Genomic DNA, 144,179 nt, shown 5'->3' with positions numbered 1-144,179 from the left:
TACTGGGACTCTGTCTTACCCTTAGAAAATGAAAACACAGCTTTGTTCTCAAGCACTGTTTTGATAACTTCTCCAAATCTCTCATCCAACTGAACTATGCTCACACAAAGAAATGAGCATGCCAGTTAGTTTCTTGTGTATTATCCCAGCACATAAAACAACCTGTACAGCAAATGGGCCTTCAAACATGCACAGTAGTTACCAGCTTGACGTGAACAAATTGCCTGTAATACCCAAGTATTTTTCTGTCCTATAAAAGTTAAAGGTAAGATGTCACTTGGACATTGAGAGGCATATATATCCTCATATCAACGAAACCTGGGCTCTGATAGTGCAGCTTTGACCTGGAAATACATGAATACATGATCTTGTCTGAAATTCACCTGTTTTTTTAAAATAACTTTGTTCTGAACTTCCAAATTCAAAGATTACTTAGAGGAGAGTGCCAAGAATTGGACTATTCCCCCTGAAGACTGTGAGAGCTTTATCCATCCTTCACCCGCACCTTAAAAATTAATCTGACACATTGAAGAGCTATTTTTCTCAAGATCTGTTATCTAAGAACTTCTCATAGATTTTTCTCAAGACAGACACTTAGACTGTAGCCCAGCTGTCCTAGAACTCACAGCAATTATTTTGCATCAGCCACCTGAGTTTGGGATTAAAGGTATGAGCTACCACATCTGGCTAACCTCTGGTAGACTTAATTCCTAGAAATAAGACAGATTCTATGTGCAGTTACATGAACACATTAAGTTAGGAATACAAACAACCCACACCAGTTATTCCTGGGAGTGGAACATATTGCTTTCACAGGCACATGCTAATCAGAAGAAGGGACAATAAATGTTTTTATCAGTCTCAACCTTAAACTTTCTTAATATACAATTTAATTGTTCCTTTAAAAAAAAAAACTGTGTTTGAGAATAGCTAACTGAGCCCTGTTGCATAGCCTGTCCTTGCCAAAAACAAGAAAAATTATTTTCATCCAAAACCTAAGACAGCACACTGCATAGGCACGTTTGAAATCTGCCAGCAGAGGTATTTTTGTTTTATTGGCTGCTAGTAGGGCTCCAGGGGTAAATTCCATCCCTAGACATTATAGTCTATAAGAAATAACAGAGTGGGTTGGGGTTAGTATTTTCAGTAATGAGACACCTGAACTTCTACTGCCCATGTGGGAATTACGATTACTTATGATAAATAAGATGGGCAGGGTTCATATTGGGTAACAATACCTCTAGAGGAAGAAAAGATGCTGTCGTATCAAAATCTGAGTGTGTGTGTGTGTGTGTGTGTGTGTGTGTGTGTTATGTGTGTGTGCATTGTGTGTATGTAGTGTGATGTTTAACAGCTTGTGGCTTCCTCATCTCATGGCCTTTGACTATTTAACATTGGGGTTGCAGTGTTCTGGGGATGTCTGTTCATTCAGTCCCTACGCCTACACTGGCCACTCTAGGAAGTTAAGTAACTTGGGTGTCACCTTCTTCTTTTATAGGCTCTGGAAACATGTTTCTCTCTCTGATGCCAGGACCCATTGAACCTAAAAGCCTTTAGACTATATCTTAGTGGTTACTGTGGATGATTTTCTCTTAAATTATGTACAAAACAGTGCAGTTACAAGGCAGATGCACTAGGAGAGTTGATAGAAAAGCATACAACACGGGTCTCTCAGATTGTTGGTACTGACTCTATTTGCTTAAAAACAATTTTCCTAACAATATAGTTGTAAACAAAACATGAAATCAGATAAATAATAAGGAAAAATAGGTCTGGAAAGACAGCTTAACAGGTAGAGACACAATGCACAAATCTGACGACTTGAGTTCAATCTCCAAAACCTACTTAAGGAGGGAGTTAGGAGAAAGAGGAGGGGAAGGAAAGGAGAGCGTGTGGGACCAGGAAGATTGAGTCAGGGGACAAATAAATGAGAGTGAAAAAAAAAACAGATATCATAATGGAGGGAGCCATTATAGGTTTGAGGAGAAAACTGACCCTAGAGAAATGTCCAGAGACCTACAAGGATGACTCCAACTAACAATCTGAGCAACAGTGGAGAGGCTACCTTATATGACTTTCCCTGATAATGAGATTGATAACTAACTAACTTATCCATCTAGTAGCTGCTGGAAACAGAAGCAGACACCCACAACTAAACACTGAGCCGAACTCCTGGAATCCAGTTGCAGAGAGGGAGGAGTGATAAGAAAAGGGGTCAAGACCAGGCTGCAGAAACCCACAGAGACAGCTGACCTGAACAAGGGGGAGCTCATGGACCCCCAGACTGATAGCTGGGAAACCAGCATTATACCGACTCAGAACCCCTGAACTTGGGTCTCAGTTCTGGAAGGCCTGGGCAGTCTAAGGGACCTCTGACAGTGTAACTAGTATGTATCCCTGGTGCACAAAAGGACTTTGGGAGCACATTCCCCTTGTAGGGATACTCCCTTAGCCTAGAGTCAGGAGGGAGGGCCTAGACTCTACTCCAAATGGCTTGACAGATTTTAATGATCCCTCCTGGAAGGGGTGGGATGGGATGGGAGGGTGGTTGGGGGACATGGGAGGAAAGAAGGGAGTGAGGGAGAGAGGGAGAGGGAACTGGAATCGATATATAAAATAAGAAAAAAAAAAGTGGAAGAAGAGAATGACCTTCACAAAGTTGTCCTTCCATATGCCCACCATGATGCACGATCACCTCCTACCACACAATGCGTCATAAGCATACGCATGCACACACACATACAGAGAGTAAATGCAGATAGTTAAATCTCCCTTCTACTGAGCTTGCTTGTATAACGATGCAATAAAAATTAATAAAAAAGGAAGGAAATCTATTCATGTTAAACTCCAAGCAATTGCTAGTACATGATATTGATTCAAAGTTTTGTTTTTTAATTTTAAAACAAAAAAGTGCATTTCCACTTTAAAGAATAAATCAAATTCAGAAAAGATCTGTTGTGTAGGAATCAGATCTGCACTAAATAACATATACCATGCAATTAGCACTGTTTAATTATTTATAATCTGAACTCAAAGGGGTCCACACACAAAAAGTGGACGTAACTCAAATCTCTTTACTTCACCTTTATAATCCCTACACTTCATTGTTTACTTAAGTGCAAGAATGTCCCAAAGGGTTGAAGATAGAAATTTTATCAGTAGTGAACTTGAAATATTATGAGCTTGTCCCGGAAACAGGCCTAAGTAACCAAATCATTGTTATGTTGAGAGCCAAGTGGACAGATGGGAATTTTCCAAATTAACTTCTGTATAAAATATATTGTTTACAAAAGGGCAAGTTCTGTATGTATAGAACACACACACACACACAAGTTTGTGGCTGACACATATGTTATTGAAACTTGTGTGATGCTTAAACCAACAATGGATTTTCTTCAAGGACTATTCCACAACAGGCATGGTTTAGAACACAGTGATGACCAAAGGCAGGTTTACTGGTAGTCACTGTTATTGCTGATAATTTCTGTATTGCTATCTAGAGAGCTGAGTCAACCTAAAGGTCCACCCTCTATTAAAAAAGTCTACTACTGGATTTTAGGTACTATGCATTTGCAGAAACTCAGTGTGCATATAGATTTAAAAATAGATTCCTATTTAGGCTTTTCCTACCTTTTCAAATATTCAGTTTTAAAACACACACACACATACTCATGAGTGTTTTGCATGCATGTATATATAATCACCACATGCATTCTTAATACCTACAGGGGTCATAAAAAGGCATCAGATCTCCTGAAACTGGAATTATAGGTGGTTGTGAGCCACCATGTAGGTTTTGAGAACCAAACCCAGGTCTGTGCAAGAATATTCAGTACTCGGCCATCTCTCCAGCCCCCTCTGCTGGCTTTTAGACTGTTTCATTCAAACATATATGTAAAGAATCATGGTGGACACTTAATCTGCTGTTTTTGTTGTTGTTATTATCTTGAAACTTAACTAATTTTCTGTAATAACTTTGAGTACTTCATTCACCCAAGAATTTCTCTGATAGACTTCAGAACTTGCTCGTGTCTGTAATGGTCAATTGGGATAGGAAGGGGCTAAAAGGTACTTAGTATCTGCAGAAATGCCTGAACTTTTTGCTCAGTGTGTTAATGGCTTGGGCTTCCAAAGTCCAAGTTTTGGCTGATTTTGCTGCCTCTTGAGGAATGTGTTCAGGACATGACACTACTACCAAGGTGGCTGTTCCGACACCTTCCACTAATGTATTCACACCCCATCTGTGATGCTCATTAGGCATAAAGCTGATGTGCGAAAGAATAAAAACAAGCTTGAATCTCTAACTGAAACTTGCTTTGCAGCTAGTAAGCTAACATGCTCAAGGGTGCAGAAACTGCATTTCCCCTTTGAAACCTGGAATGATGGCAACAGATGGGCCAAACACACCTGTGCCTCCCATTCATGTGCACCTGTTGGCTAAGACCTCTGTGTTGTGCCGTGATAATCAACAAACGTCTTTACCGTAATGTTTTAACATCCAGTTCCCACAGTGATGCAAGCTTTGTCATTTTAATCTGCCCCACTTGACATAAACAGCAATATCCTGGGACCAGTTAGTGTCAGCTGTCAGGAGCTGACGTTAGACGGCCTCTCCTCCCAGTCTGTGCTTAGTAATACCACACTCGGGCCTTAAAATCAGCCTGATAAAAATATTTGCAACACAGAAGAAAAGTTCAAGTACCATGAAACAGGGGGACCCACCCCTCCTTCCACAGGTCCAGTTTTTAAACATTTCCCAGGAAAAGACTGGATATATGCATCTGCTCCTGGTTCCCTTCCATACTTTAGCTCTCCCAGCTTAGCTTCAATGAGACCTTCAGAACACATAGGGAGGAATGACTCAAAAGGTACAAGAGCCCAGCTAGAGGTCCACGATGGAGGGCTGATCTGAATTCCCTTTGCATCGAGCAGACAAAGAGAGAATGGCATCATGTAAGTATAGACCACATGGTTAATCGGTGTCTAATGCAAGAAAGCAAATGCCGTCTGAGCCAAGAATCAGTGTCAACCAGAGGCCCGACAAAGTGTGGAATGAAGGTTGTAGGTAGCTTCAAGAGTGGAATAATGGAATGTGCAGAGACCAGCAACAGGGAGAACAGCAGCCATCCGCAGCCCTGGGTCTATAGGACCAAAATGGGACATGCGTAGAGTCAACCACCAAGAGTTCTAGATCAGTGTTTCTCAACATGTGGGTCACGACCCGTTCAAGAGGTCAAACAACCCTTTCTCAGAGGTTGCATATCAGATACTCTGTATATCAGATTTTTGTATTATGATTCATAAAAGTAGCAAAATTATAGTTATAAAGTAGCTATAAAAAATTTTATGCTTGGGAGGGTTACCACAACATGAGGAAACTGTGTTAAAGGATGGTAGCATGAGGAAGGTTGAGAACCACTGCTCTAGACAGAGCATGTCCAGAACTGTGATAAGGTATACAGAAGTAAGAGAAGATAAAGACCCAGACATCTCTCTCTGCCTACCTCCTATGAGGCAGCCGAGCAGAGGATGAGTACTTGGGTGTTCCCAGCATGGAGGTCAGCTCTGAGGGAACAGAGTCAAGAACAGCAGGGGATACAGACTTGGTCAACAGAAGCAGAGGGGAGCCACCCACCCAGGCTTGCAGTCTCCTTTCCCTCCAGTCTGGACTTGTCCTCCCTGCTCTGTAGGAGTCTACTCATTCACGGAGCATTCACAGGCTTTGCTTGATAAAAAAATCAAAGATCGCTTTTCAGAAGGAGGGATGTGAGGCAGAAGGATGGAACTTGGTTGAGGCTAGCCTGCCATGACCCCAATTTCAAGAAGAACTCAAAATCAAAGCATTTTCATAATATATGTAGAAAATTCATACAGGTTTAAAAATAGGATAGCAGGGTGGAAATGCACACGTGTCTAACAGACAGAAATGAAACTTGGACACACCCTTCTTTTGAACAGATAACAATGTCATTCTAATGATTTTACAGTTCTTGACGAATGGACAGCCAAGCCAGGAGATCCCTGACAGCTTAGCATGAATGTATTATGGATGCTCTCATGAGCTTGTCACGCCACATGGATGCTCTCATGAGCTTGTCACACCACATGCTATAGCTCTTCTGGTAAAACACGCAGCCTTCACTTTCCATCTGCAGTACAGAAACGAAGAAATTGCATTCTAAGATTGCAAAAGCAGGCATAGTAGGGCATGCCTTCAATCCCAGCACTCGGGAGGCAGAGGCAGATGGACATCTGTGAGTTTGAGCACAGCCTGGTCTACAAAGTGAGTTTCAAAACAGACAGAGCTACATAGTAAGATGCTGTCTGGAAAAAAAATTATAAAACTTGTTTTCACAATTCCCTAGCTCTAATATGCTTAGTAAAATTATAATAGCAGCTACCCCCAGCCAGAGAAGCACTATGTAATAGGCAACATCTCTCCACGACTGGTTTGGTAGGTGTTACAGTTGGCTGGGGCTGCCATAAGAAACTACCACAGACTGGGTGACTTAAACAGCATACATTCTTTTCCTCAGTCCTGAAGGCCATGAGACCAAGAGAAGGGTTTTCCCGAAGTCGCCCTGCTCATCCAGTCACTATGGGTTAGACACGGTGGCATCTTGTTTTCCAAATATAAAGAGGTGAATGGCCTTAATGGGAGGTCACTAGGTCATGGGAGGAGTTGCTGAGAAGGAATTAGCATATTTCTCCTTGTGTGACCGATGGTACTGCACCACGTTTTCTCTCTGCCCTGCACACAATATGGTGAAAGCCAGCTTCCCTTAGAACTTCTCCAGAACTTCTGTTCTCTTTCTAGAGTACCCAGCCTTGAGCATTTTGTTACAGAACTGAAAACAGACAAATGCACTGGCCTGTGGCTGCTTCCTCCTGGGTCTTCACATGTCTTCCCTCTATCTATCTGCATCTTAATCTCCAATTCTTGCACAGGTGTGAGTCTTATTTGATTAGAGTCTATCCTTATAAACTTATTTTCTTTGTCCTCTCTTAAAACATTGTCTCCAAATGCATTTACATTATGGGATGCTGAGGGTTCAACCCTAAAGTAAGAATTTTGTGGAAATGCAATTCATCTCCCAAGAGCCACTATTCATACCTGCCACGCATCATACCACAGTGACTCAAAGGAGGGAGCTTTACCACTGGTCTCCTTTGCTTCACCCTACTCAGAATGCATTATCTTTGGCTCCTTTCTTCTGGCTCAGCTTTCTGTTTTTGCATGCTACAGCCAATTTTCCTGATAAATTATAGGTGAAAAAGATTTTATTCTTTCAGCTTGTGAGGCTATTAATCTCCCCAGTCACGGGAGCTTCCTGAGATAATGCCAATAGTGATACAGGACTAGAATGCAAAGGGTCCAAATATCTTTCATTCCAGAAATAAGGGTGTCTAAGAGAAGAGGGAGATTTGTACTCTATTTCAGATTAAGAGGATATGGTAGAAGGATGAGTCACAGCGGGTCCGGTACAGGGCCTGGCACATGAAAGAGGAAGCTGGTTCCTTTTAGTTCCCTCCTGTACTGAGGCAGCCCTGCCACTATCATCACCTACCACGCCATCATGCTCCTCACTCTAATGGCCTTTGTCTTCATTCAGAGCCCCGGAAAGTCTTACCCTACAGAATTCCAATGTGATTTTATAACAGGGGTTTTGAAACAAATAAACAAAAAATCTTCTTCTGCCAAATTTCCTTAAATAACTTCAACAGAGTCTTAATGTTCTTAAGGGGGAATTATTAATTTTCATCACGGTTTTAGACATGGGTCCACAAAGTAGAGCAATTCTGCGCTGTTTGTGGCCATGCCGTAGAAAGAATTTTCAATGATCAAATGGTTGGGAAACGTTTTAAAGAGGAGTTCATGACGTGTATGAAACACAAGCGGTAGTATTTTATCAGGAAGTGAAGTTTAGTGATGCATAGCCATGGTCATCAGCCTCCGTATTGCCTGTGTCTGTTCTCACTCAGCAGAGAGAACACTTCCCAGGAGGACACGTGGCCCATAAATCGTACAACATTTACTCTCTGGCCTTTTACAGAAAAAGTCTGCCAAGCTGAATCTAAGTCGACTGGTTCCCTCTACTGCCACCCTTTTCTCGGGTGCTCCCCCGCCTCTCACAGATGCTCCAGCCAGTCTCTCCTCAGAGGGTCAGAGCAACATCACTTCCAGGGTCCCAAAGTTACCACTGAAATTTTCTAGTCCTGGTCCCTACTGGCTAACTTCTTCCTCCTTGGGACTCAGTTCTAAAAAACAGATCTCCCTGGAGGCTTTCTCTGGGGAATCCCAAAAGCCTACCTTCCATTTGCTATTGAACTTCAGTAGTCTTCCTCAAGTTTAGCATACACAGATAGTATTTAAGTAAAATGGAACGTATAAGCTCTCTCTCTCTCTCTCTGTCTGTCTGTCTCTCTCTGTCTGTCTCTCTCTCTGTGTGTGTGTGTGTGTGTGTGTGTGTGTGTATTAAGTATTAGGTTGTTCAGTCATGTGTGTGTGTATGTGTGTGAAAGTCAGAGGTCGATGTTAGGTGTTTTTTTTCAATTGCTTATGTAGTGAGATATTCCTTTTGTCTGCTTCTGTGGCACTGACCACGCCCATTGGGGGTGGAGCCAGGGGCGGAAATGACCGGTGGAACTAGGTTTCAAGAGGAGCCAGGGAATGCGCTCTGGCGAGATGTGGAGAGGAGAGCATCCGGTGGAACTTGCTGGTATTCATCTGTCTAGGTTGTAAGTTATTTCTCCCTGAATAAACACCTATTCGGCCTACTTGCTTATCCTGATCCTTATTAAACCACAATAGCTTTCTGTCTTGTTTTTTTGAGTCAGAATCTCTCTAAACCTAGAGCACATGAACTCAACTGGGCTCCAAAAGTCCTCCTGTCTCCTCCTCCACTGCACGAGTTACAGATATGCACCACCTCCCCAGCACTGGAATTACAGATGTGCACCGCCTCCCCAGCACTGGGATTACAGATGTGCAACCCCCCCAGCACTGGGATTACTGATGTGCACCACCTCCCCAGCACTGGGATTACTGATGTGCACCACCTCCCCAGCACTGGAATTACAGATGTGCACTGCCTCCCCAGCACTGGGATTACAGATGTGCGCCGCCTCCCCAGCACTGGGATTACAGATATGCAACAGCTCCCCAGCACTGGGATTACAGATGTGCACCACCTCCCCAGCACTGGGATTACAGATGTGCATCATCCTGCTCAATTTTGACTCGAATGCTGAGGAGCCAGTCTCAGCTCCGCATGCTGCCACACAGGCTTCACCAACTGAATCATTTCCTCAACCCTAACTCTAAGTTTTAAGCAAAATAAGGTCCATAGCATATCTTCACAATTTGGTCTGTAAAATTGGTCGTCTATTGAGTAAGCTTTGGAAATTATAAGAGATTATAAAGCAGAAGGAAAAAAATTAAATGACTGTAGAAAACCCATCAATGTATGTGAGGATTTGACAAGAAAGTGTCCTAAGATACCCCCAAGTAGACCAAGAAGATCTCAAACACATGCTTCTCCGGCCTTAGCCTCCCAAGTGGGAGAATTACTGCCTTTGTAGCAGAAAAAAAAAAAATCTTACTTTGAGAATTTACTAGAACCTGGATCTTGGGTTTTCTAGCCTTGAGAACCATGGATGATCATTTGTATCACATATAAATTATCTCAGCTATTTTGCTACAGCATCTGAAACAGACTAAGAAACAAGGCAATGGGATTGTGTGCCTTTCCTCCCCAGGTTTCCTTTACCTGTGAGGAGCTGTGTATTCTGACATGAGATGGCCTGGCGATCACTCAGAATCTTTGCAAAATAGTTTGTGTTTCACAAGCAGAGCTGTGTGGAGATTCCCTTCACTTTGTGCTTGAAGTGTAGCCCTCAGTTGAACTGTTCTATTTCTTCTGGAGGAATTTTTTTAAGGGAAGGAGTTTGCCTTAAACAGGAAAAGAAAGTCAAAATCATGAGACAGTTCGGAAGTTTCATTCAACTAAAAACACTTACTGTTACTTCAAGTCCCTTCTTAATAATGTGTTGCGTTCTTTGTCAGGAGATAGGGACTATGACACAGGAAGAAGGTCCCGGGGCACTTTATTTCAGCTTCTTTTTCTAGGAAGACTTCCAAGGGTCATCCCTCTGACTCACGTTTAATATAGTGGAAATCAAGAATGTTAGAGAAGAATCATTTCCATTCCTGCCCGTTGGCCCCGTGCAAGTTACAAAGCCATTAGGGGAACAAGAATTTAATTTTCCTGCTCACTGTTTGTATTTCCTTGTTTTCATTTGTTTGTTTGTTTGTTTGTTTGTTTGTTTTTGTTTCGTTTTTCCAGGCAGGCTTGGGCTGGCGGGATAGCTCAGCCGTTAAAAGCTAGGCTCACGACCATAAATACTTGTTTTCATTTTCAATTCAAGCATCGTGCTCATGGACTATTGGGAAGTCAACAGATCTGAGAAGCTCTGTTTGGGGAAAGGTGAATTGAAATAGATGGAACACTTTGTTCTTCCTGGCATAATCAAATGTCCACCATCCCCAGGAACAGCTGAGTCGGGAGCGAATGTTATGGAGTCTGCTGAACACTTGTCTGTATGTACAAAAGATGACAGTGAAGCTCTACCTCCAGCTCCTGGGAAGTGCGGGTGACTTTCAGAGACACTGCCACTTGGCCTATTTGTGTATGCAGCCCATAGGGAGATGCTCAGTGATGAAGATGATGGAGGAAGTCTCCCTTGGAGCTTTTCTATGGTCTATGCTTCTCAGTGCTTACACCCTGTGTGTCTTCAGTTTTTCCAATGATCTGCAACTGAATAGTTGTCCATAGTCACAGAGCTTAGATGGCAAGAATTGTACACGCTGGACTTCATATAGGGTAAACAGCACACACTCTTGATTAGTATCATTTAGGCTTACCTTTCTTTAGGCACACAGGACCATACCTGTCCCCAATACACTCATATTTTCACATAATGCACATATACAACACATATACAATATGCATTTCTATGTAACTCTGGTTACATAGAGAAGAGGACACTTTTAATCTACCCAGCTAGTTTCCAAAGTAACTCTGGGGGTCCTCATGATTCCTTCCTCTGCCTCTCTATGGCTTAGCAGCCAGCATCTACAAGCAGACATCTCTGTAAACCTTGACACTCACCCTCACTGGACTCCTCAGTCCCCTCTCTCTTTCATAAAGGGACAGACCTATCCTCACATGGCCTTTGGGTTCAAGCTCACATAGTGTTTGGAATCTAGTGGAACTTCCATGTTGTATATTTTACTGCAAACTCTTGCTTAATTGACAAGAACATATTGCTGCCCAGGTAGTGTGAGTAGCTAGCAACCAGTGGAATGCAGAAGTGATCCCTCACAGTGTGATAAAATGCCAGGAATCTCCCCCGATGGAATGGATTCAATTTCTGAGCTAAGGAATTGCATTTCCCGCACTATTTTCTCTAAGACAAAAATTATCACTCCAGTTCATGGCAATGTATTTTGGCAATTCTTGACGTTGTAAGGGAACAGACCACAGCTGAGTTTCATGGGTGACTAGATTCAGTGGGATGTGTAGCATGAGACACTTCCTACAAGGAGGCCAAAAATGGAAACGCATCAATAAATGTAATATAGGCATTTAGGCTGTGCTGCTAATACCAGATATATCACATGAAATAAAAGCCAATAATTCACATTTGAGGAAGACGTAGGAGAAGCTGTGCTTCCTCTCTGGGCATGGTACCTTCCCTTGGCACGTATTTGGAGCATGTGGTTCTTATTCTAGGTGTGGACCTAATAAACCCCCATGTTAGATTTCCTGAAATGTTCTAAATGTGAATATGGGTGTGTTCCCAAAGCTTTCCATGTTCCTCTTGAAAGAGCATTTCCATGATGTCAGGAGAGGGAAGGCAAGCTGCTGTGTGGTGTCTGAGGGTGTCTGTCAGGCTTGACACTGGACACAGGAGACTTAGCCTCACAGAGATAGAGGAGCTGCTAAACTCAGCCTGTGATTTATCACCTGACAGGAGAAAATGAGAACTAATAAAACAACCCACTTGGCTGGAACCCTTTGGACTTCTTATTTTGGAGATTGCTCAAAACCAAGTGAATCATCTGTTTCCGAAAAATGTCAGATTGTTAAGTGTTGCTACAATTCACTGGTCTTTCTGTGTCTCTTCTCTCTATCTTCCTTATCTCCCTTCTTTCTTCTGTTTTCTTCCTCCCTTCTCTCCCTTCCCTTCTATCCCTCTTCATTTCCTTTCTTCTCACCTAAATGAATCTGCTTGGACCACTGTCATGGAGTAACTCTGGTCTCCACAGATCCCTGCTTGAGAGGCCTGCTTCTGAGCTGGTGGCTATTTTGAAGGCTGTGGCCTGGCTACGAAAGGAAAATTAATAGAGGCCGGCTTTAAAGGTCATACCTACCCCTCATACTGGGCCATTCCTTTTGCTTCCTAGGCCACATCCACATGAGCTTCCCTCTGCCACATAGTCCTCCCATTGTGGACTGAGCCATTCCAAGCATGTTTTTCCCACTACGAAGGATAGAAACTTCTGAAACCATGAGCCAAAATGAAGCCTTCCTCCCTTAAAATACTTCTGTCACATATTCATCACGCCAAGAATAAAAGTGGTACAGGAAACTGCCGCCAGAGAATCAGGGTCACCACTGTGGTAAGCCCGACTGGGTGGAATTGGTCTGTGGGCTTTGGAGACTGGAGATTGAGATGTCCTACAGTGCTGTAAGCTCCAGTCCATGGGCAATCCCCATCAGAGTGCTGGCAACCAGAATACCAAGAGAGATGTAAACAGTACAAACTGTGCTTTTGAGGTTTCAGGGGGTAACTAGGCCTTTAGTGGGAGCTGAGCTAGAGATCATCTAGTTATATTCTGGCAAAGAGTTTGGCTAGGTTTTTCCTGTGTCCTGAAAAATCTAATCAAGGACGCACTCAAATGTAGTAGGCCAGTTCATTTGGTGGAGGAAATTCCAGCACAGTGCGGTTTTCAGGTGCCATGGCCATTGCTCATTGTTTGATTTATAGTGAGAATAGGGAGTAAAAGGCAAAGTCTAAGAACATGAAAAACATGCATTCGGCAAGGAAATGAGTGTGAACTCAGTTAATGCTGTGTGTGAGGCAGTCGTAGATATTAAAGAAATTGGTGCTAGGGAAGAGTCTGTGTACTTTATGAGCGTGAGCTCGGATACATCTGTGTGCAATACAGTTCTGGCTGTTAAAGAAAGAGACTAGTGCCAGGGAAGAATTTATGGACTTTGCAGTACAATAGAAAAGTCCATTGAGAATCTGACCCTACCATCAAAGGCTATTGGTTACAAAAATTACAAACTCAGCCAGGTGTTGGTGGCACATGCCTTCAATTCCAGCACCCAGAAGGCAGAGGCAGACAGATCTCTGTGAGTTCCAAGCCAGCCTGGTCTACAGAACGAGTTCCAAGACAGCTTCTAAAGCAATACAGAGAAACCCTATCTTCGAGGAAAAAACAAAAAAACAAAGCTGGGCCTCACTAGACACACAGCCTGTCCCCACACATACATACCGGCATCTTTCCGTGTGCATTCATCTCCTCTGTATACAGGTACCACAGTCAGATTAGATTTAAACCATTCTAACAGCTCTGTTTTAACTTACTTTCTCTTTGAAATCCATAACATGCCAAGACACTGGTGGTGGTGGTTGGGGGTGTAATTCAACATAGTGAGAAGAGGTGACAATACAACTCAGTCTACTACATTCCTCCAACTTACTCTCCTCCATTTCTGTATTTCATTCCAGATTTTATTTATCCAATAATTCTTGAGGACTTGTGGGCCTACACAGAATAATGAAATACTTCTACAGAATCGTTTTTGCAAGCGCACACACACACCTATAAAAGTCTATTTTGTGACTTCTCTGGCATCTTCTAATACTGAGACTGATACTTGTTCTTGTCACACATCGGTTAGGAGAACACATACCTTTCTAAGTGCCAGGGTAAACACCAAGACAGTATGCACCAGTAGGGCTGATAGCAGATAGACCCTAGCTTTGTTTTTGGCATTTTCATGACTTTGGTAAGTGAGTCTTGTAGGAAATGGAAGAAATCTCAATAGCTATTGCCTTCGTTACCTTTCACCCCACCCCACCCCCCACTCCCCTGCTGATAGTAATATCCAAAAGGTATTCTTAAGGTGGGTGGGGACTCCTGGGGATAATGGGTGAAAACAAGCATGGGATCTGGTTCCTTAAAACACTTGCTCATGAGATGGGGAGAAAACAAGAGAGGGGGGTGGAAGAGGGAAGGAGAGGGAGAGATGAGGGGGAAGGGAGAGGGAGGGAGGAAGGGGAAGGGAGAGGGTGGGAGGAAGGGGAAGGGAGGGGAGGAGAGGAGAGTGGGGAGAAGAGAGGAGGGGAAGGGAGGGGGATGAGAGAAGAATTTTGCAGAGACACAGCCCCACCTGCTGGTGAGAAGTGGTGATGCATCTGGTAAGTGAAATAAGAAAAATGGCCAGGCTGGGGTTTGATTAAACCGGTAATGGAGCATATAAATCTTCCTTTTTATTTACTTTTGTTAGTTGTGGAGCATCAACCTAGGGTCACTTGCACTCTAGGAAAATTATCTGTCATTGAATTATATCCCCAGCTACCTTGTCGCTTTTCCTTTTAAAGTAGAGGCAGGGTCTCACTAAGTTGCCCAGACTGGCCTTAAACTCAGAATCCTCCTGCCCAGCCTCCAAGTGCCCTGGGATTTACAGGTCTACACAGCAAGTCCCGTGAGGGAGTGTTATTAATCTTAAGCAGGAGCTGAACTTTCAAATCTTCCCAAGACCGTAAGTTTGGCTTTTCCCGTCGGTTCTTTCTTTCTGCCTTGCTTTCTGCTGGCCTGTGCACCCCAATCTTCATGCCCACCATGTCATGTTCTCCATGAGCCGTCGCAGTGGCATGTACCCGGAGAGGCCACTTAGTCAAACTATGTAAGCACATAGCCAGGCTTACAGGCGCAATGCCCTTTATTTAACACGGAAGCCATTAATCAAACAACCTACCCATGACCTGACCAAGTCTCCTCCCACAGAAAGAGGTCAACCTGTGTGGAAACCTTCCCTTTGGGCATTTCTGAGTTTTATTCAACTCAAGGCACTGTGAGACTGGAATCCACGTGGGGAGTGTGCCACACCCTCCTGTTCTCCAGACTCAGAGACTTGGTGTTGTAATTTAAGAAAAGCGGCCCAAGAGGGAAAGACACCATGTAACAGGGTTCAGGCAGAGAGGTTTTTATTAGGGAAAGAGAAAGGGGGAGACCAACCTCCAGAGACAGGAGCAGCAGGAGAGAGGGAAGATGACAGGGGGGGGGGGTGGACAGAAAGAGAGAGAGAAATTGGAGGTGGGCAGGGCCCTTTACAAAGGGAACACAGTGAATGTGCACAGGTGGTGCCCTTAGTGGCTGCAGCTGAGGGCATATCCTGTCAGAACCCCAAGGACAGGCCAGTACCGGTGCCTGAATACTAACACTTGGAATGAGAAGCATACCAAGACAAATAGCAATTTTAAAAAGCACCAGTCAACAAACAAAATGTGACAAACACGATGTAGTCAGGACAGAGAAGGTTGTGTAGATGTGCCTGTGGGGTTTGGATGGCATCTAGTGGTGAGAGGCAAAGTTCAGCAAACACAGAAAACACAGGGGCAGACAAAACGTGTTAATGCTTTTGTTAAGGAAGAAACAAAACGTGCTTGAGGGGCCACCAGGAAGAGCAATTAAGCCTGAGTTGGACTTTTTCAGAGAATAGTTTGAGATAAGGGAGGAAAGGGAAGCTGAGACATGGGCAGACCATTCAGTAAATGCAAAGATAAGGAGTTGGAGTTTATACTTGTAAGCAGTTGAAAAGTATTTAAGATTCTGGGAAAGAAAACAGAACAGTATGAACTGTGTTCTAGGGTGATTTACCTGGCAATCATAAGCAGGACAAAGTGACTGAAAGAGAGGAAAATACACCCAAATCTGTAGAAATTAAAAGAGGGCTTGAGATCACACATGTATGACTAAAATCAGAAAGGAAATCTGGTCTTGGGTGCATGTCTGCATTGATGACTAGACTAACAAAATATGTCTATGAATTAAGCCAAGGGTGTGCCTAAGATGAGGAAGGGGAAGAGGAAGGAAGGGAAAGCTTCCCGGAAAGGATTTAGACTGAAAGCCTGAGACAAACAAGCCGATAGATTAAAGACAGCATCGATTTCCAGAACAAGATGTGAGAAAAGACTTGGTTAAATACCATAATATATTGGAACTATTCATAATTAATAAACAAACTGATTGGTTTCTTATGTCAACTTTCTGGCATAAGAAAGGATGGGCAGTAAGACACTTGGATTCCATTCCCCTTCTTAGGAGAGTAAGAAGTTCTGTGACAACTTTATAAATAGTCCCTTTGTCCAATATGCAACTTGATTGACCAGAGTTTAGCAAGCACATGAGGTACATCTCAGAGCTCATCGGCCATCCCCCACACATTCTTCCTTCCAAGGTTAGATCACTATGTTCATTCTAGATCAATGTCTTTCTGTAAACGAGGAGGCAGACTCTATGCACATTGTTGGAAGTGCTGTAGGAATCAAAGCATCAGACAACAGATAACATCTCTCTCCCCCTGCCTGGTTCACAGAGTACAGCCTGGGGTAGTGCTGTGTGGTTCTGTGCTCAACTTGGTGAGACAAGGATACTTTTTTTTTTTTTTAATGCTCAAGTAAACCAGGTCCCTTTGGTCTTGTACTTGTACACTTGATTGTACTGATACCAAATGGGGCTCATGTCTCACGTTACTTCCTGTTCCTCAGTCCTTACTGTTCTGATAAAATGCCTGACAAAAGCACCTTAAAGAAATGACGGATTGAGCAGTCTAAGGGACCTCAGACAGTGGAAACAAGATGTATTCCTGGTGCATGAAAGGACCTTGTGGACCCATCCCCCATGGAGGGATAACTGCCTTAACCTAGAGACAAGAGAGAAGTCTTAGTCCCTACTTCACAGGACCTGTCAGATCTACATGACCCCACCTGGATGGCATTGCCCTACATGTGTAATTGGGGTGGGGGATGGGAGGGGATGGTAGTCAGGGTGCATGTGAGGGGTCTGAGAGGGTAAGTGGGAGGGGGGAGAGGGAACTGGGATCGACATATAAAATAAAAAATAAACAAAAAGAAAGAAATGACGGATTTACTTTGAGTCCCATTTGAAGATGTAATCTGTCATGGCAGGGAAGGCATATGGCAGGAGTGTGAATTAGAAGTTCAGGGTGGGTCTTCCCTCCTCAGTTAATGTCTTGGCAAACACCCTGCCTGATAGACACAGTGCTCGGCTCCTAGGCATTTCTAAATCCAGTCAGACCTCTCACACTCGCTTATAGAATTTTCTCTTTTTGTTCTCATTCTAATTCAAGCCCACCACTGCCTTTGATATCTGATACACATTCAATACATGTTTGGTAAGTAAATAACAAGTTTTAAATGTTCAGCTACGTCAACACGTATGTTAAACCTTCACCTGACTTTCTTGGCCTCTGGAAACCTGACCAATCTGCCACATCAGTTAGGGATGCTGTGGGTACCAAGTACCAGAAAAGTTCTCACACAAACATCTAAAGAAATGAAGCGGGAGGCCCTAGGCTCATGATGCTGTTCAGTGACGTCCCTGGGGAGCATACCTCATACCATCCTCTCACATCCGTAATATGGGCAGGCACCTTCATCCTCGTGTTGTTGTCTCTGGTCATAGTGTGCCTATTTCAACAGCACCACCATGGGTATGCTCTAGATGGGAGCAAAGGGAAGGTAAAGGGAAAACTATGCTGGCAGGGTCTGTTTGTATAAGAAAGAACTTTCCCAGAAACTTTCCTATGCAGACTCCCATGTTGTCTTATTGTCTGAAACTGAACCACATAACCCCCTAAGCCAATTACTGACTTTTTGAATATCACATCATTTACTGTCATTGAAATTTGTGAACTAGTTGAGAATAATCATGAGCCGTCCTCAGGAACCAAGGATATATCCTAACTCCTGAAACCAAAGAACCCAAGCAGATGTGATCCTGTTGGCAGGGAAAATAGAGGGATGGAGGTGGGCTAAAAATGGAAAATGCCTTTCACCATATATATACATTTGGGTGATCAAGGATTTGTATGGCTCTAGTCAAGGTCATTAACTCATGTGTAGACATTACCAGTAGGCCTTAAACATGACCTGTTTTCCTGTCCAGCAAGATTCTTTACTATCCACCATGAACCTAGACATGGAATTTAGAACTGGAGACACAGCTCAGTGCTTGCCTAGCAAGCGTAAGGTTCAAATCCCAGCATCACAATCACACATACACACACACACACACACACACACAAAGAGAGAGAGAGAGAGAGAGAGAGAGAGAGAGAGAGAGCGTAGGGGTGACTGAGTAGGTATCTGGCTGATTTGATGAGTCCACTAATGCCTGGTAGTCTTCATTTCTTCCTCTTATGTTCTCTGCTTGACTCTGCATAGAAATTTGAATCCTGTCTTATCCATACCTACATCAAAAAAACCCAAGATAGCATTAGGCATGATCTCAGTAAATACATGTTTTTAAGAAGGTCCAAGCTGAAGATGACTTAGACAGAATGTTACAAATGTAACCATTCCAGTTCTGAGAGAAAAACATCTTGGAAATACACTTTTATGGTATGACTGACAATGAACAGCTTGGTTGTATATCCTCCAAAGAAGAACTATAAAGGTCAATAATTTTTTTTTAAGTATTCAACATCCTCAGTCATCAAGGAAGTGCAAATTAAAACTATCTGGAAATTCCATCTCATGCTTGTCAGACTGGCTGTTATCAGGGAAACAAAGAACTGGGAGTGCTGGTAAGGACACAAGGAAGGGGATGAAGCCTTTCTCACTGTTGCTAGGAGTATAAACTGATGCAGTCACCATGGCAACCACTATGGAGGTCTCCATAAAGACTGAAATTAGAGCCAGCATATGACTGAGATTTAGCACTCCTAGGGATGTAGGACCATATACCCTATGCTTCCACAGAGACCTCACATCCATGTGTATTGCTGCTCTACAACAGCTAGGGAGGAAAGTCAGCCTACATGGCCATCGACAGATGAAGGGATAATGAAAATGTATGTAATAACACCGGAATTCACTCATCAATTAAAACTAAATAATAAAACTGGCAGAAAAACAGGTGGAATGTGACCAAAGGCTTAAGAAGTCAAGGACTCTCACATGCAGATCTTAGCTTCTAACTTTTACATATGTGTGTTTATATATGAGAGTGTATGTAGAGGCCAGGAAGCTCAAAATGTATGGCATAGGGGATAGTATTTAAAAACGGAGGGATAGCAGACCATGTGTGATATAAAAGTAAAGAGGAGGAAACTGGATACGGAAGGGTTTAAGCATGGATAAGAGCAGGGAAACAGAGAAGAGGAAATGGAGGGACTCTGGCCAGCTTGAGTATGGCAAGCAAGGCTCTGGCAGGCCTTGCCCTTTCCCTCTGCCTGGCTAAAAACCCTCAGATTACATTCCTAAAGCTAGCCACCAAGGCCTGTTCCCTTATTTGGCTGCTTAATCCTCCTGAGGCTGACTACCAAGGACCAGTTATCAAATTTTGAAGTCCAGCAATCAAAGGTCCCCTTTGGCTCACCTAATTAACATGCCCAATTAAAATGAAACACCTCATCCTAACACAGGGTTTCCCTTTTCCCTTTAAAACGGCCATCTTTCTATGTGCCATGTCTGTCTCCTCTCTGTCCAGAGGCAGCACTTTGTCCCCCTTCCCTCCCCCAGACAAAACCCTTGCCCATCTCCTTTGTCCCCTTCCCCTTCTCCCTCACCCTCTGTCTCCTGTCTTTGTTTCATATTCCCTGTTCTCTGTCCCTCTGGAAATGGCACAGGGAAACAGGCTTCTCCATAAGCTAATTTAAAAAATCAAATTTACAAAGGAAAAAGTAATTTGATAGAGGTGCCCACTATGGGTAGGAGAAGCTGGTCCTAGAAGTTATTGGCTATTAAAGGATAATTCTATAACAAGGGGTAGTCCATCATCCTCTTAACTTGTTGGTTAGGAAGGCCCGAGGTTCCCAAAACTATAATGGCACTAACATTTTTCTTTGGTTGCTCAGTTGATCTAATGGTAAGACCCTGTTGTTCAAGACACCATAGACTTTGTTTGCAGGACATAGAAAGATCAAGCTGGATCTGAACCAGAAATTTCTTTCCTGTTGGCTAGCTTTCATAATGCCAGAGGTACCACACAGGCTGCTGGGGGAGAATTGTCATCCCAAAGTCTTACTCAGCTGTGGACCTTGTAAGATAGACAGCCAACTTGTCCAGCAAGATGGTCTTACCAGCGTATTAGTGGCATAACTGTTATTAGAGAAAAAACAGTAATTGAATTTGAGGTCCACATAACAGGAAGTAATTCAGGCATGGTACTATAAACCTGGTCAAAAGTCTGTGGCTAGGCTACTACTATGGTTTTGCTAAATTGCTATTTTATATCCATCAACCTGCCTTCTAGACATTTGTTCTCATGCCCACAGATTAGTTCTATTTTCAGCTTTGGTTGGAGCAGCGGACTTCTGTTATTGATGAGATTTTTGTTTTCTTTGTTTGCTTTGCTTTTGCATTAGGTGGTAGTTCCTGCAGATATGAAGTATTTAGAAAAAGTGAATGTTGAACTCTCAGCCCCAAATGAAACATCTATTCCCTGTGTCCTTGATGGCTCAGGGGACACTGGGAGAGAGGGAACAAGCATTAAGAATGTAAGAGCAGGAATGGGGAAAGGAAGTTTGTGTGGGATTGTGGACCCTTATCTTCTGGATATGCATGAGCAATGCACTCATAAACCCAGACAAGACTGCCACACAAGAGCTGCACAAGATCAGGGATTGTCAACATTCCCTCACAGATGAAGGGGAGGCTCAGGGGGCACCACCCCATTCTGATAATTTATGGGTAGAGGGGAGGGACTCTTGTAGATTAACCCATTGATGAAGTTAGAAGCCTTCTAATCCAATCACTTCCCTAAAGACATACCTCTGAACATTTATTAAATCAAATAGATCTGTACATATTCCTTGGGTTTCATACCCAACCCTTAGAAATGGCTTTTCAATAAGTTTGCATTTTAGGAAGTTTTCCCAATACCAGGTAGCACCAATCTGCTTGGTGTTTCAGGTAGACCTGAGAGTCTAGTTTTTAAGGAGCTTATCACCCATCCAGGTAAACCTTTTAGTAACCCTCTGTTCTCCCTAGACTGAAATTTTTAATTCAAGTCTTGATAAACTTGATGTGTCTCCTTTCTATAAGAACTGTATAAAAATGTTCTACATTAATGTCTCTCTCCCCACCCAGATCAGCATGGTAACACATCAACCAAGTCTGTGGTTCAGATTTGTTAGCTAATGATATGTGTCTCAACAGAATGAGAAAATAGTTTTAGAGAGTGGGAAGCTAGTAATGGAATAGGGCCTCATGCATGGTGAGCCAGGGCTGAGCCACATCCCCAGCTCTGGTTAAGTTCAATTGATTCGCACGATCACACAAAGAAGAAAATAAAAGAGGGGTCTTACTCTGTCAAACGAGACTACTCCCCAGCTTAAAGTCTTTCTGGATGGGCATGTGCCTGAGTGAGAGAGTGAGTGCCTGTGCTTGTGCAAGGCTTGGGTTCAATCCCCAGTGACCTGAAAGCATCACACACCCCTTCATCATCCCTTCTTCTTATCTGCACTACAAAGTGATGAAAAATGCTCCCAAAGGGAAAAACTGAGAAAGAAAGGAGGAAAACACTGTGCACCAAGAAGATACCTTTAGTGTGTCTATCAGCTTTTCTTTTCTCACATTGTATCACTGATATCTTCTCTCCTGCTAAAATGCTTTTTCATTTTGTCAGTACGGTAAAATCCACATCATTGTATCCTGTTGTCCTGGCTGGACAGAGACTTGAACATCTATTCCTCCCCTCACACAGAACTTCCCCCAAACCATCGGATGAAACCCTGAGGTTCCAAGAAGCACAGAATGGAAATAGTTGACAATATCCATTTTAATTCCTGGGGAACATTTTATTTATAGATGAACCACAACTTTCAGTCTGATGGATACATGATTTATGTACAACTTTCAGCCATACTCTACTGAGACTGTAGTTAGTAGTATCCAGCTAAATATTTAGCTCATTAAAGATGTTTTATTTCACAATGTTTGCACATAGATTGAAAATTATGCACTAAGAATTTTGTGAATTTTGTATCAATTAAGCCCTAGCAGAAGTCTATGAGTGATTTCTTAATAAGTGGATATTTCCTTCAAAAAGAAAAGTGATCCCATCGATCTGACAGATTAAAACTCATGCTCATTTTTGAAGTGTACGTTTCTTTGAATACTAATGAGGTTGTATAGTTGCTCTGTTTTGTTATGTGTCATTTTGTTCTCATTACCACTTGGCTCATACTTGACTTCTGAACTCACGATCTGGCTCATTTGCTGGGAAACCAGCAAGGGCTAAACACCCACTTTCCTGGAGCTCAGGCTCAGAGCTTTGTTTGAGAGCCAAGGACCAGGCAGAACAGGCTCTGGGTTAGATTTCAGTTCTGGGTCACTCTCCACAGCCACTTGCCTGATGTTTGAAGGACAGATACATCTCTTGGTGACAGAGAGCCTTTAAGAAATAAACCTCAATTGGAATTTCTGCAAGGAGTTCTCGGGGCCATCTCTAACATAAAGGCTGCTCCCTGGCAGGAATCAAGAGCAGGAATCCCGAGACAAGGATTTGCAATAGAATCTCACCGAGAGATTTCAGTAATAGTGAACTCTGTACGAAGTTCAAGTCCCAGGCTCAAGAATGCCACAGCCCAGTTTACCCCTCACAGTCCTTAGGATGCCCTTTGTCACTGAGTAGTCAATGTGTCTGATAGCCTTCCCACTTCTCACTGTTGTTCTCCCTCCCTCCCTTTCCTTTCCTCCCTCCCTCCCTCTCTCCCTCTCTTCCTCCCTCCCTCCCTCCCTCTCTCCCTCTCTTCTTCCTTCCCTCTCTCCCTCCCTCCCTCCCTCTCTCCCTCTCTCCCTCTCTCCCTCTTTTCCTCCTTCCCTCTCTCCCTCTCTCCCTCTCTCTCTCTCTCCCTCCCTCTCTCCCTCTCTTCCTCCTTCCCTCTCTCCCTCCCTCCCTCCCTCTCTCTCCCTCCCTCTCTCCCTCTCTCCCTCCCTCCCTCCCTCTCTCCCTCTCTCCCTCTTTTCCTCCTTCCCTCCCTCCCTCTCTCCCTCCCTCCCTCCCTCCCTCCCTCCCTCTCTCTCTCTCTCTCCCTCTCTCCCTCCCTCCCTTCTTTCCTCCCTGCCTTCCTTGCTGCCTTGGTTTTCTTACCACCTTTAATGCCTTCTCCTCAGGAATGCCTGTAAATGGCACAGTAGCACTGCAGAGAATGAAGCACACTGAGTGTGCCCATCCAGGCCTGCAGTGACACGCCCCACCCCCAACACTGCAGAGTTGGGGGCTCAGAGTCCCTAGACACTGGCAATAGACAAAGGCAACCCTGAAACACCACACTTTGAAAGATAAATACTTAAAGACTGGTAACTCTTGTGCTGCCAAGAATAAACAGGTAGGGGCATAGGGGTACAACTTCAGGTTATAGATTTAAATGCCTCTTTGCACAGCCATTGGCCGTATCTATCAACTATCTTAATGAGAGACTCTTTGGCTGTTCTACTTTTAGTGTGTTTCCTTTGCGTTTTTAAGATTGGTTTAATTTTATGTGGATGAGTGTTTTCCCATCTAACGTCAAAGTGTTGTCATAACAGAGAAGATGGGAGGTCAAGGGCATTAGAATATAATCAAATGCAAGAGGAAGAAATAACCTCTCCAGGACATGCGCAGCTGTGAGGCAGCACTGAATGCAGGTGGGGCTTAGATATTCTAGAAAGAAGTATACGTGCCCAGAACTTGAAAGCCCCAGGCTGCTCCAGCTAAGCAAGGGGAGGAATGGGACTCCCTTTTGAAGACAAGAGTAAACAAGCAAAAGGTAGCCACTGGGCAGAGAGCAGCAAACTCTCCTGGAGGTCTTAGTGCCACCAACATTCCTTCAAGTAGCTTCAGAGCAGATCAAGCCATAAACCAACAACAGCCCCCTCCACAGGGTTTAATCTAGTCAGGAGACAGACTGCAGGGTCTTTCAGTGAAGTCTAGTTTAATCCTTTGGGTCTCATGTTAATAGATTATCACTTAAGGTAGGAGCAAACCTTTGGTTTCTAAAGCTGAAAACTATGCAATTGTGCCTGGAACCAATCATTTTTATTTGACCAAATTTTATACCAGATGAAGTTCATTTAAATCTTACAGGTACCCTTGTAGGATTTTGTGGGTATAAATCAATAACTCCATTGATGTCAAACCATTTAATGACACTAGGATAGAGAGTCCAGCTGCTTCAGGGTCATGGGTGTGTCTAAGCCCCAACCCCACCCCAGCTACAAAACCTTAATGATTAACCAACAGCAGAATAAAGCAGGCCAAGCCAATTTCCATCTTGTTGCAGGGCAGCAATAACTATTTCCTGTTTTATTTTGTACTAGTCATGTGGCCAGCAACCCTAACAATGTGGTCCTCTCCACCTATCAAGTTCATCCAGAAGTGAACTGACCAATTTTTCCAGAGTTTGAGCAGTACTTGCATTTGCATATAAACTCAGATTTCACCACGAGCCTTCCTAGGAAGGCTGCACTCCTGGAAAGTAGGTAACCAAGTTAGACTTACTCTCCTCCAAAAGGCAAATGGGGGTTGGGGAGGTCTCCGGACTTGTCCCAAGTTATATACAAGAGCTGGAGAACAAAGGTTTCGAGGTCACTATTCTGGGAGCCTACCTGCCTCTCCTTCCAATGACCATCAATTCCCATTTTCCCTGTCTGGTTGACTCTGATCTCTCTGAATTTGAAAAACAATTAAGTAAAATATATTAATATAAATTTAGCATTTTAAATACACAGTTCAGTGACATTAAGTATAGTCTCATTGTTGTGTGACCATCAAAACTCTTCCAGAATACTGTCCTCATGCCAACTGAAAGTCTGCTTCTCATAACACTACCTCCCGCTCTTCTTTGTCCTTCCTCTCGGTCCTCCTCCCCCTCTTCCTCTAGACACCCCATTTTGGTTTTTGTCTCTATGAACAGAGTGCTCTGGGAATTTCAAGTACAACCCTGTGCTTTTGCATCTGGACTTTTCACTTAGCGTTGTCTCAAGGTTCCTCTGTGCCGTTGTGTGTGTCCGTTTATCAGTCCAGCTTAACAGGCTGAATACTAAGCACCCCATTGTGTCTATAGAACAATTTTGTTCATACATCCATGCTGTACTTTTAACTTCCTCCGGGCACCAGCATCTACATTGTGTCTTAAGAAATTATCTGTCCTCATCACATCAAGTCTGGCAAATGCTCTTTCCTGAAATGAGAAACAATATGACACACAGAATAAAAAATGAAACAATTTTTTAAATGGACACATGGCTTACCCAGGCCAAACTGAGTAATAGCTTTTGCTACATTGAGAGACTGTTTCTGATTCATTTTCAAACCTGACTTCTTACCTTTCTTTTGACCGTAAGACTTGGGTGGCAGCCAATATTAGAACCTACTACTGAAAACCCAAGAACCCTAGCATCCACCAAAACTAAATGTGAGGTACCCTCTTCTACAGCCTCCACTCTTTAATAGCAATGATGTACTTTTCTTTTAAAGCACCGTTATTATTACCATTGCTGGTTATTATTACCGTTGCTGTTGTTTTCTTACATACATTTGAGGATGGGATGCAGGGTGTAAAGGATTGGGGGTACTTAGGATGGGAGTGTGTGCCATGTGTTTGCCCTATCTATGAACTGGGGTTTCTTTTAAGAATGTGTGTATTCACTTCATTTTATTCTATATCAAACCTGAGATAAAGTATAAGAATTTTCTAGCCAGTATTCCTAGGCATTAAAAACTGTTCTGGTCTCACAAATCCATTGAGATAGTTGGAATGTGTTTCCAGAATGGCCTAATTTCCTAAGCAACAAGTCTCTCTCCTACCTTCTTCTATAGACAAGTAAAATTCTGTATTCCTCACTTACCAAGCAATGGCTGAACCACACACACACACACACACACACACACACACACACACACACACACGTATACATACATACATACATACATACATACATACATACATACATACATACCACTGGACTAAGATCCAGGGAGCCATAGATAAACAGGACAGCCAAGTGGCCCACACCCACAGGGCACACTTGCCATTGTGGAAGAATATTGGAACTAACAGTCAGTCAAAAATATAAGTTCTAACCTGAGCACTAGACACTTTGAAAAGGACACACAAAGAGCTTCCCTGAGCAAAGATGTTTTAAAATGAGTTTTATACAACAGTAGACTAAACAGCAGTCTCCTGAGTAGACCCGTGGGAGGTGGAGTGGGGCCTTGCAAAGCAGACAGTATAAGCAGAAGTTCCATGTTGGAAGATGGAGCATCTCCATCTCCCGAATTTCAGTATTTCTGTTCTAGTTTTGCTTCACGGTTTTCATGTGGATTTTCTTCTTGAAATTCTTCGGTATACCATTTGTGATGTTGAGTTTCCAACAGCCCTTTAGACTAAAAGCTATGGGGCTTGAAAGGGGGCCTACTTCTATAGTTTATGTCTGTGTTACCCTATGACACAGGGTAAAGTCATCTGAGTGAAGGAAAACGTAAAATGATTCAATAAGATCAAGCTGTAGGCAAGCCTGTAGTGCATTTTCTTAATTGGTGATCAATGCAGGAGGGCCCAACCCTTTGTGGGTGGTGCCATCTCTGGGATTGTGGACCTAAGTTCTATTAGAAAGCAGGTTGAGCGAGCCAGTAAGCAGCACCCTCCATGGCCTCCGCATCAGCTCCTGCTTCCAGGTTCCTTCCCTGCTTGAGTGCCTGTCCTGGCTTCCTTCAGTGATGGGCTATGGTGTGGAAGGGTAAAATCCCTTCCTCCCCAACTTGCTTTTAGTCATGGTGTTTTGGCAATAGTAACCCTAAGATCATGTCACACCCCCAGCCCCTTCCCTTCTCTACACCACACACTTAACATTCCTCTTAACATTCCTATTAGCTCACCTGATTTAAAAAAAAAACAAAGTAGGGGCTGGAGGACCTTTGGGCTCCACCCAATACAGTGGCTAGCTGAATTTTGGCTTTGTGCTTCAGCTCTGATACTCAGGTAGCAAAGACCCTCTTTGAGGACCCTGTTCGGTCTCATGGGATGACCGTCCCCTGCTGTCATCAGGGTTGCTCTACCTATCTAGTACTGGTTTCTTCCTACTTGGGATACCAAGCCCCACCCTGAATTCCAGCAGGAGCCAGCTGTCTCCACCAGATTTCTGGAGCCCACATTGCTTACCAGAGTTTGAGAATCTCTTCTGCTCACTTCCCACTTAGTGCCCTTAAGCCTCTAGCTACTCAGGGTTGCAGCCTCCAGGGGATCTAGTGACCACAGTCTCCATTTCCTGTTTCAGCTCTGCTGGGTAAATGACCCTTAGTCCTTTCAGTGTCCACTGCTGTTATTAGTCTGCCACAAGTGGCAGACCCAGTCATTTGTGACTCCAGGCAGTAATGCTACTCCTAACCTTCAGTCCAGAGCTCAAAAACTCCATACAGGTCTTACAACGAGTAAATAACCCAGCACTGTTAACTGGGACTAGATGAAAACATATACTTTGTGATTGCAGGGGAGTTTTAACTTCATTTCTTGAGACGCTTTGTCATCCATGGTATGACATGCCCCTGCCTGGTCAAGACACTTCTGTTATGAAGACATTTCGTCCTGATGAAACTCAAACTGTCTGGACAGCCAAAGCTGTAAGCCAAGTGGCCAAGAACCAGAGTGATTAGATCAGTATCTACAAGTAGATCTGACTAGATCTCACCTGCTTCCCCTCCCCTCTGACTGCCAAGGGACAGGCTGCAGATGGCGCAGGCTTCCCAGGTTCTATACTCTCAGCAGCCTGTGTCTTGCAGCCCAGGCAAGCGGGAAGTGAAAATCACCCTACAGTTCCTTCTAAGGAACCCTGTGGAGGCAGATTTTAGAAATCAGGAAGCACATCACGCTCTCTTGACAGTCTTTGTTCCAAGAAGGACAATTTGTTCCAAGAAGGACATTTTGGCATGAGTTATGTTCAAGGTAAAGGTCAGGACAGCAGCCAGACACATTGGACTTGTCTTTCTCTGTTTCTGATCTCTGGCCCAATTTACAATAGTGGTCAGCGGGGCATCTCCTGTCACATCCCCATTCCCTGTCACCCAGCTAGAACAAAACCACTCAGCCATGTCCTTAAGAACCACAGGTTGCAGAAAGGCCACGCTAGGAAGAGGTGCCAGGGAACATTAGCTGTCACATTCGCTCACATGATGTCGCAGAATGGTAACCTGATACAAGCCTGTAATCTTAACACCCCATCTTGTTTTGTATTACTCAGCGGCACAAGTGCATGAACACAGATCTGGAACTCCAAGATCTGAGCTATGAGTACAGGCTGTTCCGACCGTATCTGAGAAATACCTAAGGGCAGGGGATGGAGGAGGGTGGAGGACATTGGTGATTCAAATATTTTAGAATTCCAAATATCTGCACACTCATAAAGTTGCTGTGTAAAACGCACTGAGAGATGGGAAAGCAAAAGTTAAAAGAAAAAGAAGGAAAAAGAGGGAAAGAAAAACAAAGAAACCTTACTTTCCAATGCTGTGATAAACACCATGATAGAAAGAAACTTAAGAAGGAAAGTGCTTATTTGGCTTATGGGTCCCAATCATGTCTGAAGGGTGTCCGGATATGAACTCAAGCAGGAGAAGAGGCAGGAACCAGGAAAGCAACTCACTGGCTTGCTCAGTTACTTTTCCTATTCAGCCCAGGCCCATCTTCTTGGGGATGATACTTCCTTCATTAATTAGCAATTAGCTGCCTACAGGGGCTGGAGAGATGATGGCTCAGCAGTTAAGAGCACAGGTTGCTCTTCCGGAGGACCCAGGTTTGATTCCCAGAATCCACATGGCAGCTCATCACCTCTGTAATCCCAGTTCTAGGAGACCCAGTATCCTCTTCTGGCTTCTGTGGGTACTGCATAGGGCACAGACTTACAGGCAAACAAAATTATACCCATCACATAAAATTAAAAACATTTTTTAAAGAAGAAAATGCCCCATAGGCATGCCTACAGGCTTCTGATCTAGGCAAGTCCTCAGTTGAGGTTCATCCTTCTCAGTTGGCTCTAATTTGTGTGAAGTTGACAAAAACTAACCAGCAACACATGGTCTCCTGTATCCCTGTGCCCACAGGGCCTCCTGTATCCCCTCATCCATAGGACCTCCTGTATCCCTTCAACCCAGACAAGGTGTACCTACCAGCTAACATACCACACAAAGTCAGCTATCACCACAGGCCCTCTGCTAGGGTCTACAGAGAAAGTTTAATCATGTGTGGTGACATCTTGCTTGTACAAATAAAACCTGTCTGAAGGTCAGAGAATGGAGCTTGCCACTAGCTAACCATAAGGATCTGAAGGTCTGTACAGACAGACAGGAACTGAGGCAGATGGGCAGAAACAGGATATAACACGAACTCACTCTTGTCCACTGAGACACGAAAGATGTAAGGTGTGGTGGTGGCTTGCTCCTTCTCTCTGATCTCTCAGTATTTTTCTCTATATCTGACTATGGTTTTTATTACTTAGGCCAATTAAGAACTCCATTTACAACCATGTTCTTAAAATAATAAGCAATGTTTACTTCCAAAACCTTGGTGGGTAGATATGACCAGCCAGTTTAGCCAAAAAAAAAAAAAAAAAAAAAAAAAAAAAAAAATCTCAGAATGCAAATAAAGGAGAGAGCTGTAACCCCCCCAACCCCCCTACCCATTCCCCAAGGATTTTTAAAGAAAGGTCATTAAGGTCATTCTTCTCAAAGAGGAGAATCTGAGTTGGGACTAATGGATTCTGATGCTTTGTTTGTTGTTGGTTTTTCTTCCGTCTTTGAGTTGAGGTCTCATGTAGCCCCTGCAGGCCTGGGACTCACTGCTAGGACAGATCACCCTGAACTTTTGATGCCACTGCCTCCAGCTCTCAAGTGTTCAGATGACATGTGTGCACTATCACACCTGGTTTATGAGGCACTAAGATTGAATCCATGGATTCATTCACACTAGGCAAGCACTTTCACCAACTGACATACATCCGAAGCCCAGGCTTCTATTTTCTTCATTGGATTTTATTAGTCACTTGTCTGTGGTTTGGGCACTATCCAAACCTCAGGAAAGAAATTCTAAGATGGCCACCATTGCCAGACAGCCCCTTGTCATTAACATAGTACAGGCAGGGAAAGCACTTGAAGACAAAACCTATCTGAATATTGAGCAGGATTCAGGTATGGCTGCACACCCAAATCTATTCAAATACATACATCATTTCTGTGCTTGGTAAGCAGTGGCTATTGCAAAATTTTTGCTTTAAAACCTCATATTGACGGAGAAACAGAGCAATTTGTAAACCTAACCTATGGAGGAATTCAAGGAAAATTAAAAGGAAAGACATCGTTCTTAACAATACAGGTGCCCTCAGATTCGTGGTCATCCAATCCAGGAAGACTATGTTTAGTTAAAAATCAGACAGAAAATTGAAGTTGGTAGGGAAGTAGGGTAAATAAATTCCAAGCTAAAGGAATGAATATCCATCAGGCCATTCCAAGGTTAATAGGAGAGCAAAATTCCTGAGGGGAATGAATGGTAAGGTGGTACCCATTGTAAATGAAATAGTTCCATGGAAAATGTTGCTCACAAATTAACCAGAGATTCATATGAGGACAGGGTTTATATGGCTCACATGTCCCAGTCATCCTCCATCACTGAGAGGGTGTGATGGCAGGAACTCCAGCAGGGACCAAGACAGGAGTCGGGGACAGCTGCTCACTTTCATGCTCTCCTTAAGGACAAGTCTGTCTACTGAATAGGCCCTGCCCTCAATCAGGGGACAGCCTTTTGTTAAGGACACATGTATTAAACACAATTACCTCAGACCAGGCAACCAGATAAAAGATAGTGTTGTCTTGAAGAAGTGTTTCGCAAGTGCCACTTGATTCATTAATTCCTGAGGGATAGGCTCACCATTCAGAAAAGGCTAGAGTAATCGCACTACATTGCATGAAGACTTGAAAACTTTCATGAACGCAGCATTCCAGAATTCCAGTCTGCTTTCTTCCAGCCATCTCTTAAGAAGAGCTTTTCAGCTCTACCTAATTTATTTTCCAAGAGGCAAATCTCACTTTATGGTAACTGGAAGCCTGTTTTATATTTTATATATTTATTTATATGTTTGTATTAATTTTTATTCTATATTTTTTCAGTGATCTTTTTAGTCTCTCTCACACAAAATGCTTTGTGAAATGAGATGCCGAATCTACGTTTCTTCCAATCTCCACTGATTAATTCTATAAGCATGCAATGGGCACCCAAAACAGTCTGGGCTGATCTTGACATCACAATGTGCTAAAAGATAAAATACTGGATGAAATCTCTGCTCTAAGTTAGTGCTGAAAAGATTACCTTCCAATTTTATGAGCACTTTCCTGCCATCCTGGTCCCACAGCCGCATCAGCCCAAATAACACACAGAGATGCTATATTAATATAATGTTGTTGGCCAGTGGCTACAGCTTCTTATTGGCTAGCTCTGATAAATTATTAACCCACAATCACTAAAATGTGTATTTCTACATGGTCTTATCTTACTGAGACTGCCAGACTCACATCCTCTCCTCCTGAGATCACATCGCCACTCCTCTCTCCTACCTCTCCCAGAATCCTCCTTGTCTCCTAGTCCCACCTATCTTGCTTTCCTATTGGCCAACAGTGCTTTATTTATTAGCCAATAAGAGAAACATACTTACAGAATGGCATCTCCCCTCATTCCATGTATAAAAGTGTGGGAATAAAGCACCCAGTTCTCCAGGGAAAGTCTGCATCCACTCTACACTACCCAGAACTCTCCTCCCATTTTCTCCAGATAGGTGGACACAGTCCTAGTGGGTCAATGCCCTTCTTTTTCAAAGACTCTCCTCAGGGGATGGCTTCACCCAGTGGCCCTTCATTCCAAGCTAAGCCTGGAGTCAGCAAGTGCCGAATTCAGAGTACATTTCTGCTTTATCCATGTTCAATGATGTCCTCTGTTGAGAAGCCCTGATTACCCACAGTACCCATGGCACTGGCTCTCCTAACCAGGCCTGTTTTGCTCTCAGAATACATTACCTTAGCACTCCTGATATTTCTTCAGATAGGTTTTGCTGTCTATGTGGTTTCTCCTTTGTGAAGTAAGAGATAGACTAAATGAAACTCAGAATATGCTGCTCCAAAATACGTCACTTTGACATAGATGTTATTTGAGTGCAAGCAAGCACTGGAAGAGTCCACCTCACCTGCCATACCAGGAAGAGGCTGATACTTATCAATAGACAGGTGTGTCCAGTGAGTCTGCATAAACAAACCTCACTGACTAACTGGTCTACCACTTATTCCCATAATTACCTCCCCATAGTTTACTACCAACCCTCTCTCCTTCACTTGGCCATTTCTCCACAATTTATCACCTGCTATTAAAATGTTTGGCCCCTGAGTCTAAATAACTTCTTTATGTCTTCCTTCCTTCTTTCCTTCCTTCCTTCCTTCCTGCCTGCCTGCCTGCCTACCTTCATTCCTTCCTGCCTACTTCTCTACCTGCCTTTCTCTCTCTCTTCCTTTTTGTTGAATACCCACGAGTATAAAATTAAATTTCAAAATGTCTTTCCTTCTGAATCTGTTCTCTCTAAAAAGACAAAGCAAAAAACTTTTCCTTCCCCCAAATAAATAGGATGAGAACCAACCATGTTCATCTACATGTAGATCCCGGTCAACACTTCCCTGCTGTTCCTTCCAGGACTAACACAGCAGTAAGAGAAGGAGGGAATGACTCCAGGGACTTCAGAGTAGACATCTGAGTGATATACCCTAGAGACTCAGAAACTCTTCTGGCCCAAGCTGTTTTCTCTTTTTTCTGTGACCAGATCATCTTACTAGAAGACTTCATTTTATGGGAGGAATTCATTATTTTAATGACTTTAATCCCCAAACACACAAGTCCTCTTCCTGACTTGAAATTCCTACAAAATGCTAGTCTGGTTTTAATATTCACTCAGTGTAGTCTTTCTCTTACTGCATTGAGTTATCGGTACTTACTCTCCCTGTTATGTTTGAAACTATAAAGTATTTGCTTTTTCTAGTCTAATTCCCATTACACATTACTAAAATACTGTGATTCTTGCAGAGAGGTTTCAAGGCAGCAGTGATGTAAATCACAGCCTGTTAGCCACACCTTGAAGAGGAGACTCCGAGGGAGTGCAGTGCAGAAGGTCCCACTTAATAAGCCGAGTATGGTGCACTTGCACAGAGGATGGAGCCACTCACATCTCTCTGAACGGCAGTCTGGGAGTGGCTCCATCTCCGAGGGTTCAGGCCTTCTCTTTCTGCCAAGCAGCTGGAGTCTGGCATCCATTTTGTATTTATTGTCTGATGAGCCAGGACACCTGGCCGCGGTGTTCTCGCTCGCCTGATGTCTGGAATGTCCTCGGAAATCAGTGAAAGTGAGTTAATGGCTAAAACGTGGTCTCAGCTTCTTTATAACTGTGTGGTTTATCTAGGATCAATGATAGCATGCTTATACAGTGATTCTGGGGTTTTGTTTTGTTCTGTTTGTTTGTTTTGCAGTTCAGTATAGCAAAGATTTTATAGTTCTGCTTCCCTCTGAGACAATCACTTGGATCTGTAGCTATAAAAGCAATCGTAACAAAGATCTACTATGAAAAGCCCCCCCTCAGCCCCCACCCCCACCGCCTTCAGGGAATTTGCACTCTGTAGAGAATGGAAGTGTATAACTCATTTTCAGGACACTGTTAGGGAGCTGAGGAATGGTGCTTTAAATATGTTATTTAAGCCAAAAAATAAAAAAAAAATTAAAAAAAAAAAAAAAAGAAAGAAAAGAGGAAACCTGGGACACTTTAAGAACTTTTAAAATATGGCAAAGAAATGTTGCTTTCTATGTAACTGGCTCTTAAGGAGACAAAATAGGATATAAAAAGTCTTGCATTGCTGCTAATACTCAAATCATTTTCCAAACTGTATATGCAAAGACAAAAGTGGGCATTTCCTGCGGTGAAGGGGAGGTGAATGAGAGTGTGAGTGTACTGGTCAGTCCCATCATTGAGTGTACTGGTCAGTCCCATCATTGAGTGTACTGAACAGTCCCATCGTTGAGTGTACTGAACAGTCCCATCGTTGAGTGTACTGTCATGGTCAGTCCCATCGTTGAGTGTACTGAATAGTCTCATCATTGAGTGTTCTGGTCAGTCCCATCGTTGAGTATACTGGTCATGGTCAGTCCCATCGTTGAGTGTACTGGTCATGATCAGTCCCATTGTTGAGTGTACTGCTCAGTCCCATCATTGAGTGTACTGGTCAGTCCCATCGTTGAGTGTACTGAACAGTCCCATTATTGCTGAGTTATTTAAGCATCTGAAGCTATCTATCTAGGTGTCAGGTCCCCTGGAACTGGAGTTACTGACAGGTGTGAGCAGTCATGTGTGTGCTGGGAATTGAACCCAGATCCTCTGGAAGAACAACCAGTGCTCTTAAATGCTGAGCCATCTCTCCAACCCCAGGTCTTTGCTTCTAACAGCAATTTATAGTGAACAATATAGCCAAAGGCAGATAGATAAAGCCATACTCACTCCATCTTGCCATTGGGGATGCTATAATATATCTATAAACAATACAGTTCAAAGGTTCAGGGAGGGTGGCAAGTCTGAGCTGAAGCAGGGTTTCCGGTCCTTATCATTTTGACAGTTACATGAACTCCAGAGAAGGGGTTTTCTTGTCTAATTATTTCTAACCTCACCATTCAGGGAGTTGGTCTTTCTCAAGATTATAATGCACTAAATATACCCCAAGGAAAGGGTGCAGTTCCCTGCCGGTGAGAGTGTAGGAGATGGGAACTTTCCCTTTATTTGGGGCAGCAGAGGAAGGTGCAAGAGACAGCAAGAGCGGGAAGGAAGGTCAACAGTCTCAGCTGGAGTCAAAGCTCCAGTAAGCAAGTTAGTGTCACTTCCATGGGGACAGTAGAGGTGGTATCGCTTCCACCCAGATGACAGAACTTGGCCTGAACACAAACCATTAACTCAGTGCAAGTCCCAGCCAGCGGCCCCAGAGACCCAGAGAGTTATAAATAGCCCCTCAGCACGGCTTCTCAGTGCTTATCACTACTAAAAGGAAGAGTACATTCACCCAAATGTCTAAAAATCAATGGAAAAGGGGCTTCCAAAGGAAGGAACTGAGCTTTTAGGATCAGACAAACGGTCCAAAACTCCCTGCAAAGAGCTGACTCACTCACCAACCTTGCCACTTGCTTATCTCAGTGATTCTTCCACGTTCTGATTTCTCAAGAGTGACACATGAAAATCACACATCTCCTGCTTGGAGATGCGCCAGGCTCCCTTTCTTCCCTCCCAGTGGTAGAGTCCTTGTGATCTCATGTGTGAACACACAGTGTGATGCTGAAGTAAGAGAACGGTGTGCCCCATACACACCTGTTTCACCCCATGAAGCAGGCACCTAGAGCTGCAGAGCCCCACAGCTCCCAGGCTTTCACAACGATTACAAAGAATCAAGACTGCTCACCACCCAATGGCCCAACCGCCCCTGCAGAGGTTCCGCCCAGCCTTAGAGTCCTCCAGGAATGGGAATGAGCTATAAGCATTAGAATGTGATACTTTTGGTTTCACGTGTACATTCAGTTCCGGAAGCTAAGATTAAGAATGATTTTGCCTTCATAACTCATCCTCAGTAGAGACAAAGGTCAACCATTTACAATATGGGGGTTGGGACTCAGAATTAGCAATGACGTTTTCATTGCCCTCAGAAAACCTCTAGGTCCCTGATGCTTGTGATTTTCTGGATGTCCAGTTGGTTCTACTTACAGAACCCTTTTGCCGTTAATATTTTTAGCAAGCAAGGAAATTTCATTTATGCCTCAGTTGTCCATCTAGGGGAAGGAAGAGTGACCTCAAGATCTCTGGCAATCTAATATGTATGATTCATCCACTTTATATATACAGAACTTAATGTTCTGGTGAGTAATTTCCAAAGCTTTGTGGGAGATTGTTGAGTCACACTGGAATTAAATGCAATTATGAGATTGGAGTATAATGACATCTCCACGGGTAAGGCTGGACCGAGGCATGTGGAGGAGGAATGGGAGGAGGTGTGAGATGAGAAAACCATAATCAAACTCGTGGAGAGGGCATGTCTTCAGACAACAGGCAAGATTAGGCAGCCTATCAACACATGATGCATGGCCAACTGCAATCGGAAATGTGATTCTTACCAGAACTGCCTACCATTCATTTGGCAGAAACCTCAGAGTAGTGATGGACTGCATAGGCTTTGGGGTGAATCATCAATGCCTGGGTGCGATTCAGCTTGGCAGCCAAGACTGATGATGTGAACCCTTCAGACCATTCAGCAGATAGATGATGGACACCAGAATATGTTCCAGAAGTCTCCCTTTAGTATCCACAAGCAAAATGTCCTAAGATGATACTCCTAAAACCTTACTCGTACACCTGAATTGAGAGACTCACCCCCAGAAGTAAATGCACCCACTGTAAATAGTCATGGGCGGCTGCAAGACCCCTACCTAACACAAGGATAATGGAAACTCCCAGGAGAATATCAGGTGCACAGCAAAGAAGTCTTCTATGAAAGATGGTAGCTCTGATCCAGCAGATGATACTGTCCTCCTTTGGCCTGACCTAGGCAGGCTTCCCAAGGTGTCTGTGGGGGAAAGTGCTCTTTCTGGTAGCCTATGCTGACCTTCCAAGACATTAGGCAACCTTAGCCCTCTGAGGTTGCCTGGTGTATCCTACAACAACACAGTACATGGTTCCCAGCCTCCACTTGCTGAAAAAGCATCATGTGGGAGTGTGGAAATATGGGCATCATTTTCTAAAGCAGGCTAGTTACAGCACCTTAAAAAATGAACAAGAGCAATTCAGAGAGGGCACACTGTTCACAAATTGAAGTTAAGATGGTCTGTCCCTGAATCCAGATACTTCCTTTCCAACCCTCAGTTCATTTGCCCAGGAGGAAAAAAAAAATTGGTTTTGAGATGTTTTTCACCAGTTTGCAACTGATAGTAATCCTCTTACCTTGGCTTCCAAATTGCTAGATTATGGATAGGCATGTACTACCAAACTAAGAGCAATCATTCTCAAATAGCTCTGCATTTAGGTCTTCAATACCATTGAGCTAACCACTGTTTGTGCCTGCATTTCTCTTTATCATCTTCAAAAAACAAGCACATCTCCCTACAATGAATGGCCTGTAATGGGACACACTTCCCCAACCCTCCACATCTGCTTCTCGTCTTCCAGTATTTTTAGCTTACAGTGTTATTTTAAAAGGTTTACTAATAGAATGTATGTAGCTTTAAATAATATGCACTCCACTCCCCTTTCTAACCCATTCAAGGCATATTTGTAGTCAATGAGGAAAGGCACATAGCTATGAACCTCAACCAAACATCATTCTTTCCTTCTCCCAACTAGCTAGTTGATCATTCTCTAGCACAAACACAGAGATTCCTAATGACTACAGCTACTGAAATATCTTCTGCTAATATTCAGAATCAGTCTTGGACTAAGCTAATGAAGGTTATGGGCTAAGCTAATGAAGGTTATGGGCCTCAGCTAGACAGAAAAAAAAAATAGAAAAAGGAAGGAGAAAAGAGAAGACGTAAACACTAGAAAGCAATACAGCCCAATGTCACAACTTGCTCTTCAAAAGGTCAATTGAAATTTCTCGACATCTGTACATGACAACATATACCTGAAGCCCTAAGAAAACTCACGGCACTTAATCTTACCACTGTCGCCAGCACCACCAATTCCTGCCTGGCACTATGCAAACAGACAACCAGGGAGCTCTTATTCCATTCTACAAGCTCAGTTTAGCCCCTTCTGTGTGCCAGGCATTGTGCAATAAATTCGAGGCTCAGAAGGGAGTCATTGAGCTGGGGCCTTCAGGAGTCCAGCCAGCTGTGGAATCAGACAGCAAATAAATAATTCCAGTCAGTGAGGAGAAGGGAGAGCTGGAGGAGGTACCTGGTCTGCATAGCTGCTGTGGAGAGAGGCCCCTCACTCAGGAAGAACAGGGCCAGGGACAGAAGCAAGGAGGACCTGGAAAGGTGACTGGCAACAATGTGTGCTGGGACCACAAGTGCTCCCCTGCTTCTGGAGCACAACCCACAGCAGGAATGAGGCTGTCACAAGTCCGGAACGTGCCTGAGGTTCAAATCCCACCCCTGCCCCATGCCTTCTGTGCAACCCTGAAGCTGCTACTGAACTTCTGTAACCCTCGGTGTTTTCCTTAGGACGTTTGGAGGGTATCGGAAGCAGGCATTAGACAGACTTTATTTGTGAAAAATCTATACTTCTAAGAGAGTGAGGATAAGGAGAGTATTGAACAACTCATGGCATATGCCATACTGATGAACAATTTATTTCTCCTTTGAAGAATCAGAGTTGACTGGCCTTGGCAGTGAAAATGGATCAAACTGTTTTGTGTTCCAAGTTTCCCTAAAAAGTAACCATTCCTTTGTTTTCCTTTATTCTTATCAGACATATTTAGTAAGACCTATCATGTGTGACACTTACAAGCTCCTCATGACCATCACTTCCTGATATTAATGGAATCAGTTTGCTAGTGGCTAGGGGTTAAGGAGACCATCTCCATATCTTTGCTGAGATAGAAAGTGATGGCAGCTGATTCTCTTCAGGTTTTTGTTGATGATTGTGGTGGTAGTGTATATATGTGCATGCGCATACACATATATGTGGTGTGTGTTATATGCTACCAAGTCAGGCTTTTACACTGATGTTGGGGTCCTCATGCTTGGACAACAAGCCTTTTACCCACTGAGCAACTCCCTGGTCTCCAGTTTGTTTTTGTTTAGCCATATATTTGTAAGTGAAAATGCCTGATTTGGGCAGCTTTTCAAGAATTCATTCTAACAATGACATGCATGAAGGTATACCATGAGGGCCCGGGTTAGCTGGTTGGTTTTGTTGCATCTCCTCTTTAGAAGTGATGTTCTCATTCCACATTAAAAACTGCATATTTTTTCACAGGCTGGTAAAAATACCAACTAGTGAAGGTCAATAAGAGCTAGTCTCCTGGCATGTGACAACATGGCTAAAGACATGCTGTGGTCTCTGTTCATTGCAGTGCACACTTGACTCTCTGGCCTCCAAGCATCAGCTGTGGCCACTTCTCCACAGCCGAAAGTCAGTGTTTAACAGTAATGGTTTTTACTTCAGTGAAGAAGTCGTATGAGTCCTTGGCTCCTTCTCTTCCTATTCCAGAGCTCTTCATACCACCAAATGGCAGGTTCAGTTCCCTGATGAGCCAGCAGTTGGTCCAGACCAAACCCGCCTGCAGCTTCTTAGCCACCCTGTGGATGCGGCCCACATTACTTGACCACACTGTAGCTGCCAGCCCATATTTAACACTGTTAGCTCTCTTAATCACTTCCTCTTCACTGTCAAAAGGGACAACACACGTCACTGGACCAAATATCTCTTCCTTCATGCAGCAGGACTCATCCTTAACATCTGTTATCACTGTGGGCAGCATGAAGTAGCCTGCCTGGTTCCTGACTGGAAGGCTCAGCTGGTCCACACCCTCACCACACAGAATCTGGGCCCCCTCGGCACGAGCTTTCATTACATAACTTCTGACCTGAGGAGATAAAAGCCATAATTGCAAACTTCTTACCATTTGGCATTTTACTCACATCAGCAGGAAATCAGTATTTTCTAGTGACTGAAAACCCATAGAAGGTCAGCGCTAAGGGCTGTAGGGTTATCCTCAGTTGCAAAACCTCAGGGCAGAGGAGTTCCCACCAGGATTTGCATATTTAGTCCTCAAGCAAAGGGCAGGGAGATTATTTCATGCCTAAGTTTCAGGCACTAATATAAGTGATTTCATGCACTGTCACTTAATTTTTTCTATACTTTATCTGCTATTTTTACCCCCAATTTGCTCACCATCTCATTGTGCCTCAGAGAGTATTAGGGTTCATGCAGCTAATAAACAAGAAAGCTTAATTCACACTCAGGCATATGCTGTAGTTAGGTACAAAACTGTGTATGTATATGTGTTTTGTGGGGGGACAGAGGTGTTCATTTTAAGAAGTTAGAAATTCCCTATAATGAAGGTGACAATGCTCTTACTTGACATTATAGGCTAACATGTAAAATGTCTGATGCCAGGAATGGATTACCTCTGCTGAAGTTACTGGACAAAGAGGTCTCATAAACCCACAAATATTACAGACTATTGCCTTTACTTTTGGCTTGTTATTCTCTAGAGTGTGACTCTATTACTGAAGACATCATATACTTGAGTCACAGAGCATGGAGAAATAAAGCTGTTTTTCACGTGGAAGCTTCATCCCTATTGGCTAGCTTTTATATGCACACCTCAAGAGAAGAAAAATAACCATACTATTATCCAACTGTGAACCCTGAAAGCTACAATGACAAGAACCTACCCAGATAGACATGCCCATTGGTGCAATATTGGCACAAATATCATGGGAGTAACCAACCATCTTCTGGTTGGATTTAATGTCTGCTCTACAAAAAAGAATTTTTATCTAGTACCAGTATCAGAGCCAAGAACCTGTGGCTAGACAGGTCACTGGCCCCAGGTGAGAATCTATTATTATTATTCTGTTAAAGAGACATAATATAGGATTAAGCTGACTCAATGATTTATTGTTTTACCATAGATTAGTACATCTCTCAAACTTCATCAGAAAAGGTTTTTTGTTTGTTTGTTTGTTTGTTTTTGAAGATGGTAATTAACACAGAGATCCACAACAGATTACAGTGCAGAGAAGAAGAAACTGAAGAGTGCTCAGTCATACATGGAACATCCATATCATACACAGCACCTCCTTGGGATCTTTGTGGGGGAGGGGAATGGGAAGACTGTGAGAGCTGCAGCCAGTGGTGACTAGACAGACTGTTTTCTAGACAAGACAAGGCAGATGCACATAGAAACTCCCAGCAGCGGCGATAGCATGTACCAGACCTGCATTAGCTCTCGTCAGTGAAAATTCCAGCATGGAGTAGTTCCACCCCTACCGGAGTAGCTATAGGTAACTGGTAACTGCCTGGAGAGGGAGAATTGGCTTTCTTAAGGGTGTGGCCCTGATAGATCAGCCACACACCCAAGAGTACATAGGCAGCACACTGGACTTGATGGGGTAACAACTGGAGACACAAATGTGGGTGGGAGTGGGATGGGGATAGAGCTTGGAAGAACCGGAATTGGGGGAAAGGATGAATGTGATCAAAACACACAGCATGGATTTCAGAAGACATAATAAAAAGTATTTTAAAGAAAGTGAGAAGTGAATATGTAAGATGTAAAGGCCCAGATGCCTTCAGTATCATAGCTTCCAGGAAAAGAAAGATATCTAATTTCTAGCCTTATTACTAATTATATTCTAAAAACAAATGTAGGCAATGCAGTGTAGCTGGATTATAATGTAAAATAAATTACGTCATAAGTTCACCCAGTGACTCAGAGAGGATGACATGAGTACTTTCTTGACCAGAGGCTGGGTGATTGAGTTTGTTTTCCATTTGGAGTCCATGCTGATTCATCCCAGCAAGAGAGTTGTTCAGAATTCATGCATTTAGAACCAGTTCCAAGTACTTTAAGCCAAGTACCAAAAAGAACATTTTCAAGGAAAATGGGTACCTTGAGTTTGTGGCATAAAGTTCTGGAGCCCAGAACACAGTGTTATCCACAGAGTGATTACTCTTCCTATGAATACTGTTCACTGCTGTGCCTCTTGAGATTGTCTAATCTCACACACAAAAGTGAATAAACTTGACCACTTTCTGCTCAAAGGAAGTGCAGGTTATATGTTGGCAGTGTTAAGAATCATGGAGAGAGCTGGAGAGATGGCTCAATGGTTAAGAGCACTTGAAGATCTTTACAAGGACCTGAGTTCAGTTCCCAGCACCCACATGATGGCTCACAACCATCCCTAGGATCTAACACCTTCTTCTGACCTTCTTAGGTGACAGGCAGGCATATAGTGCACAGACCCACAGGCAGACAAAACACTCATACACTTAAAACAAACCTAAAAAAGAAACGGGGTGGGGGGGAACAAAGCACTGGAAAGTGAGGGAAGGTCTAAGGAGTGTAGTTTTATATGGGATGGGCTGGAAAGGTCTCATTCAGAAGGAACTGTTTGCTCTAAGGATAGGGAAAGAGAAGCTCAAGCAAGTGTCTGAATGAGAAACAATTTTCCCTTACTGATAAGGGGGTACTGGATCCCTTGGAGCTGGAGTTACAGACATTTGGAGTTTCCCAATGTGGGTGCTAGAATCCAAAATCAGACATGAGTCACTTCTAGAACCCAAATCCCATTGAAACTCTTCTCCAACCCCTAAATAACTTTCTTCTTCTTTTTCTTCTTCTTTTTTCCTCCTTCTCCCCCTCTTGTTTTTTGTGTTTGTTTGTTTGTTTGTTTGGTTGGTTGGTTGGTTGGTTAGTTGGTTGGTTGGTTGGTTGGTTGGTTGGTTGGTTGGTTGGTTGGTTGGCCGGTTGGATTTTTTGTTTGTTTGTTTGAGACAGGGTCTCACTATGTAGCCCTGGCAGTCCTGGAACTCACTATGTAGACAAGGTTGGACTGGAATTCAAAGAGACCCACCTGCCTTTGCCTCTCCAGTTCTGGGATTAAAGGATTAAAGCCTGGGTTTCTCTTTAAATAAGAACTGTCTGGAACATACATGGCAGAGATTACTTACTTTCTCCAAATGTGCTTTACTTATCAAAGCACCCATGCTGGCTGATGGGTCAGAGGGCATTCCAACTTTCCACTTTCTGGTAGCTTCTACAAACCTCTTCAAAAATTCATTGTAGATCCTCCTCTGAACAAATATCCTGCTGGTACAGAGGCAGATCTCCCCCTGCAAACAGGGAAGACAACAATAAAGCTGGGGACATTCTTCTTCATGGAGAAATGCCTCATGTTTTTTGAGCACCTGCCATGTATTAGGCACTGGTCCAGGCAGTGAGATTCGGCTGTCAGTGGGACTAGTCCCTACCACACAGAACACATAATCTCACAGGAAGACAGACAAAACCACAAATAAACACCACTACATGATATGACTTCAGAGTTATCAAAACAATAGAACATTAGGCAAATGGCAAAATTGGGGATTTCAGTGAAGGAATTGGTGAGAAACACTCATAGAGTAGATATTTGAAAGGACTCTTGGTTAACATGAACGAGTTAGATAAGTAAAGACTAGAGGAGAGAGTTCCAGAGGTAAGAGTAGGGACCCTAGTGTGGGGCTGAGGCTGGCGTAGGTAACGAGGCAAGGAGGCGAGTGGGCTGAGGGCATGAGTGAAGGCAATGACACGCAGTGACTATGAGGGGAGTGGCTCACTCTCTCAGAGGCTCAGAAGGACTTTGCTTCACACTCAGCATCACTGAAAGGCAGCAGCAGCGTGACACGATATGATCAGATTTACATTGTGTGTGTGTGCATGCACATGTGTGAATGCATGTGATATATCAATGCATGTGTGTGCATGTGTATATACCCGTGTGTGCTTTTGTGTGTATGCATGTGTTTTTGTGTTGTGTGTATGTGTGTGCTCATGTGTACATGTATATTCATGTGTGTGTGGCATGAGTATATGTGTGCATGTGTATATGTCTGTGTGTGAGCGTATGTGGTTGTGTGTGTACATGTGGAAGCCACAGAACAACCTCAGGTGTTATTACTTGAGTTTTGTTTTGTTGTTGCTTGCTTGTGCTTTTGGATTTTGGAACAGGCTCTTTTCAGTGGTTCAGAGTTCTCTGAGTAGGCCCGTCTGACTGACCCATGAGCCAGAGGACCCACTGTCAGGCCTAGGACTACAGTGTGTGGCTGGCTTTCTTAGGTGGGCCCTAGTGGGTTGAACTCAGAATCTCGTGCTTGCATGAGAAGTTCTTTCCCAACTGTACTATCCCCTCTGACCCTGAAACTTACATTTCTAGATGATCATTCACAAAGTTGTTTGCAAAACAAAACCGGAAGGAAGTTAGAGTGAGGAATGAGGCACAAATTCCCAAAGCTCAAATAAGTGTAGATAGCTTGTCCTGGGGAGGCATCAACGGAAGAGGAGAGGGAAATAACTCCACTAATTCAACGCTCTTAAAGGAGTGTGGAACCCAAAAAGTGTAGGAGACCTGGGTGGATACACTAACCAGACAGTGTTTAGGAATACAGGTTAAACGTCGAGTCAGCAAGAACCGCTTATAGATCAGACACAGCTAGAAGGAAAAGAGCAAGAGCAGCTCTGACCCAGGCTCTGGGCTCTGCACCGCCCTGGATGGTATGCTTTTCTGTGGAAGGGCAGACAGGAGGCAACGGGAAGGCATTTTTCCAGTGGGGGGAGAGAGAGTGGGATCAAGAGTTCTGCTGTTCCAGTGCCAACTGCATATCTAAATAAAGATTCTGAGTGTTCAGAGGAAAGGTCCTGGTAGATTTTGGAGAGAGAAAAATCCTAACTGTTATTTAAATACAAATAGTTTACAAACCACATCTAAACACTTGAGAGCAAAATGTACAAAAGTATATGGATGCATAAATATTAATAACATTTTTCATCACATTTATATTTGGTGTTCACAACAATCCTAGGACCAGAATGCTTCTAATTATCTTGGTATTTGCACGAAGGGTTATTGTTCGAATTAAGCAGTTAATGTTCTGAAAAAGTGAATTCTTTTTCCAGCAGGGCCACTATCAGAACCATCTGCCTATGTGGCTTGGAAGATGGCCAAACACCTGTTGGATTCATTTGCATAAGTTCCCTATGCAAAAGGAGGGCATGGTGGTGAGACTTGAGAGTTTTAACAAGTTTCCCATCACCATCACTTAGTGCTAGGAAAATATAGGTTACACTGAGATCCTAGAAAGAATGACTCCAAAGGGAATGAGTGAAGAAAGACCTCAATCACTGAATTGCTATGCCATGCCAGGCACTGACTTGGATATTTTCTCCATAAAAATCCTGCAGTGTGCTGGTATTCTCAGGTCACAGTTAGGAAACCGAGTTTTGAATTAATATATGCCCAAGGTCACACTGAGAGTTTACCTCTCCCCTCCCCTGCTGAGAGTTTACCTCTCCCCTCCCCTGACGCCAATTATCTTCAATTAAGGGAGAAATATGCCCTGCCTGGAACTCTATCAGCTAAAGCAAATAAAGTAAGCTAAAGTAAGCTAAAGTTTCCTTAAAATTCATCTGTTGCCATGGTTTAACCATATTCTTTTTCCCTTTGATACCTTAAAACGCCCCTCTTCCTCAAAGGAAGGTTCATCGGTCCGAGCCGAATCCTAAAAGGATCCTGGTAGATGGGTAGCCCTAATCTGTGTCTCCTTGCTTAGCAGTGGCTACCTTATAACGACCTGTCCCTCTCACTTTCCCTCATCTCAGTTCTTAGAGTTTGTACCTCTCACATTGTCCTGATTGGCCCTTGATACACTAGTTTGTTTACGTGACATCTGCTCATTTTAATAATTAAATAATTTGTGTTACAACATTCAATTGTTCACCGATAGCCAAACACTGTATTTCTAGCCATTGTCTTTGGAAACTATGGTAAAGGAAATAACTATCATTACAATTATCACAAAAGTATTAATTGAAAGTCATGTTTGCCACTATTCACATTATTGTTAACGTAAAGAAATAGGGGCATCATTCCCATCTATGGGAAGCTGTTGCCCATGTTCTTACTCCTCTAGGAAGTAAGGTTGAAAAACCTGACAGAAAGGGCAGAGACCACAGAAATATCTGTGACGTAATAATAATAGAAATCGCAAAGGTGTCCTGAAGTTCTCTGTCACTCCAACTTGAATGTTGCAGGAAATGGGAACTTGGGGAGTAAAGGCATCAAGGATACTTTGGGGAGAGAAGAAAATCTACAGTAACAGGACATGTGGCTGCAAAGAGGAGACAGGAGGCTGTGCGGATAAAGAAATGGAAATGCTTTCAGTCATTGTACCCGTGGCTGGTACTTGATAAAAGTTGTGTGACTCAAGACAAGGAATTTGGCCAAAAAAAGCTGTGGCTGTACCAGGCCACTCCTGGGTGTTAGAATAACACTATAACTGATCCTACTTTCAGAAAAACACAAATATCAGGACCATTGCCAAACCCCCTGGACTTGGCCTTGTGAGGAAATAGATCCAACCTGACATGGACTTAGTAAGCGGGACTCATACCTGGTTGGCAAAGCTGGACCTAACGGTTGCTGGGATACACTCCTCCAGGTTGGCATCCTCAAAGATGATAGCAGGATTCTTGCCTCCCAGCTCCAGGGAGAGCTTCTTGCAGTGGGGGGCACTTAACTGGGTAATCCGCTCAGCTGTGGGCTGGCTCCCAGTGAAGGAAATCACTGGTACCTCTGGATGGGACACCAGGGCCTCACCAACCCTGGGCCCGGTTCCAAACACAATATTAATCACACCTGGTGGAACACCTGAAGGGAATAAATCAGCGATAGTAATTCTCCTGTGTTTATGGAGGACACCTGAAGTGACAAGCAGGCTCTCCTTTGGGAGTCCAAAAGCTGCCATGTGGGAAGAGGGTGGGGATGGTGGAGATTTTATGACTAGCTCGAGTTTAACAGCAAAGCCAGTGCTACAGAGTTACCTATATTTACAGAATCTGCCTGCTGGGGTTTCCCTGGGTGCTTTGGCCTGGAAAGATGCAGGGTAAAGGACATTCTGAGAAACTCATTCTATAATACTAAGCCTTGGGGGCTGATGTACCAGTACCATCAAGCAATCCCAACCCGGCCTTGGAACAGGAGCTTGCTCCAACTTGATACCTGGAAGTTGCAAATCAGGGTAACAGTGTTAAATAAACAGGTGTGTGGGTTTGCAGAGATGTGAAGACATCAATTATTTTGGCCCAGAGAGGCAGGAGAAGGCATCCCAGAGGGGGTAATTTTTGACTTGAGGTCCTGTGCCCATTGTTACATACAGCATCACCGCAACCCTAAATCATGCAACAAATACCAGGAACATGCAAACGCAGGTAGGCCTAAATCCACATGTATACATTTACCTCTTCTGTGATTAAATTCTTAGGGGAGGGGTGACTGTGCATGTGCCTGAGTGTGTATTCATGTGAATGTACATATAGGTAAAGGGCAGAAGTCAACCTCAATGTCATTCCTCAGAAGCCATCCTTTTAGAGACAGAGTCTTACATTAGCTTGGATCTCCTGGAGTAGGCTAGACTGGTTTCCTCGTGAGCATCTGAGATTGGCTTGCCTGCATCCCCAGCACCGAGATTACAATTGTGTACCACCATACCTGGCTTTTTTACATTCATTCTGCTGATTGAATTCAGACCCTCATGTTGTGCTTCAAGTATTTGACCATCTAAGCTATGTCCTCATCCATGAATTTCCTTACTTCCTTATGCCTGCCCTCCACTGACTTACTGGCTAAGGGCAGAAATGCTATCTGAATTTTGTTCTCCATTGTATGCCCTGGGCAACCAGTACATGATAACATTTATTGGCTGCTTAGTAAGTGTCAGCTATTGTTATTAGTAATCTGTAGTCATCCTCTATTATCTATGGACTTGTTAGTCACTTACGGTCTGAAATATATATCTTTACATTTAGAGAAAAAGTACTCTCACATCGCTTTTATTACAATATGCTGTCATACTTTTTGTGCTTTACCGTTAATTTCTCATTGTGCCTAACTTATAAGTTAAACTTTACCATAGGTCTATATGTATGCAAAAAAAAAACAAGATGTATAGAGAAACCAATGCCATCCACAATTTCAGGCATCCACTACAATCTGGAAACACATCTCTCACAATGGGAGATTACAGGCCAGTGTTTGACCTCACAACCCTTTAAGGAACTTACTATTATTAGTTCGCTTTACTGATGAGAAAGTTGGCAAAGTTAAGTAATAATCAGTAAATCTGGTCAGAGAAGGCTAACAAATGCTAGTGGATGAGAGTGAACCAACTGGTGTTCAGTGGCCAATGAGAAACAGATGATAAGTTGGAGAAGCTCCACCTGTTCAAATTGTGTCTGTATCTAGGGGCTTCTCAGGCTTTTCATGGGGCATCTGGGTCCAGCCCCTCTGTTCCCTCAAGTGACTATATATATAGCAGGTGCAGAAACCCTGCATGAAACACTTTGGGGACAGCCTGGGAGCGCTTGTCTCCTCCGCTTGCTCTGGGTTAAGCGTTCTCTCTTTTCAAATCTTCAAGATGCCGTCCCAGGCATCTCTCAGTTCAAAACCAGTCTGCAAAAATGTGTTCTTAAAGTATAGATACTGCTGTCACATTAATGACCTAAGATTTTCTGGAACTCCCTTCCAAGAAGCCACAGCATAAGCCTGGCCACTCTGAGGGGACAGTGAAGACCCCTCCCTAACACACACACAGCAGGTCCCTTAAGGGGACAGGTGGAAAGTCGGTGCTATGAGATAGGTGTCAGTCTTACTCCTAAGCACGCTGCCCATATTCATTATATGCATCTACTGAATCTAGTTTAGGTCAGCCTTGGTTCATAGGCCATGGCTAGAGGAGCTCTGGGTACCATGGGGAAGAGCAAAGCAGAGTCTAGAAGGAAAGCCAATGATAGGACAAAAACAAGGACAAGTTGCCCATCATCCATGCATGAGGCCTGCAGCTCCGATATGTGACATATGGGCAGATGGAGAGAAAGGGCATAAGCGCAGCTGTAATTAAATCCTCAAAGGCAAAAATGAACTGAGTCCTGTCTGAGTTTACTGTGATATTTCAACAGAGGCTGAGAGAAAACACAGGAACACTGTGTATGTCTCACCACGGGACAATGAGTCCATTCCACGGGACAATGAGTCCATTCCACAGGCTGACAGATTTCCACACATTAGCACTCTGATTGTTTGCCTGAGGTCTGATGTTAATGTGTTAAGAGGTAGCAACTTGTGTGATTTCTCAATGTCATCTGTCATTTGAGCCAAACGGTAACAACATTTTTGTACAGATATCTGCTCTCTAAACTCTTAAGAGACTCTGGTTGCCAGAGAAGAAAAACAATTTAGTTGACAAACAGCTATTGCAAAATAAAGACTGGGTTAAGTGGCTAGAAGATCAGTCAGGCACACACGAACACACAAGAATAAAGCTTTTTAAGGGCTAAGGTTTGATGAAGAGGCACAGCCCCTCCCCTGTTCCACTCTATGAACCCGCAGTCACCAAGCTGGCAAGAAATGGCTTGTGCCTATGTGCACACAGATTTGGTTTTGTGAAGAATGGAAATAGAAGGAAGTATGGGCACATTCTGGAAAATGGGAGAGGTAGGCAAGGTCTCATCTTCTAGGGGCCTAGGGCATCTCTATAGGCATCTCAAAGACTGGTTAGGTGGCCTCGTTCCTAGGGCTATAAGGACCAGCGCCATTCTCCAAAACAAGCCCAGATCTAACCTAGCATCAAAATCTGAAAAAAACAAAAACAAAACAAAACAAAAAACTAGCTAAACCTCTCTGGAGGCTAATGTATGTGCTTTTGCTTCTGAAGCATCCAGGAGAGAGGGAGGGGAGGGAGGGGAGTAGTAAGTGGGAAGAGAGGGAGGGAGGGGGACAGAAGGAGGGAGAAACAGGCTTCTACTTGCTGCCCATTCTATGGAGTCAGGAGAGCCCACCATGGCTTCTCAGTGCCAAAAGGCAGTAAACACATCCCATGTTGACACAGACAGAGGGTGAAAAATCTGTCTCCACCATTCCCATCCCAGCTGCAGGGTTACACAAGATGAGTACCCTAACAGAAAGTGCCTTTTCAAAGGTGACTTGCTGGGACCTAAATACTGAGACAATACCAGGCTTCTCCATGCAGGATTATATCCCAAATGGAGACAGGAAGGCAGCCTAAGTTTAACATTAAACTGTTAGCTGAAAGAGAGTGAAGAACAAATGGGTGCATGTTGATGAGTGGCCATGGCCTATCCACTTTTGCCCCAAAAGCTGGGGGACGTATATTAAACCCCTTGAAAATGGCTGAGTCTACTAGGCGTTGTTCAGCTACATGAACTCCAGTAATACCCAAGCTCAAACTTGAAGTGACTGTTGATGGTAATATCTTAAACTAGGCATTATCGGGTCTCTCAAAGCCTGCAGTATTTACTCCACAGCCTTCAGCCATTGGGGCGATGCTGTTGTCCAATGGCATCCTGCTGAAGTTAAAGAGGGGGGGGGGGAAAGGGACAGTGGAGAACTGCTGGGGGTGAAGGCATGCATGGCCAGAAGGTAGCGAGCTCACACTGAAAAGACAGCACCGAGTCAGTGCCGAATGAACGTGGCTTCCGGCAGTCTGGTCCTAGCTCTGTGCCTCCTCCCCATCCCCACACCCTGTTACCTGCTTTGTCCAAGAGTTTACACAACATCCACGCAGTCACAGAGGTCAGCTCACTGGGCTTGGCTATCACGGTATTCCCAGCAGCAATGGCTGGAGCTATCTTCCAGGTCAGCAGGTAGAGCGGCAAGTTCCAAGGGCTGATCAAACCAGCTGAGGGACAACAAGAGGAGCACAGCCATGATGGCAGTTCCTCAGAGACAGGCCAGCTGGGTGGCGTCTCTAGTAGAATGCTCTGCTGCCCGGAAAACCCAAACTTCACTTACTGGTGGCCAGCTTCAGGAAAGTTATTCTAAAACAGTACAAGGAATTTTCTCCTTACAACAGCAAGGTCAGTGCATTTCCTGTCCTCCTGGTGAGCCACGGTCATAACTGGGAACCACAGAAATGCAAGCTCCAGGGATAAAGGCTGCTGTCAATATGTTTGAATAGAACGCATATTGAAATCTGTACACTGATCTTAATTTTTATTTTTATTGGGTCTTGAGGCAAGGTTTCTCTTTCTAACAGTCTTGGCTGTTCCGGAACTCTCATTGTAGAGCAGGCTGGCCTCGAACTCACAGAGATCTGCCTGCCTCTGTCTCCCAAGTGCTGGGATTAAAGGCGAAGGCCACCACCGCCCAGCTGCTCGTTATAAAGGAAGTCTTGTCCCAGTGCAGTACTAAGCAGTGAGGTTGTTTTCCCTGCTGGGCATCTCCACCTCTGTCTCTAACCTGCTGTCACGGAGACATTAAAACTCACTTCGCTGAATTACGTGTGTACCAGGCACGAAATGACTGAATGTTCCTCTAGGGAACAATTATGCTGGTGGACTCTGACATACAATCTGTGATATACACCATGGTAATGTAGATGATCTTAAAATCAAATTCTGTCTACATTTTCAACTATGTTCTGACCATGTAGGTTTGCTGGATAACAACACACCTAACTTCTAGCAGGTACATACAGTCCAACCTTAGGTCTCTGTGGCACAATGCTGTCGTCTACCAAGTTCACACGCATGCAATTAGTTAACTTCAAAAATGGCCGAAGAATCTCACGGTATTTTAAATAATTTATAATTTTGTGTATTAGGTCCCATTCACATCTTGAGCCATGGTTGGGCTAGGTGGAATGTATCTCTATGTACTATTCTTAAACTGTCCAGTTTCCACCTACAGCCTGCATGGATAGAATGTCTCCCTTATGAATTAAAAAATGCTGTGAGTTCGAGGTCAGCCTGGTCTATAGAACTAATTCCAGGACAGGCAGGGATACACAGAGGTACCCTTTCTTGAAAAAAAAAAAAAAAACTAAAAAAAAAAATTCACTTTATTTTATATTTTGTCCTCTGGAAGTAAATATATTTTATAGTACTAACTTTCTCATAGAAAAATCTGTTCTTTAAGAGTAACAGAATGTTTGCAACAAAATATATCCATACACTTCTTAGTAAGCGATTAAAGCTTCCCACAGATGCCTTGGGAAATAATTTCTAGAAGGTCTCAGGACTCAAGACAGTGAAATGTTTCATTTGCTTCCTTTTTGTTGTCCTAATATTTTATCTGGTAAAACATGGTGTTTCTTCTCAAGGGAAACAGTGACATCTACTGATTATATTTAGTCATTTCAGACACTTTTATGTTAATCAAAGGGCAAGAGGCAAAAGGTTAACTCTTATTCACCAGACACCTGACATTACTTGAAGGAACATATACTCATTTCTTTATTGTGTATTTTTTTTTAAGACAGGGTCTTGTCCAGGCTAACCCCAAACTCATTGTGTAACCAAGGATAACCTTGTACTTTTATTTTTTTTTAAGAAAAACATTATTATTTTCCTTTAAAAAGAAAATTATTTCTGTGCATTGGTGCTTTGCCTGCCTGTATATCTAAATGAGAGCTTATGTGCATGCTGGGAATTGAACCGTGGTCCTTCTGGAAGAGCATCCAGTGCTCTTAACCACTGAGCCATCTCTCCAGCCCCAGCCTTGTACTTCTGATCACCCCGGCCTCCCCTGTCCAAGTGCTGGAACGAGGCAGCACAGCCAGCTAACTAGATAGAGACTTATTAACTGACTCAAATGTCTTATATTACTGAGTCCTGTAAAGAGAAAAGTGAACTATTTCCCTGGCTTTTCAGAACACTGAAGCTTGAAGAAGATACAGCCCTGCAGTCTAAACAAGGCACTGTCTGGATTTGTTGTTTTCTTATTTTAATTGTAAGCAAGAAGACACTTCTGACATCACCCCGTTTCCCTGTGATCATCCAAGACAAGGATTCTGGAAAAGGCAGAGAATTTGATACAAGGAGAATGGACTAGAAATCATTTTTAAAGGCAGTGAATTTTCAGTAAAAGGAAAAAACTCAGCCTCTGTGTTTCCTTAGTCTGTCCCTAGTAAACATTCCTCCAGAATTCTCTGAACGTTCTGATACAAGTTTTCCTGAGAACACCTACCGATTCCCACAGGGGTGCGAACAGTGTAGTGCATACAGCTCAGGTGGTCCATTTGCGTGCACTCCGACGTGTGATGCACGATGGAGGATGCAAAGAACCGAAAGTTCTGAGCTGCCCGAGGGATGTCCATGGTCCTCGCCAGGGTGAGGGTTTTCCCTGTAGGGAGTGAACAACATAAAAGGCTGCCTGTGTGTTTCCCGTGGAGTTAGCGCTGACCTCTGTTGCCTGTCATCTGTCACCGTGCTCATTTCCAGCCCACAGTGGGCGCTTCTTTTACCTCACAGAGTACATGCTGGTTGGATCAATCGATGAAATATTTAGGCGTAAGGTTACAGAGTGAGGTGGAGAGGCCTAAAATAGAGCCAGAACATCCTTGCTATGTGAATACCTCCCGGCTTTCTTCACGAAGCTACCAGATGCCACCATTTCACCCACACGGGCTCTCCTGTGTTAGCAGCTTTGAAATGACAGGGTTGAAATATTGTTAAAATAGCGAAATGTTCACATCACATATAAATGTGTGAGCTATATTAAACATCCTCCAAACACAGAATGGTCATCAAAAGAGCTAGTGTGAACCTCAACACAGGATGCTGGTTTCGGGAGGGGGCAGGAGGGAGTCTACTTGAACTTCTCTCAGTACCGTTCAGTGACAAAGTGAGATGGCTGCCCCCAGACAGGAGCCAAAGGAACTGGCAATCCTCCTGCCTCAGCCCCAGCCTCCCCAGTGCTGCTATCACACGTGTCCACCACACTGGGGACCTGTCTGCTGCTTCCTAACTTTAGGTTAGCTTATGGCAGGCACATTTTAATACCACACGACTCCTCCTGAAAGACATTATGTATGCAATCTATATATTCACTCTATCCCCATGCGTTTGGGAAGGAGTGAATAGTGACAATACATCAGCAAACTAGCCACTCTTCAGATTGTCTTTACCTGGGGACCCTCTGAACACAACAGGCAGATGGCATGGACACCCACCCCTAGTTCTTCTGAGCTCCCCATATCCATACTCTGCTGTGGATCCTTGCCGCTCCTCCCACTAAATTGGCAGAGTGTTTTCCCCCATCATTTAGCTTTGGGTTCAGCCACTGGCTCGGGGCAGAGCATGTCACCCACATAACTTGGCTTTCTGCATCCTGCATTGTTTTGGCCTCCATCTCTATTGCTGTCTTGATAAGCAAGTGTGTAGGCCAGCTTGACACCTCAGACAGGATGATATGACTAACTTGCCTTTAGCAAAAGGCTAGAGATTATCTGACAAACTAGAATGAGGGTGCTAGCAGCCAATACCTGCATATGTACTGCAGTTTTCATGGGTGTATAGTAGGACACACCTGTACTCAAGCCCAGTCACTGCTGGTTAAAGATCTCGGAAGGCAGACATGCCTGCCAGGGACACCCCCTCACCTTGGTCTTTAGACTCAGCCTGGGCTAACTCCTCCAGGGACTGCTCCAATAAGTCAGCCAGCCGGTTCAGGACCACAGAACGCTCCTGGGGACTCTGAGATGACCAGGCAGGGAAGGCCTCTCTGGCAGCCTCCACGGCAGCTTCAATCTTTGAGGAACAAAGAAGAGTTGGACACTTTAGCACTACGGCTCCCGAGGACCCTCCGCATCCAGAATCTGTGGCTCCCTTCATGTCTGATGGTCATTCTGCCTGATTTCAGCTATTCGACATGTCCTAGTGCTAAACTACACACAAAATAGACAACACAGGTATTTGCGTAACCATCAAACAGCACAAAAACAAAGGAAGGGTTATTTTGTTCTCCATTCTGCTGTCCTCAGGCAAATCTGACCATCTGAGTTCTGAGTCATTGCCACCACAGGCTCCCGGTGATCAGCAGCTGACCACGTGAAACCAAGTGCCAAAGCCTATCCTCCTGTCTGCTGAACCCCTTCCGAATTTAGTCTCAGAGCCAACAGCAGGTCGACTGGACCAGACTCTAGCATGAACAGCTAGAAGCCCAAAGACAAGCCTAAAGATGCCCCACCTCCTGTGAACAAGGCAGCCCCAGTGGTACCAGAGATGGGATGCAGGATCAGTGAGTGGTACCAGGGATGGGATGCAGGGTCTCTGTGGTACCAGGGATGGGATGCAGGGACTCAGTGGTATCAGGGATGGGATGCAGGGTCTCAGTGGTACCGGGGATGGGATACAGGGTCTCTGTGGTACCAGGGATGGGATGCAGGGTCTCAGTGGTACCGGGGATGGGATGCAGGGTCTCAGTGGTACCAGGGATGGGATGCAGGGTCTCAGTGGTACCAGGGATGGGATGCAGGGTCTCAGTGGTACCGGGGATGGGGTGCAGGATCAGTGGTACCAGGGATGGGATGCAGGGTCTCAGTGGTACCGGGGATGGGATGCAGGGTCTCAGTGGTACCAGAGTTGTGATGCAGGGTATCAGTGGTACCAGGGATGGGATCCAGGGTCTCAGGTAAGTCCAAACAGCTGTTCACCAGCTCCTCTGATGGTGAACAGGCAGAATGACTGACTAGTCAGCAGTTTCAAAGGGTAGCCAAAGAGCTGACATATGATTCTGATCTGTCCCGTATGAAGAAACTACAACGGTCAACAGTGATGTGGCAGCAATTTCATTAGCAAATGGACAAAAGATGTGAGCAAATACTTCACAAAAGATGCATGCCCAAGATACATAAGGACACGAAAAAGTCCAGTCGGTAGCCATAGGGAAATGTGCATGCAGCCAATTTCAGCAATTGAAAGATCCTGGGCTGCGAGTGTGGCTTGGAAATACAGCACTTCACTGGCATGTCCAATGCCTCAGTTTGACCACCAGAACCACAAGAAAAAGAGGGGGCCAAGGGATAAAACAAAACGCTGGCAGTACAGAATGCTGGGGAGGGTGCTGTAAAACAATCACTGTCACCCCCTGCTGGTGGGAATGAGAAAGACAGGTACTCAGGTAGAATGTGACAGTGCTAGAACTTAGTCAGGAACTCTCTCCTGGGCATTTACCCCGAGAAATGAGGTCCTACTTTCATAGAAAACAATAGTATACAGGAGTGTTTATAGCACCAGTAGTCATAGCAGCCCCAAACTGCAAGCCACCAGCTCCACTTTGGTGGTGAATGGTAGCCGACCGTGGCCCATCCGTGCTGGTTCCATACTTCTCCGCATTGAAAGGAGCAAGCTGCTGTTTCATGGGATGTCCCGGAGGGATCCACAGAGTGACAGAAGTGTGACTTCACCAAGGCACCTTTTCACTTCAGAGATAAAGCAATTACAGCCCAGAGGCCTAAGTCAGGCTGGCAGAATGGGGATCCAGGAGAGGATAAGGCTGCCTGGCAAGGGACTGAGCATAGCCATTGTCTCTCACAACATGCATTTGTAAGGTAGGTCAGATGCTCAAGCTTCCAATTCAGAGGCCAGGCATAGAGGGGAGCTGGGGGCGGGGAGGGGAATGCACACCATCGTACCAAGGTATCTACAATTCAGCCATCAAGTAACTTGGAAGAGGTGATTTTAATTTTAAAAGATAAGAATTTTCAATCATTTTCCAAAGAATGCACCATTTTGGATCTAGCATGGGAAAGAAAATTGGTCTAGATGTGTCCAATCCCCAATGCTCTTAATTCAGTGCTAACAGTTTGTGAAGTCTAACGTTCTCTGTGTGAGCGCATCCTAGGTCTGTTCCTGGCACCGGGAGTGACTAACCCCATCAGTCTAATGACTAACCCCATTCACTGATAATTTGCATATCTGAAGGACTATAACCAAAACCACAAAGTCCTTAATTTCTCTTAAAACTCCACACTGGAGTTTTGTGTGCTGTTCTGTAATAAGAAAGATCACATAACTTGGCAGAGGTCGCAGCTACTAAGTGGCAGTGTGGGGATTCAAAACCAGTTTCTGTGGGCCCCAAGTCCGTTAACTCACACACTATAGCACTGTGGTTCTCAACCTTCCTAATGCTGCATAAATGTATTTTTGTTGCTACTTCATGATTGTAATCTTGCTACTATTATGAATCGTGATGTAAATATCTGATAGATCTGATATATGACCCCTGTGTTGAACATCCGAGGGTTGAGAACCATTTCTGGGGCATAGCAAGTGTCTTTGCCCCGCCCACAGAAGAGGCCTCTATTGGAAAAGCTAGAGTGCAGAACTGAAAAGGACAAACACACGGAAACAGATATGCCCTCTTGTGGCCAAAATGTGAAGCACACAGAATGCATCTGAGTGCTTTTCTGCCCTGGTCTAGTTTGCAGATTAATATCTCACTTTGCTGCTTCTCCTCCTCTCCCTCTCTCCCTCTCCCCCTCCCTCTTCCTCTTCCCCTCCCTCTCTCCCTCTGTCCCTCTTCCTCCCCCTCCCTCTCTCTCTCTCTCTCTCTCTCCCCACAGCATTTGTGGAACACAGACTATTTGTAAACTGAATTGCTATACATAGTATGGTAGTTAAAAGTACATGTAGCTGTTTATTCTACTTCCTGAAGAAATGTGAGTGATTACCACACTACCTGCATTTAGTAGATTTGTTATTTTTAGCATCACTTTGGAAAGATCCGAGACTGGGAAGGGTGGAGAAGACAAGGCTAGATTTCTCATGTGGCCATTTGCTGTCATTAGAAGCAAACAAAATTGCCAGTTACAATTTAACTAACAAGTTATCCAATATTTGTAAACTTTAGTACATAAGTCTAAAGTGATATTTTTCTTCTAGATCAATTTAAAAGATCAATTTAAAGTTTAACAATGAAGAAAAAAAGCTGAATCTTTGAAGAAAAAAAACTTTGCATATAGGAAGGCTGAAATTATAACCTAGTTAGTTCTTTGTGCCTTAAAAAGAATAAACAATATTCACTTGGTAACTACATAATCAGCCACACTTATCACACTAGATAATTTTTATTCTCTGTGCAATAATTCATAACTAATCAAATATATTTTAGGTATTGTTCCAAATTCCCCAAGAGAACTTAATTCCTCATAACTAAACAGAAAGGGGACAGGAAAGGAATATGAACCATTAAATATTTTTTAAAAAAATAACTAAGTATAATGAAAAAACACAAGAATTTAATTTTTGGTTTCATTACTCAAATGGCTGGTTGGCTTTGTTTCACTGGGCATTTTTAGAGATACGGGGAACTATTGGATGATAGTCTAAAATAAAGTACTGGGATTTTTGTGTTGCTCTAAACTGAAGTTTTTAAAACTTATTTTTATAAATCCAAGAGCTAATGGATACTTTGTAGAGAAAGGATGCACTAAATACCTCTTACAGCCTGAGAATTACAAAAATTAAAACCAACAACGCCCAGAGCTGTTAAGTTGGCAAACAACAACTTTCTTCTGTCCATTGAAAGCCCGGAGCTGTTCTGACCTACACCTGTCCTGTCATAAGTACCTCACGAACCTCTAAATCTCCCCCCCCCCCCCCGTTTCCTTTCAGAAAATAGGTTTTCACAATTTGTCACCACAGCAAATGCATTTGTTTTCTGAGTGGGTAGACTCACCTCTTCTTTCCCACTGTTGGGAACTTTGCAATACACTTCCCCGGTTGATGGATCATACGAATCTATGTAAGAGCTACATGGTAAAAATTTTCCACCTATGAAGTTTTCCAACATCAGAAGTTCCTTTCTTCCAGCAGCCATGTTAGGGAGAATGCTCTTCAGCCTTACAGAAGCTTCCTGTGACTGTCCTCAGGACTTTGTTCGGACACCCTCACCCAGCCCGTGCCCTCATTTACATACCATGGACCAGGAGTCCTGCTGCTCTCCAGAATATTCCAGATTCCAAAATCAGGAGAGTTCTTGAAGGTGAATGTTGGTCCATTATGAGAAATGGATTATGTGTTAAACTAACTTTGTTATGCATTCACAGGCTCTTCTGATCACCCTTTCAAATCAACAGTGCTTATGTGGATGACTTCACCGCAGTCACACAGTGTCTACTGTTTAAACATTAAGTGCAAAGCCATTCTCCCTATTCCCTCCTTCCTGGAGAGGTTAGACAGTGTCCACGGTCGTCCATGAGCGAGGGATGAACCTTTCCCCTTCCCTTTCTCACCCATGCCTCAGCACCTTGACCCTGCAGACAGATGGAGGACAGAATCCGTGCCCATTGCTCATCTTTGTTCTCGTCTTAGCTGCCCTCTCCCTCAGATTTGTCCTCCATCCCAAACCAGGGCTGCAGTGATAGCTCACATATCCTAGATGTCATGAAAATGGATCGACATACAGAACAAACTATAGACTCTTGTCCAGTTCTACAAACTGGTAAGATAAATGAGCCTAGCAGAGATTCATGGTCTGTAATAAAAGCAACCTGTATCAGAGAGAACAATTGGCCATGCATGTATTAACAGGTGTTAGATTCATTGTTAATCATGATATGGGGACCACAGAAAGGCTCCATGTTGGATAATTGGACTACAGCATATTGTAAACTTCAATATTAGTCTGGAGATGTAAAAAGCACTCATGCTCCCTCTCTAGCCCAGTACACAGAACCTTCTTGGAGCAATTTGCCCTTGTCACCCTGTCAGTATGCCTACTTTGAGTCTAGTGATTTCCCTTCAACAAATCTTTCCCTTAAAAATATATGATCCCAGACAAGATGATGTTTCAAGACATCCTATTTTTTTGCTGAGAGAAAAAAAAAGTCATGACTTGACTAATATAGCAATTCATTGGAATAAGGAATATTATTTTAGACATTAGAAGGATGTGCTACTGACAAGCTTAGTGTGCTACTTAGTCCCAGCTTCCTCAGAAGGCTGAAGCAGGAGTATGGATCCCTTAAGTCCAAGAAGTTGAGACCAGCCTCCAGCCTGGGAACCATTGCAAGACCCTACCTTAGAGAGAGAGGAGAGAGAGAGGGGGGGAGAGAGGGAGAGAGAGAGAGAGAGAGGGAGGGAGAGAGGGAGAGAGAGAGGGAGAGAGGGAGAGGGAGGGAGAGAGGGAGAGAGGGAGAGAGAGAGGGAGGGAGAGAGGGAGGGAGAGGGAGAGAGGGAGAGGGAGGGAGAGAGGGAGAGAGGGAGAGAGAGAGAAAGAAAAAGCCTGTGAAAGGGTATGTTGGTGAGAGGAAAACTCACTGAATGATGACTAATGTGTGGTACAGTCTGTGTGTGGCTGTACAGTTGAGGGCATTGAGGTAGAGGGGCCCAAGTTTTCTTTTTCACCCCACACTTTATTGTGTCACTAATATTGTGACAGCCTCATGCTCCACCGCTACAGCAGGGATTTCGTGGCTGGATGGTAGAAATCAATACTCACTCCTCAAGGTTCATTGACCAGCATTAGCTGGCCACACAGCTCCTCGGTCTGCCCGTGCTTCTGTCTTAATGGGTGTCTCTCTAGATGTTCTTGGGAATTCTGCTCACTCCTTGTGCAAAGGAGCCACAGGTCTCGCTCTAAAAGGACCAACCCCAGCCGCTTCCTGTGGAAGCTGTCAAAGCCCGACTCGTTTTCCTTCATATAATGGCATTCTCTAGAAAGGCACCCCCATTCAGGAAAGCAACAACGAAGCAGGCAGCTTTATCTCTTCCCTCCGCTTAGAAGCCTTCACATCTCCTTCCACAGTGTATCCTTTCCCTTCCTCTCATGTGGCTGGTGTGTTGGCCGTGTTGCTGCCCTTTTGCTGACACTCTGAGATTTTTTCTTTAAAACAAAGGTATTACATTGGTCACATAAAAAATTAGCGCCCATGGTTGAATGAATGCAGTAATGACACACAGTCAGGGTCCACTGTGGACCTAAGAAGCCATACATAAGCAGACTTTTCATAGTTGAAGGCAAAAAAAAAAAAAAAAAATGTTTGTATAGATGCACAGATGTTGGAGACTGGAAAGGGCTCATGAAACCACTGTCATTATTATTGTTTGCTATATGTGGCATGATGGTCATAGAAGTCTTATCAGTGAGAAAAATAATCAAAATATCATAAATAATTAGACACACATATGGAATAGCACTCGCAATAGAAAGGACGCATTACCAGTAAGTACAGTAACTTGGATGGATCTCAAAGGCATTATTTGCTATCTGGCTACCGAGCACAGGATCAGTCATGAAGCCCCGCTGGCCTGAGCCTATGGGACAAGACACACGTGCTGTGGATGGCACAGCCAGGGAGTAGAGGTCCTTTGCAGCCTGGAAGACAGTGAGTGGGCCCCAGGCGTCATGCACTGAACTTTATCCATTTGGATTTTGGTTTAACTGTCCCTTGGGAATAAGAAACTACTTGATTTTTTTTTAATAGTCTATAGGTGAAACTCTGTACTTTTAAAGCGACACTGGAATCTCCGAGACTGAAAAGTTTAGAGAAAGTGTGGATATGTTAGGGTATTTGTAGTGCTTTATAGGATGCTTATTTGCCATCTGCGGCAAATGAGATAGGACAGGCTCTAGCTGGGAAGTGATGTCTGTGTGTCAAGCTGACAAGGGGTCAGGTGTGCTGGCTAGTCTTAGGTCAACTTGACACAAGCTAGAGTCATCCGAGAGGAGGGGACCTCAGTCATGAAATGCCTCCACAAAACTGCACTGTAGGCAAGACGGAAGGGCATTTTCTCAATTGGTGACCGATGTGAGGGCGCAGCGGTGGCCCTGGGTGCTGTAAGGAAGCAGCCTGAGCAGTGAGGGACAAATGAGCATGAGGGACAAATCAGGACCAGCGCTGCTGCATGGACTCTGCCTCAGTCCCTGCGCTCACTTCCCCAATGATGGGCTATGGAAGACCGGAATTAACCCTTTCCTCTCCGGCTTGCTTATGATTATGGTATTTTACCACAGCAAGAGAAACTCTTAAGACAGCGTCTCTGCATCCAGTCTCCTTTCCTGGGATCTAATTCAGGTCATGAGGCTTGGTGGCAGGCACCTTTACCCAGACACATGTTTCCTGACTCCAGCTAGTTAATTTTGTTTTCCAATACTGCTAGTTTTTTCATTGCATCATTTTATTTCAGGCATTATTATTATTATTACTAATATTGTTACTATTTACTATGTGTACTTGTAAATAGCATACCACTGCAAAATACCATTTACAGCTTGTTTCAATATGGATTTGTCAATATTCAGAAACTATTAACAAAAATCCAGTTTGTTCAATTTCCTTACTTTTTACTTAATGTCATTCATCAGTAGGATCTCACTCATGACCCCACATTACACGTGCTATTCTTGGCAATGAATTTGATTTTCCTTGTTCAAAGAGGTCAGTTTCGGGGTCAAATATTTGTGTAGCAGCCTTCTAATGGAATTTGACGTTTCCCTCAAGATTATATGAGGGTTGCGGCATTTGAGAGGAAGATCAGGGAGATTACCTGTGATCATCAGGACTTCACCGATCTTGACCACCTGGCTAAGGTAGCACTAACAAGTTTCTCCGGTTAGAAATATTATTCAACTACTTTTCCATAGTGCATCTGCTAGAAAAAGGTCGTATGCTTAGCCCAAACTTACAGTAGGCCCTGTATAGTTTGAAACCTGAGCCTCATTTTGGTGTGAGCTGCCTAGCAGCCCAAGAAGTATCAGCCATAGCACGCACTATGGGAGCCTCCTTGTTTACATCTACATGCTGTATTGTATTATTATTATTATTATTATTATTATTATTATTATTATTATTATTATTATTACAGAGTCAAAGCAGGGGACCTGGCTAGCTGACCCTACACAGCCTCACATGGGAAGATGGGGAAGGGGATAGTAAAACAGAAGAGCCCCAGGGCCTCACGCAGAGCTTTAGATACAGGTGGGCTCCTGGCACGGTCAATTCTAATGCCAGGCCCTGATGTAGTCACACCAACTGTGGAGGCCCAGTAAATTTGTCTGCTGTGTCAATGTCCCAGAAGACAGTAGTCGCCCGAACTTCTGTCTGGCCACCCCCAGAGTGGAGTTGCTGAAGGCTGTACATGGGCAGGAGACAGGCGCTGGCTGGATTTGATCCCCAGAGTATGGGAGCTGACTGGAACTGGAGAGGTGAACAGTGCTCTGGAGGATGCTCCTTTTCAGTCTGCATCCACATTCCTCTACACTTCTCAGTTATTTTACAGTTCATTAAGATAACTGATCCTACTGTTACATAGAACCTGTAGAGATTAAGCTGTCAACAATCCAGTTTCTTTAATCACCAAGAATCTATTGCTCCTTTATAAATATATATTTAGGCAAAGTTTCAGAAGATAAACCTAACCACCAGAGCAGTGAAGTGACTTCAATAATGATGTCACTTTGTGGTCATCTGTAATGTCATAGTATTATATATTCTGTTGAAATGTTTTTGTTCATATGCTCTGAGGTCTGATATTGTCAGTGCACAAACAAGCATTTAAGAAATGCATGAGGCTGCTATTTTAATATTAATTTCCCTATTTATGAAAGTTAGAAAACCCTCATTCACGAGTCATTCCTGGAACATTCCTTATCTGACCAAATTATATCAAACCTGGAAACTGAATATGCAAAGTTCATATACTGGCACACTTTTGGTCTCACTTTAAGCAACCTGGGAAGCTGATAGAGAAAAACACAAAAGCACTAACCCGAAAGGAGAAGAGACTTTAGCTAATTAATACCTGTAGTACCGGAGACTATCATAGCATGACATATCCATGTCCTTGTAGGGACTGGCCATGGAAGCCAGGGCTTCTTTCCTACCTGAATGCCTGCAACTCTTCACCCTTTGTGCCTTCTGCCCCTGGAGCAGTGTTGTTCTTCCTAGTTGGAAGAGCCATCTGCAAGCAGGCAATGTTTACCATACACCAAATCCACTAGCACCCTCATCTTGGTTTCTTGTGCACGTGACCCACTTTCAGGCATTTTGTCCCAGAACAACAGACTTGTACATGAAATTTGAGTGGACAGCGTGAGCCACAGTGCACTCTGCTGAGGCTCCATGGATGACCAAACTCTTGTGCATCATGGGTTTTGTTGTTGTTTCTAATTAACCTTCTGTTTTCGACACCGTTACCTCCTGTCTCTTCTCTGTCGTGCATTTGTCCCTGACCTCTAGAAGGGTTGTCCTTGGTGTCCCTGATTCACTAAAGTGAAACAGACTGTTTTTCTCCTGCTGACTTTATGTCATTTATCAGTTCTGGGAACTTTTTGGCTGCTGTAACTCTGGATGGTCATTGCCGTGCATCCATTCCTTGTATTTTTACTTTCTAGAACTTTTGAAATACAAAGACCCTCTCCTTCAACTTCTTAGTTGAATTTCCTTTCTCTTCCTCCAATGCACCTGGGTAAGTTTTATGACCTCAGTTCCAAGTCTGTGTCACACTTAGGAACACCAGATAGCAGTCTGAATTATATCTCTAGAAGATAACTTTGTAAAACATGTCTGCCAGTTTTTAAAAAGTAGCTTCTTGCTTGTGTCCCTACCATCTAAATAAGTATAGGCTTGTGGTATTTTTACCAGCTACTTAAATTCAGCCAATACTTCCATATCTGCAGTTCAAGCAGGGAAGCTAAAAAAAACTAAGGAATTTAAAGTAACAGTTTGCTTCCACGTCTACTGAAGCATGTAAGTCTTCAGTGTGGTTAGTACTTACTCCTCAGGTTTTTACTTTTAGAGTGTGCTCTCTCTCTGCTTGTACGGTCATTCTTTTTACTTCCGTCTGGGATTCCTCTACAAATTTGGTCACATAGTCTGAAAGGTAGTGTGAAAATTCAAACATCTATAATTATGTCATTTAATAAATTTTCATTATGAATTTTTTGGGGTGGAGTAAGTGTCACGCTATATAATTTAAGCCAGACTTGAATTCATGATCTTTTTCAAGGCTCACTACATCTGTTTGCTTCTTAATTAATTAATTCAGTTAAGAGGTTACCCAAAATAGTCTTAAAACTTGTTATGGTTGTCAATAACAAAATAATGTGGTCATAATACATCTCTATAATTGCAATCAGAACACTTATTTCAATATGTTCTTTTAAATTCTACTTTACAACTGTATTTACACCACTAATTTACATTTCAAGGTGCTTTCTCTGGTACTCAGCGATGGGCCAGGGTGCTCTGATGAACACTTATAATTTTCAAAAGAGGAAAGTCATTAAGCCCCTCCATTTGATTACTTCATACTTACAATAAACTCTTAGTGTTAATTTTATCATGCTCCTCTATAATAAATGAACGGGATGTTTATCAAACCACTTCTTAGTAGCACCCAGAATTTCAATACCCCACAACCCTCAGCTCTGCTTTGAGTCACTTCACACTGCTAGGAACAAGTCCCAGGGAAAATTCCAATCATGGTCAATGGCTCTGGGGCTTCCCCAAAACACTGTCTTCTGGCCTGTCCTTCCAGAATGGAGGGTTTGAGAACACAGTGTAGAACCACTGCATCCTGTCTACAGCCTGGTACCTCAGAAGAGTCTATGGGTCTCAGGGGCAAACAAACTCCCAAGCAGGGCAATAGGACTGGGACCTGGCATGGTGACGGAAAGTGTCCCTACTGGGCTAATTCAAAACTAGGATTACCTCTGCTTCAATTAAGTGAGTCAGAAAGTCTTGTCACTCAAGTCAAATTAAGGTCTTTTTTTTTTTTTTTTTTTTTTTTTTTAAATTGTAAGTATCTATAAAGCTTCTGAGTAACATGAATGGAACACTCTGGTCTTAGCAAGTTTCATCTCAACTGATGGCTACATAGATATTAAAGAAAGATGGTCTGAATGAAGTCACCTAGGAACCCCATCCAGCAGCACATTTGGGGATCTGGCTATGTGGATGCTATTCTTTATGCAGCAGGAGCCAGGTGGGGTGGTATAAACCTGGAATTCCAGGACCAAGAGGACTAAAAAAATAAAAAGAAAAAAAAATCTCGCAAAACCCAGGAAAATAAATTAAAAAGAAAGCAAGAAAAAAGGAGCTACTGAATTTGTAAGTCCAACGCTACTGTGCCTTTTCTAATTTCTGAAGTCTATAATAGGGAGTTGTTCAATCCCAGGCTCAGCTAGGGACAAACAGCTAACCCAAATTTTGTTGGACTCAGGAAATGGTCCAATAAATCCTAAACCTTCAAGTTTGTTATTGAAACATTGAAGAAAAGCCCAAGTCTTCTTCATAGGGAGCAAAGCCTGGCAGCAGGGAAGACCAGATATGGTCAGTAATCAATTCCAAACAACAGGAAACCCAAGGTACAGTTAAAATGGCTAAGACTAAACTTGAGTTACCATTAGCATAAAAAGCAAAATTCATGTTAGTTAGAAAATCCTTAGGTGAAAAGATCCCACACAGTGCCTGGGCCTCATCCGGTGATGGGGTAGACTCCATCATAAATGTTTAAGAAATAAAACACATTTTTTTGCAATATGCTTAAACTAAGGCCTTTTATTAGCTGGCTTTTCAACTTAAATAATATCTTAGTGACCTAAGAACAGCTTTCAGTCACTTCCAATCACACTTCTGAAGGTAGACTTGTTGAACGTGAGGACGTTTTCTTTTTTCAACACAGAATAGCTTTACTATTACTGTCAGTAAATCTTTTCTTAGTGTTAACTAAAAAAAGCACCAGGTCAAAGACTGACTACATCAAAAGCCCCAATTAGATACCCTTCCTTGGAACATGCATGGAGCAGGAGCATGAAAACAGAAAACAAACATGGTTTTGGTTTGGCTGGAAGCTGAGTCCATTTCATGATGATTTAAGTGTCTTTGGATAACCCTCACAACCTCGGGAAAACAGATGCATTTACTACCACCCCACAGGGAAAAACTGCTTTTGAAACGGAAGTACAATATGGGCCTTTCTTTGTCACTTGGCAACTCGAAATTTTTACAGGAGTGATTATTAATACTTCTTGGCAGCTAATTATAGCTTTAGTTTCTCTCATCTACAAAACATCAACTGCACACTGTTTCCATCTCCGCACCACTGGATGCCTCTGTGGCCGACTGTCTCACCGCATTTGGAAACATGGTGGACCCATCACTCTTTTATCTGCAAAACAAAGTAAAAAGTACCACTATCACTGTAAACACTTTACAAGAATAACAAAAGCAAGGGACAGTGAAATAAGCTTTTTCCTCCATTCTTTCCCCTTCCCCTGTCACACTACTTACTTGTTTTTTCATATAAAATATTCATATTAGTTATGGAATTATGGAAGAAAATCCAAGCTCCTGGAATTTCCCAGTTCAGTTCTGGCTATTTCCTTTAAAATGTCACTGCACTTTATCATATATAAAAGTTATGTTTAAGAAAATGTTATAACTACATTAATTCAATTTTCTGAACGATTTATTTAAAATACACTAAAAAGCCACTAATTTAAAGAAAAGTAACACAGCTTCTTTTATTAAACAAAACCAGAACTCTCAATTTATCTGACCCCCATATCTGATACTTTTCTCCTCTCATATTTAGGAACTATTTTAATATAAATTTTAATTTCTTATTCCAATATTGTGTGCTCCCTTAAGCCATAAAATCTCTGTAATCACCCTGAAAGGTGAAAATGACAAGATTAACTATGGACACAGTCAGTGGCTTCAAAATACCTCAGTGACAACACCAGCAGCTATTGTGGAGCCACCATACCGCAGCATAAACCTCCCCAGCTCCTTGAAGTCTTTGTAGAGCTCCAGGGCCACTGGTCTCTGTGTCTGCAGCTCTACCAATGCGTTCTGGCCCTTGCTCAGCAGCCTGTTAACAGTGGAAGGACAAAGACAGAACAAATGGGTACGCAATACAGATGAGGGAGCACCTGAAAAAGGAGTTCACATCCAACCAGCAAATCAACCCAGAGTTCCAAATCCATGAGAAAAAGCTGCATGTGTTTATGTTTTCAATGCAAGCATATGCCTTTGATTCCCCCCCGACCCCCACCCCGGGCTAAAAGGAATGAGGGTAGGTAGGCCCACTACATCCTATCCCCTAAATGCTCAAACACCCATCCTGATCAATGCTTCCCTACCTTCCCTGAAGAAATCTAGCTCAATATTATCAGGATACTAACTCTTAATCATACATGCTGGGTATATTACACTACAACTCTGTAGCAGGCGCAGGGAGGGAAATTTCAAGATTAGATATGATGGGCCCATTTAAGTGCTCCAAATAACTGCCATACAACCCAGGCACAAACAATCGCACTTAGAGGAGCATTTATAGAAGTCACTGGATCGGTTAGAATCCCACATCTTACTGCCACTTGCAAGCTTTGTGTCACTATGCTGCTTTGTGTGATTGCTGAGGCATACATCATGACAGACTCATGACAGAGCCCAGAAAACATGGACCTTGAGCAATGCCACCCTTACAGTTTTGCAGTGTTTCCCAGGCATCATGGCAAACCCGGATGTGAGGAGCTCAGAAACTCCTGCTCAGCATCTCCTCCAGGAGACATGCAGGCAGCCCTTCCCTCCTGAGGACCAGACTGCCTTCAGTTCCCTTCCCTGGCACTCAGCCCATTAACCCATTAGGCCTCCTGGGCCTCTTACACAGGTGCAAAAGGTGAGAAATACTCAAGGGCAAAGAAGGGGATTTTGGGTGGGATTCCCCATAGGGCTCAAGATGAGGGAAACCCCAAAGTGCAGGCAGCCAAACCAAACTAGGATACCCTTTAACCTGCACCAAGTAAGAGTCTGAGTTTTCCATATGCTCTTGCATTATTTTATTTTTATTTACAGTATACATAGTTTCTGTATCAGGCAAAGAAGAGCTGCCCAGACCTCAGCTTGGAGACTAAGTATAATCAGAAAACCAACACGATAGTAGTCACCTCAGTTTAAGATCATGTGGACGAGAACACAGTTACATCACAGGGTAGAAAAAATAAGGAGCTAGAAAACATGCGGAGACATTCTTCTTAGGCTAGGGATCAAGCTCACTGAGCAGGGACAAATGTAAGGAAAGCACAAGGCTGAAACTCAGAACAAGTGGCTGACAAGTTAAAATCCATCTCTAAGAACATAGGACTAGCTTTTGGAATATCTTTGATCTATCAATATCTGTGGCTCATATTCTTATTTATAATTCACATCACCACCATATACCATTTTAATCATATCTAGCATTTATTTCCAAACTAAAGCTTAGACATTTATGTAGGTGTTTGTATGATTGCACATGTATGTGTAGGTGAATATACACATGAGTATTCATGTATGGGAAGGCGAAGGTCAGCCTGGGATGACATCCTCAGGCACTGTTCATCCTGTACTTTGACATGATCTCTATGAACGTGCCAATTATGCTAGCCTGGTAAGCCAGTGAAGTTCAGGGATCCACTTGGCTCTGCCTCCTGGATGCTGCCATTACAAGTAGGTCCCAGGTCACCTAGCTTTTTGTCCCATGGGTTCTGAGGATCATACTCAGGTCCTCATACTCAGGTCCTCATTCTAGCATAGCACACACTTTACCAACTAAGCTATCTCTTCATCCGCTAAATGTGTACACACACACACACACACACACAGTAGAAAAGGTAAAATGGATTCCACTTACCTCAGTACACACATGAGCTTATCTGTAAGGAATCTGCTTACACTGTTAGTGTTTAAGATCTCTGCATTAAAGCACTCACTTACTTGGGCTTTTTCTTTGTGACTTCACCAGTACTTTTGTTTAAGACACTAATCAATCGCTTAATAGTAGCAGGCTCACTGATGGTTTGGTAGTGTAACAGCACCTGAAGCAAACAAAAGCAGGTAATACTGAAAACTATTTGCGACAGTAGTTGCAGCCCTTCCTTTTGGCAAATGATTAGTTACACTCAATCCATCATTGTGGCTACAGTCACTTCCTAAAGACTCTCCAGCAGGGGCCCACCTGGTCCCACACAAATGAGGTGCTCCTTCAAATTTCTACTCTGCGTCCAGTGTGAACCTCAGTAGGCTGCAGAGTCTTCCTGATTCCCATTTCCTCTGTATAAGCCAAGAGAACAGTGCCTTGGGATTGTTGTGAAGGTTAAAAGCAGCTATTGTTTACAACCTTACCACCAAGGCTGCATCACCAGGAGCAGGGAGCAGTAAGAGAAAGAATCTAAGCCTGAATTCCAAGACTTTCGTCTGTCTATAGATTAGTTTCCTTAGTGGTAAAATGGACTTCCATAGCATTGTGATGAGAAATAAATAGGATGAGAGAAAATGCTTGGAAGCACAGATGTTCATCAAGTGAACAGTTTTATCATGAATGAGGGAGGGGGCTCCATCATGTTCAGCAGTGATCACAACATCTGTTCTTGGGCCAAAAGAATAAAAGCTCTCATATACAGAGATAAAGGAGGAAAGCAACATTTATAGGCATCCCTGAGTACTAAGCACTATGTGGCAGGTAGTAGATTTATTTATATAAAAGATTAGATCAGGTTTAAAATCTAATAGATATAGGTTCAAATCACTTTTACCTGGGCCAAGATCCTTACCTTATTATCTACCTGCAAAGTCCCTAACTGAATTTCCATCCACTAAAATGAGGATGCTCAGATGTCACTTGGTATTAGCAGTACCCAGCACATGGGGAAACATCCAGATAACTGATGACTTGGTATATCACACTATCTATGGCTGCCCCATCCTGAACACTCCTGCCCTCACCTGGTCATATACTAAGTACTGTCAACTATGTTTTCACAAGGAAGGGACATGGCAGAAAGTCCTGTCATGTAATGTGGTCATGGAGCTACATGGAAGCTTGAATTGCACACCTCAATCAGTTGAAGCTAAAAATCACTGGCTCTTCCCATGTTGGCTACAAAGAGTCCTGTGGAAATCACAGACACTATCTTCTGCTTTAGAAAAGAAGCTTTTATGAAGAAAAAGGGGGTAGCTGGTAGATGCCAATCAAAATCAGAATGCAGACTGACTATTCTTATTCAAATAATAAACTTTGAGTGTGCTACCTGTATGTCTACAGTGTGAGGGCAGCAGACCACAGTCCCAGGAAGCGGTAAAGCTGCCCTGCTATAAATGGTTTTTGAGCATCATTTTGTGCCATTTGGTTGTAGAAGACACCTCCTATTTGGAATTCCTAACCACAACAGTTTGCTGTAACCTGGAGAAAAGAGAAAAGCACACCAGGGATGTAGCTCAGTGGCAGGATGCTTGCACAGCATGCACTAGGTCATGGGCCCTATCACCAAAGAAGAGTGGAAGGGAGAAAAGAAAGACCTGCAAGGGGGTGGGGATGTGCAAACCTAGACTTTGAGAACTTTCTAAAAGCCATATAAAAAAACAGTAATAGCACACTCAAACTCCTGGGCTCCAAAAAGCTAACCTGGTTTTCTTTTTCAATAGAATTCTACAATATGAAATGCAAAGATTTCAAAAATAAGTAAGTCCCAAGCAAAAGAATGTCACAGCATGCTATAGTGATGAGAAGCAATTCCATATTCAATGGCTCCGGGCCTTAAACTGTACACTGTAATATAAAAGCAAGGCTAAGTATATAAGAAACATCTCTTCAGGCCCAAAGATAACCTACACTCATGGCACACCTGACTAGGTCTTCATAGCACAAGAACTCCACTGAATTCCTTCTACTCTTTGCTAAGCTGTAACACCAGGGCTAACAAATGGTTTGTGGAAATACGGGGCTACATTTGATTTTTCCTTCTCTCTCCACAGTGTCATATATTAATTAAAAAACCTGTTAAATATAAGTGAAACACTTTATTTACAATCGAGAAAATTTACTGTGTAATATCTTGATGCCTTAATGTTATGTATAAAATCAAATTCATTTATAATCTAAAACATTAATACGATATATAAAATCAAATTCGTAACCTAAAACATTGGCAGCACTGAGTCAATGGTAAAGTGCATCATGTTGAAAGCGATGAAAAATGGGTCCTGGCTTAACTGTCACTATTCACCTAGTCACAACCTCACAAGACTCGGTCTGTAAATGTGGACTAACAAGGTTCACAATCTCTTCCTCACAATCCTGAAGACTCAAAACATTTCTCCAAACTGTGAGGCAATTCCTGTGTTATTTCACATGCTACTAACATTAACAAGTTTTGGAACAGAGAAACTATGTTGGGTGTAGTATGTGTGCAGTAACATTTCTGAAATCTGAAATACATCTGTCTAAGGATATCAGGGATTGAACTTGGCTTCATGGATAATTGTGAGAACCAAATTGTGTTTCATGAAGCTATGTTAGGCAACAAAATAAGTACATTTCCTTAAGTAGGCTACTAAAAATACCAATGAACATATATGATCATTTGATAGTCAACAAAGGTGCCTACATTGGTTATAACAGGCTGGGATTATAACAGACTCTTTCTGGGCAGATGCAGCTAGGAAACTGGATGAGCAGATATAAATGAATAACAATGTAGCTTTACCCAACATCCCATATGAAACTAACTACAAGTTAACTGGTGACCTAAACATACAAGGTAAACTTGAAGGCTCTAAAAGAATGCCTAGGAAAAAGCTTTGGGATGTTGGCTTTGGCCCTGAGCTCATGGACATGACACCAAATGTACAGTTAAGAAAAATAAACTGGATTTCTCCAAAATTACAAAGTTATTACTCTTTTTATTGTAGGACACTAAGAGTAAGAAGACAACTGCTACATAGAATATACTTTTCAATTCTACTCAGAACAATGGCTGCAGGATTGGTTTGGGGTGATAATGCTCTTGAGATAAATGGCAGTGATGGTTATCAATACTGGATATAATGAATTACACTTTACAGTGTATATTTTCTTAGATACAGTAACAACAATACAAATAAAATATGAATTAAAATTTACTCAACCTTACAATTTCTTCTTTAAAAATGTACAGCTCCTATAACAATTAAGGGAAATTCACACTACCTCTGTATGTAGTACTGGCAGAATTAAGTGATAATTAGTAAATGTTAAATGTTTAAGAAGGCATGTCTTAGTTTTGTTTCTACCACAGTGGGTAGATATGGCTAATTTTCCTGATCACAGTTTATCCTGATATGCAGGAGCGTCTCTTAGAGCAGCTGAAAAGCTTCATTTGATGCTTATTTTTAAGAAACCAGTATAGACAAGAAGACAGTGGTACTATTCAAAGCAAGCATTCCCCTCTTGACACCTCTCCATTGGCAAATACTAATTATTGTGTATGTAAACATGGGCTACAACAACTCCCCTGCTTTCTAGGAATCAGTTCCATTCATTCTAAAGCATTTGACCGGAGCCTACTTGCTAATCCAAAATGGTTAATAATGAAATATTTCAACTATAACAATTCTTTTGGTGAAACATTTTTTAAAACGATAATAAATTCTGGCTGTGTTATCTTTCTAGATCAGAATAAGATGCCAAATTGAAACAAATAGTGTGTATTTATGTGAGTAACAGCTTTCCAGAATTTATAAAAACAAGAACATTGCACAGGGAAAGTGACTTTTGCCTTCAAAGGAAAGTATTCAAATTCACTGAGACACACTTTTAAAAAAAAATTATTTATTTTATGTGCATTGGTGTTTTGCCATGGGTGTCAGGTCCCCTGGAACTGGAGTGACAGACAACTGTAAGCTGCCATGTGGACGCTGGGATTTGAACCCCGGTCCTCTGGAAGAGCAGTCAATGCTCTTAACCACTGAGCCATCTCTCCAGCCTCAAAACATACTTTTTGTGTTACAAAGTGTCTGTACTATATGATCTGATTAGAAAGGAGTGGCCTGTCAAGTTATAAATGCAGGGAATTACATGAGAGTTCTAAAGTCTATGAGAAGAAAATTATACATGAAATGAGAAATCCACAAGTAGTATTTTCCTGGGATTAGAAACACTATCAAAACCCCTCATCCCTGTGAAGTGGGCTTGAGCTGATCCTGCCCTGTGGAGCAGTCTTATCATGCATGGTCAGAGCTCATCAATGTGATGAGAGCTCAGGACAGACCTAAAATCTCAGTGTGCACACATGTCAGGTGCATAGTATGTGAGCAAGAAAACATGAAGTTAAAACAGCAGACGTCTATGGATTAAGCAAACGGCATTCCTATTCTCTGTATTTGCATGGCTTGCTAACCTTTTAAGCTAATCTATCACCTTTATACTGAGAAATACCGAAAATGAGTATATTAAACAAAACAGAAGCACCTAAATTTAAGATGCTAGGTAAGCTTTCCTACCCAGTAAAAAGCCTATCATTTTCCCCAGAAAAACTATATTATCATCAGATTGAATCAACTGATTATGAAAATATCTTCTCTTGAAAAAGTTCTCAGACCCAGAAATAAAAATAAGGGCTGAAGAGGTGCCTCAGGGGTTACAGACACTGGCTGCTTTTCCAAAGGACCTGGTTTGATTCCCACAACTGCCAATAACTCACTACCAGAGGATCTGATGCTCTTTTTGGCCTCTGTGGGCACACATGGTGTGCAGACAAACACGTGAACAAGTACCCATACACAGAAAATAAATAATAGAATATACTTTTTAAAAGAATGAAAATAAGAAACAAAAAAAAAGCACTTTAAAATTCTAACTTATCTTTCTAAATTAGAAAAGGTGTTCCTTTGAAACAATCGGCACATTTTAAGATGAGTTAGAACTTCCCCAAGTTCACAGAAGCAAGGACCACACATAGAAAACTTACAGGAAATCCTTTAGTGATAGGAACTTCAATATTGAAGATGAGGATCCGGGCTCTGAAGCGAGTGCAAGCCTTAATAGGTTCTTTGGGGCCACAAAATATACAACCAACACTATAACGGACAACAAGAATATGAATGAATGAACATGAAAAAGGTCAGTTGGAAAGAAACAAATAATTAAGCAAAGAGGAATGTTTTCTAAGGACACCCCACCCCCACACTCAAGCACAGATTCATGCATTGTAGCTTTCAAGCTAAGCACAGGGTAATTTTGTGTGTCAACATGAAGTAACTCCATTTACTTTAGATGGCATTTGCTGAAATTATATTTGGCCAAATAAAATTCTGGCTCAAACAGAATTAGTGGATTGCAAAGCCCATGTACCCTGACGTCCTTTATCTGACGCAAAGGCTGTTTAAACATGCTTTCTTACTCACTTGATTTTGATGATATCCATCCCAACCAAAGTAAGACTAACGTGATCACCCGCTGCTGCCCAATCAACAGGTTCATCATGCAGAGTGATTCCTGGAAATGAGTAAAAACCAAAGCCTACATTGAAACACCTCTGCACGGGGCCTTGACAGCCCAGAGCCTTGGGGGGGGGGGTTCATCACTGTACTCATCATTTTCGATTTGAATGGGTGAGGAGTGAGACGTGGACCACGTGTGGAGGGAGCACAGTTCCTCTATAGACTTGATGCTCTAGAGCACCACCCTAACCACGGTGGCTGGTGTTTGCCCACAGGAAGCTGCTTCCTTGCCATTTAATCAAATATTTCAAACTCATTTCCACGATGAAGCAATAGTCTCCCAATAGACTTCATTCAAATACTGCTGCTATATTAATGGGTGTAGGCACAGTTAAATAGCCCAAACTATTAAATTACTCCTAAAAACATAAAACACTGGACTGGCAAAGGTGGCTGGTAGTATTTTATTCTCTTGACCTGTCCTGCCCTTCATTTCATCCTCCACCCCACAAGAAAGTCCCAAGGCATAGCCTAGGCTGGCCTTGACCTCTATGATCTTCCTGCCTGGATTCTGGGACTGTAGATGTGTCCCTTCAGACTGGGCAAACTTTGTTTTCAATCAGAGAATGACCAGTGTTCCAGGGGAGCTCTGAAGGAAGTGTGTTCAATCAGAGGCTGAGTGTCCTCTCATCTAGCCCTTAGCTATCCCTGTTCAAAGTTAACTTCTTCTCAGAGTGTTTGTATACCATGAGTTGCTACAGGAGACACAGATTAAGAAAACAGCAACAAAATTTAACTTAAAAATCACCACACCACACACACACACACACACACACACACACACACACACACACACACACACACACACCTGTCACCTCAAAACAGTCCTGCAGAGCAAATCCTGAGGGCAGTATTTAGCTTCCTTATTACATGGCTTTTGAAAAAAATCCTGTGTTATTTTATTTGATGGGTTAGAGCTATAGGTTAAATTAATTTTCACTGGAAGTTGTGCCTTCCAATAAAGACAGTGTGTAGGCCAGTCATGGTAGAACTGTTCTGGACTGACATATGTTTAACAAATTATATATAACTCATTTACTTATAAAACTCTACTTTCCCCCCTTTACTCACAAACTCTTTTAAAACAGCACCCTTCACTTCAAAAATTAGTAATTTAAATTGCAAATTTAAATACAAAACTGACTGATTTAAATGTCAGCCAAATATCAACATTAAATTTTTTTTTTTTAACTTTTTCAAGACAGAGTATCTCTGTGTAGCTCTGTAGACCACGCTGGCCTTGAACTCACAAAGATTCACCTATCTCTGCCTCCCAAGTGCTGGGATTAAAGACATGCACCACCACTGCCCAGCTGACATTTAATTTTTAAATATAATTAAAAATGGCCATATTTATATCTACTAGGAAATGGGGACGAAAATATGAGGTAGTTGGTCTAGAGACTGCCTTTGGCTTAAGATTTTTAAAGGCCTTTTCATATTTATTGACCAATTTTCCAAACTACTTACAATGTCTCTTTTTTTCTCCCAACCATGTTACTAACCCATATCTATTTTCTAAAGGTTTCTCCTTGGTCAAACATTACAAAAGGAGGCTTTCTTTTAATACTCCAGACACTTGATATGTTTTGTTTTAGTTTTTTTCAGGCATCCCAGGCTGTCCACTAACTAACTCACAACGTGGTCTAAAATGGCCCTGAAGTAATTGTACCCCTCCCTCCTCCACTTCCCAAAGCCTGGAATTACAGGCACAGCCACTACATTTAAATTTGCTGTCTTGGAATTGCTTCCTGATAGCAGTCAGGCCTCAGTTCTCAGAGTAACACAGGTGTACCTGTGTATTTACAGCAAAGAGCACACAGATCCACCTGGCATACCTAGCAAAAGCAGCGGGCAGAGCCGAGGGCTGGGACTGCCCAGGACCAGGCAAGACTCGGCAGAAGCGCCTCTGAACCTCTGAAGAACCGTCGACTAGAGGGGATGCTCAGAGCTCCATGTGGAGGAGGAGCACACAGCAGGAAGGAACATGGTCTCGTAGATGACCACAGGGACTCAATGTTAAGGCCTGTGGTCATTTTAGAACCATGTTTTTAACCCTCAGCTGCTGCTTATGCAAAATAATCCTGTTTTTAGTTTATTCTAAAAAAGCTCATTAGCTGCCAGAAATTAGTATTTCCAAAGTGTTTCCATTCTTGAGAGAGAGAGATACACACATGAGCACATGGAGAACAAAGGTCAAGCTCAGGTGGTGTTCCTCAAGCACCAACAATCTCATGCTGTTCGGTTGTTTTGTTTTGAGGCAGGACTTTGCTGAGCAGTTTAACTGCAGCGAAAGCCAGAGGCGACCTGCCTGCCTCTCAGGGCAAGGATTCCAAGTGCCCATGCCAGCCTCTGCCACGTGGGCTCTAGGAACTGCACTCGGTTCTTCCTACGGGCATGGAAAGCCACCTCTGCATCCAGTGCTGCAGGTCTTATTCGCCTCAAGAGCAGAAGCAGAGAGCTGCACTTGAAACACCAGAGTTATGGAAAGTGGATCTTCGTAGAGTACATATTATTTTTCACCTACCCAGACATGCCATGGTCTCTGGCTGGCAAGAAGAACAGGATCAAACTGAAACAGATTTTGCCATTCCCATAAAACCCTTAAATATAGGTTGTGCATATGACCTAAAAAGATATTTATCAATTTCTTAAAATACTGGTGGTGGCTCATACATGGGCTCTCAGCACTTGAGAGGCTATGGCAGGAAGGCCAGCCTACAGAGCTATCCTGAGCTGCATAGCAAGACTACATAGCAAGAGCATGTGACTCAGTGGCATCTCTACCTAGCAGGTGTCTGGGTTCAGTCTCTACCACCTGAGGGAGTGGAGGGAGGAGGAGAAGGGCACATAGTGTCAGGAGATGTTTAAAACTGAAAGTTTTAAAAACGTACATTCAAATTCATAAACTTGCCAAGTACAACTATGAACACAAACTAAATGAGCAATAGAGGGTATACTCAAATGCTAACATTTCCATTAGGGTGTGTGTATATATATATATATATATATATATATACTTCAGCTTACACTTGCTATAAGTGATATTATTCTATTGTAAAACATCTTCCATTTTACTCAGAAGTCACAGATTCGCTAGAAGTCAGGTTCAGGTTAAGTAGAAGTGAGAACTTCATAAGCTAAATTTAGATAAGAGCATACACACGAAAGGCAAACCTTAGGCGGAAACAGTTATCAACAATCATCGGCACTGAACAAAACGCACACCTCTGAAAAAGCAGTGGAGCTGGTAACTTCAGTCAGCTCAATTTCTCCTTAATACTAAGTTTTTCTGTGTTGGCCTCTTACTTATGTCTTCCTATATTTACCTTAAACATGGAGGGGTGAAATCAAAGGTATCAAGAATAGGTACAAACATGATCAAAGCTGTTAACTGATTCCGAAATACGGATTCCATGGTGACAAGCTACCTGCTACTGACTAGCTATACTATCAGGCTGGATTCTTTAATTTCTTCTACAAATTATAATTTTGTAAGTATCTGTCTGGTATATATACAGCTGGCTCAGTCTTAAAGCAGATGTTATGACTCAGTGACCAAAACAGAATACTGCCAGGGTCAGAGTGTTATATGTACACACTGCCATGTGCCACAACAGAAAAGAAATCGTTTAATGTTTTCATGTTTTAGTGTTCAACAGTCAGTATCATTTTGACAGTGAGTCACAATTTCAGTAAGAGGATATTTACTCCGGAGTTTTAACCAAACTACTGAAGAAGAAACCTGCTGTCTCAGACCTGTTAGCAAAAGCATGCTGTACACTGCTCATACCTTTTGCAGTACAAGTTTCATTGGGTGGCATTGCTAACAGTCGGTCTCCAGTTTGGATATAACCAGCTTCAATTTTACCAGTCACACAAAAGCCAGATCCTTGATCTGCAAAACATACCAACATCACATGAAGCATGTAGTAATGTTAGCTGATAATTAATATTGTGATATTTCTTTCCTACACAGTTACAAAAGGCCAGGAATTAAACACCAAGCAATGGTCAAGTTAAAAATTTTAATACCTCTACTAAATATTCACATTCCAGTTTTTCTTGCAAATAAGACTATTCGAAACAGACCATTTTCCATAAGAAACTTAGCCCAGTAAAGAAAGACAAAAGCAAGTGAACTCAAGGGCCAAAAACACAATTTAAAATAAACAGAAAAACTGTGTGCCTAAGAGTCCACAGGGGCACACTGGGGTGCAGCTTACTGCCCAGCACTGGCCCACAACATGCAAGGCTCTGGAGGGAGAGAGGGTAGGAGGCAGAGAACTAAGGAATAAGATGCTAATAGCTTTGGTTAACTTCAAATGTCTGTGATATTCAGGTGGCCTACCTACAATCTCTGTTCTGAGGCTGAGATTCCAGGCTCAGGTTAGACACATAAATATGGGAAGCATCAAAAAGTGTGGGCAGTAGGGGAAATTACAGACATACTTCATGAAAAGCATGCAGAATAAGAGAAATGAAGCATGAGAACACTATTTCAGAATCTGGAAATGAAGCCCACACACCCAGGAGGCAGGTCACAAAAATGAGGTGGCAAGAGAAAGTGGGTCAAAAAAACCAGGAAGAAAAAAGTCTCATGATAGCTAAGACAACAACCATCATCAAAAGGAATGCAAATTTGAGTACGGCAGGAGTCAGAACTAGAGAATGTGTGTGTGCGTGTGTGACCTCAGCACGCTACGCTAAAGGGAACAAGCAAGGCAGAAGCTGGGAAGCTGCCCAGAAAGCCAGAGAGAGAGCAGGGGCTCATCAAACATCAGCTACAGGAAAGCACCTGCTTCTGGTGGGTGTTCCACACAGACACTGGGCATTTCAAGAGAATAACCGTGTTCCCTCCACCACACCTCTCAGCCGACTAGTCATGACTGTATTTCAATTCCATCCCATCCCTGATGTTCATTCACTAAATGTACCTTGTGCTGGGTACCGGACTAGATGTTGCAGGTGCCTAAGACTCTGCTTGCCTTCAAAGGTTCACAAAATAAATGGCAGAGAAAACACTAACAATGGATACCAGTGCAGGGCTGGAGATAGGGAATGTTAGTGGGTACCTGTGTGGATGAGCACACTAATCAGTGTAAAGTTTGTCAGTGCCAATACACTCTTTATTTTCTGTGTGATAATGGATAACTGACATCTTTATAATAACAATTATTCCAATCTAGCAATATTATATACTTTGGTTTACATCTTTCATTCTACCATCTTTCTACAGTTTTCTAGATAGTTTATACGTATTTTTAAGTTAGACACATTCTCAGGTAGTTAGTATAGCACCTTCTCCATTGGTCTGAATCTTTGCCCCCCTTAGCTCTAGAGTACAAGGTTTCCTGGTATCTTAATCACTAGTCTTTTGTCACAGTTAATGGTTCTGATTTCTCATATTAAACTGCCCCCGTTGTCTATGTGATACTCTGTCTTCCCCAGACTGACACAGGAGGGTAGGAAACAGGCAAAGGAAGGAAGGAACACTAAAGCATGGAACCACAGGCAGACACGGGTGCCAATCAGGATCTTAAAATATAAATGCATTTTACTAATTTTAAAAGTACGTGTTTAGTGTGTCTGAATGTGTATGTTCAATCACTGCAGTGCAACTGTGTGAAGGTCAGAAAACCTTCAGGGGTTGATGTGGGACCAAGGGATCGAACTTAGCTGTCAGGCTTGGTGGCAAGTGCCTTTTCAGAGAGAGAGAGCCATCTCGATAGTCCCTTACTCTCAATGTTAAGAAATGATGAATTTTCCAAATCACAAGTCTCTTTGCCCCTGGCAGGTGAACATGAAGTGGGAAGTGGTGTGTAAACTGAAGGGTGTTCGGGGCTCTAGGACTGGGCCATGTGAGTTAAGAGTAAAAGCTCACTGCTCGTCCTCACATTCATGCAGAGGGGATGAACCCAAAGCAGTATAACAGGAAAACAAGAGGAGGCAGGCAGCCCGACAGCCAGTCTACAGCGCAGTACTCACCTTTGAAGACATCTGACACACATAACCTAAAAGGTTTGTCAATGGCTCGTTGAGGGGGCTTGAAGGAATCTGGTAGAAAAAAGACAAATGTTTAATCTTATTATGGGGCTGTGGACATTGTTCAGCAGAAGAGCCCAGCCTGCACGGGGTCTGGCTTGATTCCCAAGATCCGCAAACACACACACAAAAAAAGAATTATTTTTCCACTATCTCAAGTGTGCCCATCATTGTCTCTCTTCTTCCAGAAAAAGAATTGATTTTTAAAATATTAACAGCAAATGACTGTCACTCATAAACTTTACATTTATAAGCCCTATGCATTTCCCATGTATCACTTAATTCTAACTAGTCTTTCAGACAAGGAGGGTAGATCTAATCTCATTATGTAGCTTCAAAGCACTGAGTATTATTTTAAATAGTCGCATGATTTCAAAACTGAGAGCCTAGTTTCTATGCTTTTTCATATACATTCTGTCTCTCATAAAGAACTCTAAATAATAATTAATATCAAGTTCATAGCGCATCAAAACAGCGTGGCAGCAGTGTACATACCAATTTGTTCTAATAAACAGGATCCTTTATACCACATGGTGAGCTCACTCGACTGTGATCTTGTGATTAAATTTTCACCACTGAGACCACTCGTAGGGATAAAAGCTACGTCACTCTCCTATTAACGAGATGGAAGGTGGGAACTTACTTAGAGCATTCCATAAGCAGAAAAGGCAAAGACTCATCATCACTATGACTGAGTCAAGTGTGCAAATGAACAGAAACAGACTTCTCAAAAGGTAACAGCAACCAGCCAAGCAGTTATTTGGGGGAAATTTCTTCTAAATATTAAAGCATATTTACTCACTGATGTAGGCACATTATAGGTTTTTGCTAGGTAAATTCTTTTCTATCAATATGCCTTAACTATCTAAAGTGGAAGGTGGGAAGGAATCTCTTATTTATATAAAACCCAGGCCAAATACTCAATATATGCACATTTTAAAAGTCAGGCATTTTAAAGAATATATTATATATATGTACCAGAAGGAACTAGAAAGAAAAAATAGAATTAAACATACTTAACAAGATAATATCAATACAGAAGGAATAGGTATAAATAACACTAAGGATTTATGAATAAGCCATAAGGTATAATTTTATATTTTTTAAATTACATATAAAACATGTAAGTGTATGTATATACATATAGTTTTAATGAAGTTATGTTACTTGGGACAATAATACTACCCTAAGAGCCATAAACTAACAAAAACTCCAGTACTAGGTATAAAAAACTTTCAATTGTTGGTGAAGGGAGTCTAAGAGATTTCCAAAGCAATATAGGGTATTTCTGTTGCCATTGGTTGTCTCTCAGAAGTTGCAGGTAAGACCCTATTGCTGAAGACACCACACACTTTAGACACAGGACTAGGGGAAATTGAACTGGATTTGTCCTTAAAGCCTCCTCCCTGTGGATTAGCAAGCTCTCCCAGGAGGTATGCAATCAACAATCCCACCCAGTTGAGACACCTCTGAACCATAGCAATGAGTAGCATGGGAAGATAACCCTAAAGGTGCAACATAGTACTTATGTCTTAGCTGTAACCAACAGAAATAGAATTGGATTCAAGGCCTGCTTAACAGGAAAGAAATCATGCCTGTTTTGGAAAATTACCCAACCACTCATGGCTAGTAAGGTTATGGACCTTAGAGGAGAACCTACTTTGCCTCTTTACTAAGCGTTTCCTAAGTGCATTCTAAATACTTATTCTTTTATCCATAGATAACTGTAGCTTCTCAACCTCATGAGAGAAGCTTCCCGGTCCTGCAGATAGAGACCACTACAAAAGTTACAAATGACCCAAGAGAAGAGAACAACTGTGGGGTGCCTAGCTCCAAGTGATAACACCACAACATAATCCCACACACCTAAGGCTCAAGGAACACAGTGGACGAGGGGACAGAAAGATTGCAAGAAAGAGCCAGAGGACAAAGAACAAGATCGATCCCTAGAAATGATAGGGAAATTACATCCATGATAACCAATAATATGTATGCTAAAACAAGACGTAAACAATGACAGAACCAATAGACATGCTAACATGGAAGGGTAAGTCTTTGCCTAAGGCTACATACACCCTTAGACAAAGAACAGTCAAGTAAGGAATGCTAAGAGAGGGAAGTGGTCTTCCCTGAGGATGAGCCCCTAATTGATTAACCAGTACCAAAGAGTTAGCCCTGAAATCATATACATACAAGCAACACTAAAGGGACTCAGCAGGCTGTATTTACATATTTATGCATATATATATGATATATGCACACATATATATGATATATATTAAAACAGTAACAACTGAAGAAAAACAGGCCGTGATTTGAGAGTGAACAAGAGGGTTGGGTATTGGAAGAGCTGGAGGGAGTAGAAGAGTGGGGGAAATGATAAAATGGTTTAATTAAAAATTAAAAAAATAAAGACTAAAAAGGAATATTAATATATTAGCTTGTTTTCTTATATCAGTAAAGTGACTTAGGGAAATTACCAAATTTAAAATTATCATACCTTAAAACCTGCTTGCTTAAGAAAGTGGCCAAGTTTTCCAGTAATCTCTTGAAATCTTTCTTGTTGCCAATTTACCTGATAAAGATCCAATTTATACTTAGAATTATGCATGAGAATGACACATAAAATCAGAATTTCTATAATAACATGTACATAGCCAAATATATAAAATGTAAATTAAAATTAAAACTCAAAAAAAAAAATCTTACCATTAATATGACCCAAGATTAACTATTAACTTTTCCTCAAACAGGAAGCAAACAACCTCTTACTGTTAGACTCTACTAGTTATGCTAAAAGTGATTTTGAATTTGGAGATAAGTAATTTATTAAGTCATGCTTTGATCAAACATTAGATTAAAATAAAAGTACTGACACCCACCTCAGCCAATCATACTAAACAAGTATGGAATGTCAACTCTAGGTCATATGCAGAATATAGGTGTATGTATACCAGTGACTACAATTATGTGCAAATACATACTGTTAGTATTCAGGCACCTGTATTGCCCTGTCCTTGGCTTCTGACAGGATACGCCCTCAACTGCAGCCACTAAGAGCACCACCTGTGCACACTCACTAAGTTCCCTTTGTAAAAGGGCCCCGCCCACCTCCCAGCGACCCGTTTCCTCTCTCTGTTTGTGTCTCTCTCCCCCCCTACTGTCCCCCTTTCCTTTCTCCTCTTGCTGCTCCTGTCTCCGGAGAATGGTCTTCCCTCTTCCCTTTTTATGATCCCTTCCCTAATAAAAACCCTCTGCTTGAACCCTGTCACATGGCATCTCTCTCTCGTGTGTTGCTTTTCTTAGATTACAACACATACCATGAGAGGAGTGAAAGCAATAAAGTCCAGAGTCTCATGTAGTGGTTACAATATGACTATTTACCCAAAAAACTTTCTAGTTTTCTCCACGTTTGAAATTTTCATACAAAAGTGCTATAGAAAAATTAATACTACATGCAATAATAAGCTTTAGAAGAACTAACAGAGAATACTAGTGAAAATTGATCAGAAGCTAGGGTGAAGAATATATTTAAACATAAAAATGAGTAAAATACATATCTGTATGTCCAAATAACAAAATGGAAAATGAGTAAACTATACATATAAGTTCCAAAGGAAAAACATACTTAAATATCTTTACTATTCATAAAACAATGTAGTTAACAAATGAAATATGTTCTGTATATCAAATTAGAAAATAAAATTTTCATAACAGTTGATTTGCTAGTTTACGGTCATAAATACACCACATGTGCCAAGAGTAAATAATCAACACATTTCTCAAAGGCACTCACACCCCATTTAGCAAGTTTTAAAAGTTATATGGCCTGAGGCCCAAATAGTCACTCCCATACATCCACAAAACAACTGGAAATCTTCAAAATTAAATTGTTTGAATGAATCGTATCATTAACATAGCATACAATAAAGCCATAAAAAAAACTCTTTATCCAAGAAAACATGCACTGGAATGTTGTCAACATTTTACAAAGGAGGCAATCATATAATCCTATGGTTGCGATGGAGAGAAAAAAAAAATTAAAACTCATCTATAAAAATAAAATTGATGGATATACAATGAAATAGTTTTATACTTTTATTTTACAATGCTGCATATTGTTTTGTAATTGAAAAGTATTAAATTCCAAAAAGTGATTTTGAAAATAAGATATTCTTGCTTAAAATTAATAATATCATGTTCAGTTAATTAAAAGATAGCAAATTTGCTTTTCTTGATATGGCAACTAATAAAATACACACTAGTTCCTTCTGTGGGCATCTACATTTGCATGACAGTACCCATTTACACTTTTAAAATTAGGTTATTTTATGTGCAAGAATGTTTTGCCTCGTGTATATATGTGTATCACAGAGTGTCTAGTGCCTGTAGAAGTCAGGAGACAGTGTTGGATTCCTGGAATTGGAGATACCTGTTCCTGGTGGAGAGCTACCATGTGTGTACTGGGAAACAAACCCAGGTCCTCTGAAAGCAACAGATGCTTCTGAACCCCAGAGCCATCTCTCCAGCCCCAGAATATCAACCTAATCAACATCTGAAACAAATTCTCACAGAGCCATTAGCTACCTGATCCATTTTATTGACAGCTACAGCAAGCTGTGTCACTCCAAGAGATCGGACTAACAGGCCATGCTCTCGGGTCTGTCCTCCAGTCTCAAATCCAGCTTCAAACTCTCCTCTGCTGGCATCCACAACTAAAACAGCTACATCAGCCTGAGGAAGGAGAGAGAACCATGAGTGAAAACAAAGCATGCTCCTTTCAAGCAAAGGTACTCAATTTAGCACTTGGTCAGATTTAAAGGCTGGCTATAACATGACCCCAACCTGAAACCAAACACCAAGCAAATGGGAGAATACCACAGACAGCTTTAAAAAATTCAGGAACGATTATATAGCTTTATGACAGCAACAATAATGACAGAAAGAACTAGAGGCTCATCAAGTAAAGAAAGCCACTTGTTGCTGAGCCTGACTAGATGAGTTCAGTGTCTTCCATCCACACAGTGGCATGAGAGAACTCCCTTAAGTTGTTCTCTGACCTCCATATGAATGATGTGTCTCAGGCATAGCCACACACACACAGTGACACATACACACAGCCACATATACATAACCACAACAAACACACACACACACACAGCCATGCACAGTCACAGACAGACACATATACAGTCACGCATACACACACACACATATGCACACACACAGCCATGAACACACACACACAGCCACACACACAGTCACGCATACACACACAGCCATGCACGTACACATGCACACGCACACAAATATATATATATATATATATATATATATATGTATGTATGTATAATAAAAAAGAATAAGAAAGTCTATACCTGACTACATAAAAATTAAAATGCCCAGCCAAAGAGGGAAAGGGGACATAAACAAAATTAAAACATAAAGATGGAAAATAATCTCAAGTGTCACCTTTACCAAAAAAGATGGGAAAAAGCAATTCAAAGTTCCACGGAAAATTAGGTAAGACATAAGCCAGGGGTTTGCTCAAGAAATACAAACAGCCGAAAAGTTTATATTTAAAGGTCCCCCATTTTAAAAAGAAGATAAAAACTACATATTTCAAAACCCTATTTTTAGATGTCACAGGGTTAGTGATACAAACAACAAAATGATTTGCTGGAGGAAGCAGGGATGTATTCTTGTATGGGACTATACAACCTCCCAAAGGACATTTTGAAAGTAAATATCAATAGCCCTAAAATTGTGCCCACTTTACTTCCACATGTGGGAATTTATCTTACAAAAACCATTTTGCTCCAAACATATTCAGATATCAGAATGTCATCTACAGTAAGAAAAATTATGACACAAATTACCAAAGACCACACATTCATCTTCTGCAGCTACTAAAATGGAACCTTGTTGTGGGATATCTGTACGCTGTATGAAGATGAATTGCTGTGACTGGTGTAATAAAAAGCTGAACACAACCAAGTAAGGAATGAGGTATAGGCAGGACTTCTGGGCAGACAGAAAAAAGGCTGAGTTGCCAGCCAGACACAGGGAGGAAACAGGAGTTGAAAGAGGAAGAGAAGTAATGCCACGTGACAGAATGTAGATTAATATAAACAGGTTAATTTAAGTTATAAGAGCGAGTTGAGACAAGTCTAAAAAACCAAGCTTTCATAATTAATAATGTTTTCCCATTGTTTTTTTATGAGCTAGTGGAACCCTATATCACAAAGTTCTCTACTCTTACCTTGTGACTTAGACATTTCTCCTTTCATACACATCCATTAGAAAAAGTTCATGTCCCCTGTCAGCCTTCTGGCTCCCACAACTCTTGGGTTAACCGTTCTTTATGCAATTCTACTCCTATCTTGGGGGAAGTAGCTTACAAAATTTTGCCAAAAAAAAAAAACTATGCCCCATCACTGCTCTTCCAGATCCATTCTTAGCAATTATTTCTGTCAATGTCCTGTCTGGGTATTTTCAAAGAATGCTACTCATTTTCCCTTAAACAGATTTTGCTTAGAGTTGTAACTGTCCTCAGAGATACTCAGGCTAGAGTGACCCTTGGTACAATCCACAACAGCTTTTTAGTTGTTTGACAGGTTTTACTGCTGTTTCTGTACTGTCTGGTTTATAGAGGATTTCATGAAGATTATCATACGATCCTTACTATACATATTGGGAGATGAAATGGTCATAAAATCTAGAATCTACACATAATACCATATTCTTCACAGAACCGTATCATGTAAATTATACTTAGTATCCACAAGCTCAGCATGGTAGCATACACTTATAACCCCAGCATGGGGAAGGCAGAAACAGAGCTCAAAGTTTGAGGTCACATTGTGAGTCTGGGCTACATAGAAAATTCTAGGTTAGTTTGAACTCACAGCAAGTTCCAGAATTAAAAAAAAAAAAAAAAAAAAAAAAAAAAAAAAACAAAACAGTAGCATTTGGGTACTCTGGTGGGACAACTTAGACTATTTTCATCTTTTATTTACTCAAATACTCTTTCTACCTTAATTCTACTTTAAAGTGTTCATTACCATGCTAGACTTTAATTTTAGCAAGAAATACCTCTGATATCTCTGCAGCTGTAACATGTCAAGAAGCTTAGATGACACACATAAGCAGGTCACGAAAAATACAATATATCTCTTTTTTTCCCCTAACCTCTTAAAGTAAAACTTTCCATTATAACCCATAATTGCAGGTTGGGTGGCTGTCAAGGACTGAAGGCACAATCAGAGCGGCACACTCAGCTAAGACAGCAGGTACCTGAGCTGCTCCAGTGATCATGTTGGGAATGAAATCCTTATGGCCCGGAGCATCCATTAATGTAATAACTTTGGTTGTGGTTTCAAACTTCGTCATGCCAACATCCATTGTTACTCCCCTTAAACAAAACATAAAATGGTTAAAATATACTATTTAAATAGCCAGTGATGTGGGCTAAACCTCTTAATAACAGGCTAAATGATAACCTAAATTCTTCATAATAATGGAATCTCTTTTATATATTTATTCTGTATGACACAAAGGATTGAAATATCAGCTATAACCCATTTTCCTATATGCTGTGAAACCAAGGGTGTATATACAGCAAGCTCAATCAAAATGATAGGTATTGTCTATTTTTTTAATTTTTTGCAAGAAATTATAATAAACAAAAAAGCTATATACACATATCTCTAGATGAGAAAAATAAATACATATGAAGAAAAGATAATGTGACAAATGATAATTTTAAGGGGCTGGAGAGATGGCTCAGAGGTTAGGAACACTGGCTGCTCTTCCGGAGGTCCTGAGTTCAATTCCCAGCACCCACATGGTGGCTCACAACCATCTGCAATGAGATCTGATGCCCTTTTCTGGCCTGCAGGCATACATACAAACAAAACACTATACAGAAAACAATAAATAAATCTTTTTAAAAAATGATACTTTCAGGAATTAGCTCTTCTAATGTTCTGTTTATGTCACTATAATTATGGAATTAAACACAGAAAATGTTCACTTCCAAGTTGGTCAATAGCTATAATTAGAAAACAAGAGGTAGCAGAGATGCCCAATTTTTAACAAAATCAAGAGAGATAAATGGCAATTTGCTTCATGTTCTATTTCAGCCTTCTTACGAGACCAAACCAGGACCTCTTCAGCCACAAAACAAAAATTCCAATTACAAGATATCCTTAAGAATGGCACAAGAGGATCAGTATTTACCCCTAGTATACGAATGCACTTTGGGAGCCCATCCCACAGAGGGATACTCTCTTAGCCAAGACACACGAGGAAGGGCCTGGGCCCTGCTCCAAATGATTGACAGGCTTTGAAGATCCCCCATGAATGGCCTCACCCTCCCTGGGGAGCAGAAAGAGGTTGGGATGTGGGGGGGGGGGGAGACAGGGGAGGAGGGAACTAAGACTGACATGTTAAAAAAAAAGCTTGTTTCTAATTTAAATTAAGAAAAAAAAGATTTTAAAAGTCCTCTTAACCTGACATACTACTTAACAGACCTTGGACCTTGAATATCTTCTTTCCTGTGTGTCTCGTAGCTCCTCATTTTACCAACACAGAACATTTATTTGCCTTAAATAAATATTGTAGATGAAAAAAAAAAAAAAAAAAAAAAGAATGGCCACAGGAGTCCTGAGTCATGTATCTTGGAAACTTTTAAAGGGAGAAATCTTTTGGATGATAATCTATGGGTCAGGACCCCCACAGAGTCACATATCAGATATTTACATTATAATTCATAACACCAGCAAAATTATAGCTATGATATAGCAACGAAATAATATTATGGTTGGGGGTCACTATAACATGAGGAATTGTATTAAGATGTCAACATTAGGAAGGCTGAGAACCATTGCTCTGGACCATTCAAACTAAAAATAAAAATAAAAATTCAGCCTTCCTTCAATAGTAAGTGTCCCAACACTACAATAATAATCTAGAGGTTTGCCATGGCAAGGGGAAGTAGATCTCCTGTGTCAAGCCATTTGAGTTTGCCAAAGTGATGCCTAATCCTACTTAATGTTCTCTAGCACCTAGGGCTTCACATCCTTTTATAAGGTTATAAAAATATCAACCTGGCTATTAATTCCCGTTCTTCAACACTGGTTGCAATACTTAGCATGCTGGAGTTACTACCATGTTAACATGGTAGTTAACATACTAGTTTTTAAAATGCCTTTCAGCAATATAGACTGGGATGAATGAAAAACAAACAAACAAAAAAATTGTACTCAGAAACTTCTACTAGCAACCACAATATCACTGCAATGAGCAGATGTTATAGCCAGAAAACTTAAACATTTGCTCATTATAGGAATGAGTGCATTATTAGCTTCCTTGTAGCTCAATACTGACGCATAAATAAATTTATCCAAGCCCTTCAGTCTTCTCAGTCAATTATTCCACATAATAATCAGGTTACATAAAGAAAACAGAAGCCGTGTACTTAATAACCTATTAAACAACTGGGAATTACTTAGGCTTCTGATACTGACATCATATGCAGTCCCACTGTTTTTCAAAATATGGTAAATAACAGGTTAAAGGATAAAAAGCAGCTTTGCAATACACATGAGGGAGAAGGACCATGATGATATAAATACCCACTTACGAGAAGCACTAAACATTAATATAACCTGCTTTACTGAGAACTGACTTAAACATAACATAGAGAGGACTGCAGGGAAATGAACACACACAGGAAAGTCTGCAAATCCAGATACACTCTCTAATCGTACTCAGATTAAAGCCATCAGAGATGTCCAAACTGTTAACTTAGAAGAGCTTCCATGGGGCCTCATAGGGTGTTAGTCACTCTTTTGACTTAGTTGCTATGTATCTGTCAGTTCCCTCTATGTAGGTGGCCTCCCTTCTCCATCTCTGATAGCCTTAAGTATGATATACACTTACACTGTAGAGTACTTCAAAAGACATACTCTCTGGACAGACATGTGCTTACCTTCATCCTTGCACTAGAATCTACCCAAATGTCCAGAGACAGACAGACAGACAAAAGAATGACTGACTAGATAGATTTAATTGCTTCCTTCTGGACTATCTCAAGAGAACATGGAACATGGTGAGTTAGAAAACTGTGGAGACCTCTCTTCTGCACCTGTTGGGAACTCTGAGCGTAGGCATTAGAGTTTCACTTTTACCTTTCATTTATAACCTGGTATAAGACTGAGTCAAATTCAACTTTAACTCAAAGTCAAGACAGTGTGTTACGCCGAGGGAGGGACACTGCCCATTCTCCTTGCAGCAAAATCAACTCAGGGGACCTGTTGCTTTGGGTAGATGGCTTTGGTCTTTGTTGTTTGGTTTCAGATAAATATTCTTAATCTATTCTCACAGAATGAAAGCATGAACAATGTACAAAACAAAAAGAATTTTTAAGTTTTCTCTAACACATTTTATATGTTTTACATGTTCAACACACATTGCATACTTATTTTAAAGGACTGTATCATTTTAAACTGAAAATTTTGAAATATGACTACCTTTCCCTTTCTTCTCCAGTCTCATCCAAGACCCATGCATATGCAAATGAAGCCTTGCCAGCCTTTTTAGATTCTTGTTCATACTTATGCATAGTTCTTTTGTTTACATTACCCAGAAGATAAAGCATATGGCCCATCAGAGTACTTTTCCCAGCATCAACATGACCTAAGGAAAATTGATTCAGGGTTAATACTAGGTACATTTTCAGATGTTGTTCACATTGAGGCATTGCATGACTTTAATTCAATAGCTCAGGGCAGTATTTGGAGTATAAATACCAATTTTTATCAAAGTTAAAACACCTAAACAGGGTGTGTGTAAGGAGGGCAATTTTTCCCATTTTTTAAAAAAATACTTCCCATTTTCCAAGTGTTCACCAAATGAAAATGCCACAAGTCAAGCCTGATGCTCTCCTTGGTAACATGGTGTCATTTCACCCAGGGTGGCTAGGATGCATTATGATGCAATGCCTCTTTGCCTTAAGTCTACGCTGCCAAGAGGCTGTGAGCCTGGAGCAGATCCTCCCGACACAGCACATCAGGGGCATACCAATGACCACTAAGTTGAGCAGCTGCTTCCCGCCCTGACGCTTCTCCAGCTCAGCCTTCACGTCTATCTGCTGCCTCAGCTTGCCAGACTTTTTCACTGGTGCTGGATTTGAACTCAGCTCTTCTGATGCTTGAATGGAGGGAGGTAGAAGGGCAGATTTATGAGTGCTGGTCTCAAGAACATTAGGAGAAGCAATGCTGCCATCGTCACCAGGAGGTCCTTTGTGAGGAGTATGCAGACTATCTCCATTCTCCTCAGAGGTTAAGCTACAAAGAAGATCAAAGAGAAATGTCAGGAAGCCATTTCAACTGTGTCAGAGAGCAGAGATGCCGCTTGAATCCCTTACATTTTGGATCTCAGCTAAGTGATTCAAGTGTGTTAGTTAAGGTGGAAATGAAAGAGACCAGAGCCAATCCCCACAAATGCAGACTTGGAGTCCCGCTAAGATGCAGGCAGGTATGGTGGTGCGCTCTATCAGGTAGCACTCAGCAACACTTCTGCATCCTGAGGAAAAAGCTACTGCTATAAACTTTCAAATGCCTCTAAGATCTGAAAATGACCATTCTGGATCTAGGCCGACAGTAGCCGTTATGACTGAAAGACTAAGCTAGAGACATTGTTTGTAGACATTTTCTCATATAATTTTATTTTCTTAACTAATTGATGTGATTTCTTATTTCTAAACAAACTTCCAAAATTGAGACCATTAATTTGTAAATCTAAAGGGTTAACCTTTCTTCTTGAGTTAGGCACTTGAACACTAATTTAATTAACATTTTAAGTATAGAGCACCTGTCCTACACGTGATATTTGAAGCAGTTCTTACCTGTGTTCTAGAGATAGTTATAATTCTCAATGTTAACAAAACAGAGTGCCCTCCAAACAAGGAATACACGTGTACAAATATATGGAGAAATGAATTGTCAGTGTATAGTTTACATTTTCTCATCCAAATATTGCCCATATCAATCAAGTCCGGGTGTATTTACGATGGCATATTAACAATGTGTGATCACCTAGCTCAACGCTTGGATTTTATAAAAGCAATAATATACTGGCATGCAGTGACTCACGTCCTGAACTCTTCTCTTTCTTCGTCACTTTACCCAGTATTTTAGTTACTGGTTGAGGAGTTCTGAGAGTATTCCCAGTACAGTATAATACTTTATTTTTTGGCTGCTAAGATTTCTGAAACTTTATTTTATTTTATTTTTCAATCAAAGTCTCCCTAGCTGGACAGAGTGGTTCACACCTTTAATCAAAGTAACTGGAAGGCATAGGCAGGTGGATCTTTGTGAGTTCAATGACAGCCTGGCCTACATAGCAAGTTTCAGGACATCCAAGGGCTACATAGTGAGACCCTGCCTCAAACAAACAAAACAAGATGTTCCCATAACAGAGTTAAATATAACTTAACACATTAAGGATAAAAAGGGTATCTACGTCAGCTCAACCCTATTTAAGAGACAAAGGACATTCGAAAACTTAAAGAACTGAACAACAACTCCAAATCACTACACGACAGTGTGAATCCTATCTCACCCACCACACACTGGAGGGACCCTGCCTCCTAGGCCTGAGCAATTTCACCCACTGAAATTGACTGAATAAAATCTTGTTTTTAAATCCAAATACTTTACACTTTAATGGGAGACCATTAAAATTCCTCCCCACCTAGCATGGGGACATTCCCATTACCAGAGGTTTTTATAAAGGAGATAAAATAAGGTTCCCAAGAATGTATTTCAAATCCTGAAATGAAAGTCATCCTTGCTAATATTTGATGACTTTTTTTCCCTTTATGCTTTGGTAAATGAAGTATACACAACTTATAAGTAGTACTTTTTGTTTGTTTTGTTTTTTCATAAGACAGCAACATACATAGTTTAGGCTGGTCCAGAACTCTATGTAGCTGAGGATGACCCTGAAGTCCTGATCCTCCAGTCTCCACCTCCCACATGCCAGGAGAGCAAGTGTTTGCCACCACACCCAACAAAAGTGCTACTTAGAGAATAAAAATTCTGAACAATCTTAAAGCTGCTAAATATTGGTATTTTACAATTCACTTGAGACACATGTAACTCACTTCCCTTCTCTAGTAAAAACTAGAATTCTAGAGACTGATTTTAAAATAGCAAGTACCATCAAGGTTGACTTAAGTGGTTTTTTTTTTGTTTGTTTGTTTGTTTTTGTTTTGTTTTTTTAGATATTCCAAATTCTAGGACGTTTTGACTGCATGTGTTTTTGATACAATGAACCATCATCTTATTCAGCATAAAAATTAAGAGGAGCTAGACAGACAGCTCACTGGCGCACAGGAGCTTGCTGTGCAATCACGAGGTCCTGCGTCCAGATCCCCAGCACCCACATAAAAGCTGACATGGTGGCATATATCTGTAATTGCACAGGGTGCAAGCATGCAGACCCAGGGCACCCTAGCTGTCTAGCCCAAATGGTAAGATAATGGTAATGGTTAGCAGTGCAGAGTGCCTACTACTTAAGAGGACCCACATTCAGTTCCCAACAGCAACCAAGGGTGGCTTACTCCAGCCTCCTTTCCGGCCTCCACAGGTACCTACATTAATGTGCACATACCCCACACAGACACACACAAATACATACACACACACTACATACATATATAAACCTGCCAACACATATACACATACTATATGCACACGCAAATGTGCACACATACACACTACATCCACACATAAATACACAAACACACATATACATTTACTACATCTGTATACACAAATGTGCAAATACACACATTCCCTATATCCACATATGTCCAAACACACAAATATGCAAACTCACAAACACATAGGAGTTAAAAGAAGTTCAAGGCAATATTTTTATTTTATTTTCTTTCCTTTATTTTATTTCCTTCCTTATTTCCTTTATTTCCTTTATTATTTCCTTTCTTTCCTTTATTTTAATTTCTTTCCTTTAATTTGGATATTTTGCCTGCATTTATGTGCTCCAAGTGTGTGCAATGCCTGCAAAGGCCAGCAGAAGGCGCCAGATCCCCATGAGCTGCCACAGAGGTACTTAGAATTGAACCTGAATAATCCGGAAAAACAACCACTGAGCCACCTCTCCAGCCCAAGACAGCATATTTAGTTATGAAAAACTCACTGAGTCTGATTCACTGACTCCCAATGCTGCTTGTCTACGCTACCTTGAGGTGCTAAGAATGGTCTATCTCATAGAACTAGAGTCTACAAAACAGAGTTTTGTTTTATGTTAAAGTAACTATCAGTCACTGATGTGAGGAAACTCATGGTGAGTCATACCATGATAAAGCTATCAAAACTAAGTTCTCACCCCATCTCTGTCCTTTACAAAGGGCATGAGACACTTTAATGCTAGTGGGTTGGTATACACAATTGAAAAAGATGCTTTTATCAATTCATAAGAGACAACAGATAACAGGAGTGAGGACTGAGTCTTACCTAGGCACTTCAAATCCCATAGTTTGCTTCTTCCCAGATACAGTCATTTTAGCAACTTTTGGCACAATTTCAGACTCACTCTGAGATGACCGAGATCCAACTGATTTTCCTAATTAAGGAATAAAATATAAAAGGACAATTAATTTCCAGAAATGCATGTCACAGTGTAAGTTAGAGCCTGTTAATTTACAGAATTCATGAATGCATCTTTTCCTTAAACAGTGAAACAAAGATTCTGGGAAATCCCCGACTGTCTGGACACTCAGGTTTAACCTCACCAAATCTCTTCCTAATTTTGAGCTGACTGTTGAGTTTCAGTATTAAGAGTAAAGGTGGTTTCTGCACTGAGCCTTACTCTGACATTTTACCTAGATCCTCTACCTACCTCTCTGACCACACCCTTTCACAATACTAAAATTGTCTGGTCAGTTAGCAGATGGCTAAACTATTTTGATCCCCTGAGATTTATCAACTGATGAACAAGTTGCAAGTCTGATGATTTGCTGAACAGTTCCTCGGTTTTAATTGCATATAGTACAATCTGTGAGATCTACAGGAGGCAGGACATACAGAAAACCCTGAAAGCATGAAGGAGAAGCTATGAGCCAGATCAAAGAAGACTATGCATTTGACTATTTAGACAAAATTCTCTGGTTTTAAAATGGTTTTCTTAATTTTCAAGGAGAACCAACAGGATTGGATCCACAAAAACACAGAAACTACATATGCACTAATAAATGCATAAAGACCGCACCAAGTTAATTAGGAAAGATAAGTTAATATACAGAATTTACTAAAAATGCTTACTATTTGCCCACTGCAGGCCAACCTCGCTAAAAATGCAAAGGTGAACAAGAAGGAAATGTTTGTGCTCAGAGTCTAGAGGTAGAACATACAATGAATTTTAAGATGCAAAATTAAAGTGCTGTTAGTGTAGAGTTCATACATGGTGCCACAAGATCTGATGAGAGCACACATGAATTAGAGCCTCTCTAGGAAAGTGGGAACTGGAGCTCAATGATCAGATAGAGATAGATTGATAGATGGATAGAAAGAAATCAGACAGATGGTCAGATAGATAGATAGATAGATAGATAGATAGATAGATGCCTATTAACAATAAATGGAAGTACATTCCAGAAGGCAGTCCTTACACTGACCCTGTGGTAGGAAAGCCATTCTAAATCAATGTGGGCCATATGAAACTGAAGAGGGCCAGATACAAGACCCCCATGCTTCTATAGAAATGGACACCACCATAGTATGTGAGCAAATAGGAGAAATGAGATGAAGGAACAATATAGGAAAACACTCCTCCTGAGGACAAGAACACCACGACATGAAGATTTATTCAGAAACCAGACCATCTGAGAGCTTCAAATGGCAAGTGGGTACTTCACCAAATTCATGCAAAGCTTGAACTGCAGTACACATTTGTGATTCGGGAACACATATTTGGAAATTTAAGAAAAAAGACACGCAATTGCCAAAGAGAAGGGACAAATCTGGAAGTACTTCAGCCAGAGGATGCACTTGCCAGAGATGAGAAGCCAGTGAAAAGTGACACCAAGGACGGCAACAGAGTGGCTTGTAGGACAGAGCTGACATCCCCAGGAGCTGAAGCTGCTGACCAATCAGATGATGAGAGGCTGACCGACCAATCAGTGGAACACGCTAACTTTAGATAAAGGCCACTGGTAATTTAGAGCCATTTAGAGGTGAAGGAAGTAAGAGCAAAGTGAATTAAAAAGCAGAAGAGTGGGAAAGCAGAAGTGCCTGCCCATATCGTCTCATCTGTAACTGGAAAGTCACCATCACTGACAGTTTTCAAGTTTTAACAACTCATCTGGAAGCAAATCTGACACGAACTAACATGAGGCTATTTATCTACAATCCTTATTTTAGACAGCTCTATTTCAGGGTGGGAGAAATAACATGCTCGGCTACAGAGCCCGTCTGTTACTCAACCACCAGACCAGCAGACCCCATGCATGTGCATCTAAGTGCTTCTGTAAATCCAAGAGTTTCTGATGCTCAGATGCCAGTCTGGCCGTAACGACTGCAGATAAACATGGGTATGCAGAGTGAGTAAGAATGCTTGGCAGGAAAGGGAAGAAGCTGTAGACGGCTGTAGATGGGGTCTAGGATCCCACTCAAAAGGAAACTGAGAGGGCTCACTGAACAAGCTGCCACATTAACATGTCTAAGAAGGCAGAAGGGTCAGCAGCCCAAGGCAGACACTGGGCTGGGGTTGAGAAGGGGCATAAGGCAGATTTTCATGTCATGGAACTAAAAGATGAAACTTCCCCATGAATAACTTCCTAAGACTGGAAAAAAAAAAATGTTTTTAATGAAAAAACAGGCTTTTCATAACAAAAAAATAGACTTAAACATAGGAAGAAATGAGGTGCAGCTGGCCATGACTCAGGAGCTCTGTGAAGTTGGGGCCAGCCTAGTCTACACAATGAGTTCCAGGACAGCCAGAACTATGCACAGAGACCCTGTCTCAAAAGAACAAAAAACAAAAAACAAAAAACAAAAAAAAAAAAAAAACAGGTGTTAAGACCTGCAGGTGAAAGAGAACACACATTTGCCTCTCTAGGTCTGCTTTATCTCAGTATAATCTTTCTAGGTCAGTCCACTGCATCCATGCAGATATAGTAATACTATTTTTATTTTTACAACTGAATGTTAAAACATTCCCATTCATCTGTTGAAGGACATTTAGGTTGTTTCCATTTCCTAGCAGTTGTGATCAGGGTGGCTATGAATGAGCGGTTGAGCAAATGTCTGTGGAATGGGATGCTGGGTGCTTTGGGAATATGACAAAGAGTGGTATGGCAGGGTCATGTGGTAGATTTATCTGTAGTATTTGGAAGATGCTCCATACTGAGTTCTGGAGTGACTGCACCAACTTGCATTCTCAACGATGTGAACTAATGTTTCCCTCTCCACCACATCAGCATTTGTCATCCAGTGTCTTGTTCATTGGAGCTATTCTGACTGGGATGAAGCAAAATCTCAAAATTATCTTTCATTTAGATTTTTTGGGTATTTGTTAGTCATGTTTATTTTCTCCATCAAGTATTCTAATTAGATTTCTAGCCCATTTGTAAAGTGGATCATACGTTTCCTTGTAATCTTGGTTTTTTTTTTTTTTTTATTCTTTGTATATTCTGAGTATTAATTCTCTCTGAATCTGTCAAAGATTCTCTCCATTTCATTGAGTTTCTTATTCATATGGTTGTTTCTTTATCTGAACAGGGACCTTTTAGCTTCACATCCTCAAATGTCAGCGCATAACATGCAGTAACCATAGAAACCAAGAGAGTATAAAGGGACCAAAGAGGGAGGGGGGACAGCGAGATACAGGTGTGATTTAAAGTAGGAAACAGAACAGCAGGGAGAGGTCAGGACAGGAAGCATGAGGTTTGACAAATGAACACCAAGTTTGTTTGATACAGCCTCAAGGAATCATATTTTGTTTACCTAAAATTATATACAAGTGTGTGGATGGACACACACACACACACACACACACACACAAAGTTAAACTACTTGGACTATGTTCCCAAGAACCAATGACTAACAAAAAAATCTCTTTTCAAATTGTTCAGGGTAATCCAAATGACTCCCAAAGCAGTATAGATTATACATGTAACCCTTGGTCGCTTCTCAATAGTTGAAGGTAGGCCCTTTTTGCTGAAGATACCACACACTTTGGTCATAGGACTCAACTGATTAGAGCTATATCTAACCTTAAAGCCTCTTTCCTCTGATCTAGCTTCCATGGTTCCAGAAAATTCTATGCAAGCTGCTAAATGGCAGAGGGAAACAATTAAACAGTCCTAATACCTACTGACCACAACAATGACCAGGATGACAAGATATACAGGAAGTGGCACCCACATATTGGTTGCAATCAATATCTAATAGGCTTAAAGTCCATTCAACAGGAAAGGAATCATGTCTGGTACTAAAAACCTAGTTAGCTCCCCAGGGCTCAGACTAGCTTAATTCTTTCCCTACCACATTCTAAATCTTATCCTCATGCCCACAGATAGGTGCAGCTACCAGCCCTCATTACAGATGCCTTTTTCTTTTTTTACAGCCAATGGAGACCATCACAGGAATACAGAGAGCAACAGACCATGGGGAGCCCAGTCCAACAGATACTCTACATCATAGCTCCTCCATCTATGGTTCAGGGAACTTTATGAAAAAGAGTCCAATACCATAAAATCTATCGTAAAACAGTCTCTCCTAGAAATGGCTGCATGAACAAGACCAGAACAATGGCGGTATCAATGGTTAAGCGAATCTGAAAGGGGTAAAATCTCTTAGGGCCCCATGCCTAAATGAAGACATAGGCAAACAATGACTGCTGAGAGAATAATAATTAGCCTCTCCCAGGAATGAGCCACCTTTTTGGTTGTTCAGTATAGTCTGCCTAAAAACTGTATCTACACAAATAACAAAAGCAGACTGAGTAGGTTGTATTTATATGTATTTGTGCGCGCACACACACACACACACACACACACACACACACACACACACAACAATAATAAAGAGAAAAAAGCTGTCAACTCTGGGCGAATGGGGGTGGTTTAAGGGATAGTAACTGGGAGAGATGGGGAAAGAGATGTGATTCCATTTCATTTAAAATAAACTTTTAAAACAAAAATTAGGTGGACACAGTATTTAGATCTCTTTTAGGCTTTGTGGTAACAAGACATTAATAGAAAGGTATGGGCTGCTGTATGCAAGGTCAAGGTTCTATCCAATTAGTGCTAACAGATAGTAAAAACCTGAGTTAAGATATTGCCCTCTAAAAACTGAATTGTTTAAGAGACCAGGAAGTTTAATATGAGCACGTTAACATGAGAAATGGAGATACTGAAGAGAAAGAAAAGGTCGTAGTGGTGATGGTAGCCAAAATGGGTGTGAATTAGTTATTTTGAGGGGGAGAAAATTAGTCTGAATTGCTGATGCCAAGTAAATGTCATCACCATATGAACAATAAGATGGAAGTCCTGAACTTGGTGATGTACTAGCAAGGTATGACCATGAAGACCTGATGCAGAAGATAACTGAAGGCCAAATTAATGAGGAAGAAAAAGGATGCAATGACTGTGTAAGAAACAGAGGCTTAACCAGGCAAAAGACCAGAACCTCCAAAAAGCAGAGACAGAAGGAAAACGGGTACAGGAACAATGATGCTGGTAGGGCAGGAAAATAGATAAAGTTCCTAGGCCCTGGGGCTTACTGGCTACAAAAAACGCGAAACAAAGAAGTGGATAAACAGCAGGAAAGACCAGTGGCAAAACTACAGAGGGGTTGGCTTTTTTGAGTTCAGCAAAAAATGAAGTGTGAGTGAAGGTGACAGATACTTTGTGCATTATGATAGTGATGGTAGAGATGGTGATGCTGCTGCTGGTGACAGTGGTGGTGATGGTGCTGCTGATGGTGGTGCTGATGGTGATGGCGGTAGTGATACTGAGTGATGGTAGTGGAGATGGTGATAGCAGTAGTGATGCTGAGTGATGGTGGTGCTGATGGTGATAGCAGTAGTGATGCTGAGTGATAGTAGTGGGGATGGTGATAGCAGTAGTGATGCTGAGTGATGGTGGTGATGATGGTGATAGCGATAGTGATGCTGAGTGATGATGGTGATAGCGGTAGTGATGGTGGTGATGGTGATGAGGCTGCTGATAATATAATAGTAGTGGTATTTTATGTGCTGATGGAGGGAGGGGACAGAGTAAAACAAAAGGAAACAAGGTATACTTTGTCTTCTATCATATGAACAAGAAAAAAATACAGGATGAAAGCTTCAACATAAGGCCTATAAGAATAACTCTAACCTTCCTTTAAGGTTAATTTTTAGTATCTTCTACAGTTTCATGTAAAAACTTTCATGATTCACTTATACAGTGAGTATACTGAAACACAGTTATTTTTTACTTTTAAAGGTCTTGAAAGCACAGAGAAAAGCCAGTAGAATCTTACACTATTTTTAGGATGCAATAAATATTACTTTGATGTGTTCTTACCTGTAAGACTCAAGATTCAACATTTTAATTTTTTTGACTAAAAGTAAAACACAAAGACACTAGTCCTGGAGATAACACCTAAGTCACCAAGCACTTTATTCACCCGCCTTCCTCCCTCCCTTCCTTCCTCCCTCCCTCAAGTCTGACATTCCTTTAGAAATCTAGCAAAATCACAGACCATTCTTAACTAAAAACTCCAAATACACATACAAAGTCATCTTCATCCCTAGGACCAGGCTGGATGGGAAGCCAACTGCTGAGGTCAGAAACACATTAACAACTAAAAGAGTCAGCCATGAATCAACAGGAGACACAAAATAAGTATTCCAAATCAAGACAGACTAACACACATACTCAACTCTCATATTCTTCCCACCCAAATGTAAATCCATTCACTGTATGACAATCCCCCCCAAAACTGTGTAGTACATTTTAAGTAAATGTTGAAAATAGGTCTTGACTTCTCAGCCCTGCCCCGACTACTAACTAGTTGTTGCCTTGCACCTTCACTAACTGAACTTTCCCCTGAAATTTTTCTCAGTGGTCACAGTTGCACTAACCCTCCTATGCCATGACTTCTAGCTGGCCCTTCTCTGAAATCTGATATGAAGTATGTCAAGCTTCCACACATACAAACAGGTGAAATAAATGATTCTTAGCTCTGTGAATATATGTATATAATGACTTCCAAACACTAAGAAGCTCTTAATTCCAACAGGCCACTATGAGGTGAAAGGAAAATGTGTCATTCTAAAGGAATATCAAGACCCTTACCCAAGTCATGCAAGATCCACCCACCAAATCAGGGCCATCGAAAGGTATGGATTCTGAAAATTCATATATAATGATCAGCATTCAGTTCCTAGTAGAATAGAGAGCTGCTTATGTGTTCCATCCTTCATTAAAATGTAGGATTTTCAGTTCATCAAATCTAGTTTCCCATTTTATACAAATTAAATGATTTCACTATAATGACAGGGTCTACACCCTAAACCAAATCACCTGCCTGCCTGTCCAGTCCAGGTCAGCTACAGTTGCCTCTGCATTCTTAGAAAATGGTACCTTCTCTCTATTTGGTTGATGCTTCCTCATGGCTCACCTGCATCCCTGCTAGCTAAAATGTGGGACTCTCCTCCAGAAGATTCTTCTTCAATGTATACTTTTGTAAAGGAAGCAAAGGCAGACTACTACAGTATCAGTGTTACTGATTTAATGGTGGTTATTCTCAAAAGCTTATAAACCACTCTGACATACAAAGTGTAAACATTTGAAACTGACACAATGTATGTGCCTGAGTATATAAGGCCTCAGCTTTGACCTGGCCAAAAACTGGAAAAAGGGGGGGGGGGATGAGGGTGGGATCAATAGAACTAAAACTCTAAGCACTGAACAAAAGGATCAATAAACTTACAAAATATGTGTATTATAAAATATGTGTACTCTCTTACACACACACACACACACACAGCTTCAAGAGGCCTTCTTTAAAAGAGTCTTTTGCAGATTTACACTAAAGGATTTCTTTTCTATGTACTAAGTATAAGGTAAGAGGTAAAGCAGTAGTATTAACAATTCGTAGGAAAATTACTAAAACTCTTTAGAAATGGGAACATGAAATTAAGACTAGGTAAGAGAAAAATGATAGAAACCACATGTGATAATGAAGATTTACCCATGAAAAAGCTACGTCTTGACATTCTAGAATTCCTTTACTTTTTCTACACCTCAAGTTTCTGCCTTAGGATCCCATAGACACATGGCTTCTATCCAGTAGCCACAATTTAAACAGCTCTTATATGGATGGAAATCTAAGGATATGCTACTAGAAAATATATAGGGCACAGCTCTATTTAAAAAAAAAAAAAAATTGTCAAATGAGTACTTCAGGATGAAGTTGAAATATATGTATTTGCAAGACACAAAAATAAATAAATAAAATAAAAAATAAACAAAAGATGCCCAAATCAGACTTCCATTATAGAGTTTATTTATCGTTGAATGGTATTTTAGAAGAAAATCATTAAATAGGAAATAATCTTCAAGTGTGGACATTTCTAAGCCCATTTAGCTTCCCCAGCTTTTAAATAATTGCAATGATGGGATTGAGAAATGCTAGACTAACACACGGGGCACACTTTCCTTGTCTTGAACTCAGTTTTGTTTTTTGATTTTTTTTGGAGGGGGAGGGGTTGCTTAAGTATTATGCAGTTAAGTTTCTAGAAAATGAAACAACAGTATAAACCTGGTAGTATATATGAATCCAGTGAAACTATGTTGGAAGAAAAACATGGTTTTGTTAAAGTTCATTTGGAAAGTGAATGGGAGAGAATGAACAATAACATTTCAAAATTGGGAACAATGACATGAACCCTGAACTTGCAGCTATCAAAATTTCCTATAAAATAGCTGAAGTAAATGAAAATCAAGGAATGTTATAAGCACAGCTCAATAAATTAGAGAATCTGAACTATACCATCAGTAGGGAGGCATCTGTATGTCTGTTACATACAGTAAGTAACCAGTAAGTGAGCACAGAAAAAATACACAGGACTAGAACCACACAAACCAGCCAATCATTTCCTGCCAGCTTCTAATGTTCTAATAAACGGCTGGAGGAAGGAATGAAGGACCAAGGAATCTTAAGTGTTTCTTCTTCCCTTACAAATATTAGAGTAAAATCCTTCCTGGACTCAACAAATTCTCTACAAGTAAGATTCTTCGATGTTATTGTCATTTTGAATGTGGTCATTTGCTGCCTGGAGGGGACTGTCCTCAGCACTACCCGATATTTGGCAATACTACCCAAATCACTTAGTGGGGCAGAATTCCTTTACTGGAAAGTAATTAGCAAAGAAGTAAGTACACAGAATGGACATTACATAAAACCCTTCCCCACAAACCAGCAATCCCTAATAATCTTTTCCTATCTTCCAACCATGAAACTTGTCATTTATATGGTTTCCTTTCTTCAAAAATTTTCTGCCATAATTAACAACACTTCTTTATTTTTCTTCTCATAGATATTGCTCAGATTTCTTCCTTACTTCCATAACTACTACGGTCAGATCCTTAGGACTAGATGCCGTCGGTGACTGGATCCCTTGTTCATCGATCTATCTCTATCCTATCACCATGGTCTTTCACCCTCATTTACACATTCAAATATATTCAGTCTCTGTACAGGAAAAGAACTGTGGTGCTTTGCAACATGGCCCCAATTTATCTTTCAAAACCCACCTTTGTCCTCAACTAGTTCTCTGACATCAACAAATTGTTTCCTCAGATACATGGCAATGGCTCATAACAATGCACTATGCAAATGTCTTAACTTTGACAAAAACTGTAGTTTTATTGCTTAAAAGATTCATGCACTAAGCATTGGCTTTCTTGATTTCAATTTAAAGGTTCAAGAATTTGAAACCAAGGAAGCCAGTGCTTTTTAACAGTGTATGAATCATGGAGACCAGCTTATGAACTGTCTGAGCAAGCATCTTTGGATTATAGAGATCTGCTGAGCCTCTGAAGTAAAGACCACAGATTCTCTCCCTTAGGTAACAGGCAATAGAACACAGTACAAAGTTTATGCACACTTTTGCTATCTTGTAAGAGTACCAATAAGTCTACCCCATGTCAAAGACTCCAAGTTACCAGGCACTTGGAGGTCAGTAACATCAATAAAATAGGGGCTCTGCTACCACATACCCCAAGTTTGAAGTCAGGCCTTGTTACTAGATGGTCTTTGTAAAAAAAAAAAAAAAAAAAAAAAAAAAAAATCTACTTGGTGGGGATTTCTAAAGAACTGAACGAATCTGTATATGCAGTGCTTAAAAAAAAAAAAAAAGTATACTAACAGAAAGCGCACAGCCTGACAGCAACAGAAGTAGACACACTCTATCAATAAGTCATTTATGACAGAAAAAAGAAACCATCACTGTGTAACACTGTGGGGGGGGGGGGGGGAAGAAACCATCACTGTGTAACAATGTGGGGACTTCTAAGGAATTGAATGAATCCACATACAAGCAGTACTTTTTAAAAAAAGTCTACTGCCAACAGAAAGCATACAACCTGATAGCAACAGAATTATAGACACTCTAGTAGTAAATCATTCATGATGGTAAGAAGAAAAACAGTATGATATTGTGGTAAGCACTGGGTAAATAGAACAAAGAAAGAAGTCAGGATTCCAAAAGAGCTGCCACAGGACATGTTCAGCGTCACACAGTGAGCTGTGATGATGCAGCATGAAGACTGCATGGAAAAGAAAGTTAGGGGTGGGTTTTGAGGCTCTACCCAATCTTGGAGGAAAACAATATAAAGGGGGTTCCAGGAGCATGACCGTAGTCCAGAGGATTCCCAACTAAATAGATGATAAAGCCACCAAATAGTTTATCTTACTAGACACTGTCTACGCACTGAGTCTTTCAGAGCCCGGCAGGCTAATTATGATGAGCGTCCTGACTCTGGAAATACTCTTTGCAGACAGCACTCATTCCTAGGGATGTGCTTGACATCAAGACAAACAAGATAGAAAGAAATAGGGCAATTTAGAGACTTTTCAGAGAGCAAAGAAAGCAATGACTCCAGATGGGCAAGTACTATGCATACAAGAAAACATAGGAACTTCAGTGACCTCTAAAACTCTAATCGAATATACTACTAGAATATGGGATGAATTCAGTGTCAGAGAGGGGAAACAACAAAAACAGGAACCTCAATGACTGTGGAGACTAACCACATGCTGTGAATGAATACAGATGCATGGGGCTGACATTGCGTTAAGACATGAATGGAAGTTCACAAACACCCAGATTATAGGGCTACAGAGAAGAATTAGTACACAAGCCTTGAAATCACTCAAGACCTATACAGTGAACACAACATGAAGGGCAAGGAAACGGCCACGTGAAAACTTGAATGTTCAGTAGACAGGCAGCAGAGAGTATGTCTTCACTTTCCCTGCAGATCAACTGAAGGACTGACTTCTTCAAGTTTCACACATTATGAACTTGTGGACCATGTCTGTTCAAGTAGATTTAGTCAAATGCATCCTTTTATAGACAAATATTAAATGACTATCCAAGATCCCACAAATGGTTGATGTAACTTTTGCTCACTTCCTGCAACATTTTCCCCCCAAGGCATCTTCCCTTGTTCCACTGTGCCTTCTGATTCTATACCCTCAGAATGAGACCCATGTTCCCAAGCTAACTAAATCAGAGTTATTTTAATGTAAAATATTCACAAAACAATTTTGAGTCTAGTACTTACAGGAAATGAAAATGTGTTTTGCACATCTTGAGCCTGTGAATTTATTTAGGAGGATCATAAATTACTTATTCTCTGAGATACTCTGAAAAGATAATGCTAAAATTAATTCTTGTGTCAGGCATGATGGCGCATGCCTTTAAATCCAGCAAGTGGAAGGCAAATTGGTGAGTTTTAAGCCACTCTGGTTTACAAAGCAAATTGAAGGACATCCAGGGCTAAATAGAGAGAGGCTGTCTTAATTCCACCACTAGGTTTAATGCCTGAATTTCAAAGTCTCCAAGGAATTTACTGGATAAGGTTAGTCTAGCAGCTAGATCACTCTGCCCAACAAATTAAGTTTTAGTGTAAAACGCTTTTAATTTCTACTGGGTAACTAAATGCATAGGCTGCTGTTCCTCTAAGAAACACCTGGAACAGTCTTCTGTTCACTCTGAGTTCTAGGAGCTAGAAAAGAGGCATCCAGGTCCAAGGCATATATATGTTCCAGCAAGAGGCTGTCAATTTTAGGTGAAAAATAAAAGCTTCAAAGTACCTGAGTAATTTATTAAAAATTTGAAAGGCCTTTGCTGTGGATCTTTGTGCACGTGCACGCATACATACACACACACACACATACACACCCCTGCCCGCTTCCTCCACTGAAACCTCTCTCACTGTGAGCAGAGATGCCGCATACATACATACACATACACACACACACACACACACACACACACACACACACACACACACACACACCCCTGCCCGTTTCCTCCACTGAAACCTCTCTCACTGTGAGCAGAGATGCCGCTGCTGAGCAGCACCTCTCTCAGGAAAAACATAATTGAGAACACTTCATCCTGTCACCTGGGATAAAGCTAACTCCACAGATAGAGAAGAGGTTCACACGAACTCATCTGCCAGGCTGATTAGTTAACATTTGCAAAGTATAAGCACCTACCCTCCCACAGAGTGGTTTTAGGCTCATCACAGGTATATGCAGACTTGCCAAAACCAAAACCAGGAAACTGGTTCAGGAGACCTTTTTTTCTCTTTTCTTTTCTTTTTTTTTTTTTTTTTTTTTGGGGGGGGGGGTTCACGTCAGCATTTCACTTCGTTGTGTAGCCCTGGTTGTACTGGAACTCACTCTGTAGATGAGGCAGGCTGCAAACTCACAGAGATCACCTGCTTCTCCTGAGTGTTGGAATTAAAGGTGTGAGCCATCACCACCCAGCTAGATGACCTTTAGAGTTTTATTTTAAAAGTAACTACTTAGCCTGCTCAGTGGGAATCTCCTTCACTCAGACATTAATCTCACATGATAGCAAAACGCTTGAACATATACTATCACTATAAAATACACACAAAACTACTATCTTGGGGGGGGAATCTTAAACCCAATCAAAACAACAAGGAGCCCCCCACACACACACATATGCACAAATCCACAACTAAAATGCAAGAAATACAAGGACAGTTTGTAAATATAAACCTGTAGACCAAGGAATTTTAACCTAGACTGGTGAGACCTGGGTTTGCCTCCAGCACCACCAGGACAGAGAGGGTGAGGCAGCCAGATAGGAAGAGAGGGAGGGAGAGAGGAAGGGGGAAGGACTGATTCAAATGTGAAGAGTGCACGGAAAGGTGCAAGGACACTCATTCTTGCTCTAATTTAAAATGTGGGCCAGTGAAATGACTTGGCAGCCAAGGCATCTGCTGCTAGGCATGAGGCCAAGTTCCATCCCTGGGACCATGGAAGAAGAGAACTGACTCTTGCAAACTGTCCTCTCGCTTCCATGTAGTGCCCGGCCCCCAAAGCAGTAAGTACTGAAAAGGGGTTAAAATGCCTTATACTTCTTAATGGTTTCAACGTACATGAGGGTCTAAAAGCGGATCCTTTATTTTAACACACATGCGAAAAGAGAAAACAGGATTCTAAACTATGCTTACTATGACCTTAAACCTGAAAGAATATACAAAAAGTACAGACTATTGACTGTTTTGTTTGGATAAGACAACTCTAAGTGACAACTCTTCCCCCGACCCAACCTGACACCTTAATTTTAGACAAGGTCTCACTGATGCAGTCCAGGCTGGCTGGGAGTTCAAGGTCTTCCTGCTTCCATTCCAGACTCCTGAGGTTACAGGGGTGTGCCAGAGCACCCATTTTTGCCTACATTAAAAATATTTTGTTTTGCCATCACAGAAGGGCATCTCGGGAATTTCGAAAGGAGGAATGTTTTTTTCTATTGCTATGCTTTAGGGACATTCAACTTAAATCCACAATAAACTCCTTTTGCATGAAACAAATTCCCAGCTTTAAGTTTTTCATGTAAGTTTAAAAACATTTAAGATTAAAAACAACAGCAGGGTTTCCAGGTAAGTAAACGTTTTGGTCGCCAGTCATTTTCTTGTCTTTTCAACATCTGTCCATACAAATTCACACAGACACATTAAGATTTTAAAAATTTTCAGAAGTTGGTGTTAATTTTCAAAAGAAAAACTATTTCAAATAAATCATTTCACTGAATCCAACCAAACATTAAAATTCTAGTTATCAGGGGTACATTGAGAACGTACAGCAATGAGGCTAGAGTCTAAACCACTTCCTTCAACAGTAGAGCTGTACTTTGGTCTGAATTATTCATTTCAATAGAGCTTTATAGCACAAATCCCCATCAAATCTATCTCTCAGTGCCCATCTCCAGTAATGAGAAGGGAGAAAAACAAGAAAAAAGAATCACTGGGACCAGGTTTCAATTTTATAGAAGTATCATCGAATCCATTCAGTAGTGAAAATGGAAACTTCAAGGCCAGGGGAAATAGTTCAGAGGTTTATGTGTTTGCTTCAAAAGCCTGAGGGCCAGAGCTCAGATCCCTATAAACCCATGTAAACACCCAGGGGGGTGAGACAGCCCACCTGTAATGATGGTGTCACAAAGCAGGCTCAGGGGGTTCCTAGAACAAGCTGGCTAACAAGAACAACAATATGGGTAGTTCTGGTTTGACTGAGATCGTAGCTCAATGAGTAAGGGGGGAAATGATGGGGGGTGATTCCATACATCACCCTTGGTCACCCACATGTACAGCACACAGGTGGATGTGCACCCATTTGTATACACACACACACACACACACACACACACAAACATGCACTCACACAAGTATACTGCACTCATATTCACTCACACACATACAATAAGTAAACTTCAACTTGTGCTATATTTTATCATAAACCTTGACACAAAATCTAGTACACAAAATAAAAATTATAACCATTACAGCAATAACAATTTCAACTGGTCATTTGAGAAATAACTTTGATATTGTACACAATTATCCTTTTAAAAAATACACTTGGGTTTGGAGAGACAGACATGGGTAAAGAGCTAACTCAACAGCAGGGAGACCTGACCTCAGTCCTCAAAATTCACATAAAAGCAAAGCGTGGGGGGAGGGGGGAAACTCTGGGTCTTAGTAAGAGACCATGTTCAAAACAAAAGGTGGGCAGCTCCTGAGGAGGACACCAAAGACTGACCTTTGGCCTCCACATGTGCAATGCATGCACAAAAACACATATATAAGCTATTTATAAACATTATTGCTGTGACTAAAATTTTTGCTTGCTGGGCCAAAACCACAGAAGCCTTAAAAACAAACAAAAATACCCTTTTTATATTATGGAATAAAACAGTTTAAATCCTTATCACCACCACCCCCTCCAAAAAAAGAAGAAGAAGAAGAAAAAAAAAAAAAAAACACCCCTAGGCAAGTACATTGGTGCCCTTCAGCATTCTACCTTAGGCTGTTGTTTCATTTCTTCTAAACTCTGGCACATTTCTTGCATATCCCATGAATTAGGTACTAGGAAGCTCTCCCTGACAATTTACACCAATCTTCAGTATTACACTCAGGCATCCTAGGAATGAGCAACACTGAGAAGGCATATTTGAGAAATCCCTCAACAACGTGGAATCCAAATTAAGAAGATGACAATAGATACGGCATCATTGAACATCACAACTACCCTAAGAACTGTCAGTAGGCAGCTTTTAAAATCAAAGTGAACCTGGCACTGGAGAACTGACTCCGTGGTTAACAGCGATGACCTACAGGTTCTGGGTTTGATGCCCAGTACCTACATGGCAGATCACAACAATCTGTAAGTCCAGTTTCAGGGAATCCAACGTCCTCTTCCAGTCTCCACAGGTACCAGGCCTACAAGTGGTGTACAGGTGTAGACAAAACACCTACACACATAAAATAGTATTGAAATTAAAAAATAGAGGTAACTGTGGCAGGGGCAGGGTAAGGAGTCTGCCACGGTGAACCTAGCTGTCCATGCTGCTCTATGTCACTATGCAAACTGAGTCTCATATCCAGGTCCTACCATCTGCATAAAGGAAAGTCTGGAGACAAATAAAAATCTGAGTATACAAAGCTGTAAACCAGCAATAAGGTTTACAGGAGTTCAAACCAGAAGAGAGGGCAAAGAAACTTTTAATGATGTTTGCAAGGTGTTAACTTCATTACCATTCTATTAAATGCCATTTAGTTTTCCTGACATAAATATAACACACATACATATCACACACACACTCTCACAAACTCAGCTCACTTCCCCACCCCATCCCCACAGTCTCAGAGCACTCAAAGCCACAGCCAACACATACTGAAAGCAATACACTTTCCAGCCTAGAGCTTCTCTAAGGAGTCATCTCAGAGAAAGAAAAGCCCTATTTGGTAAAGGCTATTCTGCGAACAGAGGTAAAACTGGAAACAGGTATATGAAATAAAATGAGTGAGCTTCTACGTCAAAGACTTAAATCATAGATGATTATGACCCCATTTAAAAAAAAAAAGGTAGAGAATCACTCTACTAAAATTTCTATTATAAAAGAAACTGGGTATAGATTAGTGTATTCTTCCTAAAAAAAAGAATTTTTTATGCAAGGATTTTAAAGAATGCATACTAGACTGCTAAAAAATGGCCAAGTGGCAAAACTCTATAGATAATTCAACTGAGGGGGAAAAAAAATCTTCCAAACAGTCTGTAAGGGTAACGTGAGTACCTCAGTTCACTAGACTGGCTTCTGAGAAGTATGAGAAAGAAGCACATTCAGTTGCCTCATTTCAGGCATTTTGCATCTACAAGATGCTGTGCTAGCAGTCAGAGGGAAGCTTACTTCTCACGTCAGAGGGAAGCTTACATCAGAGATAGACACTACCTTCTCAGGTAAACAGTGTGCTGGCAATGCCAATCCCTAACAAAAAGCTCCAGGTACCATGAGCACGTTCTCAGGAACAGTTAACAACTAGAATCACAACAGCCCAAGAAGCCCCACATCACTACCCCGAACATCTAGCAACTCATTCATAAGTAAGAACTTCCACACAAATTAAAACCCCTCGGTGTAACGTGAAATCCTTTACTAAACAGCTTTATCAATGCTATTAGGATTCAAAATTAAATGTAAGGAGTAAATAAACAACGTTTCTAGAAGGTAACCTCAGTCCTAAACACCTCACAACCACAAACCTTTCCATCCAGCAGTTTGACTACAGACTCAATACCTTTCAGGAAGTAATTGAAACTGCACAAATAAATAATTTATAGTAGTAAATAAATAAGTGACGTGAATTCATGTGGCATTTGGTTAACTTGAATCACCAAACAACACCTCAACAATGGAAGATGGCACAGGGCTAGGAGCACATATAGCCCTCTCCAAGGACATGAGTTCAGGTCCCAGCACCCATGTACGGTAGGTAGCACACAACTACTTCTAACTCCAATTGCAGAGGGTCCAATGCTCTCTTCTGGCCTCCGTAAGTGTTGCATGCAAGCAGATATGCACACGCAAACTCGTAATTAAAATCTTAGAAGAGGAATTCTAAGGAAGCTAGATAAAGTGCTATGTACCTATAACTGCAGCATTTGCAAGGCAGAGAATGCAGGACTGAAAAGCCAGTCTGGGCTTCCTACCAAGGCTCTCAAAACTTAAAGAATAGAAAGCCCGTGCCATAACATTTGCATATCCCTAATGCTAACACATTTTCCTATAAAAGGAATATAAGATAACTAAATGCTGACTGAACTAAGTTGGATTTGTCCTTTCCTTCCCTTATGTCCCTTCATCAAAGTTCTCAGTGACTAGAGCATGTGACAAGCATTCAAAGGTTGCCAAAGAATAAAATTATTACATGTAAATATATGATCTAGTTATAATCTTGGGCAATTTTTAAAAAGCAAGGTTAATTAGGATTAAAAGAAAATTCTATGTAACATTCAAGCAACTCATATATTGTACTAAATAATCATTAAAAGAGTCTAAAGTATATTATCTTTAAATTAAGCAATTCCTGTTTTAATTTTTCCAGTGTAGGTGTGTATATATAAAGACAATCTTAAAACATCTGAGAACATTACAAGCTACTTGTTTCTTCACCGACTTCAACCACTTCCTCTCAAAAAACTCCCACATAATATTAAGCTCAAAGCCAACTCATTCTTAAGTCACCTTTACAAGATGTAAAAAAATTCTTATTATTGTTTGAATAAAAATACTCAGTAATGGATAAATTAGTACAAATTTTCCAAGAAAATATATTTCCAATGGAAAACTAGAAAAGCTATTTACAAATGCCTATTTTAACAGACTACAAAAACAAGAACTTCAGTAAAATGAAACATATTTAAGTGCATTACTGAACAGCCACATAGACTCTCATATTAATAACCATTCATTATAGAAGTTTTCCCGTCAATCACATGCTGCGCTGAGGACGCAGAGGAAAGACCACATCCCCAACGACACTCCCAGATCTCCCGTCACTCCAACACAGCCTATGTAGTCGCAGCATGGCATACAGGCACATTACATGAAGTGTGCTGGCAGAGCTACTACCAAACCATGGGATGTACTTGTTTCAAGGCAGGGCCGCTCTACATAGACCTGGCTATTCCTGGAAGTCACTATATAGATAGAACAGGCTGGCTGAGAACTCACAGAGATCGGTCTTACTCTGCCTCCAGAGTTCTGGGATTAAAGGTGTGAAGCACCACAAATGTGACAAGGAAAAGACATCAGAAAACTAAAGAATTTAATGTCTTTTTCCATTAAGGCTTGTAACAGCTCACTCATATACATGCACATACAACTCCACCACACACACACACACACACAATTTACAATATGAACTAAATATATTTTTAAAGCTAAGACAAATAAGTAGAACTCCATCTTTCTCAAATAAAAAATATTCAAAAGGCCAGAGGTTATAAGATACTCTAAGAAAAATTAAAAAAAAAAAAAAACTTAAAAGCAGATAGAACACAAATATGAAATGAGAGAAGAAAATGTTTTTATATTCTAGCATATGTACCACAGTAAAGATATTATAGCTAGAACTTAGAAATTAAGGAAGACATTTTTAAAACAAGAAAAAAGACTAGAGAAATGTGCCAGCAGTTAATGAGCACTTCTTGTGCTTGCAGAAGACCTGGGTCTGTTTCTCAGCATCCGCATGGTGATGTACAACCATCTGCAAGTCATACCACAGGGCCTGCTGCCTTCTCCTGCCCTCAGCAGGCACCAGACACCCACACATACAGGACAGCCAAAGTACCCAAGCATAGAGACGGAAATAAAATCAAAGGGATGGAGAAAGAGGATCTGAAAGAAAGCTCTGGAGAAGAGGAAGGGTAGGTAGTAACACTGCTACGGAAATAAAAGCAACAACGGACTCAGACTAGATGGCTGTGCTAGTGTGAAATGTCCCCACAGACTTATCATTTAAAGAGAAGGTCCCCAGTTGGTGACAATGCTTGGGAAGGTTTCGAAACTTCTAGGAGGTGGGGCCTTGCAGAAAGTGGGTCACTAGGGACCAGAAACAGGGTTTTATGAGTTGGCCTGGTGCTTCTGGCCTCATGGATTCTACCCCAAACCATGAGCCTGAATGCTCCCTTAAGTTGCTTGACAGGTTCATCACAGAAACAGAAACAGTAACTAATACACTAGTAACACACAAGAAAACAACATCTGAGGGGTAGTCCAGCAAACAAGGGGGCTTCATCTACTGTTTGTCATGAAAATGTAAGCCACAAAAACCATGTTCATATACTAGTAATTCAAAAACATTTTGTGATATTCTGAAGAGAAACAAAAAGGATTCAAAGTGGAAAAGACCAAGAGGGTTCTTATCATGAGAAGCCAATCCATTTAGGCAATAACCGAGAGCTGGGTATGGTGAGAGTGACCGGTAATTACACCACCAAGTAAGCTGGGGCAGGAGGATCATGAGTTTGAGCCATTCTTGGCAACACAGCAAGTTCTAAACAAACAACTGTAAACTAATTTTATGAATGAATACTATCTTAAATAAAATGAGGGCAAGAAAAAACTAGCCTATTTTTAGAGTATTCAAGACTAGACTGACACTAGAAAGTCTTTTAGAACACTAATCATGTAATACTTAATACTATCTAAAGCCTTCTGCACCCATGAAGAAGTGTCTTCTTATCTCCAAAGATATTTTATAATCATTAAACATCCTTTCTCTAAAACTTAAACAGGGGAACGAAGCTATCTGAAAATAAATCAAGAGCTGGGCAGTGGTGATACATGCCTTTAATAGGAAGGCAGAGCCAGGCAGATCTCTGTGAGTTCCAGACCAGCCTGGTCTACAGAGTAAGTTCCAGGACAGGCTCCAAAGCTACACAGAAAACCTGTCTCAAAAAATAAACCAACCCCCCCCCAAAAAAAACAAAAGCAAACCAAAAAAAAAAAAAAAAAACTCAGTCTCAGCAAAAATACTAAAACCAAACAGAAATTCAAAGCTACAGTACCTTAAAATGTATTAGTAGAACCCCAAGATACAGAAAAATTTAGTATATGTCACAACAGGTCTCATAATAAACCTACTTTTCTGTAAAGAGGAACGATAAGAGGAAATAAAACCTAATTTATTATGTTAGCCCTCAATGTCACTGAATCAAAGATATGAAAGTTAAAACAAAAGAAACTGTCAAAGGTATTATAATAATGAAATATTTCATATTAACATAACGAATCAGAACTTTCAAAAAAAAGTCTTAACAAAACGACAAATTTGATTTAAAATTTGAAAAAAAAAATTTATCTCCTGAAATATGAGCTGAGAGTAGTGGTACTCCCCTGGCATCCCAGCACCTGGGAAGCTGAGGCGGGATGCTACGACCTAAAGTCAGCATGGGCTGCGCAGTGAATTCTAGGCCAACATGGACAAGAGAATAAAATCTGTCTAAGCAAAGCCAAAACTTAAGACATGGCAAAACAGAAATCAGAAGCAACAATTTTCATAAGGACTAATTTATGTAGCATATAAATATGTATACTTGTGTCTATAGATAACATATATGCATACATTCACATACACGTGTCCCAAAACTTACTTTTCAAAAAAGACAAAAATTAAGAACAGTTTTAAAAAGAATACTGACAACTTAAGAATACAAAAAAGGTAATAGAAAAAGCATATGTCTACAGGTGTGGTAACAATTTCCTACGGGTGGGAATAAAAGAATATAGTGAGATGCAGATGTATGCATTAGGACCAGGATATTATAAAATTCCATCTGAACTCCAATGGGAAGAGATCGTGGCCAGATCCAAGAGGAGAGGAGAAGGGAGAAGACAAAGCTCAAGCTCAAGGAGGTGTGCCCATGAGACCACACACGGGTAAACTAAACACATCACTTAGTAGAGGGCTTAAGAAAGAAAAGCAGAAAAATTAGGCAGAAAAAAAAAATACATGAACATTTCAGAAATGTACTCTGGGTCTAGTATATGAGATATTTTAAGAGAAAATATACTGAATTAAGAACCTACTTAGGTGTTTCTGTAATTCTTTCAAAAGCTAAGTCTTTTAAAAAGCACTAAAATGGGGAATGGTGACTCAGAGGATGTAGTAAAATCCCCTTGATTCATGAACCCCAAATTTGGGTATTCAAATATTCACTACCATATATTTGTAGCCCCCAAATCACTAATCAGGGCACTGTGGACATCGCTTCCAGATCTGCATGGAGCACCAAACAATTTGAGTCATCAACAGGTAGGTTCCTGTTTCAGCTCTCGTACTGTAAACATGTGCTTTTCACAGCTGATCTGGTGTCAAGGTTTTTCTATTGCTGCTTTCTTGGAAGCAGAATACTGACCTATCTAAAGTCCCTGAGCATCAAGAAATTATGAGCTGCTTCATGAAGACAGTGTGCATGTCAGATGAAGTAGTATGTTATGAACTATCACCTGTGAGCTCCATGTCAATGTATGAACGAGATGCAATATCACATATTAAATAATATATCTTTAATAGAGGCAAGTGTAAAACAAAGTTATATGCTGAATAGTTGATGGGCAGTAACCAGACACAGTAATCATAGGTGTCCTGCAGGAAGAATGTCTCAATATATCCTAATTTGCTATTTGCAATCACTTAGTGAAATATGACTATCCCAAATAAGAACTGACACTATTTGCATGCATATATGTGCACATAAATGCTTACTCATACATTAGACGGAAGCATAGCAATTAATTAGAAGTAGCAGGTCAGGGAGAGAGGAATCAAAGATGATGCTAGGTTTCTGATATGAGCAACTGAGGACGGAACTGATAAAGATAAGAAAAAAGCAAGGAAACAGCAGTTCAGAAGAGGAAAAGACAGACATCAGTTTCATAGTTACATATGCTACAACTTGCTAAATACATGTCTACAACTACCCTCCTTTCTGAAGTAAGAATCCTCACATTGTTCACCCTGGCATGTTGTCTGCATCTATGTAGCACAATACAAATCAAGCATGACAAGACAGGAAATATATGCACCTAATTCTTTATCCTTCTACTATAATCTCAGAAATCAATATTCACCCTAGCACCCTAACCTGCATGGCTAATTATGTTCCTATAGGAGTCCTAAAATATCAAACACACACACACACACACACACACACACATACGAACACACACATCCACCGTGCATGGACATGCACACATACACACACACACACACAGACACACAAAGACACACACACAAACACCATACTACACCATGGAAAACAAGAAGTATAAACGATGAATATATTAGAAGAAATTATTCACACCAAGATGGACTGTTTTGAATTCATTTATAGAGACATGAAGCAGTAGTACTCTCTGCATTAATTACAAAATACCATTCCACAGATTCAAATTTCTATATAAACTTCAAAAGGGAAAATAATGTTTTATACTTGATTTAAGAAAACCTCAGAATTGTTTCTTCTCTCAATGTAGCTTTATAAAAATGTATATATACACTCAAATTGTGACAAGTTTCCATGGCCTGAAAATCACACAATTGCAAAGTTTTATATAATTATAGGTACAAATGTAAAAACTATCATAGAAATTCCTATTAATTCTTCCCTTTCTAGCCAAAATTATCTTTGTTTATACACATTCTATTATTAAAATAACAGAAAACAATTTCTAAGCTACTATAGAACTTATTTCATAAACGAGTAAGTATTTATTATAAACAAACTCTATAAACAAATGTTGACAATACATAATTCTTTTTCAGTGTTACGATCCAAATATAGGTTCAAGGCCAATCTAAAAGACAGTAGCCATTTACAAACTGTTCTTTTTCTCTACAATGTATTACCTTTCATGCTTCCTCTTACATTCAAAAGCACCTTCCTGACATTATCACTGGGGTGACAACTAGAAGCAAGATCGCCTGGATACCAAAGTCAAATATAGCAGTTACTACTATTTCTTTGAGGAAGAAAGGGTAAACTACAAGGAAGAAAGAGGGTGAATAGGGAGAAAGGTAGTAGAAAAGAAGGAAAAGTTAAAACACAAAGCTATGTGTTCCATACAGAATGAATTCCTGGTTGTGGACAATCAATTTTAAGAACTTTGTCCTGTACAATGAAAATGACAAAGCACCCTGGACACAACAGATCCTTTAAAGAACGAAGAGATCAAAAAGCAAAACATTCTGAATATCTTTTACATCATTGAGAACTAGTTGTACTGTAGTCTTATGTAAATTGGGGCATCTGATCATAACACAAACAGAAATGGCTTTGCATGTCAACATAGATGTTTGAAATAGAGAATAAAGTAAACCTAACACACTCACAACATCCCTGAGCTACCAAGACAGCGATTGGTCCATGAGCAGCAGCAGTAGTGCACATTTAGTGTAAACACCCTCACAATGGCCTACCTACCAATGAACATACACCTCTCTTTGCCAAGGACCACAGCCACCATGGATGGAAGCAACAAAAAGGCTTCTGGGTTCCATCCTCTGAGTGTCAGAAACTGTGACATCCCCACAGTCAGAGGAGCAAGGCCTGGCCAAGGCTAGGAAGTTATCTTAAAAAAGAAATAATGTATATATAATATGTAATAAACTTTCTGCACCAAGAAAAATCTCGTATGTGGTAGTTTCAATCCTAATCAGCCAAAAAAAGAGACAGACACACAGTTCACTTAAAGTATAGCTAGCTCACAAAGCATTATTTTTCTTCTTGAAAATTATTGTCATAAAAACTAAAAATAATACTATCATACTCTTCAGTGTGGATTAAGTAAGAATTTGTGACTTTATACGTAAAAAAGAACCACTTGCATAGGGCTTAATTTATCAGGCGTTATAATGAGTTACAAACTCTCAGAATACAATCCAACTCTAAACTGGACACTGCCTACACATAACTCTAGTTGGTAAGTCATATACATAGGCCAGCTACTAAACTGATGGCGGTAAAAGACTAGACAACCAAAGAATAGCTGGGGGTAACCCAAATTTTAATGCTAATCTTAAAATGCATGTTCTAGTTTTTATAATCTCCTAGAAATTATTAACAATGAAATACTCAGTTACAGACACAATGTGGGACTTGTGCTCTGGCTCAGTAGAATACTGGAAATAGCAGTATCATGTACAGCTAACACTACTGGAAAAATCTGAATACACATATAACATACATTCTCTCTCTCTCTCTCTCTTACACACACACACACACACACACACACACACACACACACACACACAAACACACACAAAATCAAGAAATAGTGAAATAGCTGCCAGAAAAACAAATATTTCTACTTGGAATGCAGCTACTCAATTTTCACTAAGAAATAACATTATGCTAGAAATATTGACACTACTCTTTATCAATTTTAGGAAAAACAAATTATCCCTGATAAGTAATTTTTCCATATTATTCCTGATTATTAGAAATTATACTGGTCAGATATATTTGGCATTAAAATTTTACTCCACAATTCTCCAGAAGTGTCACCTGAAGACCATCTAGAAGCACATTCCCAAGAGCTTCCCTCAGAAACCGGCTCAGCCGTCAGGTAGCAGCAACAGTGGCTATGTTTAGAAAATCTTCTCTAGGTGAGTTCAAATTCTAGCTGAGGACCAGTGCTGCAGAAGACACATCCATGTCCCACTGACCACAAGCACTCTCATGGGAATCACACAGTCATCAGGCGCAAAAAGGAAGAGCTGTATCTCACTATTTACCATATACCATAAAGAAACTGTTAAAGAAATCTAGTAAAACTATGTAAATAACATGCAAACATACTTCCAAACACTTTCTATATGTTTATTTTAAAGAGGATGCCTTAAAAGCCTATAAAAAAATAATGTATAAAAATAATTTATGTATTAATCCAACTGCATGGTCCCTTAAAAGATTTTCATTTTATCATCAAAAATGCAACTCAACCGTATTTCATAATACTTTCTAAAATCAGGAATTTCAAAAGTTTCTAATAGGAAAGTTTTAGTAGTCATCTAAGCAAAATAGTAACACTAGGAATGATGCCAATAATGCTTGAAAATATAAGCATATCTCAGCTGTTATGTATCTTAGAACAATTTTCATACTATGATAATCCACATAGTTGCATTCATTTAATGAAAAATTACAAAAATATTTCATAGAAGAAAATATCTCCTCATAAAACTTAAGTTGGTTTTCAAATGAAATATTTGAGATTCAATTCACAATATCATGTTTCCTTATACACATTGTAAACATACACTCTAATGAGCTAACAACTCAAATGAAACCAGTCATTACTCCAAAAAAGACATCATAAAAAAAAAAGAAAGAAAGAAAGAACAAAATTTCAGTGCAAAAACCCTTACTAACTTAGGTTGTTATAATGGACTTAAGACAATTTTAATAAAAACCACAATTTGAATCCCATAATAGAAAATGATCCTACAAAGACTTTACATTAAAATTAAAAAGCTTGCAAGAGTGACCAAGTTTTCCTCTTGTTACTATTCTCTAGTAAAAGCTTTCTTCTGATTAGCTTTTACAATGTCATCCGGGGATGCTGATTTGAAGTCAAATGGCGTTATTGCTACAAGAGGACTCATTTCTTTGTCCGACACATCTTGAACTTGTCTGCTATAGAGGAAAGTCTTGTAGAGGTCAAGATTGCGTCTCTTGCAGCTCTTCAGTGGGTAGCGAAGACAGAGCGTTGAAGCAAAAGCTGAAGGCCTAGCAGCCAGAGCCTTGGTCCATGCCAGAGACAAAGGTGCTTTCCTAGCAAGGGAACCCTTTTTGTTTTTCTTACTATCCTTAGTAGAATTGGAATTTTTCCCTAACTTTGAGGTTAGAACTTTAGTGTCTGGTGCAGGAGCAACTGATGAGTCAACCACAGGCTTTGGAACAAACTCTGGAGTTCTTATCAGGACACTGAGATCAATGTTTGAATCAATTCCAGGATTCTGAAATTCAGATAAACTGAGCTCAAAGGAATCTCTCTTAATCTGAGAGTTGTCTAGTTTAATCGTTTTTGCAATCAAATCTGAAAGGGACAAATTCTCCAGGTCTCTTGTGGGAGAAGCTTCAGAAAATGCCAAAGATGACAGAGATCCTGTTAACTCCGATATTGCATTAGAAGACCGAGGGCGGCTTGCCAGTTGTGAGAGGGGAAGGGAACCCAAGCTAGATGGCTGGTTACACAGATCAGACAAAGCAAAGCACTGGCTGGGATTGTTTTCTCTGTGCTCCTCACACAGCTCAGCTAGAGATGGACTTTCACACTGGGAAAATGGCAAACTCTTATTCTTTACAATATTATTTTTGGCACCTTGTCCAACGTCACTGTTTATACTGGGATTAAAATTATTTTCCAATGAGCTAGATAAGTTCACCGGGTTGTTTAAACTTCCCAAGATGTTCTGCACTGGAATGCTTTGAACCCCCAAAGAACCACTGGCTGCTATGTTCTCACTCATTAAGGACTTTAAGTCTGGTATTCCTTTGAAAGCAAAATCCTCTTCGGGAGTACTTTCAGATGCTGGAGTCGGAGGAAGCCGACTCAGCAGACTATCTGCGGGGCACAGTGCAGCTGAGGGCTGGAGCATACAAGAATCTCTTGGCACATCAACAGGCAGGTGAGCCAGGGACAGATCTTTTGTTAACTTACATGATTCTAGTTCCTTTTCACTTTGGGATCTGTCAAGTTTCTTTTTCCTATGAAGTAAATGGTGATTTGGCACCAGTGAAGGATTATATGATCCACATTTTGCTACTGAGCTAGAATAATCAACAGATTTGCTATTGCTATCCAAATGATTTTCTGATTGAGGATAAAAATTTTGAACATTTTCAGCTGAAACTTCAGAAGAAGAAAATAAGACTCCTTACCTTACAAGAGCCATTAATGTTCAGATGAGCGAGTTGACATTTGCAGAAGACAGTCACAGCAGCCAAAAGGAGACATGAAATGAGGCATTTAATTACTAAGTGCTTATTGACCATGACATAACTAAAGTGATAATTGTTCATTATTTAGCAACAGAGAACATGAGCTGAACAAAAGAGGAATATTACCTCTAACAACCTGGGTTGACCTTCATACTATGTTCACTGTCATACACTGGTAAGTAAATGTTCTAATTTTCATGAATTTATTGAATCATAGATTTCAAGAATGTGATGCTCTGTCACAGTAAAATTACTGCCAAGATTACCGCAACATTTTTTGCTTTGTTTTGTTTTTTGGTTATTGTTTTTTAAGACAAGTTTCTCTGTGAAACAGTCCTCTATCCTGGAACTCACTCCAGGTGGCGTGAGCCACCTCTGCCCAGCTCATTACCCAATTTTTAAAACTTCTCTTAAAAGATGAAAAACTGGGTTCATTTTGTTGCTATATTTTAACACATTAAAAACAATCAAACACCACCTGTAATCTCCTGTGCTCCAGGGGCTCACTATTAATATATAAGACATTATCATCATGACCAATCAAAAGTACATGTCTGAGTACCCCCCACACACACACCTGAAACGCACTGATTTCAGTGGTAAGTTGTATGCAATTTTGCAGAGGTATAACCCAAGATTGAAGGACATATGAATGCAATTAACAAATGACCACATGTCCACTAACAGAATCATGCCAATTAACACACTGTATCTCAGTTCCCACGCCCACAAAATTCGAAACCACAAACCCTACAAATTTAAAATTCTATTTTTGTTTCCTTATGCATTCGCTAAAAATTAAATGTGAGGAGTATAATTTTAATACTTAGTGTTATTTAATGACACTTAAATGACATGAAATTATTATAAATGATGAAAGTACAAAGGAATTTTTAACATTAATGGCTGGGTACTTGTTTCTGTCTCATCTCACTAGGATTTAAAAAAGACAATAATTCAATAAGAAAATAACAAGACCGCCTTTAATCCCAGCATTCGAGAGGCAGAGGCAGGTAGATCTCTGAGTTTGAGGTCAGCCTGAACTACAGAATTAGTTCCAGGACAGCTAGAGTTACACTCAGAAATCCTGTCTCCAAAAAAAAAAAGGAGAAACTAACAAGAAAGAAAATGTCTTCTTTTATCTTATTTCCTTTGTGCTGTTGGTTATGCAAATACACATGCACGATATAACAGGAGGCAAACACAATGCTCAAGTTAAAAATCCCCAAGCTGGGGCTAGAGTTGGCTCAATAAGAACAATGCCATCATTCTTCTCTTGCCAAGGACAAGGTTTGGTTCCGAGCACCCACACAATGGCTCACAACCATCCTGAACTCCAGTTCAGAGGATCCGACACCTTCTTAAGGCACTGCCCAGTGGGGCACAGATAGTAACTCAGAAAAAACACTTATATACATAAAATAAAAATTTTAACAAAATTGCCAACTAGAAAGCCAATTGATAATAACCAAGCTAACTGCAGTATCATCCAAGATGTTAACAATTCAAGCAAATTCACCTTTTTCTCAACACCATGAACAAACTAACTTGAAGCACCCAAAAAGAGGAGCACATGGGGAGTGAGTGAAAGCATACCTTTTGATGCCTTTCCTGCAGACACCGCTCGTCCGCTCTCCCCCTTCCAATTCTGCACATTATCTTGCTCCAGAACCACTGACAGAGCCTTCTGGACATCAAACTTGTTTCTGAGAACTGCTTCAGTCAGTATGTCATCAGGCACAGCATCTCCCAGGACCTCTCTCATGTGATCAAGGCATGAACAAAGTCGAGCTACAACACAAACAGATAAAAAGCTGTACTGCACAGCATCTTCAAGGAGCTCTAGCTCTTCATATTTAACCATGCTAGGACATTGAAACCTCCCTTCTCTTCAGTGGAAAATACTCATAATGGCTATGTTTTACCTACTGTGTACTTGTCTTCTCACATCTCATTAATCAAGAGATCAATGTAATCAATGTTTCTGCATAGCACTTAAAAACTACATTAATTATATACAGAAATACTTATTCTCATACAGGGTGAGGTTACATGTTTCCAATTGCTTAAGAATACAAATGGATAGAGCTGGAGAGAGGGTAAGAGCAGGTAGTGTTCTTACAGAGGACCCATTTGGTTCCCAAACACCCATGTTGGGTAGATCAGATCAGCCTATAACCCCAGCCCCAGATGATCCAATCCCCTCTTTTAAGGTCTACAGGCACTTTCACTCATGTGCACATGCCAACACACAAACACATGTTTAAAAATAATAAAAATGAATCTTTACAAAATGATATACTCCAACATTTAGACAGTGATGGTGAAATTTCTACAGTTCACTTTTAGCATGCATGGAGGAGAGGGACTTGTTGGTGAATGCAATCATTAACTATATTTCTTACATGTCATAAATTACCACTTTAAGTTTATTTCAAACCATGATCTCTCCATATTCAACAAATATCATCCTTTACAATTAACAAAATAATTTAACATAAAAATAATCAAGTCCAAGAAATAAAGAAGGAAATGAACATTAATTTTTAAAAGCATATTTAAAACTGGGGTTGTAATGCTTAAAGATTTTCATTCTTCTTATAACTAAGCTATTATAAAAAGTCAGTTTAACACTCTTCATATTCTTAAGAACTAAAACTGGACCAGGTACTAGAAACTAAAGAATACATTTGCAAATTATACTCATTTGCATATTACAGCACTTGGCGATTTTCACACTGATCATATCCAATCCTCACAGGAACTGCGTATGCCAGACATGTAACAGAATGCAACTTACCTGCACCTCATCAGCTTCTGTGCTGAACATCTATTATGAGGCATCTATTATCAGGACTTTCCTTTGCAAAAGCTATACTGCATGCTTAACTGTACTTTTTAATTACAAAATAAATTCCTCAAATACCAAGACAATTCTGCTTTGCCTCTGTGTAAGATTTTACACAGACTTTCCCTATTACTTGGAAAGTAATGTGTGTTAGATTAATACATGAATCAATGAAACTGGAAGGCAACACTTGGCAGAGCTAGCATCAGAACATCAGTAATTAATCATAGGATCTATTCCCTATACATTCACAAAGAGGAAAAGTACTAAGGGGGTGAAAAGTGGAAGCTACACAGTCAGACTGGCCTAATTAATCCATAGCCTACTCATGGCCTGATAAAATAAAACTTAACCAATAAGGCCAGTCAGACTTAGTATTGACACAGTACCTGCAAAGCACTTAGTTCACATGGGTCACAATTATCCCTATCATGTAAGTAGTTACATGTCAGGACAGAAAGTTAGCCTTCTTTCTCAAAATGTAACTTGGACCTCCATTGGTCCTTAATCACTGACCACAGAAGTACACATGGCAAAAAGGGACTTTTACTCTATTCCTACCTTCTTATCCCTCAAGACTATGATAACAAAAGAAACAGTCAAAAGTGCATTCACTAGCTCTGTAATCCACCAGATGTTCAAGTGAATCCTCAGAGTTTAATTTTACTAAAGTAGGAGAAATTAAGTTTCTCCTTACCTTTTCTAAGTTTGTATATTTATGCCTTCTTTCCATTTATCTTAATTTATGTTAGTACCTGACATTTAAGACATATCTATTTCTTATGTATGAGTGTTTTGCCTTCATATATGTATATCCATCATGCCCAAACTTGTGCCCCAGAGGTCAGAAACAAGTATCTGATCCCAGGGAACTGGAGTAATGGATGCTTCTGAACCACCATGTGGATGTTGGGAACTGAACCCAGGTCTTCTAGAAGAGCGGCAAGTACTCCTAACTACTGAGCCTTCTCTCTAGTCCCAGTAGCTGGTGTTTTATTGACATATTCAACAATCAACTTACACACCCTCCATTTCTTTCGGTTTCCAAATTATTTATAAACACTCAGGTTAAAAACATATATAGATAAAGTCCGACTGCAAAGGAAGAATAAACCAGTCAGTCTCACCCTTTCTCCATAGACAGTGTTAGTCATGCACCTGGCCAACTCAGCTCTCTATCAGTCTATGGTATGAGAAATACTTGAAGCAAAGTTACATGTGAAATTTATTTGAAAGGACACCAAAACATTTATCCTTTTCAAGTGTTTAAAAGAGTTAAAAATAAGCAAACAACCAATGCTACTACTCCTTCCAGGTTCCATCTTGGAAACACACACACACACACACAACAAACACACACACACACACACACACACACACACACACACACACACACACGACAACCAGAGCAGCTGTAGGAGGTTACTCTGATCGTCACATCTTCTTTAAACGTCTTGGAAACTATCATTCTTATAAATAAAGCAACTCCTATCATTTAATCATCAGCTCCACAAGAACTCATGACCATGTTTCTTTGAAAATTTTTATAACAAATCATTGGAATTTCTCTTCCATGTAAAATATGAAAGGATGAGGAAACCAAAATCAAAAGGCCCTGTTACTAAACAGCTGGTATGCTTAATGGAATCAACTGCTCAATCACACATTTCAACAGCTTTCTCTAAAAGCACATTAAATATGATGTAAAATTTCCTTCAAAGCATAATTTATGATTGTATCATTACTGCCCATAATCATTACTATGAATAATTTCAATAAAATTCACAAATTCTTACTTGGTGACTATTTTCAACTAATGAAGATATGCTATTTTTAAAAAGCCATACCTTGGTCAATTTCACTTAACTGTTGATTCAGAAAAGAATTAGAAGAGTCTTTCAGATCTTCATAACCATATTCTTCTACAGGGTTGTCACGTCGTGAGTAAATAAACTGAGCAGCTAGAATACAAAATGAAGAATTCTGTAATATAGCCAGTTCCCAATTTTTTCATATTTTTTAACACAAGATAAAAGAGATGGGACTATATAATCCATTGCTAAAGCACTGCCCTAGTATGTATAAGGTCAGGACATGAACCGCTCTGCTTCTCTTTCCCATCTCTCCACACATTATCTTCCCACCCCTCCATCACACACTCTATCTTTCCCATCTCTCCATTATGTATTTGTTTGACATTGTGGCACTAGCTGGTCAATGTACACCACAAGCATGCTATGTGTCCTCGCAGATCAGAGAAGCATTGGCTCCTCTGGAACTGAGGTCATGGATGGTCCTCTACAAGAACAGCAAGTGTGTGCTTAACCACTGAGCCATCATCTCTCCAGCCCTCAACAGGCCCTAAGTTTTTAACAACTCATTTTCTAATCATAGAGTGATGCCATAAACCAGTGACATATATAGAAAACTTTGACTTTGAGATATTGGGACATCATTCAATATGGAATGCAATTGGTATTAAGTATTTCATTAAAAGGAAGAAAGAATATGTAAAAATGCCAATATATGCCTATGATTCAGTTATCATCCAAGCCCAAACTATGGACACATCTATCTCAACTGGATGCCTACTAACCTTAATCCTCAAAACTGTTCAACTGCAAGGAAGAGAAGTTACTATGTTAAAAAGTACAGAAACAAACGTAGTGCTATAAACCAAGGCATTGTGGGGCCCACTGCACAGAATTCCTACTTTTGACTTTTGAGCATGGTTGCAGGGAGGTATTAATGCTGAAAGAGAAACTAACTCTAAAATATATAATGTAGAGAGTATAAACTTGCAGCCCATACGTAATATTTATAATCAGAAATCAGAAGCCCATGAGCCAAAGACCATGTAGATTAGCAATGGAGGAAAGAAAGAAAGGAAGGAAGGAAGGAAGGAAGGAAGGAAGGAAGGAAGGAAGGAAGAAAGAAAGAAAGAAAGAAAGAAAGAAAGAAAGAAATTAAGAAAGAAGGGGGAGAAAGAGGGAGGGAGAGAGGAAGGAAGGAAGGAAGGAAGGAAGGAAGGAAGAGAAAGAAAGAAAGATTTGTAATGGCACACTTTAAAATTCAAATGAGTAACACAGTTAACAAGTACTAGAGAAACAAAGTAATCACTGGAAATATTGCAGTTACAATAAAGGGGGTTAAGAACAGAAAAAAACTAATGACTAAACGAATGGAAAATTCAATACATGCAGAGAAAATGAGAAGTAAAATGCATGTTTTCTTTCCTCAGATTAGGTCATCATAATTGGTAAATAAGGGTGTGAAGATGCTTCAGTCTAAAAAATGACACTCTGACACAACACATCAGCACTCTTTGGGAAGTCTGATCCTTACTGCCCTCTAACTACCCTGGGACCACACTCTCAGCCACAGCCTTGTTCCAGGAACATTACTCACTCTTTACACCTCGTTAAGTCAGGCTTCTGCCTTTGCAAACTCTAGAGTCCTGCATCTGCATCCATTAGGAAGCTAACGCACATCTCCAGAGCTACAGGCAAGCCAGCACTTTCACTAAGACCTTTACTGGCTTTGTCGTAATCTTATTTTTAGTCTTACTTTTGAACATTACAAAGTATTTCAGAATGTATACACATGTATGTGTATCCTTGTTTTAGAAGTCCTTGCTAGTGGCTGGGATTGCCACAGTGGTCAATAGAATAAGGAACCAAAGAGGCTGAGGTCAGGAAAGAGACAGAGGGGGTCAGGGATCAGGTCAGGGGGCAGGGGGCAGGGGGCAGGGGGTAGGGGGCAGGGGGCAGGGAGCAGGGAGCAGGGGATGGGAGGCAGGGGGCAGTCCAAGAAGTTGAAATCAAAGCCCAAAAGGCAACTAACTAGTACAAATAAAAATCAAAGCAAGGGTTAGAAAATAATAAATGTATAATGTTTTTCTTTAAGATTTTAAATATTAAACTTCGGTTCATTTTCTAAGTTACCCATAGTAATTTTTAATGTAAGGGATTTTGACATACATGAAAGTCCAAGGAATTCCAATGCTATGTCCTGAAACTGCCTACAACCATTTCCTACACATTTGTGTGCTAATTAAAGACACAGCTCTCAACACCCTTCCTGGAGCGTATGATATGGTGGTGCTGGAAAAAAGCAAGAAAACTGTATTTAACCATTACTCTCCACTTTTTCATCCCAGCAGGGTAAGAAACAGCCCTGTGAGACATGGTGGGCACTTAACCCAGCACTTGAGAGGGAGAGGTGTTACGGAATAATCCTTCCGTACACTATGAATATGTATTACTCACTGGCAAGGCAGGATAAAGGTAGGCAAGACAATCAAACAGAATGATGGTACAAAGAGGGGCAGAGCCAGAGAGACACCCACCAGCCCAGGAAGCAAGACAAGCTAGCGGACAGATAAAGCCACAAGCAACGAGGCAATAGATTAATAGAAATGGCTTAATTTAAATTTAAGAGTTAGCTAGTAACAAGCCTGAGCTATCAGCCAACATTTGTAATTAATATATGTCTCTGAGTGATTATTTAGGACATTGTGGTCAGGACAGGAAAACTCCACATACACAGAGGCAGGCAGATCTCTGTGAGTTCAGTGTCAGCTTGGTCTGCATATTGCTTTCTAGGACACCCAGAGCTACATTGTGAGACTGTGTCTTGAAAAAGCCAAACAAATAAAAACCAGAAGAAAAAAAAACAAACAAACAAAAAATTGTTCTGCAAAGTCCCACCTCCAAGCAGCCAGTGTATGGTCTACTATACTAGTCTACTTTGTACATACATCATCATGAGTCACCTGCTAAATTCTTTCCTTGTTCAAATGCCTCCAGTCAAAGCTGACACAGACTTACAATGAAAAAAAAAGCTTTCATAATCTGGTTCACATTTCCTGTTCTGGTTCCTATTTCCCATCCCAGTCTTCTTTCATGTTGTAAGTTGTATGACTTTTGTGAGTCTGCCAAAACAAACACCATTCAGTAAACATCACTCTAGCTACCTAATTTACTAGCCCACTCACCTCTCCTGTCAAACATGTTCAGGGTTGTTCTCTGCCCATCAGACCACAGCAGTAAACTGTCTGAACAGGACCGCACACAGCTGCTTTTCAGCAAAAAGACCAAAGCGGGGGATAGGGGGATTGGGGTGTCCTTCTTACACACAAATTGATGCTGAGTAAAGGTTCTAGACTAAAATATGTCAAAGAACTACTTCCAACTTACATTAATTGAAACAAGAAACACTATTCAAATTGCTTTTCCTGGTTCTTTTGCTATTACTGTCCTGACATACATTCAATAATCAGTATGACAAATCTTTCTAAAGGAAATTTTTAAAGAGCTACATTTAAAAATCACCTTTTATCAAGAAGAACAGAGGCAGGCAGATCTCTGTGAGTTTGAGGCCAACCTGGTCTACAGAGCTAGTTCCAGGACAGGATCCAAAACAACACAGAGAAACCCTGTCTCAGAAAAACAAAGAAAAAAAGGAAGAAAGAAAGAAATCAAAAACACATGTGACTAAAGTTCAGAAGTTTCTATTAATTAGCAAAGCAACTCAATTACAGGCTTCATTAGACCATGAGTATAATATGTGCACCTCTTCAATGAACAAAAGAAAATAGATTTTTCTTTGCTGAGCTACTCCACACACTATTTGTTCATTAACCCCTAAAGGAGAAGTACTCTTCTAAAGGGCATTGATACTATGAGGCCTACCCGATTGTGAAAGAAGAAACTGCTACCATTAGGACAGACTGTGAACATGTCTGCGGAGGCGTTTTCTTTGCATAAACCCTTTCCTCTCCAGGTTGCTTTATGTCCTGGTATTTTGTTTATTTTATTACAGCCACAAAGGAGCAAACTAGGACAGACACTAACAATGACAGCAATAATAAAGAGGTGGCTCTGCTTCACAAACAGCCAACAAAGCCCACAGCAGCAAAATCTACTGCTCCGCCATGACAGCTACTGCTTTAAGTAACAGCAACTATTCTAAAAGTATTCATTCCTCACTGGAAATAACTTGGAAACATACCATAAATAAATAAATAAATAAATAAATAAATAAATAAATAAATAAATAAATAACCTAGGCCCAGCACATGGCACTCGGGCTTTTAATCTTAACTTCTGGGACTCTGAAACAGGGAATCCCAGTCTACATGTTAGCCTGTGCTTCGTGCTATGTTCCAAGCCAGCATAGGCTAAAGTGTTTTCTGGTCTAATGCTACTGTTATGCCACACATTTTCCTTTTCTTGACTGTTCTTGGCAGTATTTTTGTTACTGCTAGCTTCTGCTTGATGGTGTTGGGGGAGAGGGATCACACCCAGGATCTCACACATGCCTACTAAGCTACATTCCCCACCTGTAAATGTTCTAGAAAATAAAAAATTCATATTCAGATGCTTTTGTTAAAAGTAAGTTTATCAAAGAAGCAAAAGTACTTTAACTACCTACTGTTTGGTGATGTCAGTAGACTTCCAATTGTACAAAAAAAGTAACTTGCAGCTAGGGTTTCCAGAATCTGAACAACACAGGATGCACATCAAGCCATGAGAGACACACAGAAGTCTCTGATCAAGGAGTCAAGTAAGTCAGGCCATACATGTAAACCTCAGGAAAACAGCTTATGAAGGAATAACTTTTGTACTGTTAGCACACTAGGTAAATGTGGCCTATCTAGACTATTAACTTGCATTAATTGTAAGCAATCGTTGCTGTATGGAGAATCCACTTTTATACAAACCATATTCAACAAACCCTGTAGATCTCAACTTGTTTCTGAGACATGGTCTCTCTTTGCCCTAGCTGCCCTAGAACTTTCTATATACACCAGGCTTCAAACTCACAATCAGCCTGCTTCTGACTCTTGAATGCTAGAATTAAAAATGTGTGCTACTGCACCTTGCAGACCTAGACTCTTATAAGCTTCTCAAATCTACATTTAAGTATTACTACTCTTTCCCTAAATAAATGGTTCTCAAATGTCAGTCTAATATTCCAAAAATTTCTGGTATGATTTACTACTGCCCTCAGAGGTCTTAGACTTTCACTAAGGACCAATTAACATTTCAGTGGCTTTATATTAACTGCATGATACAGAGACTATTAGAAAAGAGGTCTTCAAAACTTCCCTTAAACTGTTTAAGTTTTGTTTAAAATGGACAGTGAGTAAGAGCTCTTACTATACAACCATGACGGTCTGAGTTCAAATTCCTAGTACTCATGAAAAAAAAGCAGGTGTCTATAAAGCCACTGCTTTGGCTCCCAGAGACAGCAGGGTCTCTGAGGCTTGCTGGCCACCAGCCTAGGAGAGGCCCTGTCTCAAAGGACTAAGTTAAAGAGTGAAACACAACACATGAGGTTCCCCTCCACATCCCCAAGTACACACAGAAGTGTGCACCTACACAAACATATAACACACACACACATATAACACCTACACAAACATATAACATACACACACATATAACACACACACATATAACACCTACACAAACATATAACACACACACACATATAACACACACACATATAACACACACACATATAACACACACACACATATAACACCTACACAAACATATAACACACACACACATATAACACACACACACATATAACACACACACATAACACCTACACAAACATATAACACCTACACAAACATATAACACACACACACATATAACACACACACATATAACACCTACACACACATATAACACACACAAACATATAACACACACACAAACATATAACACACACACATATAACACACACACACATATAACACACACACACATAACACCTACACAAACATATAACACACACACACACATATAACACCTACACAAATATATAACACCTACACAAACATATAACACACACACATATAACACACACACACATATAACACACACACACATAACACCTACACAAACATATAACACCTACACAAACATATAACACACACACATATAACACCTACACAAACATATAACACCTACACAAACATATAACACACACACATATAACACACACACACATATAACACCTACACAAACATATAACACCTACACAAACATATAACACACACACATATAACACCTACACAAACATATAACACACACACACATATAACACCTACACAAACATATAACAACTACACAAACATATAACACACACACAAACATATAACACCTAAACAAACATATAACACCTACACAAACATATAACACACACACAAACATATAACACACACAAATAACACCTACACAAACATATAACACACACACATATAACACCTACACAAACATATAACACACACACATATAACACCTACACAAACATATAACACACACACATATAACACCTACACAAACATAACACCTACACAAACATATAACACACACACAAACATATAACACACACACAAACATATAACACCTACACAGACATATAACACTTACACAGACATATAACACCTACACAAACATATAACATCTACACAAACATATAACACACACACATACACTCACACCAAAAAAAAAATTTTTTTAATTATTCATGGGCAAAGAAATTCTTACAGGTGAACTTGGGGAATACTTACAAACCCATCTAAGTATGGCTAAATCTAGAAGATCACCAGGAATTCAAGGCCACCCTGTACTATATTATATAATGTCTACTTTTTGTTTTCAAATAAACCATTATAAAAACTTTAAATTTTAACATGTGAGTATATAGACACACATACATGTGTCTGTTTAAATTTTGTTTTGTTTGTTATGAACAGGGTTTCTTTCTGTAGCCCTGGCTGTCCTGGAATTCACTCTGTACACCAGAGATCTGCCTCCTCTGCCTCCCGAGGATGGGATGAAAGGTATGTGCCACCACTGCCCAGCTACATCTTCCTAAAACTTACACATTAGTCTTAATGATTCTAGTCCAAGGTAACAGTCATACTTACTTGACCTTTTTAAACAGCCAAATCAAAGAAATCTGGTTTGTCTGTGGTTTGGGGGGGTTGTGGGGGTTACAACTTACCTGTTGACGGTGAAATACAATAATCGTCCTCCACAGACTGGCCATACAAATCATCGTCTTCAAAATCTAAAACACAAAACAGATTCATTACAAGTTCAATCACATCTTCTATATTCATGAGCAAACACCTGAATCATCTATAAGTTAAAACTCTCAAGAAACCTGAATGCCTACTTTTCCAAAAATTCTAAGAATTCTGCCCACAAAGTAGATATTTACTAACAATCTAAACTACTAACAATGTATACTTTTAAAACATACATAAGCCTTCTGTTTTGAAGTTAACTGGGCTTTATTTATTTTTCTCACATCTGTTGTGTGATCAAAAACCAGCAATAATCCTGTAGATGACATATGTGACTTGTCTAACTTCACAAAAAACCTAGGGTAAGATACCCGCTGTTCTCTAGGCAAACATCTTTACAGGGTATACAATCCAACCACAAAGTCACTCTTCACGGAGAGCCCAAAAGCCTGACTTCCGAGACCCGTAAGTCTTAGAATGGAGTTCAGAGTGCAGTCAGTCAGTCAGTCTTAGCGGGGTATGGTCTTGAGATTTTCCCAAGGTTGCTTCTTTCTCTAGGTAATGCTCCAGAAGTCTTCCCTGCCACCTTTACCTTCAGCAGCCTCCTCTAATTTATTGTCTTCAAAGTACAACTCATGCTTCAATGCATGAGAAATGACAGCTCCTTCCAGGAAAAACTTAGTTTAGCCAAGGACCTGGTACACATGTGGCACTAAATTAATGTGTTCACAAGTTAATGAGTCAAACTATTTAAAACCCTGCAAGGAACATAAATTTATTCCAGAGATTCTTACAGAGACATTTTCAGTACAAAGTGTACACATTTCCAGCTCTGTCAACGCCAAAAGTCTAACAGCCCAGAACAGGGTGATTACAAAACTGCATGACAAGTGCTCACCATAGGAAATACGGAGCAATCTGGGAACACACATGTGAAAACTAGAATCTCCCCAAGAACAGAACACTCAAACCAATTCCAAAGGAGAGAGTCAGCCATCTTTCTAGGGCATTCATGCAGCAGGAATGGCACAAATGTCATGGTAAAGAAAAGTAACTGCTACTACTGAATAAAAATATGTGAGTCAATACATAAAACCAGACTGTAGTCCCAAATTTAAAAATGTCATTCACAACCCCAAGAAATATAACTTTAGATATGATATAACAGTCACTTTTACTAGTTCAGGTGATCTAACATATTAAGCATATGGAGAAAATTATTCTCTGCCACCTTCCTAAAGTGATTCACTTCAACAAAATACTGGCATGATTTACTGCATATACAGTGTCAGACCAGCTACTGGACTGACAAAGGTAAAGCAGGGCTTTTAAACTAGCTGAGACAGCCTGCAAATGCACAACACTTGCTCGCCTGCTCTGCACAAAGCCCTGGGTTCCAAAAGCCAGTACTACATAAAGCAGGCCTGCCAGTGCTAGACTGTCCTCTGCACTTGACAGCCAGAATCACAGGCAGGGGATTACAGGCTCATCATCCTTGGCCAGACAGTGAATTCAAGTCCAACAAAGGCTACATGAAACTCTCAAAACAAAAACAAGAAAAAACTAGTAGTTGAGGCAGTCATGAAAAGTATTCCAATATACACTGAAAAACAAAGGTGTTACAAAGAGGGACCAATAGAGTTTAGACCTCAGACTAATGAAATTACAATACCTTTATGAATTTTTAATTATTGAAACTGTAAAAGGAAGTCTAACTGGAAAGAAGACTAGACACTGAAAATGGTTTACACTTCTGTAAGCAGGTAGGGCGAAACATTCCATGACAGGACAGGCTTGGTTATGATGTCACCAATTATTACAAAGAAATATAACCTGACCTCAGGTAGCCAAGATAAGAAGGTATTTAGCACTGACTCAGAGGACACACAACTCTTGTCAATTACTTCACACAGAAATCCTGATCCTTTCTGATTTAGACGTTTTCTTTTAAAGTTGCTCCCGCAGGATTTTGTTACACTGTGTGGAATCTCTCATGTTTTAACCAGCTGCTCCTATACGACAGTCCTTAACTATCTTAAGCTGTACTCCAAGTACTCAGTTATCACTGGATGAGGAAATAAATTACTAAAGAGATGTGTGTCCTTCATTTCGTAGCTATAAAATATCTCCCAGTCCAAAGTCATTACTCAGTGGTAGCAAAACACAAGGCATTTTATACATTCACCACAATATTCTGACAGTGAATGTCTGCAAAGACAGACATTTCAGGCAGACCGGGTCCAAGTCTTCAAACACAGCACAGGCTGTTAGCTGTCCAAGCCTGAGTATACTGATGCTCACAACCTCCCAGGGGAGTCAGTAACAACCAACTTCTTCCACGTTACATGTCCCCAAAAGCAGTAGGTCTTCAATCCTTTTGCATTAGTTCACATTTGTTTTTATGTTTGGCTTCTATGATGCTTATACCTATTATCCACTCATTGCATGGTAGTCTTCCTAAAACCACTTTTAACTCCTTGAGAACATTCATATACATATTTTTTCATTAAAAAAAAAATCAGTGAGTCTCTTTACACGATCTCCCCTCTAGTGTTGCTTTACATTTCCATTTTTAAATACATTTACATTAAGTATTAACAGTCGATAAACGGAGTATACACTTGAACAGCCAGTCGATTTAATTTCTTGAGCCTTTTAAACATGATTCTTCTATTTCTTACGTTCTGAATTTTCAAATTCGTTGAAAATTCTGGTCAAGCGAGGTCATGCAGTCAAAACGCATGAGCACGGGTAAATTATTATATAAATCTAACAGTTTTAGCAGGTCGATTGAATGCAAGCACTAAGCCAGGCTGTTTTATAAATAAGTAATGCCTCGTGGGCACGTGTGAAGGGGAGCTTAAGGGACCAAAGTTAGAAACCGGCGCGAGTCCCCAAATGAAACAATGAGAAAAGAGGCAACGTAGATACCAAAGAGCATCGGATCCCGACGTCGCCAAACCTCGTAGGCCCTTGAGATGCCACACTGTCACCCGTCCGCAAATGGTCAACCCAAAAGGCAGCAATCACGCTATCTTCCTTCCCTAGGGCTCAGATGCCGGACCCTTTCCCTCCCCTCCTCCCCTCCTCGCCACAATCACTCGCCCTAGCGTGGCTCCGGGGTCCGCACTGCAAACCAGGCGGATGTAAAGAGGCCAGGGTCCCAGCTGTTACAGCGCAGATGACCGCCCGGCGCGGCCCTGCCACTCACCTTCATCGTAGTTATAGCCTCGGACGTTCCGGTGCCGAGCCATCGCGGCACACAGGCCGTCAGCCACAGTCCCTCCCAAAGAACTCGGCTCAGACTCGGGCAGGGCGCCGAGCGCAGCCTGGAGACCTCTTCCGCGCCATCTTGGCTTCCGCCAGACCTCGGCGCCAAGCGTCTGCGCAGACGCGACGTCATACCTGCGCTCTAGGCGACGGCAAGCTCTCAGGGTCACAGCCTGCCTCCCAAAGACGCATGCGCATTCGCGAGGCGGCGCAAGGCCCCGCCCACAAGCAAGTTGACTGACGTGGCTTTCAATGCCGGAAATCCTTGCAGCTATGGCCACGCTATTGATGACTAGCTGGGATCTTTGACCTACAACAGCGTTCAGGATTGTTTTCCATATTTGGTTTTTGATCCTTTGGGAAGCTGCCTGTTTGGCTCAGTAAGAGCAAGGACTCTGCTTCAGCTTTTAGGCTGTAGGTAAACACGATAGGCGTCCACAAACATGTGTAACTGTAGCATAATAATTAGTCCAAGCTTTAGAAGGAGAAAGACTTTTTGAACAAGTAATTAAAATATAGCTACACTGGGTCACTATGCTTTGCGGATAATTCATGGCTTCAGGTATCCTCCTTTAACAGCTCTGATAAACAACTGTCTGGCCTTAGCTATGTAAACTATTTTCATTAACACGGATTAATTAAGAGAGATGTCTTGGGCGTTGATTGGATACATAAACATGTGAACTTGCTAAGAGCATTTAGTACAAGCTTTTCAGATAGCACTATCCTTGGGTGCTTGTGATGTAATACATAATACATAAATCTATAACCTGTTATTAAACATCCTCGTTTCGTAAAACATAAGGCTAATAATGCAGTGTAATAGAGCATCAACCTGATTATCATAGTGAACAACCTCTTTGTTGTAGCTTGTTTTTGCAATGCTAAGACCTTGTATCAAAGGCAAATGTCAAATTCTACCTTACTCAGCTTTTCTTATCCACAATAATAAGAAAACACAAATTAAATTCATATTTGTAAATGGCTCAGGTTTGAGTTCTGACTTCTGAATGGTTATTCTTAACTATCATTGTTTAATATGGCTCCAAGGCAAAAATTTATGCAAAAAAATGTAGATGCTAACTTTATATGGTTTTAAGTGTTTTTTTAATTTTATACCTTTAAATGATTTCTACATTGCAGCATATCTCTTTGTAAGTGAAGATAATATCTTACTCATATATTATCTAACTAAAATTGTTAAATGATATTTGCCCATGTAAGAGAACTTAACACAGAACATTAAGGTGCTGAAAAATATTAAATGTGCTGGATATGGTGACTCATTCGTTTAACCTCTTGGTAGATGGAAGCAGGAGGATTGAGAGTTCAAGGTCATCCTCGGCTACACAGGGAGTTCCAGGCCAACCAGAAATATTTGAGACCCTTACATATAAAACTTAAACACAAATGACAGCTTCTCTTCCACTGTAATCATCAACACTGCTAACCACAATTCACTGATGCAACTCTTGGAATAAATGAGTTATGAATTGACCATACAAACAGTGCAGGGCAGTGAACAAGGAAACATTCCTCCTTCCTGAGAGATGACACATAATTTGGCTCTGGGGACCAGATCACTTACTTGTGCTTGTTAGTTTCATTGCCAACTTGACATAATTTGGAGTCACTGGAAATTGGGAAGCATTGATGATTGATGTGGCAGGCTCCAGTCTCCTCTGAAGAACACCCTCCCCAGGTAGGTGGGCCTGAGCGGTATAAAAAGCTAGCTGAGCCTGAGCCAAAGAGTGCGTCAGTAAGAGGTGTTCTTCTGTAGTTTCTGCTTGAGTTCCTGCCCTGACTTCCCTCAGTGATGGATTGGAACTTTGAAGTGTGAGCCAAACTACTTCGTTCCCCAAGTGGCTTTTGGTCAGTCTTTTAACACAACAACAGAAGGAAACTGGAATGCTACCTGTTGATAGTGACATTGAAGTAACATTGGAAACAATGAACAGCACATACTTAAAGTCTATAATTTTAAATTTTAAATATATGTAAATGCTAGCAAAAGCATGAAGACAATGAACATATGCAGACTCCCAAGCACTTGTGTACAGAATACAAAAATCCATCATGTCCACAGAGCCCTCCTTCCTCCTTGACTCCCCAACATGGCCTTTGGCAACAGCTGATCAGCTTTCTCTCACTAAATATGTTTGGTTTTTTTTTTTTTATTTCATGTGGATGAAAGCTGGCAATATGTTTTTTTTAATGCAGAGTAGATCTTTTGAGATTCATAGGTGCTTAGATCAATTCCTTTTTCTTTCAGAAAGAATTCCATCATATAGGAATGTAAGAGAAAATGCAGGCATGAGCTGGTGGCCAGCCTACTTGGCACACAGCACTTCTAACTAAGAAGCATGGCCCACCATGCTGCTAAAGTCAGAACACAGAATTCTAAAGTAGCATGAGTAACAGGTTGCAGGCCCCTGGAGAATCGGAACTCTTCACATCTCCTCTAACATGTTTCTTCTACACAGAGGCTCTGGTGGTAAGAACTCTCACTATCCAATCCAAAGTAATGTGCTAATCAATCACAGTCCATTGGCTTCTGTTATGTAAATGGTTACTCATGTGCAATAAACCAGACACTGTTCCAGAAACTGTCTCCAAAGTGGTTTATCTCCACTCCCTTGACCAACCCATGGGCATTGCTGTCTTGTCAGGGGATGTCCTGGTAACAATGACATAGAAATACCAGTTTGTATTCTTCCATTAATCTATTGATATCAACTTTGGTTGTGTCCAATGTTGACTACTGCAAATAAGACTGCTGTGGATAGTCATTACAAATACTTGTATGAAAATCATGTCTACTTTTCCTAAACTATGTTACAGACACCTTTTGGGGGGAAAAAAATGCCAGCACTAAGAATGGAGCTCAGTGGTAGAACACTTGCCTCCCGTACGTACCATGGTTACAATCTCCAGTACCACAAAAGGGAAAAGAACAGAAAGTACCCAACAGTTTCCAAATGTGATTGGACCATTTTACATAGCCCTGAACAATGGAGTTGCACTTTTTCATAGCCGTCCAGAACTTCTCACCATCTGAGGATATTTGATGCTCCAATGAGTTCTTCAATGATGTGTCTTTTTAAGACCCCTTGTTTGGCTGATAATGGTATGCTTGTTTTCTTATTTCTGAGTCTGGAGAATACGTCTTATATTATGGATAATATTTATTTATCAAATGTATAATTTGGCAATATTTCTCCCAGTGTGTGATTCACCTTTTCATTCCTTCTTATAGGGTGGGAGATGGAACTCAGGGTCTTGTGGATGCTAGGCAAGTGCTGGGCCACTGAGATGCATCCCCAACTCTTTTCATTTCTTTAATAGTGTCTTCTGAGAAGAATTTTTTGTTTTGATGAAGTCCCATTTATTTATTTGTTTATTGGCTTTAATGGATTGTGCTATTGATTTTCCGCCTAAGGAATGTTCACCATAACAAAAGTCACATAAAATTTCTCCTGTTTTTATAGTTGATAGTTTGAGGCTTTACATTTAGGTTTATGATGCATTTTCCGTTGAGTGTTGTGTGTGATGCAAGCTTAGATCCAGTCTACTTCTTGAAAAACGGCTGTTTCTTGTTCCAGCACCATTTGTTGACTGAGTTCTCCACTGACTCAGTCTGCACTGTCTTCACAGAAGTGGCTCTGGGTGGGAGGTCATTCTCCACTCTCCATTGTATAGCAGTAATATTGTATTAATAAATCTTGAAACAAAATAATCTTTTTTTCTTTCTCTTGTTTTCAGACAGCATCTCACTGTGTAGCACTGACTGGCTTAGAATTTGCTATATAGACCAGGCCAGCCTTGAACTCACAGAGATCTGCCTGCCTCCTCCTCTCTGGGTGCTGGGGTTAAGGTGTGAACCATCACATGTAACTAAAATATTCCAACTTTGTTCCACTTTTTCAAAGTTCTTTTATCTAAGTTAGACCTTTGTCATTTTGAAATATGCTACATTATCATAAAGTAGTATTCTGGGGTACCAAGATAAATACACGGAAAGATGTAATTTAAACTAAAACTAGAAAGCATCAGTAAGGAAAATAAAGTCACATGAAATGAAGAGATGGGGACTGGAAAGGTGGCTCTAGTCAGGAGCACTTGCTGCTCTTCTTAGGATCAAGAAGTTTTCCCAGCACCCATGTAATGTGGCTCCCACCATCCCAGAACTCCAGATCATGGGATCCCATCCCTTCATCTGGCCTCTGCAAACACCCTCACCACCACCCCCGATACACACATATACACATAAAGTAAATAATGATGATGATAATAATAATAATAAAACAAATGAAGAAATGAGCTATGTCAACTACTTGAAAGTATTATTTTGTTAAATGAGAGAATGCCAATTTTCCCAAAATTGATCCTTATTCAGTGTTAGCCCCAATAAAAATTTAATTTTTGGTGGAAATTATTAATCAGATTCTGCTCCTGTTTATTTGTTTCAGAAGTGGGTTTTGAATGCAGGGTCTTGTACATTTTAGTTAAGTACTCTACCATTAAGCTACATTCCCAAGTTAACAATCAGATTCTGTAACTCACAATTTATAATTTCAATGTAGTTTAGGAGTATTGGACAATAAAATCCCGCAAGAACTGCAATGTGCGTCTGTAATCTCAATGCTGAGAAGACAAGAGCAAGAGGATCCCTGGCACTCACTGGCTAGTCAGCCCAATGGGCAAGCTCCAGGTTCAGTGAGAGACCCTGTTTCAAAACATAAGATGGAGAGTAACCGAAGAATATAGCAGACATTGATCTCTGACCTACACACACACACACACACACACACACACACACACACACACACACACACACACACAAATAATAAAAACCCAGAGACGTTTGGGGGTTCAAGCTAAAGATCAGAAAAGCACTAGAGAATTCTTACCTTCACCAAGGCTCAGAACAAAAGGGACGATCCTGTCCTCAGAGTGACTGCAGACTGACTGACTCCTGTCTCCTCCCATCTTATAGTCCTCTCTAGTGCTGGTATTAAGGGTATGTACCAGCCCACATGGCCACTGTGACTAACTAGTGTGGTTGATGGAATTAAAGGTGTGTGCCACCACTGCCTGGCCTCTATGGTTGACTAGTGTGACTTGCTTTGCACTCTGATCTTCAGGCAAGCTTTATTTGTTAGATCATAAACAAAATATCACCATGCATAGAATGGAGCTGGATTAATTACATTGCAGAGCTAGATACTACAGATATACAGACAAGGCAACATTGAACACGTCTCAGAGACATATTCTGAGCAAGGATCCAAGCATTGGATCCATGTAGATCCTTGTAGAACAAGCTAAATTATTCTATAGTGACAGAAAACAGAATTTTGGAGATATTTTTAAAATATGTTTAATAGTGTTGGGGAGAAAGAACTAAGCAGGGCTCTATAAAGCCAAGTGTGGTCATACACCCCTGTGCAGGAGGATCACAAGTTGGAAGCCAACCTGAACTACATAGCAACCATAGTCTCAACAATAAATACATAAACATATAGTTATATGGGATTCTGGAGATATTCTATACATTTATACAAGTGAGGTAAACAGTCTTACAGGTATGTAAATTTTATTATGCTAAACACCTAAAGTTTATAAACCTCATAGTATGTAAGTTATGCCCCAGTGTAAAATATAAACACTAAAAAAATGTTTTTAAAAATCCCTACGTAAATATACATACATATGTTTGATCTATTTCTTTGTATGTGAGTGTTTTTTCAAGACAGGGCTTCTCTATGTAACACTGTGGCTGTTCTGGAACTTGATTTATAGACTAGGCTGGCCTCGAACTCACAGAGATCCACTTGCCTCTTCCTCTCCAGTGCTGTGATTAAAGGTGTGCTCACTATGTCCAGCTGTTTTATTTATTTCAATTATGTATTTATTTTAAATGTGTTGCTTATGACTCCCAGCATTCTATTTTAGATACACAAATAAACTTTAGGTGACTTAACAGTTTATTCTCATTACAGACCATTTTCTGTTTCTGCTTTCTACTTTGAAGTGAACAGTATTGATCCTTGGAATTTGAATTAAAATGACTTGCTATGGCTGAAACTCTTGGCAGGTACTTAAATACCCATATGCTTTTCCATAAATTATAGTGATTTCTGTACTCTATAATTATTAGAGTGAAATG

At 41.0% G+C, this 144,179-nt stretch overlaps 2 protein-coding genes across 3 annotated transcripts; both read right to left on the bottom strand.

Annotated features, from left to right (window-relative positions):
* Window positions 1-39,391: 39,391 nt before the first annotated feature.
* On the bottom strand, window positions 39,392-58,835 carry Aldh8a1 (aldehyde dehydrogenase 8 family member A1). The gene is made up of 7 exons (XM_051175375.1): window positions 58,590-58,835; window positions 54,511-54,658; window positions 53,097-53,252; window positions 50,659-50,808; window positions 46,507-46,763; window positions 43,030-43,191; window positions 39,392-39,934 (listed from the first exon to the last, which is right to left on the bottom strand). The coding sequence occupies exons 1-7, from the start codon at window positions 58,728-58,730 to the stop codon at window positions 39,482-39,484; spliced, it is 1,467 nt and encodes a 488-aa protein (XP_051031332.1). The 5' UTR covers window positions 58,731-58,835; the 3' UTR covers window positions 39,392-39,481.
* A 7,559-nt stretch (window positions 58,836-66,394) lies between these two features.
* On the bottom strand, window positions 66,395-138,045 carry Hbs1l (HBS1 like translational GTPase). 2 transcript variants are annotated; one of them, XM_051175373.1, is made up of 18 exons: window positions 137,952-138,045; window positions 134,716-134,781; window positions 127,536-127,649; window positions 124,437-124,631; window positions 95,748-95,856; window positions 92,287-92,552; window positions 91,737-91,902; window positions 88,498-88,615; window positions 85,789-85,935; window positions 83,702-83,776; window positions 81,697-81,814; window positions 81,145-81,213; window positions 78,950-79,054; window positions 75,061-75,151; window positions 74,625-74,733; window positions 69,616-69,716; window positions 67,585-67,729; window positions 66,395-67,024 (listed from the first exon to the last, which is right to left on the bottom strand). In XM_051175373.1, exons 1-18 carry the CDS (start codon window positions 137,992-137,994, stop codon window positions 67,013-67,015), a joined length of 2,049 nt encoding a protein of 682 aa, XP_051031330.1. In that variant the 5' UTR covers window positions 137,995-138,045; the 3' UTR covers window positions 66,395-67,012. The 2 variants fall into 2 exon arrangements, with proteins under 2 accessions (XP_051031330.1, XP_051031331.1); XM_051175374.1 differs by lacking the exons at window positions 66,395-67,024; window positions 67,585-67,729; window positions 69,616-69,716; ... (9 more) ...; window positions 92,287-92,552; window positions 95,748-95,856 and adding an exon at window positions 120,703-122,775.
* Between the last annotated feature and the right edge of the window lie 6,134 nt (window positions 138,046-144,179).

Source organism: Phodopus roborovskii, unplaced genomic scaffold (assembly GCF_943737965.1).
Source record: "Phodopus roborovskii unplaced genomic scaffold, PHOROB, whole genome shotgun sequence".
Classification (NCBI taxonomy): Eukaryota; Metazoa; Chordata; class Mammalia; order Rodentia; family Cricetidae; genus Phodopus; species Phodopus roborovskii.
Note: the sequence above shows the minus strand (reverse complement) of the source record. Positions and strands in the feature narration are given on the sequence as shown.

What these genes read in the sequence shown, in the direction of transcription:
- Hbs1l (XM_051175373.1), bottom strand. Translation starts at nt 137,994, where the DNA reads ATGGCTCGGCACCGGAACGTCCGAGGCTATAACTACGATGAAG. An exon ending in TGATCACTGGAGCAGCTCAG is followed by an intron (nt 85,936 to 88,497) that starts GTACCTGCTGTC and finishes CTCCTTCCTCAG; the next exon opens with GCTGATGTAGCTGTTTTAGT. An exon ending in ATGGATATCATCAAAATCAA is followed by an intron (nt 74,734 to 75,060) that starts GTGAGTAAGAAA and finishes TGTCCGTTATAG; the next exon opens with TGTTGGTTGTATATTTTGTG.
- Aldh8a1 (XM_051175375.1), bottom strand. Translation starts at nt 58,730, where the DNA reads ATGGCTGCTGGAAGAAAGGAACTTCTGATGTTGGAAAACTTCATAGGT. An exon ending in CCAACAGTGGGAAAGAAGAG is followed by an intron (nt 54,659 to 58,589) that starts GTGAGTCTACCC and finishes TGTTCCTCAAAG; the next exon opens with ATTGAAGCTGCCGTGGAGGC. An exon ending in GTAAAGCACATTTGGAGAAA is followed by an intron (nt 39,935 to 43,029) that starts GTAAGTAATCTC and finishes TTATCTCCTCAG; the next exon opens with GTCAGAAGTTATGTAATGAA.